This window comes from Sorex fumeus, unplaced genomic scaffold, assembly GCF_029834395.1.
Source record: "Sorex fumeus unplaced genomic scaffold, SorFum_2.1 ptg000126l, whole genome shotgun sequence".
Taxonomy (NCBI): domain Eukaryota; kingdom Metazoa; phylum Chordata; class Mammalia; order Eulipotyphla; family Soricidae; genus Sorex; species Sorex fumeus.
This window is the reverse complement of record NW_026606183.1, coordinates 6,076,204-6,220,382: the sequence shown is the minus strand read 5'-3', so window position 1 is coordinate 6,220,382 and position 144,179 is coordinate 6,076,204. Positions and strand designations below refer to the sequence as shown.

The following is a 144,179-nucleotide window of genomic DNA, read 5'->3' as shown; positions in this document are numbered from 1 at the left end:
ATCCTGTGTGCCACTCCCACAGTGGTGTTCAGGGAACACTGAAGTGCTGGGAGTCAAACCCAGGGTTCCTGCATACAAAGACTGGTGAGGACCCCGCTAAGGTCTGACCCGTGTTACAGATGTGTAGAAGTCAAGTATGTTAATTTGACTAATGTTCTCTTCTCTTTTTTGCTATTCCCACTGGATATTGTGGACACTGATCTAACGTTTGATTTTTGAACATTATTTAACGTCTCCAAGGTAAAATCACTTCAAATTCAAAACCAGTGTTGCAGCCAGTTGCAGCTGTAAGATGCTTCTAACAATTAACTTCTTTTTATTATTATCATTATTATAATCATTATTTTTTTAATTGGAGTAGAGGGAAAGTTGGGTGACATCCAGTGATCTTTCTGTGCCAGGAGTGATTCCTGGGATTTACTGAGCAATTCAGGCATGCAAGGTATAAATACCTTGCCTCTAGTAGCAGTGTTCCCTAAACTTCTGAATGTCAGTTAGAGATGAGTGTCAACTTATTGTATTGAAGTGTGGAAGTGTTTGACTCATACCACTTGAAAAGCTCCTGCTTTTAAATTATTGTTTAATGGAGCTGACTTGTAAAGTTTGTAGCCTTTATTTTATTTTATTTATTTTTTAAGGGATGTTAAACAAGCAGTACAACTTCCTCTTTATTTTTTAAAATTTTATTTATTTATTTATTTTTGCTTTTTGGGTCACACCCGGCAATGCACAGGGGTTACTCCTGGCTCTGTGCTCAGGAATTACCCCTGGCGGTGCTCAGGGGATCATATGGGATGCTGGGAATCGAACCCCGGTTGGCCGCGTGCAAGGCAAACACCCTACCCGCTCTGCTATTGCTCCAGCCCCACCTTTATTTTATTTTATTTTATTTTATTTTTTGCTTTTTGGGTCACACCTGGTGATGCACAGGGATTACTCCTGGCTCTTTAGTCAGGAATTACTCTTGGTGGTGCTCAGGGGACCATATGGGATGCTGGGAATGGAACCCTGGTTGGCCACATGTAAAACAAACGCCCTACCCGCTGTGCTGTTGCTTCAGCCCCAGTTTAAGAGAATATCTATGATAATGTTTGTTTTAATACTCTGCTTGAGAGGAACAATGTCACTGCAGCGTAATTTCAAAAAGGGAACTAACCAATGGATTAATAGACAAAGGAAAATACTTACTCCTGGCCCAATACAGTGAAAAATGGTTAAAGTATTATATAAGGCTTCCAGACTGAAATTTAAAAAATAAAAAATGAGGCTTCCCACAAAGGAAGAGATGCTTTAACAATTTTAGTAAAATTATCTTCCATGGGAAGAGCCGGAACTGAGGAGAGAGAGAGAGAGACAGAGAGAGAGAGAAAGAGAGAAAGAGAGAGAGAGACAGAGACAGAGATAGAGACAGAGACAGAGACAGGCAGAGAGAGACAGAGAGAGACAGGGAGAAAGAGGGGGAGAAGGGAGAAAGAGAGAGAGAGAACTCAGTGCTGTGCTGTTAATGAACCTAATCGATATCCTAGGCATCCTCTCCATTATTAATGAACTTATTCAGAGAAAAATTGGCAGCCTGACTTTAAGAAAATGGCAAAATATTCAGTATTTAAATATTGATGAGACTGGAGATAGAGTATAGATAGGGGTTAAGGCACTTGTCTTGCACAGGGCTGGAGTAGGTATGGTTCCCAAACAAAAATAGTTAAATGTTTATTGTTTTTTTTTTTGTGTGTGTGTGTGGGGGGGGGGGACACACTTGATGCTGCTTTAAGCTTACTCTTGACTCTGGGTTCAAGGATCATTTTCATGCAAGCTTCGGAGGGGGGTCATATGGTGTGCTAGGGATCAAACCTGGGTTGGTCACATGCAGGGCAAGCACCTTTAATTGCTGTACTATCTTTCCGGCCCCTTTTATTGGTTCTTATTAACATATTTAATTTTATTTTTGTTTTGCTTTTTGGGTTACACCTGGCAATGCACAGGGTTACTCCTGGTTCTGCACTAAGGAATTACTCCTGGCGGTGCTCAGGGGACCATATGGGATGCTGGGAATTAAACCCGGGTCGGCTGCGTGCAAGGCAAACGCCCTACCCGCTGTGCTATAACTCCAGCCCCCTTATTGACATATTTAATTGTGGGTAGAAACACTCTCTGTACTATGAAAGCCATATCTCAAGTGTTACTTAAAGAACTAATCACTAGACTTGTCTTATCCAGGTCACTACAGAATGACTTTCATTTCTACAGCCACCCAGGGCTTAGTCCCTACTGTAAAGATTAATTATCAACTTCACACTAGCCTGACACTCCTAATTATCAGGAAAGGTGGAGAAATTAAATTATACCTTAAAAGATTATTAGGAAAATTTTATCAAGAAAACTTTGAGTTATGGTTTTTGCTCTTGTTTATAGCTCTTCTCAGCTACAGAATGCCTCCTAAGGTCAAATTTTATCTTAACACCTTAACGTTAAAAAAATTAAACAGGTGTGATTTACAAAGTTATTGATGGTTGAGTTTTTTTTTCTTTTTGGGTCACACCTGGTGATGCAGATGGGGTTACTCCTGGCTCTGCACTCAGGAATCACCCCTGGTGGTGCTCAGGGGACCATATGGGATACTGGGAATTGAACCTGGGTCGGCCACAAGCAAGGCAAATGCCCTACCCGCTGTGCTATTGCTCCAGCCCCTATTGATGGTTGAGTTTTACATGTAAAATTCTAGCACCATTTCCAGCAGTGTCAAATTCTCTGGACCAGTGCCCCCAATTTCTCTCCATTGTTCCCCTTCTTTCCTACACCCCACCCGCCACCTTTCCAGGCACATTTTAAAGTTTTTAGCGTTGTGGATTCTGTGGTTTGGAATATACAGTTCAGCACCCCATCACATTACTGATATAACTGAGGCACCTGACCGTCACTACCCCATTATTTCCCTTCTGTGTCTTCTTAATTTTTCATTGCAGTCCTTTTGAACTATTGTACAGTAGGTCCTTCTAAAACAAAAATTTCTTTTTTTTTTCTTTTTGGGTCACAACCGGTGATGCACAGGGCTTACTCCTGGCTCATGCACTCAGGAATTACTCCTGGAAGTGCTCGGGAGACCATATGGGATGGAATGGAATGGAACCTGGGTCGGTCATGTGCAAGGCAAACGCCCTACCCACTGTGCTATTACTCCAGCCCCCAAAGATTTTTTTCTTTTTCTTTTCTTTTTGTTTTTTGGGCCACACCAGGCAGGGCTGAGACTTCTTCCAGGCTTTGCTCTCAGGGATCACTCCTGGTGGGACTCTGGAGACAAAATGTAGTGCTGGGGATAGAGCCCGGGTTGGCTGTGTGCAAGACAAATGCCCTACCTACAGTACTGTCACTTTGGCCCCTTTTATTATATATTTTTTTATTTAGTGACTGTGATTTACAAAGTTATTCATAATTGAGTTTCAGGCATACAACGTTTCAACACGGATCTTAATCACTAGTGTCAACTCCCCTCCACTAAATGTCCCCAGTTTCCTTCCCATCCCCCTCCCCCCCCCCCCCCCCCCCCCCCCCCCCGCCCAGCCTGTCTCCTTGACAGGTACATTTTAAAGTGTGGTTGGTGTAATTGGACTCATGCTTTCAGTGTTGTTGATTCTGGGGTCAATAGTTATACCACCCCTCTATATGCCCCTCTCTACACCTTCTCACCATCTCTACGTCCTCTCTACAACCCTCTACACACTCCTCTCTACACCTCTTTATACCCCTCTCTCTACCTCTCTACACCCCTCTATACATCAACATACCCAAGTTTCTCAACACCTATCTCATCTTTTCTTATTTCTCTCCTCAATTTACTTCCTTCCCTGTCCTTCTCCTTCCTGTACTCTGGGATCATGGGTGAGTTTTAATTATTTGAACAATAACAAATTTACCTGTCTACCAATAAGTGAAATCATCCTGTATTTGTCCTCCTTCTGATTTATTTCCCTTAACATGATATCCTCTGGTTCATGGTCATGGCCATGGTCCTCCCGTTGTTCATCGATTTGCTCAAGCGGGCCCAGTAACATATCCATCATGAGACTTGTTACTGTGTTTGGTATATTGAACACGTCACGGGTAGCTTGCCAGGCTCTGCCGTGCGGGCGAGATACTCTCGGTAGCTTGCCGGGCTCTCCGAGAGGGGCGGAGGAATTGAACTCGGGTCTGCCATGTTGGCTGCGTGCAAGGCAAACCCCCTACCGCTGTGCTATCGCTCCAGCCCATCCTCTGGTTACATACATATTTTCATCCTTCTTTATAGTATTCCATTGTGCATATATACTACACCATCATTATATACTCAACTGTTGTTGGACACCTAGTTTGATTCTACATTCTAGCTATTGAACCACAGATTTCTCTTTGAACACAGAAAGTATAAATATGTTTTAATCTAAGGCAGGAGCAGCAGGTAATCCCAGAATATTGAAATGCTATTTTACTTTACTCAAATAGAGAATTAATTCCAGTAAAAGTTCATCCTGCAAGATGGATCTTAATGAAAATCTGGAAATGTGAATTTCCTTTGGATCAAATACTGCCTAAGTTGCAGAAGGTACTTTGCCAAATTATCTTAAGCATTTCCACTGCTATAGGACTTAATAGAATTTCTAGTGGGATAATTCTTGCAGGATAAAGTCAGTTCCATCTGAAGCAGGCAGGTAATTAGGGTTGTCCACTGCAATTAGTTCATGGGACATAATTGTAAGCTTTGCTTGGGATCACCCTGCCTCTTCACCGAAGGAGGACAAGACTGTATTACACCAGGCTGCACCCCATCTGCCCCCTGTGAATAAAGGAATGCCAGACCAACCACACCGTCCTCTATCTTCCTCCTGCCAAAGAGCACCCCTTCCCTTTGTCCCCTTCCTGCCAGAGAAACCATGTTGTCCTTTGTTCCCCTTCACACCAAAGAGACTTTAAAAACCTCGCTGAGTCTCACTTAGGTGCAGCCTTGCCCCAACCTCACCAAAGGTCAGTAGGGTCTGCCTGGGAGCACACCCCAATAGACCTTTCCTGTTTCTTCACTTAAATGGTCTCTGTCCCTCTCTGTCTGAAAATTTTATTGCAAAGTAAAAGAGAAAAGAAACTCCCTGTGTGGGGAGAAACTTAGTATATGGGTTAAATTAAAGGGGGTTGGAGGGAGGTCCTTTATAATGAAAATTGGGCTCTTAATTTCTTGGGACATAATTGTAAGCTTATTGATTGACAAGGACATTACAGAGAACGCAGGATTATACAGAGAGGTCTGGCAGGTTTGAATCTTTTAGGTTATCTTGCCATTTGCCTTAGACATTGCCCATTATCTTAGTCTCCCTGTGAACCTTAGATCTGGGGAAGAATTTTTTTCTTTCTTTCTTTTTGGGTCACACCCGGTGATGTTCAGGGGTTACTCCTGGCTTTGCACTCAGGAATCACTCCTGGTGGTGCTCAGGGGACCATGTGGGATGTTGGGAATTGAACCTGGGTTGGCTGCGTGCATGCAAGGCAAATGCCCTACCCACTGTGCTATCGCTCCAACTCCTCTGGGGAAGAATTTTATGGTTTTGGGAAATTAAAATGTAAGATAGGATCTTGGGGGATTAGGTCAATGGGAACAAATGAAGCTGCTGGCAAGGGGAAACTGAGGCTTTTTTTCACTATTGCTGATGTAAAATGAAAAATCATGTTAATGTAAAGAACAATATTTTCAGTAGCCGACCACACAGTCTGTGGGAGCCACTCTGGAACTTGGAAAATTCAGTTTGAGCTGCTCTGGGCAGAATCTGGGGGACTAAGGGCCAAGCTCGGTTACTCCACTGGAGTTTGAAAAACTCAGTTTGAGTCCCATCTTTTATTTTTATAAAGTTGTTCATGATGATGTATTATATTCAATATTCCAACACCAATCCCACAACCATTATACCATCTACCACCATTATTTCCAATTATCCCAACCACCACCCAAGCCTTACCCAAAAGCAGTCTTAAATAATTTATTTGTATTTATTGTTATGGGTGGGCTGGAGCAATAGCACAACGGTAGGGCGTTTGCCTTGCACACAGCCAACATGGTCGACCCGAGTTCGATTCCTCCGCCCCTCTCGGAGAGCCTGGCAAGCTACCGAGAGTATCTTGTCTGCACGGCAGAGCCTGGCAAGCTACCCGTGACGTATTCGATATGCCAGACACAGTAACAACAATGTCTCCAATGAAGACGTTACTGGGCCCGCTCGAGCAAATCGATGAACAATGGGAGGACAGTGACGGTTATTGTTATGGGTAATTTGCTAAAAATGATCAAAAAATATTTCCTTAGAAGAAAGTATGTGAAGATTGTTGTATCTCACCCCGTAATAATTAAGCCCTGGTATAAGAGATTACTAATACGTTGTTATAGGTTAAGCCTTGTGTGTTAATATTTTCTTAATCAAGATTGGTTGCCTTCTACTTACATCCCATCCAATATGGTGTGCTACTCCTGGTTTATCAATGGTGTAGAGTATGAGATGTTGTGGCCATGAATGTGGCTGTGCACTCCAAGAATTTAAAGATTTTGAATGGGGTGAATTGCTTCTCGGCCTTTTGGCTAAGATCAAGTGTCGAGTGGGGTGATACAGCTGGAGTGAAGTTTTAACTGGATGGTGACTTTGGAAGCGCCATCCTTTTTATCTTCTACACCTGGAGGAAACCACTTTTATTAGCTTATGTTTTTTCTATAACTCTAGGTCAATTACCCATAACACTACTTCCTAATTTTTAGGCATTAACTTTAGTTCTTCTTACTAATAGTTTTTTTTTTAATCCTCTTGGTCCACCATCCTCTCTTCTTTTTATTTGTTCTCCCACTGTAGCACTGTCCTCCCATTGTTCATGGATTTGCTCAAGCGGGCACCAGTAACGTCTCCATTGTGCAAGGCCGTGTGCAAGGCAAACACCCTACCCATATTCTGTTGTGCTTCAGCCCATATTCTCCTAATATAGTTAAATTATTAGTCCATATATAGCCCATTCAGCCCATATTCTCCCAATATAGTTAAACTATTATTTTAAATTAAATTGGTGGTGCCAGAGAGATAGTACTGCTAGGTGCTTGCCTGACACATGGCTGACTCGTGTTCAATTCCTATCACTGTCACTGTCCTTCCATTGTTCATCGATTTGCTTGAGCGGAACCAGTAAGTCTCCATCGTGAGACTATGTTGTTACTGTGTTTGGCATATCGAATATGTCACGGGTAGCTTGCTAGACTTTGCCCTGCGGGCGAGATACTCTCGGTAGCTTGCCGGTTTCCGAGAGGGGCGGAGGAATCGAACTCCGGTTGGCCATGTTGGCTGCGTGCAAGGCAAACGCCCTACCGCTGTGCTATTGCTCCAGCCCCAATTCTTGTCATGCCATATAATTCCTTGAGTGTGCCAGGAATGATCCCTGAGTGTAGAGCCAGGAGTAAGCCCTGAGTACAGCCGACTATGGCCCCCAAACAAACAAAATATAGATGTTATGCCTTTAGTATGAACATAAAAATGCTATTCATGTCTGAGTCATTAATATATACTGAGTTGTTTTGTCTCTTGTATAACTTTGTTTTTTGAGGGGGATCCGGCAGGACCAGGAGCTATTCCTGACTCTGTGCTCAGGAGTGATCCCTGCCAGTGCTTGGGCAACCGATCATGTGAAATGTTGGAGATTTGAATTGGGCTTGGTGGATGCAAGGCAATTGCCATATCTCCTGTGCTGTCTTGGAGCCTTGTAAATGTTTTTTTTTTCTTTTTGGGTCACACCAGGCGATGCTCAGGGGTTACTCCTGGCTCTGCACTTAGGAGTTTTTTCAGGCACCGCCAAGTGCTCAGGGGATGCTGGGAATCAAACCCGGGTCAGCCACATGCAAGGCAAACGCCCTACCTGCCGTGCTATCTTTCCAGCCCCATATTTTGTTTTTTCTGTAATGAATAATTGTCTCTTAGTTATTTTATGATTATCACTCAATCCACAACTTGCTGGAGAGTTGCCTAAATCTTTATTTAACCGCCTAAAGGATTTAGTTGCCTAAATCTTTATTTAACCACCTTGAGTGTTGTTCTAATCTCCTAACCCCTACCCAGTTTTCTTTGGTCACTGCCCTAACCTTCTTCTCCTTCCTGTGTGAGGTTATAAAAAAAAAACAAACAAACACTGTCCTCCCATTGTTCATTGATTTTCTCTCAAGGGGGCCCAGTAACATCTGTATTTTGAGACTTATTGTTACTGTGTTTGGCATATTGAATACGTCAGGTGTTGGTAGCTTGCTGGGCTCTCTCTCCGAGAGGGGCAGAGGAATCGAGCCCGGCTTGGCCCTGCTGGCTGCATGCAAGGCAAACGCCCTACCACTGTGCTATCATACCTAGTTAAAAATGTACAGGAGCCACAGAGGTCCACAGGCTCCAGACCTCTAGAAGAACCTTTTTCAAGTGGTTTGTGTTAGATTTTTTTTTTTGAGGGTGAAGAGGGGCACATACAGCTGTGCTGGGCTCAGGGATTATATGGGGGGCTGGGGATAGAACCCATGTTGGCCGCATGCAACACAAGCCTTGCCAGCTGTACTATCTTTGTTATGTTGCTTATGCTTAAGTTGCTAAATCTTGTGGAAACTTTTCTCCCTCTCAGCAGTATTTCACATGGCTGACATCTGGCTTCCTTGAAGTTCTATCTTTACTCTGGCTTACTAATTCTGTCTTGATTTGGGTTTCACCACATCAGAGTGCCGACCACATGGGATCGCTAAGGGAAGGGAAGATACACTGTTTAATTATGATTATTATATTTTGCCACAAGCTCCCGGGAGAGCACAAGGCAGAGTCTCCTACCCTGTGTCTGACTATCCTCGCCAGGGCCCAACAGCTGAAGACCTGCAGGCCCCAACCAAGGCCTTACTGGGGCCACTCTCCACACACTTGGATAAGCCTCAGACATAACAAAACTGGCAGAGGAACCCAGGTGTGTGGGACCCGGGGCTGAGATCTCCAAGCCTGCACGGTTTGGGACTGGACCTGTCAGTAACTAGACAGTTACACCCTCCAACTGCCGTGTAACCCCAACAAAGGCCAGGATCCAGAGATTATCACAACAAGCTCCCGGGAGAGCACAAGGCAGAGTTGCGCGACTATTCATTTACTTTTCTCTAAATTTTCAGGGTACCTTAAATATCCTTAAATATCCAACCCGCACGGCAGAGCCTGGCAAGCTATCCGTGGTCTATGCCAAATAGACCAAATTGATATGCCAAATCCAGTAATAAATGGATCTCATTTCCCTAACCCTGAATATGCAGAGTCGAGAAGGATATGGAAGGAGAGGCTGATAAAACACCAAGGCAGACATAGGCTACCAAAACGCAGAAAAACAAAAATGATTGTCTGTACTTTTAATGCTCGTACCCTGGCATCTGCTGCATCCATTGAAGACCTTATGGTACAAGCACGAAAGATCAAGTACGACATCATTGGTCTGACCGAAACGAGAAGACATCAATTCCATCATGCTGTTTTCGACACTGGAGAAGAACTGTTCCTTGGAACATGTGATAAAAGAGGCGTCGGTGGTGTCGGTATCCTTGTCAACACAAACTTAGTCATGAGCATTGATTCATTTGAATGCCTAACAACCCGAATAGGACGATTACACTTGAATAAATGTGGCTCACTACTGGCAGTTTCTATCTTTGTTGTCTATGCACCAACATCCAGTTATGGTGAAAGAGAAACTGAGAAATTCTACATGGAGCTAGAGAAGTTCTATAAAGAAGATCACACCTTCTACAAGATCATTGTCGGTGATTTTAATGCCAAGATAGGACCAAGAAGATCAGTCGATGAACTCCACATTGGAACCCATGGCCTGGAATGGAACAAACAGGGTGACAGACTGTCTGAGTTCATCAAGTCAACCAAAACCTTCCATGGTAACTCACAATTCCAAAAGGCTGAATCTAAACGTTGGACATGGGAGTCTCCCAATGGACGGTTCCACAATGAAATAGACCACATCATATTCAATCGGCGGTTTTGCCTAACCGATGTTGCTGTTGTCCCAAAATTCCAAACGGGATCAGACCACCGTCTTCTTCGTGCAAAATTCTACCTCACAGAACGAGGAGAAAAGAATGCAAGGTTTAAGAAGAGGACTCCCAGAACAACCACCAACTGGGAACTCTTTGGCTCTGTTGCGGCAACATGGGACGATGCCGTCATTGACAACATTGATGAGGAATACGATCGAATGATTCAGCACCTCCATGATTGTGCAAGGAATGCCAAGAGAGAGATAACCACAAAAAACCGTCTTTCTTCGAACACTCTTGAACTTATTCGCCAACGTGGCTTGGCACGTGCCTCAGGCAACCACAAGCAAACATCCGAACTGGCAAAACAGTGCAGAGAAGCCATCAAGGATGACCTCAAAAACAGGAGAGCAGCAGTACTGGTAGATGCAGCAGAAGCTGGAAAAAACATTCGTAATGCCCGCCTGTCCTTCACCAACTACAAAACCAAGATGACTGCCCTCCGACATCATGATGGATCTATCACATCTTCCAGAAGGGCAATGGAGAAGATTATTCATGACTTCTACTCAGATCTCTTTAATAGCCACATCCACTTGCCCACATACCACATACCACATGATGGATATGTCGTTCCCAATGTTCTCCCTTCCGAAATCCAACATGCCATCTCGTCTGTAAAGAAACAAAGAGCACCTGGCCCAGACAAGATCAGACCTGAACACCTGAAGAACTTACCATCAGTACTCATCAATACATTGGCTCGACTCTTCAAACGCTACCTGTCTGAATGCAAGGTTCCATCCCAATGGAAAACCAGCAAGACTGTACTACTATACAAGAAAGGAGACATCCACGACATTGGCAACTATCGCCCAATCTGCCTATTGTCTGTCATCTACAAACTATTCACTCGAGTCATCCTGAATAGGATTAGCAGAACACTAGATGAAGGACAACCATGTGAACAAGCTGGATTCCGAAAAGGATTCAGTACCATTGACCATATCCACACAGTAACCAAGCTCATTGAGGTATCTCGGGAGTTCAAGATGCCGCTCTGTCTAACGTTCATTGATTTAAAGAAGGCCTTTGATTCTGTTGAGACGGAAGCGGTCATAGAAGCCCTAGCCAATCAGGGCGTACAAACTCAATACATCAGGATCCTTCGTGAGCTCTATTGCGGATTCACTACCAAGATCTCACCATTCTACAAAGAAGTAATCATCCATATCAAGAGAGGGGTTCGGCAGGGTGATACCATTTCACCAAAACTCTTCAGTGCCACCCTTGAGAACATCATGCGACGGCTGGAATGGGAAAACATGGGAGTGAAGATAGATGGTCGGCAACTACACCACCTCCACTTTGCTGATGACATCGTTCTAATAACACCAAACATCAACCAAGCGGCACAAATGCTGAACGACTTTGACCGTGAATGCGGAAAGGTCGGACTACAGCTGAATCTTGCGAAGACAATGTTTATGAGAAACAGCCTTGTTCCTGATGCTCCATTCGCTCTCAACGGAACCACCATCTCCGAATGCAACAGTTATATATACCTAGGTCGAGAAATCAACATGATGAATGACCTGACACCTGAGTTGCGCAGGAGGAAGAGAGCGGCTTGGAATGCCTTCAAGAGCATTGAAGAAATAACTAAAAGGACAAAGAACCTCCAGCTACGAGCACATCTCTTTGATTCCACTATTCTTCCTGCATTAACATATGCCTCAGAGACCTGGACCCTACGAAAACAGGATGAGAACACTATTTGGGTCTCTCAAAGAGGAATCGAAAGAACTATGCTTGGAATATCACGATTCACTCAAATGAGAGATAGAATCCGGAGTTCTGATCTTCGTCAACGCTCAAGAATCAGGGACGCTGTCTCATTTGCCAAGACATCAAAAATCAGATGGGCTGGACACGTAATGAGGTTTACAGACAACCGCTGGACTAGAGCCATTACTGATTGGATTCCACGAGACATCAAAAGATCACGTGGACGCCCACCTATAAGATGGTCAGACTTCTTCGTCAAGACCCTAAATGATCGGTTTGAGGCTCTACATGTTCCTAAAACGAACAGATACCATTGGGCTACGCTAGCACGCAACCGGGATGAATGGAGACGTTACTGGCACCCGCTCGAATAAATCGATGAATAACGGGGATTAAGTGATTAAGTGAAGTGAAGTGATATTTTGCCACACCCAGGGGTGCGCAGGGCTAATTTCTGGTTTTGTGTTCAGGGATCCCTCCTAGAGACGCTGGGAGGTGGGGTGGTACTGCATATGTGCTACTGGGGGCTGCACCCAGGACCACCTCCAACAGGGCTAGTGCCCTCCCTCTGTACTATCCTTCTTGCCCTATTCTTTTTTTTTTGCTTTTTGAGTCACATCCGGTGTTGCACAGGGGTTACTTCTGGCTCATGCACTCAGGAATTACTCCTGGCGGTGCTGAGAGGATCTGAAATATGGGATGCTGGGAATCGAACCAGGGTCCAGAGTCGGCGGCATATAAGGCAAACACCCTACCCGCTGTGCTATCACTCCAACTCCTTGCCCTATTCTTACGCCTTGTTTCTGTTCTCAGATTTAGTGAGTAGAATTGAGTAACAAATATACAATGCAATGTTTCAATATATGTACAACTGCAAAATTGTCAGTGTTACTACTGTTGCATCATGTTGTAACTGTTAATATATTTTGTTGCCCTTATCAGCAGTTGAAAGTCAGCCCTGGAGCCATTTTAGGTGTTCTGGTTTTGTTCCACCTGCAGAGGCTGGGGTGGGGAGCCAAATGAAAGCCGTTTCCAAAGTCCAGCCATTTCCTCCAGGTATGGGAACGTGTGAGGGGACGGTGGTCGCTGGTGGACCGAACAGGTGTTTCACATTCGAACAGTTCCTGCTGTTTCTGACATACCCAGTAAGGGCATGGTGCCAAATTGAGGCCCTTGGACGTGCCCATGGACAGGTAATGGTGTAGCTGCGCCATTTGGAGCACGGCCTGCCTCGCCACTGGAGATGCTCCTGGCTCTTACTGCACTGCACATGCTCCCGTGGCTTGGGAAATAAACACGCCCGTGGAGAGCTCGCTTCTGCAGCATCACTTGTTACACACAGTGAAGTTTTCTCGCAAACAAACTGATCACCTAAAAATGAAGCTCGTGAATATGCTGTTGTCAGAGGCCGTGGGGACTGGCGCGTCTGTGTGGGGGTCCTATAAGCGCCAGGAACTGACGCTTCCCTCAAGACAGCTGCGGGGCAGCTGGTTCCTACCACCTGTGGAGAAGTCGTGTTTTTTCGTCTTTCTCTTAGGTTTTTTTTTTTTTTTTAAATATTTTAGGGGCTGGAGCAATAGCACAGCAGATAGGGCGTTTGTCTTGCACGCGGCCGACCTGGGTTTGATTTGTCCATCCTTCTCGGAGAGCCGGGCAAGCTACCGAGAGTATCCCGCCTGCACGGCAGAACCTGGCAAGCTCTGTGGAATATTCTGATATGTCAAAAACAGTAACAACAAGTCTCGCAATGGAGACGTTACTGGTGCTGGCTCGAGCAAATTGATGAACAACAGGAGGACAGTGCTACAGTGGACAGTGCAATTATTTTGGACCACGCCCAGGTTAGGCAGATATCTGTAATGATGGATGGTTCTCAGGTTCTTCAGTATTTTCAGATATGAAATCATTTAGTAATAAATATGCTCAGATTTAGAGCTGTTAATAGAAAAGGGACAGCAGAAGAGAAAGAAACTCGGTACCAGGAGAACTTTACCTACACTAAGAGAGAGAACATATTTGTGTAGGTCTTTTAAAGTGGGAAATGGATTTTTGTGGAAAGAGTTGCTTCAAAGTAGGAGTGGATCTCTATTTCTTCCTCACAGCTGACCTGTTTAGTCCCCTCCCCCCCATTTTTGTTGCTAAAATAAGGCTTAACGTCCTATACTCTTAGGCTGGTGAGACTGTCATTCCCCTTAGAAGCCACCATTAAAGGGGCCGGAGTGATGGTAGAGCAGTAGAGCGCTGGTAGCCTTACATGTGAATGGCCGACTGGGGTTCCATCACTGGCACCTTGAGGATGATTCCCAGGATATTCAATAATTTCAAGAATGGAAATCACTTAATCACTTCACTTAACTTCCTGTTAATTGTTGATTTGCTCGAGGTGGCGCCAGTAACGTCTCCATTTGTCCCTGTTGCGTGCTAGTGTAGCCCAATGGCGTCTGTTCACTCTAGGAACATGAAGAGCCTCAAACCGATCGTTCATGATCTTGATGAAGAAGTCTGACCATCTGGTAGGTGGGCGGCCACGCGGTCTTTTGACATCCCATGGAATCCAGTCGGTAACAGCTCTAGTCCAGCGGTCGTCTTTAAATCTCATTATGTGACCAGCCCATCTGATTTTTGACACCTTGGCAAACGAGACAGCGTTCCTGATTCTTGATCGTCGACGTCGACGGATGTCGGAACTCCGGATTCTTTCTCTCATTTCAGTGACACGTGATATTCCAAGCATAGCTCTTTCAATTCTTCTTTGGGAGACCTGAATAGCGTTCTCATCCTGTTTGCGTAGGGCCCAGGTCTCTGAGGCATATGGAAATAATTGAGTAATAAAAATGCTCAGACTCAGTTAGAAAGTAGAAGAGAAAGGAAAAAGAACTCCCCATTCGAGAAGGAACTTAGTATAGGACAAAGTTAATTATAGCTTGTTTTGTGGGGTTTTTATAAGAACACTGCGTCTTTGCTTTACAGAGAAAGCAGGAAGTTAAAAATAAGGATGTGTGTGTGTGTGTGTGTGTATGTGTGTGCGCACACGCGTGCGCATGTCTTTCCCGCTATTTTCTTTTCTTTTTTTTTAAAAAACTTTTTAATTGAATCACTGTGAGATAGACCCTCACAAAGCTGTTCATGATGGATTTCAGTCATACAGTGTCCCAACACCCATCCCTCCACCAGTGTACATTTCCCAGCACCAGTGTCCCCAGGTTCCCTCCCAACACCCCCACCCCCCATTCCCTGACTGCCTCTATGGCAGGAGCTTTTCTTCTCTCTCTCTCTCTGCCACCCCCCCCCAAATTTGGGGGGCATTGTGGTTTGCAATATTGAAACTGAAAGGTTATCAATAATATCCCTTTACCTATTTTTTGACACTCAGTTCTTGTCCAGTGTGATCATTCCCAGCTATTACTGTTATACTGGTCTCTTTTCTAGCTTACCTACCCTCAGCACCGCCCCTCCCCAACCATACACAGACACACAGACACACACACACACACACACACACACACACACACACACACACTTATGGTTAGATCCAGCCATTGATCAGTCCTCCTAACCGGTTTTCCTAGGCCATGGATATTAGTCTTCTAATATATATATATACATATATATATACATCCCAAAAATGAATGCACTCATTATATATTATATATCTGTCCCTCTCATGATACTCTCCATGTCCATCCATTTATAGGCAAATTTCATGACTTAATTTTTCCTGGGCTGGAGCGATAGCACAGCAGGTAGGGCGTTCGCCTTACAAGCGGCCAACATGGCCAACCCGAGTTCGATTCCTCCGCCCCTCTCGGAGAGCCCGGCAAGCTACCGAGAGTATTCGATATGCCAGACACAGTAACAACAAAGTCTCCAATGGAGATGTTACTGGGCCCGCTCGAGCAAATCGAGCAATTTTTCCTAACAGCTGCATAGTATTCCATTGTGTAGATGTGCCATAGTTTCTTTATCCATTCATTTGTTCTTGGGCACTCAGGTTGCTTCTAGATTCTGGTCATGGTGAATAGTGCTGTGCAGGCCTTTTTAAATTAAAATTGGACTCTGAATTTCTTATCCACTGATAAGACAAGTATGGAGTTTAGAAAGTGGACCAGTCAGGGCCATCCCCTCTAGTAGAAGAGTGACCCCTCCCCTTGTTTCCAGGATCCTTTTATACTTAAAAATGACAAAGAGCTTCCCTGACTATCTTGTGTCACTCCCAGGTGACCTTTGGTGGTTATCTCCACTCACTTCATGCAGGGATAATTCTGCTTTTTTTTGGCTGATTCTCCTCCTCCTTTGAATATCCACCTAAGGTCCACCCAGACTAATGCTCAGGCCTTCGGTGGATACCCACACTTCCCGACCAACGGGATGGTCCCTTCTTGGATACAAGCCTTTACCACCACCGGTCTTGACTCCTCCCCCAGACCCCAGCACTGGCTGTCCTCAAGTCCTGCCTGTGTGTCCTTACTTTTTCCTGCTTCCTCTCTCCAGCCCCTCTCTCCTTAAACTCCTTAAGGAGTCTCACTCACTCTCTTTACTGCCACCAGCTCTTCTCCACTGCCTTGGGTTTCCCTTCCTGTCGCCCACATTATCACTCCCCTCATTTCCCTCCCTGCCATACTCACCTTATCACTCCCTCTGCCTCTGATTCTACGGTCCAGACCTGATTCCTCTCCCAGAAAAATGGCCATTTTGCTGATTTAATTCTGTGTCTGGTTTGCAAGAATGTCCCTAAGTCCTGTCTAGAGAGGGGCGAATGCAGCAATTTAATCTATGAGGTTTTTTTTTTTTTTTTCAAAGCCAAGTCTGCCCTCACTGTCAGTGATTCCCAGAGACTGGAAATCATAATTCATTTAAATTCTCTTTCTTTCTTTGTTTTTTTAAAATTTTAATTTAAAAATTTAATTTAATTTTTTGAAAAAGTTGTTCACAATGATTGATTACATTCAACATTCCAACACCAATCCCCACACCTAAACTTTCTTTACTATACCTCTAGCATCAGCCACTAAGGCAGTCTTGCCCCGTGTCTTATAAGAAAACGTTGACTCTCCACCTCAGAACTAGAAAAGCTGAAAATGGTAACATCGCCCCATCTTAGGTCTACAATGACTTGGCCATAATTTAGTTTGCCGGCTTTTGTATCAGAAAAATTGCTTTCTTGACCTGTTTTCATGTGAAACAGGCTGGGAATAGTGTACATTGTGCAGATCTGAGAAATGCAGGACAAAGTCCCAATGGATTAGATGGTGGGGATATTTGCTATGGTTACTATCTTGATAGCACAGTGGGTAGGGCATTTGCCTTGCACGCTGCCGACCTGGGTTCGATTTCTCCATCCTTCTCAGAGAGCCCAGCAAGCTACCAAGAATATCCTGCCTGCATGGCAGAGCCTGGCAAGCTCCCTATGGCATATTAGATATGCCAAAAACAGTAACAAATCTCACAACGGAGACGTTACTGGTGCCCGCTCAAGCAAATTGATGAACAATGGGAGGACAGTGCTACAGTGCTACTATCTCTTCATTTATCAGCTCTACATCCACTTCCTCCCTACTCCCTTGATGGATCTGATAATAGCTGCAATAAATTGATAGATTAGCTGTGGTTATGCGAGTCTATCCATATGTGGTCATCCCCTCTGTTTCATGAGCCTGTATGTCTGTGTGTGGAGATTGTAAAAGTCTCGGTGCTTTGGGACCACACCGGATCACGAGTGACCTGAAAGGCCTCTAAACTCAGTGTTGAGCATGACGAGAAACTGAAATTCTCAGTCAAAAAGGTTAAGTTTACTGATCCTGAAATTCTCTCTCGAACCTGTGTATAGCACTGTAGCACTGTGTGTGTACTGTTTAGAAAGAAGTGGGGGAACAGAACCAAAAGCAGAAGTGAGGTAAGAGTTTTGTGAGACAATGCAGGCCTTAGCTAATATTTTTTTTTCCCTTTGTGGGTCACACCCAGCAATGCTCAGGGGTTACTCCTGGTTCTGCACTCAGGAGTTACTCCTAGTGGTGCTTGGGGGACCATATGGGATCCTGGGAATTGCACCTAGGTTGGCTATGTGCATGGCAAATACTCTACCTGTTGTACTATCGCTCCGGCCTGCCTTAGCTAATTGAAAAATTAGGTTGTTTTACAAATAAGTGAGTTCAGAAGCCATGAAAATTAAAGAAATCTTGTGTTTTTATAAACATTGACAGTTCAAGTGTTTTCTTATGCTGGTATCTAAAAGTTTGGTAATAATCAAGGGCCTTATTCGCTGTCTGAATGCATGTTTGTTTTGTTTCTATGTGGAATTGTTAGACTGACTAGCCTAGATAACTCAGGATTTGAAACAACTGTGGTCAATAATTGCTAAAGCCTTTCCTCTCGATAGGTTGTTGCTACTCAGAAGTCTGGAAAGTTAGGCCTCAGTTCCTAAATGCTTCATCTTAGGTATTTGGGGAAGACACCTGCAGTTTCAGAGATCCAAATCCTCTAGGAATTGCACCAAAGCTTCGTTATCTCACCCTCCCCTCCAGAAGGAATTCAGGAACTTTATTGTTGGTATGCAAAGCCTGGCAAGCTCCCTGTGACGTGACGTATTGGTTATGCCAAACGCAGTAACAACAAGTCTCACAATGGAGACTTTACTGGGCATGCTCGAGCAAATGGATGACCAACAGGAGGACAGTGATAGGGACAGTGACAGTGATGCTAATGATGGGCTGGAGTGATACTACACCGGGTAGGGCATTTGCCTTGCACACGGCGACCTGGGTTCGATTCCTCCGCCCCTCTCGGAGAGCCAACAAGCCCGGCAGGAGAGAATCCTGCCCGCATGGCAAAGCCTGGCAAGCTCCTCGTGATGTATTCTATATGCCAAAGACAGTAACAAGAAGTCTCACAATAGAGACATTACTGGAGTCCACTTGAGCAAATCAATGAACAACGGGAGGACAGTGCTACAGTGCTATGCTAATGATGGCAGACTGAAGAGGAAAAAGGCACCATTTTAAAACTCAGTCACTGCTACAAGGAGCCACTTCAACTTTAATGGTTTTCTGAGAATGGAGAATTATATGGAAAAAGTGGAAAATAACATCAGTTTTTAAAAATAAAAGTTGTTCAAATGATTTATTACATTCAATATTCCAACACCAATCTCACCACAATTACACCTTTTCACCACCATTATTTCCAATTTTTTCAACTACCATCCAAACTTGACCAAATAGCAGGCCCTTAAATAATTTATTTTGTATCGCTTGTTATAAATAGGGCTGGAGCGATAGCACAGTGGTTGGGCATTTGCCTTGCACACAGCCAACCTGGCAGACCCGAGTTTGATTCCTCCACCCCTCTCAGAGAGCCTGGCAAGCTACTGAGTATCTCGCCTGCATGGCAAAGCCTGGCAAGCTCCTCATAATGTATTCGAAATGCCAAACACAGAAACAAGAAGTCTCACAATGGAGACATTACTGGGCCCGCTCGAGCAAATCGATGAACAATGGGAGGACAGTGCTACAGTGCTACAGTGTTATAAATAATTCATTAAAAAGATTTCCTTAGAAGAAAGTATGTGAAGATTGTTTTCTCACTTCCTTGAAGCCTTGTATAAGAGATTACTAACATGTTGTTAAAGGTTGAGACTTGTGTGCTGTTGGGTAACATTGGTTTGTCCTTATTCGTAGGCTGGTCGAGTTACTCCCATCACAGTGCTCCTGAGGCTCACTCAATTTCATCAGACACTCCTAATCCTCTTTATCTTCTTCCCTTTCTGTTATATATTGTTTTTATCTTTCCTTTATGTCCTTTGTCTAGTTTACTTTAGAGCAATGTCCTTTTCGTATAGACATAGGAAGAATGTTGATGCTATACTTTTATAATTTGGGAGTTAATTGACTCCAAATAATATTTACTCCTGGGCATCCGTCATATTTACTTGACTTAAGTCTCAGTTGCCCTTACTTCCTAACACTCCCCCAAAGGAGGGCCCCAGTGAGGGACTTGGATGGACCCAGGGCAAGCTGAAAGCTACCCTGGCATTGAAAACGGACTGACTAAGTGCCATAAAAAGTATAGTAAGTTAAGAGCATGATTGTGGACAAGGTCTGAGGGTTAAAAGTAGGTAAGGAATAATCTTGATAAGCTTTCAGTATCAATATTGCAAAGTACAATGTTAAAAAGGAGAGAGAGAGCGAGAGCAAGAGAGAGAGTGAGAGAGTGAGCGAGAGAGATACAAAAAGACAGACACAGAATAAAATCGCTTGCCAAAGAGGCAGGCAGGGGATGGTGGGTGGGGGTTGATGGGAGGGAACCTGAGGATACTGGTGCTGGGAAATGTACACTGATGGAGGGATGAGTGTTGGAATGATATATGACTGAGATTTAATCATGAATGGCTTTGTAATGCTCTAATAATAATAATAAACATTTAAATATATATATATAGAGAGAGAGATGGAGAGAGAGAGAGAGAGAGAGAGAGAGAGAGAGAGAGAGAGAGAGAGAGCATGGTCATGGAACAAACTGTGATGACCCAAAAAGAAGTAACTAAATAAGAACCCTACTGGGGTTGGGAAAGACTAACCTGGCCTGAGGACTATAGTCTGGGATATATAGTGAGACATCCCCATGAAAAGCCACCCTTTGAGCTTAATATATCTCTTACTGTGTTCACACAAAATAACTAGAAATATTAGTAAGAAGCAAATTTAATATGATTGTTTAAATGGATACCGGCTAACGAAAGGAGAAAGCAAGACACCCTTAGATGGAATCCTGCCCTTGAGTGGATCCCCTAGTAATCTAGAGTACTGAACACTTTAATGAAATTTTGTCCTTGAGTTAGTCTCCTAGAACTTCCTCTGAATGAAAGGCTTTATATCTATTTTTTTTCTTTTTGGGTCACACCTGGCGATGCACAGGGGTTACTCCTGGCTCTGCACTCAGGAATTTCTCCTGGTGGTGCTCAGGGAACCATATGGGATGCTGGGAATCGAACCTGGGTTGGCTGTGTGCAAGGCAAACGCCCTACTCTTTGCAATTTTGCCCCTTCCCTGCCTCAGATTCTTTGCACAGAAAGCCCCAAGTGCTGGCAGTTTGCAAAAAACCCTATAAAACTAATTTTGCAAAAGCAGGCAGCATGCATCCTCATTCTGGGGTCACCTGCACCTCAATGTGGGGTATGTAATATCTTTTACTCTGTGAGCTCCCTCTCCTCAGGAGAAAGCTGTGTTTTCTCTTGAATGAGTCACTCTCTCCCTCCTCCACCACATATGTCCTAAATCAGACTATTTTACTTCCTGATTCATCTCCTGAAATTATATTTTCTGTGATGGAAGATCCCAAGCCTGGGAAACCTGAGGGAGGCCTTTCTTACTTTCTTCCATTGCTGCTGAGGCAGAAGCTGTGGTGGCAGGTCTCTGTGTTCGTTTGCGATTCCCAGGTTCTTCAATATTTTCAAGATGAAGATATTGAATAATAAAGATGTTCAGACTCAGAGCTGGGAAGTAGAAAAGTTTACTGTAAAGTAGAAGAGAAATGAAAAGGAGCTCCCCAAGTGGGAAGGACTAAGTTAACTATTACTTTTTTTTTTTGGCTTTTTGGGTCACACCCAGAGATGCTCAGGGGTTACACCTGGCTCTGCACTCAAGAATTATTTCTGGTGGTGCTCGGGGAACCATTTGATGCTGGGGATCAAACCCGGGTCAGCTGTGTGCAAGGCAAATGCCCTACCAGCTGTGCTATCTCTCCAGCCCCGACTATGACTCTTTTTGTGAGACTTTTTATAGGAAACCGGGTCTTTGTGTGACAGAGAACGCAGGGAATCTACAGGGTGGTTGGACTGGTTTGTCTTTCTAAGTTACCTGCTTTGGGTATTGTCTGTTGTCTTAGTCTTGTGACTCCTTGTTCTGGCACAGAAGAATATGGTCCTGGGGATGTTAGGTATAGGACCTTGGGGATGAGGTGTGGTTGGTCGATAGGGAGAAATGGAACTGCTGGTGAGTGGAAACTGTGGGCTCCCCTCTTGTTGGCAAGGGAAAACTGAGGCTTCCTCTTTCACGTCCTTCCTTCCTTCCTTCCTTCCTTCCTTCCTTCCTTCCTTCCTTTTTTTAATTTATAAGCATTGTTTTTTTTTTTTTTTTGCTTTTTGGGTTACACCCGGCAATGCACAGGGGTTACTCCTGGCTCTGCACTCAGGAGTTACTCCTGGCGGTGCTCAGGGGACCATATGGGATGCTGGGAATCGAACCCGGGTTGGCCGTGTGCAAGGCAAACATCCTACCCGCTGTGCTATCTCTCCAGCCCCAGCATTGATTATTTTTATTTCCTTTCCCATTCACTTTTTTTTTACAGTTTAAGTAGATAGGTCTTTAATATTTTCTGATAAACTTTATTTTTTTTTTTTTTATTTCTTTATTGAATCACCGTGGGAAAGGTTACAAAGCTTTCAGGTTTAGGTCTCAGTCATGCAAATATCAAACACTTTTCCCTTTGCCAAAACTTATTTTTTACCATGAAGAACCCCAATAAAACCCCACCCCCACCCCTCCCAGTCCCTGTGGTGCGGATGAATTCTAGTTAACACTCTATCTGCTTTGATTAGATTCATTGTTTCAATAAAAGATTCACCACTATTATTTAGAGTTTACCCCCCGCCCCCAAATCAGGCATGCTGAAAAAGCATTGTGAAGTGATTTGCTTTCTACAGCTGGGTTCAAGAATTAAATGTTGGTTTTGGATTTCTGCTATTTTACTTATTGAACCTGGAAGTATTTCTACTGAAAGTCAGATAGTTAAGAAATTGGTTTCTGTGCACTGGAGACGTGGCCGTGCTGGAGAGCCGCTAGTGGGGGGCAACTGGTGGCCTTGGTAGGGCGTGAAGGGCGGACCGAAACGCCCCCCTTCCCATGAGGTTTTAGTCGCCCCCACACCCCCGGCTCATACCTGCTGTCCACAAGGCTCCCATGCGGCCGCCATCTTTCTTTCCAGAGAGGAGAAGGCGACTGGGGCAACACCCTTTCCCCTCTGGACAGACCTAATGGCCTGGATTAACGCATAGTCCATTCACTTTTCTGCTCCAAGCTGCCGGGTTCTGCATTAAGTCCTTGTGCTTCTGGGGCCGTGGCCGTGCTGGAGAGCCGCTCGTGGGGGGCAACTGGTGACCTTGGTAGGGCGTGAAGGACGGACCGGAACGCCCCCCTTCCCATGAGGTTTTAGTCGCCCCCACATCCCCGGCTCATACCTGCTGTCCACAAGGCTCCCATGTGGCCGCCATCTTTCTTTCCAGAGGGAGGAGGGCGGAAGGGACCAACACCCTTTCCCCTCTGGGCAGACATGATGGCCTGGATTAACGCATAGTCCTTTCACTTTTCTGCTCCAAGCTGCTGGGTTCTGCATTAAGTCCTTGTGCTTCTGGGGCTGTGGCCGTGCTGGAGAGCCGCTCATAGGGGGGCAACTGGTGACCTTGGTAGGGTGTGAAGGACGGACCGAAACGCCCCCCTTCCCATGAGGTTTTAGTCGCCCCCACACCCCCGGCTCATACCTGCTGTCCACAAGGCTCCCATGCGGCCGCCATCTTTCTTTCCAGAGAGGAGAAGGCGACTGGGGCAACACCCTTTCCCCTCTGGACAGACCTGATGGCCTGGATCAACGCATAGTCCGTTCACTTTTCTGCTCCAAGCTGCCGGGTTCTGCATTAAGTCCTTGTGCTTATGGGGCTGTGGCCATGCTGGAGAGCTGCTCGCGGGGGGCAACTGGTGACCTCAGTAGGACGTGAAGGACGGACCGGAACGTCCCCCTTCCCATGAGGTTTTAGTTGCCCCCACTCCCCCGGCTCATACCTGCTGTCCACAAGGCTCCCATGCAGCCACCATCTTTCTTTCCAGAGAAGAGAGGGCGAATGGGGCAATACCCTTTCCCCTCCGACAGACTTGATGGCCTGGATTAACGCATAGTCCGTTCACTTTTCTGCTCCAAGCTGCCGGGTTCTGCATTAAGTCCTTGTGCTTCTGGGGCCGTGGCCGTGCTGGAGAACCGCTCGCGGGGGGCAACTGGTGACCTCGGTAGGGCGTGAAGGACGGACCGGAACGCCCCCCTTCCCATGAGGTTTTAGTCGCCCCCACACCCCCGGATCATACCTGCTGTCCACAAGGCTCCCATGCGGCTGCCATCCTTCTTTCCAGAGAAGAGAGGGCGAATGGGGCAACCCCCTTTCCCCTCTGGCAGACTTGATGGCCTGGATTAACGCATAGTCCTTTCACTTTTCTGCTCCAAGCTGCTGGGTTCTGCATTAAGTCCTTGTGCTTCTGGGGCTGTGGCCGTGCTGGAGAACCGCTCGTGGGGGGCAACTGGTGACCTTGGTAGGGCGTGAAGGACGGACCGGAACGCCCCCCTTCCCATGAGGTTTTAGTCGCCCCCACTCCCCCGGCTCATGCCTGCTGTCCACAAGGCTCCCATGTGGCCGCCATCTTTCTTTCCAGAGAGGAGAGGGCGAATGGGGCAACACCCTTTCCCCTCTGGACAGTCATGATGGCCTGGATTAACGCATAGCCCATTCACTTTTCTGCTCCAAGCTGCTGGGTTATACATTAAGTCCTTGTGTTTCTGGGGCTGTGGCCGTGCTCCAAACTTAACTATGATTTTCAGAGAGAAACGTTGGGTGGTTTACTTTGTATATATGGATCACTTTGTATGTAGAGAGATGTTGCGCGGCCGCGCAGGCGGCCGCGCGGTTTTGAGGAGAAGTCCTAGTTCCTGCATACTCGAGCTGTGGTTGTAGAGGCTTCTGGTCACCGGGGTTCCATCTGGGGGAGGCGGGATGCGAAACCTACCCCATCTGGGGCTTCCCGATGATCTCGGCTCTTTTTGGAACCTGTTTTTTTTTTTTTCCTTCTGGATCTGTGGGTCCCGCCCTCCATGTTGTCCTTCTCTTTGGCTGAATGCTGTAAATATGGCCTCTGATAAACTTTAGAAAAAGTATAACTTATTATGAATAAAAAGTAACATTTTAGCAAACTGATGCAGAAAAAATGCTGTTAAACACTGATACTGCAGACTAAACAATTATTCATCTCACTTTTAAGCAGTGTGTATTTTTTTTATATCAAGGTTTATTCCTAAATGCCAGAACTTGAAAACAAACAAGTGAATAAACAAGCTGCTGTTTGTGCATTCAATAAAATATTATTCAGCAATAAGAATCAGTAAAACCAACACAAAAATGCACAAATTAACCTTAAATGAGTATTTCAAAAAGAGGAGAAAAATGTCTGGAAAATATATTATGCTGTATGATTCCAACTACAGAACATTCTGGAAAAGGCAAAACTATGGAGACAAGTTTAGTAGTTGCCATAGGTTAGAGCAACAGGGATGAATGTACAGTACACAGGAAGCTTCAAGACAGCTACTCTGGATGACTCTATTGGTGAATACAGGTCACAGAACTTTTGTTCAAACCTATAGAATATACACCACAAAGAGTGAACTCAAATATAAACTCTGGACTTTAGTTAATAATAATTGATCAATACTAGTTCCTGATTTTAACAAATGTACCACACTAATATGAGATGCCAACAATTATTATTTATCTATGATTATTGGTAATATTCAATATATTCAATAAACTGAATATTATGCTTCCTAATCACAGGAGAAATTGTGAACCTTCTCCTCTTTTTTTGTGGGTAGATTGGGGAGCACATTCGGCAGTGCTCAGGAACTGTTCCTGGCTTGGTGCTCAAGGGACCATCTATGATGCCAGGGATTTGAATCAGGGTCACTTGTGACGCAAGTGATGTGGAGCAGCGATGGCGGGTCTTTTCTTTTACTTTTTCTTTTTCTTTCTTTCTTTTTTTTTTTTTTTGCTTTTTGGGTCACACCCAGCAATACTCAGGGGTTACTCCTGGCTTTGCACTCAGGAATTACTCCTGGGGGTGCTAGGGGACCATATGGGATCCTGGGGATCAAAGCTGGGTTGGCCACGTGCAAGGCAAACGCCCTACTCGCTGTGCTATCGCTCCGGCCCTTTGGCGGGTCTGTTTTTGTCTGCGATACCCAGGTTCTTCAATATTTTCAAGAATGAAAATACTGAGTAATAAAGATGCTCAGAGTCAGTGTAGAAAAGTTTATTGGAAAGTAGAAGAATTTCCAAAGTGGAAAGGAACTTGGTGTAGGACTTGGAAAGAGGGTTTTGTGTAGGCCTTTAAAAGGCCTTTTAGATTGCATTCATCTGGGGAACATAAAGTAACAAAATAGGAGACTAACACCCAAGAGTGGCCGAGATTAGTACCAGGAATTTTACTCCATGGCTTGGAGGCCAACCACACATACTAGGGGAAAAGGGAGCTCAGATAGAGAAGGGAGCACCAAATAAAGGTGTTGGGAGTATCCTCCCAGGATGGGAGAAGCATGCGGAAAGTAGACTATAGACTAAACATGATTGCCACTCAGTGCCTCTTTTGCAAACCACAACACCCAAAAGGAGAGAGAGAACAAAAGGGAATGCCCTGCCACAGAGGCAGGGTGGGATAGAGGGGGTGGGGGGGTGGGAGGGATACTGGGATCTGTGGTGGTGGGAAATGGGCACTGGTGGAGGGATGGGTATTTGATCATTGTATAATTGAAACCCAAGCACAAAAATGTGTAAGTCTGCAACTATACCTCATGATGTCTCACTATTAAAATTTTTTTAATAAAAAAAAGAAAAATTGCTCAAAGTTAAAAAAAGTCAACATTAGAATATTAAACTTTTTAACATTAAAAAATGAACTTTTCTAGATAACCTCCCCCCCCCCCCAAAAAAAAATAAAAGGCCTTTTAAAAAGGCTCTCAGAATTTCTGATCAACTGACAAATTTTACAGAGGATGCAAGGAAGTTACAGGTAAAGGGTCTTCTGGTGGTGGACCCTTCTGGATGGAAATCGAGATAGTTACCTTTTTTAAAAAAAAATCACAAAACAAATCACAAATCATCCTGTTATTTGTCGATTGCCTCGAGCAGGCCCCAGTAACGTCTCCTTCATCCTAGCCCTGAGATTATGTTCAAGGCTCTTTAGAATAAGACCCATCATAGTTACTGGTATTTGGCATATTGGGTACGCCACGGGGAGCTTGCCAGACTCTGCCTGGTTTTTATAGTCTCAATTAACAAATATTGCAGAGGATCTAAGACAGTTACAGAGTGGTCTGACTGGTTTGTTTTTCTGACCATCTCCTCAGGCTTTGTGGGCTCCTGGTGAGCCTAAGCTCCAGGGCAGAAATTTAGGGTCCTGGGGAATTTCCGCAATGCTTAAACAGGACAGTTGGGCCTGAAATGTGTGTCAGGTCTGTGGGGGAGAGCCAGAATATCTGTCAAGAACCTGTGGCTTCTTCTCTCACTAGCAAGGGGAAAACGGAGCTTCCACTTTAGGTTGCATGCAACCTAAATGCCTTACCTGTTATCTTTAGCCCCTGACCTTCCGTTCTTGTGAGAGCAACTCCTCCCTGCCCACTGAGGTCACAATTCTCTGAAAAGGCAGGTCCCTCTGGAGATCAAAAGCTGTAGCCTAAGGGCTGTTTTGTGGGTCTGATGTCAGCATGCTAGCAGGTTCAAACACCAAACCCCAGCTCTGCGGCTACCCCAGACACTTCCAGGTTGGAAATGGACCAGGCAGGCAGAAGCCTTCTCCTTCAAGGCTCCTGCTTCCTTCACCTCACCATTCCCCCTGAAATCAGGTGGGCATCCTGGGCAGCTCTGCTTTGCTTTGGAAAAACGGAAATCTATTGTTCTTCCCATTCAAGGTCTTTATTTATTTATGAATTATGTTCGAAGAGAGTTTAACCTTTAGATTTGGGCTGTGTCTATCTTCCAATTCTAACAAAAGACCAGTACACAAGAAGCTGTATAAGCCCAATATTAAAGAGCACCTCCTCCAAAGCTTCACTAGATGCCCGTCATAAGCCAAAGAATAATGCATGAGAGGAAGGTCAAACCCTAGAAAGGCAGAGGGTTGACCACCATTGACCAACCTTATCTAGAATCCTTTCCCACGATAAGAGGGAACAGTGCTAGTGAATTCCAGGGTTTTACCACTAGATAAACAAAACAACATGAAGAGGTAAAGGTAAAGGTAAAGGCCCTCCCGTTGATCGTCGATTTGCTCGAGCGGGCCCAGTAACGTCTCCATTGGAGACTTTTGTTGTTACTGTGTCTGGCATATCGAATACTCTCGATAGCTTGCCGGGCTCTCCGAGAGGGGCGGAGGAATCGAACTCGGGTCGGCCATGTTGGCCGCGTGTAAGGCGAACGCCATCTCCACTACAAGGAGAGGACAAAGAGAAGAGTCCTGAATCCTCTACCGGGATTATCCACAAATATGCTCTCTCCATTAAAGAATTCTGAGACGAAATGCAGAGGATGGTTAAGGAACTACTCGAAGAATCAATGGAGGAGATATCCAGAAAACTAAAGGAAGAAATGAAAGAAACAGTAGAACGGATAGTAGAGAAAATACAGGAAGAAATGATAGCAGAAATAAAAAAGCTACAAAAAGAAGTGTCACAAATAAAGGATTCGGTAGACGAAATTAAAAACTCAGTAGGTGCCCTCAGTAGTAGGATGAATACAGCTGAAGACAGGATCAGTGAGCTTGAAGATGAGCAACAGAAATCATTGTGTTTATAAGTGTTTTCCTTCTTATCTTACAGGACCCCCTTTAATCCTTCTTTTATATTTGGTTTTGAGTCTATGAAGTTGTTGTTTATCTACAAAATGGCGTATAATTTCATCGAGTTTGAGTGAGAGTTTAGCTGGATAAAGTATTCTTGGTGAGGCGTTCATTTCATTGAGTTTTTTCACTATATCCCACCATTGTCTTTGTGCTTGGAGTGTTTCCTCTGATAGGTCTGCTGTAAATCTAAGGGGTGCTCCTTTGTATGTGATTTCCTTATCTGACCTTTCTTCTTGCAGTATTGTGTCTCTATCCACAGCATCCATCATTCTGACTATGATATGCCTTGGAGTGTTTTTATTCGGGTCTCTTTTAGCTGGCACCCTTCTGGCTCCTTGGGTCTGCATGTCTGCATTCTTTAACTCTGGGAACTTTTCAGCAATGATTTCTTTGACTGTGGCTTTTACATTGGGGTTGCTTCCCTGTCCTTCTGGTACTCCGATGATTCTAATGTTGTTCCTCTTGGTGTCATCCCCTAGGTCTCTAATTCTCCTTAGAGCTATTTTGATGTTTTTACCCATTGCTTGTTGTTCATTTTATGTGTCCCCCCCCCACCCCCCCCACCCCCGCTTTTTTTTTTGATTCACCGTGAGATACAATTACAAAGCTTTCATTTTTGAGATTCGGTCATATTATCATCAAACACCCATCCCCCCACCAGTGCACATTTCCACCACCAAAATCCCCAGTATTACCCCACCCCACCCCCATTCCAACACTTCCCCTGTCTGTGTGGCAGACAATTTCTCCCATACTCTCTCTACTTTGGTTACATTTGATATTTCAACACCAATTTCACCACCACTCAAATCCGCTGAAAAGGCAATGCTAGATGATTTGCTTTGTATTGCTTGTTATGGATAGTATATAATGTCCAGGGAATTCTGTGTCGTTCTCTTAAGGGATCTTTAGTTTATAGTCTCTAGGTCTTGGCTGTTGATGAGATTACATGGCACTGGGGGCAGTTTGTGGGTGTGACTGCCACGCTACTGGAAAACTGGGGACCTGGCAGGGAGAAGGCCCAGTCCTGATCCAAGCAGGTTTGGAGATCTCAGTCATGGGTTCCTGCATATCTGGATTTTCCTGCCAGTCCACTCTCTGGTGAGGTTCATCCCATCTTGGGTGAGACTTGTTTGCATGAGAGGAGAGTAGCCTTGGGCATGGCTGTGGTTGGGCTCTGGAGGTTTTCAGCTGCTGGGGTTCTGTTTGGAGTGGGGAGGGAAACTCAACCTGCCCCCTTCCAAGGTGCCCCTTTGAAGACTGCCTGGTGCAAGGTCAGGACATTCTGTGGTGCTCTCTTCTGGGAGCTTTAGTTTATAATCTCTGGGTCTTGGCCATTGATGAGATTACATGGCGCTGGGGGCAGTCTGTGGGTGTGACTGCCAAGCTACTGGAAAACTGGGGACCTGGGGGGAGGAAGCCCAGTCTTGATTCAAGCGAGCCTGGAGCTCTCAGTCATAGATTTCCACCTACCTCTGCACTACAGGCCCTAACTGCATATATATATATATTTTTAATTTAACTTTATTTTATTTTATTTTTGGGTCACACCTGGCAATGCACAGGGGTTACTCCTGGCTCTGCACTCAGGAATTAGTCCTGGCAGTGCTCAGGGGACCATATGGGATGCTGGGAATCGAACCCGGGTCGGCCGTGTGCAAGGCAAATGCCCTACCTGCTGTGTTATCTCTCCAGCCCCCTTAACTGCATATTTTTATCTCTTTCAAGATTTATGGGTCTCTGAAATAAGGCCAATAAATGAGCTTATATAGCTGAGCCGGAGGTGTGACTCCCACATACCTAACTTTTGGCTGTTTAATTTCTTGGTAAACTTGGCCCCAAGTTGTTGGGGTCTGTTCAAAGGCACAGCAGCAATTTTGGGATACCTGGAAGTCTGAAGGCACCATCGATGAGGCTGCTAATGCACTTGCCCCACAGGTACAGGTTTACCTGCTGGTGGCACCACTCCCCTTTCCCACCCTCCCTCTGCCTCCATGGCAGATCTGATTCCCCATAATCTCTCTCTACTTTGGGGCATTATGGTTTGCAATACAGACCCTGAGAGGTTATCATGTTTGGTCCTTTGTCTACTTTCTGCACACATCTCCCATCCCGACTGATTCCTCCAGCCATCAATATAAGTTTTTTAGTATTTTATTATTATTTTAAAACACAACATACTGGGGCTGGAGAGATAGTATAGCAGGACTTGCACGCGGCCTACACAGGTTTGATCCCCAGAATCCCATATGGTCCCCTGAATCCAACCAGGAATGATCTGTGAGTGTAGAGCAAGGAGTAATCCCAGAGCACTGCCAGAATGGGCCCCAAACAAAATTAAATAACAACAAACAAACAACCTCCCCCCCCCACAATATGCTATTAACTTTTTTTAATCTTTCACTTTACTTTATTTATTTATTTATTTTCATTTTTCATTCATTTCATCATCCTGTTATTCGTCGATTGCCTCGAGCAGGCCCCAGTAATGTCTTTTTCATCCTAGCCCTGAGATTATATTCAAGGCTCTTTAGGAGAATGAGACCCATCATTGTTACTGGTATTTGGCACATTTGGTACGCCACGGGGAGTTTGCCAGACTCTGCCCTGTGGGCAGGCTACATTCGGTAGCCTGCAAGTTTGTCCAAAGTAGGAATGAGATAATAAGACGTCATAAAAAGATGTCCTGGTAAGATGTCGGGCGGCCGCGTGGATTTGTCCCTCTGCCAGTACCTTCATGTGTGCGGAGAGTGGTCTCAGCATGGTGGTGGCTAGTCCTGGAGGTCTTCGGCTGCTGGAGCCTTGGTTGGGGTGGGGAGGAAAGCTCAACCCGCTCCCCTCCAAGGGGGCTCCGGCGAGGAACAGCCAGGCGTGGGGGCAGAAGACTACACTGTTCTCGTCCGGGAGCTGGATTTTATAGTCTCTGAGTCTTGGCCGTTGATGGGATTACACGGCGCCAGGGGGCCAGGTGGTGGGTGTGACTCCCACCTACTGGAATTTGGAGGATCTGGGTGGAGGATGCTCGACTCCAATCCGAGTAGGCTAGGAGATCTCGGCCCCGGAATTTATTTATTTATTTTTGCTTTTTGTGTCACACCCAGCAATGCTCAGGGATTACTCCTGGCTCTGCATTCAGGAGTTACTTCCGGCTGGTGCTCAGGGGACCATATGGGATGCTGGGAATTGAACCTGGCTTGACTACATGCAAGGCAAATGCCATAGCCACTTTGCTATCACTCCAGCCCCATGCTATTAACTTTTAATAATTGTCTTATGTTAAAAAAGTTCAGGTTTCAAAATTAGTTTTTTTTATATTTTCTATTTATGGGTAAAAAATAGAACATATATCATTTCTTTCCCTTTATGGCATATAATTTTAATGCTTTGTGTAAAATATACTTTACATATTCTGGGGTTTGGGAGATAGCTCAGTTACATTGCATGCAGAAGATCTGGGTTCAATCCCTGGCACTACTTGGTTCTCTGAGCACTGCAGGAAGTGGTCCATAAAGAAACTATTCTATATCTGAAAGATTTTCTTCCACATTTATCTGGCTGGAGCGATAGCACAGCGGTAGTGCGTTTGCCTTGCACGCAGCCAACATGGCCGACCTGAGTTCGATTCCCCTCTCGGAGAGCCCAGCAAGCTACCGAGAGTATCTCGCCCAAACGGCAGAGCCTGGCAAGCTATCCGTGATGTATTTGGTATGCCAAACACAGTAACAACAACAACAAAAGTCTCCAGTGGAGACGTTACTGGGCCCGCTCGAGCAAATCGATGAACAACGGGAGGACCGTGACAGTGATATCTGTTAATATTACCTTATTTAGATCAATCAATGCCCATTTCTATGAACTAAAGTTTCTTCTCCTTTTCTAGAAAATCTTTTCAAGATTCATCTTTCCCTTCTATGATCCAATTAGACATTGCTAGTTTCTAAATCTGTGACTTACCTCAGAGAACTTCTTGTTATTTATCCCCAAAATAACTTTCATAATTAAAATTCTGGAAATTCACACCCAGTTCATGCTTTTCCTAGCTCTGCATGATGGGCCCCCTTTAAAACTGTGCTTCCTCTTTTGTTCTGTTTATGAGCAGGAAATGTCTAAAAGCTGCTGTTCCTCCTTTCTGAGTACTGTAGGGCACCCCAGCCACCTTCTCTCCCCAATGCCCTCCTTCTGTGACTCAGACATGCATCTTTTGGTTACATTATTGGCACAATCTTTGTTGCAATGGTTATCTTACTTTTCTATCTGTGACTTGTTTGTTCTTGAGAGCAGAAGATTTTGTGGAACTGATGTAGGCGGTGTTAGGACCCACTTAACCCGAGAACTGCCATGACAGGTTCTGAGTGACTTAGCCCTCTTCCAGGAACAAGAAAAGCAGAAAAACCAGATGCTCTTGTCAAAGATTACATCTCCGGAATAAGATTAGGTCTCTGGAATGTAACTGTCAGGGAGATGGGCTGGATGTTGCATGCCAAAACAACAACAACAAAATATGTATACTCTGAAGTTTGTAGAAATCTGCTGAATAATACTAACTAGCCAAAATGAAAGTATAAGAACTTGCTCAACCTAGTACTCAGGGTCCTTATTGAAACCTACTGCACCGGGTGGATACTTGGACCCCAGCTAGATGGAACAATAAACCTCTCTATGTGATTTGCCTTATCAGCTCTGTTCTCTGTCCTTGAGGGATGGTTGACTCTGGACTCTAACAGCAGGTAGACAAGAAAGGACCCCTATGGCAATGGAATTTCTAGGAAGTAATAAAACAAGTAGCCTAATGCTGCAAGAAGCCCACCTTGCACACACATGAACTAAGGCCTAATAAGACTTCATCTGGCTAGGGCCGGAGTGATATTACAGTGGGTAGGGCGTTTGCCTTGCACGTGGCCGGCCCAGGTTCAATCCCTGGCATCTCATATGGTCCCTCAAGCACTGCCAGGAGTAATTCCTGAGTACAGAGCAAGAAGGAACCCATGAGCATTGCCAGTGTGACCAGCCCCCCCCCCCCCCAAAAAAAAAGACTTCACCTGGCACCAACAGATCCAGAGAAGGCTAGACCCCCTCTCTGAGAGACACTCCAGCAGGAACAAAGGTCAGGAAAGAAATTTCAAGGAACACCATCTACCACTCCCAACTCTACCCTACCAATGGACACTTACCTATATGTGGTTGCTAAGGAAAAAGCCTTTACAAGCCACCTTGAACAAATGAAGCTTGCACATAAGCTGCCTGATCCCATTGCTGCTTATATCCATGTGGCCTGCATCTACCCTCTTGAGATGTGTACTGGGGCTCTATCTCCATCTCTGGAGAAGTCTGTGTTCTCTCTTGAGTGAGTTACTCTCTCTCCTTTTTCTTCTTCCTTCCCCTTCCTCAAAAACCTATAAATAAAATCTGTTTCTACTTCACTGCTTGTCCCCTCTTGAAATTCTGTTTTTTGTGAGATAGGTCAAAGACCTTGAAGGCCTGGGTAAGACCTAGAACTGACTTTCCTTTCCTGCAAGAGCAATTCCTCACTCCAGCCTGAGCCCGTGGCTCTCCGAGAAATCGAGGGTGGGTGGGGATTAACTTGTGTGCGGAGAAGACCAAGCGGACATCAAGTGTGGTTTGATAGCCACCTACTGGGGCTGGTGGGGCTCTGGCAAATGCCCTACCCACTGTACTATGGCTCCAGTCCTTCTAAGGAGGTTCTGTGGAAGGGTATAAATTGGTATTAAAGAAAGGCAGGGGTTTTTATTTCTTTTGGGTTATACTCGGCAATGCTCAGGGGTTATTCCTGGCTCTGCACTCAGAAATTACCCCTGGTGGTGCTTTGAGGACCATATGGGATGCTGGGATCAAACCTGGTTAGCTGTGTGCAAGGCAAATACCCTACCTGCTGAACTATAGCTCCGGTCCCCAAAATTAGGACATTAGGATGTCCCACTTACTTACAGGCTGCTTCATCTTCCACACTGGTCTGAACAGTGATCAGTGGATCTCAACTCTTCCTCCTATGGTCTTGAGAAAATAAAACCTATGATTTTTCTGATCTCTTGATGCCATCAACATGGAATAGAAATTGTGAGAACAGCTTGATTGTGCAGAAAAGAGACCTGCCCAAATTTCTGTGTGAACCCAGGACTCAGGATGCTCCAGGGCTCACAATCCACTTCTCTGTTCTTTATGACTCTCTGGGAATGAACTTCATTTCCTTCCTGTTTCTACGACTCCTTCATAACTCAGTTTGTTCCAGGTCTTACCTGAAGATTATAGGAAGAAGGTTCAGGAAGGGGACATGCAAACTTCTCCGTCTACCAGGGATTTCCCAATATCATCTATTTGGTCAGGATGGTCACTCCTTGCTGTAAGACAGCCTTGGAAAGCCTGTAGACAACTTTCCCCACTGTCGATTGGAGAGGAGTACAGAAGATAAGGCAAGTAACCTGCAAAAGTATCTTTCCCAAACAGGCAGGTGGTGGAAAGCACGCCAATCTACCAGAGTAGTTGAGATGAAGTGTATAACATGAGTTCTGACTGTATTGCACTTTACAAATGTTGGCTCAAGAACAGAATGCTTGTGAAGCAATCCATTTGGATAATCACCTGGTAGTAAGTATAGAAACTGCCTGAAGTACACATCTAACTTCTTCATTTATCTTAAAAATCAGCAACAACACAAAAGCAAAACAACAAACCAAACACCCAGAGTGTTAGGGATGCAATGCAGTTATAGATCACAGAGCTTCTATTTCTGACACCCCAACCAAAATGAAAACTACACTAACTTCCTCATCCTCCCTTCCTCAGTCCCTGCTATTTAAAGTAAACAAAGCCCAACAACAATAACAATAGCAACAACCACAAAAACAGAGAAAAGAGGCAAAGTTATGTGTGAAACATTACTCAGTGCATTGTTACTTGAAAGAGCAGAACATTAATTTTTTTTTAAATTTAGGAGCCAAAGTGATAGTACAGGGGGTAGAACATTTGCTTTTTATATCTGTTAAAATGCTAAGTTAGGGAGCTGGCTTGTTGGACTGGAACACATGCTTAACATTGCCTTGATCCCTGTCACCTCATGTGGTCCCCTAAGCATAGTCATGAGTAATCCTTGAATGTAGAATCAGGAGTAAACCTTGAGCATTTCCCAGTATGCTCCCCTCAAAAATAAATAAATAAATAAATAAACAAACCACCTCAACTTTTTAAAAAAATTTTTATTAGTGAAACACCATGAAGTACAGTTGTAGATTTACAAATTTTTGTGCTTGGGTTTCGATTATACAATGATCAAATACCCATCCCTCCACCAGTGCCCATTTTCCACCACCATGGATCCCAGTATCCCTCCCACACCCATCCCCCTCATCCCACCCTGCCTCTGTGGCAGGGCATTCCCTTTTGTTCTCTCTCTCCTTTTGGGTGTTAAACCATCTCAACTTAGTGGAAACAATTAAGTGCGTGCGTGTGTGTGTGTGTGTGTGTGTGTGTGTGTGTGTGTGTGTGTTTTGGGCCATATCTGCTAGTACTCAGGCGCCATACTCAGGGAACCATATGGTATAAGGGATTGAACCAAGATAGGCAGTACACAAGGTAAGCACTTTGACCCCCTACTATCTCTTTAGCCCTTAGTGGAATACTTTTATATCTGTTAAAGTGGTAGGTCTTAAGTTAGGGAGATGACTTTTGAACTGAGCATATGCTTTACATGCTGGAAACCTAGGTTTGATTCTTAGCACCACATGTTCTCTGGAATGCTACAAAGAGTAACTAAACACTGAGCCCCAGTCATGGCTGATTTTGGCCTCTCCTCAAAGTATTCAGAATCCTAAAATGCTTGAGACTCAAATCAGGTCCATGAAAAATGTGACACCAATTATAATACATATTAATTTTCATATTATCATTTGGGTCACAAAAAAGGAATATAGTATACTCTGTATAAAGTAGTCACTGAGGCAAGGGCTCAATTTATTGCAGGCGATACTATAGACATGGGGGAAGAAACTATTTCAGCACATTGCTTTGAAGTAGATGGATAAAGCTGGGCAGATAGCTCAAAGGGTGGGGAAAATTTCTTGTAGATGAAGGCACTGTTTTTGATCATTGATTTTGATGAAGGCAGACATGGTGGTTTTTTTAAGCACCCCTGGATATATCCCAGTGACCCCTGCCTGAACTCTTTGAGGCATGATCCTGGGATCCCTTGATTATGTTTGATGAATTGATGGAAGATGGACGAGTAGCTAGGTGGATGAGTAGGTGAATGGGTAGGTGGATGGTTAGGGTCTGCAACAGAAGTTTCCAAACTTATTTGGCCTATTACCCTCTTCAGAAATAAAATTACTCAGTGTACCCCTGATATATATTCCTTCTTTAAGTTAACAAATAGAAATCATCCCCTATTAAACCTGGGGTTACTATCCCCTTCCTAGATTGCTCTAATTCACCCTGTGGGGGCCAGTATTGTCCATTTTTTGGGAAATAATAGTCTACATGAATGTAGAAAAAGGAGAAAACAGATTAAGACTATAAAAAGTAGAATAAAATTATAAATCCTAAAATTGACGTGAAATATTTATGCTAAAAGTTATATGGCAAAAACCATGACACAGAATTAAACCTATTGCAAATAATATCTGTGCTAGAGTGAGAGCAGAAAAACCCAAATAAGATGAGGTGGCACTGTGTGCTTCTTTTTCTTATTTTCTTTAATATTGTAGCAGTAGTGCTTATATAGCTAATACAGTTGAGGATAAAATACAGTTATGGGACTGGAGCAATAGTACAGCGAGTTGGGTGTTTGCCTTGCATGTGGCCTACCCAGATTGGATCCCTGGCACCCATAAGATCCCATGAGCTGCACCAACAGTGATTCCAGAGCACCACTGGGTGTGCTCCCAAACAGACACATTTTTTAAATTATCAAATTATAAATAATAATCATTTGAATTATTTTTTTAAAAAAATATTTTATTTTTATAAGGTTGTTCACAGTAGTTTATCACAGTCAATATTCTAACACCAATCCCACCACCATTACACCTTACCACCACCATTATTTCGAATTTTTCCAACCATCACCCAAGCCTGCCCCAAAGGCAGATCTTAAATAATTTGTTTTGTATTGCTTCAAACAAACACAATTATGGTGACTTTCTGACCTCTAAGAAACTGAAAAATTGCTAGTTTAGGATTACTGAAATTACTTTCTCCTGTCTTACGGAGCTGAGGAGGGACTGTCCCTTTTGCATCTTGCCCCACCCCGGACCCCCTAAGAGCAGAAGAATTCACATTACAGAGTTTGTGATGCTCTTGTTCTCTTCCTGTTCAACGTCCTTCCCATCCTATTCCAGAAATCACTGGCTTAGTTCTCTGTTTTGCTCAGGTCAGGACCTGAGCTACTTCCGCTTTAAGGCTGAGAAGTCAGAAGTGCTTCAGAGAGAGTGGCAGTACTTGGAGGTTCTTGCCCAGTAATTAACCTTACACAGACAAAGGCTGTGGAACTTTAGCTTATCTGCGTTTTAGCAGAAGGCCTGTGATTTTCTTGGGGCAGAAAGGTTAAGTGGCCCATGACGTGGCATTGTCTTTGAAATAATATGATTTGGAATATTATGGCTTTGGAATAATATGATTTACTAAGATGTTTTATAGTTTTCCAGACCATTTCTAGACCACCTTGTGTGTTTTCTCCCACAGGTCAAAAAAATTTTTTTGGGTGTGTTTTGGGTGGCATACGTGGCGATGCACAGGGATAGTAACTTCAGGGATCACCCCTGATAGTTCTTGGGGGACTCTATGGGATGCCAGGAATTGAACCTGGGTTAGCTGCGTGCAAGGCAAGTACTCTACACACTGTACTACCTCTCTGGCCCTCTAGGTGAATTTTAGAACAGCTTATTAAATTCTGTAATAAAATAAATCAAGTGAGATGATGCTGAATTACTGGCTGGTATCTTTTTTCTTTTTGGCCATACCTCATGGTGCTTAGGAGTTATTTCTGATGCTGTGCTTAGGCATCACTGCTGGCTGTACTCAGGGATCATATGTGATGCTGGGAATCAAGTACCTTACCCACTGTACTCTGGCTCAGAACTCACATTCTTAGCACATGATACCTAGTCACTCTGATTTTTGTGAGTTTTTTTGTTTGTTTGTTTATTTTGGGGGCAAACCTGGTGATGCTCAGGGGCTACTCCTGGCTCTGCACTCAGGAATCACTCCTGGTGGTGCTCAGGGGACCATATGGGATGCCAGGGATTGAATCCTACATATGGGATGTAGGTCTTGCAAGGCATATGCCCTACCCATTATACATACATACATACATGCATACATACATACATACATACATACATATATATATCACTTGATTACTTGATCACTTGATACCCCGTTACTCATCGATTTACTCGAGCGGGTCCCAGTAGTGTCTCCATTCATCCCTGTTGCATGCTAGCGTAGCCCAATGGCATCTGCTCGTTCTAGGAACATACAGAGCCTCAAACCAATCATTCAGGGTCTTGACGAAGAAGTCTGACCATCTTGTAGATGGGCATCCACGCGATCTTTTGACGTCCCGTGGAATCCAGTCAGTAATGGCTCTAGTCCAGTGGTCGTCTCTAAACCTCATTATGTGTCCAGCCCATCTGATTTTTTGATGCCTTGGCAAATGAGACAGCGTCCTTGATTCTTGAGCGTGGATGATTACTTCTTTGTAGAATGGTGAGATCCTGGTAGTGAATCCGTAATAGAGCTCACGGAGGATCCTGATGTATTGAGTTTGTACGCCCTGATTGGCTAGGGCTTCAATGACCGCTTCCGTCTCAACAGAATCAAAGGCCTTCTTTAAATCAATTAACGTTAGACAGAGCGGCATCTTGAACTCCTGAGAAACCTCAATGAGCTTGGTTATCGTTATATATATTATATACATGCTTATATATATTATATATAAACTAATATATATATTTTAATCACACCCTGGCTCTGTGCCTAAAGTATCACTCCTCTTGGTGGTTGGGAGGCTATGTGGTGCTGAAATTTGAACTGGGGTTGGCAACATGCAAGACCAGCACCTTAGTCCCTGTTTTATCTCGCTAATACCAGGAAAACTAACATTTTAAACCTAAAAATATAGATTTTGTATATTTGATGTTTGCTTTTTGTTTAGGTGTTTTATAGTTTTATGTATCTTCTAGGAAGTTACACCCACCAACTGCCCCTGGGAGCCATGTAATCTCATCAACGACCAAGATCCAGAGACTATGTTCCTGGCCGCTCGATCTCTTACTGTCTAGTTCTCGCTCTTGGAGAACCTGGCAGACTACTGAGAGTATCCTGCCCACACAGCAGAGTCTGACAAGCTCCCCAAGGCATATTCGATATGTCAAAACCCAGTAACAATGATGGGTCTTATTCCTCTGACCCTGAAAGAGCCTCCAATGTGGCACTTGCTAAAATCTCAGGGCTAGGACGAATGGAGACGTTACTGGTGCCTGCTTGAGGAAATCGATGAACAATGGGATGACAGTGACAGTGACAGTGATAGCTTTATCGTATTATGAATGATGTTTTCCCTAAATGTTAATATAGAAAATTAATTATTCTGAGTTGAATTAGCAATGCAAAAATTCTAACAATCATCAGTTAATGGTTTCGATTTTTCATACACCCTACAAATGATCACTTGTTTGCCTTTTGACTTTGCTTCAAGTAGAAAATATAGTCAGGATTATGTATTATTGTTGGTCATCATTTTGGCTATTAGGGAGGCAATCAGAGAAATTCTTCCCTTTGACATAGTTTTAGCATTGTACATACAGAATTGGGTTGTGGGTTGTGAGCATCCAGATATACTCAGATTCAAAGAGAAAGTAATTGCATCTGAGGAAATATGTTTTATATTAACTTCAGTGGATAATAGATGCACATTAAAATTTTGACAAATATAGAAAGTTAATAACTTAGAAATAAGTTTCAAAAATATTTAAGATACAGAGCTGGAGAGATAGTGCAGGAGATAATGTGCTTACCTTATACTCTTTTAACCCCAGTTTGAATCCTCAGCACCATTTATGGTGCCCTATGTTATAGCACACTGTTGGACTCTACCTTCAAAATTCAAAACAAACAAAAAATTTTAACTGTATGCATATATATATATAAAGTATTTATTTATACCTAATTGTATTGCATACACAGATACAATTTTTTTAACTAACCGAACATTTGTGTCAACCCTGCATAATTTTCTTTTTTTAATTTAAAAAGTTTTAACTTAGGGACTGGAGCTATAGCACAGCCGGTAGTGCGTTTGCCTTGCACCCGGCTGATCTGGGTTCGATTCTCAGCATCCCACATGGTCACCTGAGCACCACCAGGGGTAATTCCTGAGTGCAGAGCCAGGAGGAACTTCTGTGCATCACCGGGTGTGCCCCAAAAAGCAATAAATAAATAAATAAATAAAAATTAAAAAAAGTTTTAGCTTAAATACCGTACTTTACAAAGTTGTTCATAATATAGCTGTTCAGGGCTTTCAATGTTTCAACAATTATCCCACCAAGAGATAATCCCACCTTTTCTTCACTATTGTCCCAATTTCCCAACCACCCTATAAGCCTGTACCCTTAGCACACAATAAGATAAAGGTAAAGGCCCTCCCGTTGTTCGTCGATTTGCTCGAGCGGGCCCAGTAACGTCTCCATTGGAGACTTTGTTGTTACTGTGTTTGGCATATCGAATACTTCACGGGGAGCTTGCCAGGCTCTGCCGTGCGGGCGAGATACTCTCGGTAGCTTGCCGGGCTCTCCTAGAGGGGCGGAGGAATAGAACTCGGGTCGGCCCTGTTGGCTGTGTGCAAGGCAAACGCCCTACCCGCTGTGCTATAATTTATTTTATATTGCTTGTTAGAACTAAATGACTAATAAAATTATAAAAAATGCTTCAGTAAAAAATATTTGTGAAAATTATTATATTTCACCATGGGGTCATTAGTCCTTGTCTGATGCTTAATTAAGCTGTTTGTTGATAGCTGAGGGTTCTGTGTTACTGTTTATGTTTCTTGAATTTAGTTGGGTTCCATGTTACTTCTCCATCTATTTTGGTATGCTCCTACTGGAATGTCAGTCTGTGGAATTTGGAGCTGTTGCTGGGCTGTGTATGTGACCATGTGGTCCAGAACTTCAAAATCTCTGAAACTGGACCAGGACAGTTTCAGAGTTGACAAAGTTGAAAAAGTGGTGGCTTTGGGAAGTGGGTGTGGTTTCTGGGGCTTCTGGAAATATGGGGTGGGGTGGGGTGGGGGAGGGACATTTGCAGTTGACGTCATTTCCAACATCAGGAGTTCAATTCATGTCTCTGAGTCATATGTTGGTTGTTCTTGCAATATTGTAACCTTTGCATTATCTGTTGTGCTCTGTGACCAGTGTGTTATAACATTATTATTGCTATTCTTTTTTAAAAAATCATTTATTTATTTATTTAAATGGAATCACTATGAGATATAAACACGTGTCCCTTCGCCAGTGTACATTTCCCAGCACCAGTGTCCCCAGGTTCCCTCCACCCTCCCAGCCTTCCTTAGGACAAGCACTTCTCTCTCTCTTTTACACACACACACACACACACACACACACACACACACGCACACACAAACACACACACACACTCACTCTTTTTCTCCTTTTGGCATTATGGTTTGTACTACAGGTACTGAAAAATTATCAAGATTTTTCCTTTACCACTTTTCGCTCTCAGTTCTTGTCCAGAGTGATCATTTCCAAGTGTTCTTGTTGTAGTGGTTTCTTCTCTATTCTAACTGCCCTCCCCAGCCCCCCTCCTCCCCAACTTGTGGCAAGCTTCCAACCACAGACCAGTCCTCTTGACCCTTGTTCCTACTGAACTTGGGTATTAGTCTCAAAATGTGTGTGTGTTTTTTATATTCCACAAATGAGTGCAATCATTCTATATATATATATGTTCCTATCTTTCTGATAGTCTTCATTCAGCATGATACTGTTCATGTCCATCCATTTGTAAGTGAGTTTAATGACTTCATTTTTCCTGATGGCTGCAGAGTATTCCATGGTGTAGATTTACCATAGTTTTGTCATCCAGTTCTCTGTTCTTGGGCCTTAGATTGTTTCCAGATTCTGGCTATTGTGAATTGTGCAGCAATGAACATACAACTATAGATGATGTTTCTGTTGTGTGTTTTTGGGCCCCCAGGGTATATTCCCAGAAGTGGTATTGCTAGGTGATATGAAAGTACAATTTCTAGCTTTTTGAGGAATGTCCATATTGTTTTACAAAAAGGCTGGACCAGTTGGCATTTCCACCAACAATGAATGAGAATCCCTTTTCCCTGCATTTGCAACCAGCACTGGTTGTTTATGTTCTTTTTTTTTTTTCTTTTTGGGTCACACCTGGCGATGCACAGGGATTACTTCTGGCTCTGCACTCAGGAATTACTCCTGGCGGTGTTCAGGGGACCATATGGGATGCTGGGAATCGAACCCAGGTTGGCTGCGTATAAGGCAAATGCCCTACCCGCTGTGCTATTGCTCCAGCCCCATTTATGTTCTTTTTTTTTTACATTTGTCAGTCTCTGTGGTGTGAGATGATATCTCATTGTTGTTTTGATTTGCAGTTCCCTAATGTTAGTAATGTAGAGCATTTTTTTCCCATATAACTTTGGGCCATTTACATGAAAAGGTAAAAGGCTGTTCTTATGTTTGTTTTAATTAAAATTTTTGGCTCATTCAGGACTTTACTCCTGGCTCAGGGATCATTTCTGGAGCTTCTCAAGGAAGCTCTTATGGGGTGCTGGGGAATCAAACCCAGATCAACTACATGTGAAGCAAGTGTCTTACCCACTATACTATTTCTCTGATCACTGCTGGTATTTTTTTTTTTTTTATGGTGCCACAAACTCCGGGAGCTGGTTTTTATAGTCTCTGAAAAACCAGCTCCCGGAAGAGAACAGTGCAGTCTCCTGCCCCTGCGCCTGGCTGTCTTCGCTGGGGCCCCTTGGAGGGGAGCGGGTTGAGCTTTCCTCCCCGCCCCGACCAGGGCTCCGGCAGCCGAAGACCTCCAGGACCAGCCACCACTATGCTGAGACCACTCTCCGCACACCTGAAGGTACCGGCAGAGTAACCAAGGCAAGCGGGTTGGGTGGGGGGGGGCTGAGATCTCCAAGCCTACTCGGATCGGGGCTGAGCATCCTCCACCCAGATCCTCCGAATTCCAGTAGACTGGGGTCACACCCACCAACTGGCCCCCTGGCGCCGTGTAATCCCATCAACGGCCAAGACTCAGAGACTATAAAAACCAGCTCCCGGAACCGCGCGGCTGCGATATCTTATTATGACATCTTATTATCTCATTCCTACTTTAGACAAACTGGCAGGCTGCCGAATGTAACCTGCCCACACGGCAGAGTCTGGCAAACTCCCCGTGGCGTACCCAATATGCCAAATACCAGTAACAATGATGGATCTCATTCTCCTAAAGAGCCTTGAATATAATCTCAGGGCTAGGATGAAAGAGACGTTACTGTGGCCTGCTCAAGGCAATTGACGAATAACAGGATGGTCGTGATTCGTGATTCGCCACAAACTCCACCCGTATTAAGTCTGCAAGCTTAAGTGCAGTGTGTTCTACCACACTGTGTGTGATTCGCCACAGTGTGTTCTACCACACTGTTTGTGATTCGCCATAAACTCCACCCATATTAAGTCTGCAAGCTTAAGTGTGTGTGTTCTACCAAACCGTCTTTGGGTTGTTTTTGTTGTTATTGTTTTTGGAGCGCACCCAATACTTGGTTGACTATATGGTGATGAAGATAGAGAACCTTGGACTCCAGTATGCATTTAACCTGCTGAGCCATGTCCTTGACCTCTGCCAAACTGTCTCTACTCTTGCTTCAAGTGTCCCTATGACCTGAAGGATAGTAATATTGAAATTAGACCAATTAATAACCTTACAGTAGCTTCTAAGTGTTCATATGAAAGGAATTGTGGCACATCTTTTATGTTAAATCTTATTCTTGAAATGATTACTAAAAGGTGCAAGGAAAGCTCGGAGTGATCAAAGCTAAATCTCTCATGTTTAACAGTTAATTAAGTTGTGGATGCAAAAGGAAGACTTGAAAAAATTATTTGTTTTTGTTATCTTTGGCCACACCTGTAAGTTGTTCAAGGCTTGCTCCTGTCTCTGTACTCAAGTACGGTACTGGCTCTGTACTCTTGCTGAGGCTAGGAAGACCAAATGGGGTGCCAGCGATTGAATTTGACCATGTGCAATGCCAACCTATCCGCCAATTCTGCTATGTCACCACTATGGACCAAAGGAAAGTTTTTGAAAGAAATTAAAGGAGCGACTTTAGGAAATACATGAATGATAATAAAGTGAAACAGCCTCATTGGTGATAGGAAGTTTGATTGCTCTGGAGCGATAATTAAACCATGGGTTGGAGAATAACTCAAGAGGCTGGAGTGCATGTTTTGCAGGCAGAAGGCCTGGCTTTGATCCCAAGCATCTCATGGCCCCCTGAGCACCATTGGAAGTGACCCCTGAGTACAGCGTTGTGGGGTCATGATTGAAAGACTGCCAGAGACTAAAAATAAAATTTGGTCTTTATTGACAACAGCTGGCGGGTTGTCCTGCTAGCATGAGCAGCAGCCTCACAGCAGAAACACCAGGCTATTATTAGGAAAAGTCTCATCCTGGTGCCCCAAGCGCTTTTTTTTTTTCCTTTTTGGGTCACACACCCATCAATGCTCAGGGGTTACTTCTGGCTCTGCACTCAGGAATTACTCCTGGCGGTGCTTGGGGGATCATATGGGATGCTGGGAATCGAACCTGGTTCGGCTGCATGCAAGGCAATCTCCCTACCTGCTGTGCTATCACTCCAGTCCTCCCTCCCCTCACCCCCGCCCCAAGTGCTTTCTTAAGCACCTACCAAAAATTTGTTTTGTCCACTGGGTCCACATCCTGACCCAAGATAAGTTCATGCAAGAAGCACAGCAAAGCAAGCATTGTCACAGAAGTGAGAAAAAGCAGTTACAGCAGTAGCACATGAAGCAAACAATCAGTCATCTTTAACTATATCCCTTTAGGACCCTAGCCTGTTGTTCCTGTTTGCAATCCATGACAGGCTTTTGGGCCCTTGTGAGAAGGGCCCAAAAGTGTATTCCATAAAGTGTATTTATGGAATAACACAGTTGAATCAGCAAAAAACAAAACAAAACAAAACAAAACACAAAAAACAAAAAAACCCCAAAAACCAAAACCCAAAAGACCAAAAAACAAACTTCTAAAAAAAACCCTAAACTTGTTCTTCTTGTTCTGCCCTTTCAGTCTCCCCTTCACACAGTCAAAAAAAAAAGTTAAGCCTACCACAATATTTTTTAATCAAGGCTTAGTCCATAGAAAGGTACTGCACTGTAGTACTGCAGTGCTGTCCTCCTGTTGTTCATTGATTTGCTTGAGCGGGCACCAGTAATGTCTCCATTGTGAGACTTGTCCCTGTTTTTGGCATACCAAATACGCCAGGGGGAGCTTGCCAGGTTCTGCCATGCAGGTGGGATACTCTCAGTAGCTTGCCGGGCTCTCCGAGAGGGACGGAAGAATCGAACCAGGGTCGGCCACGTGCAAGGCAAACGCCCTACCTGCTGTGCTATTGCTACACCCCCAGGTACTAACTCTTCAAACTGCAGAAGCCTGAAGTTAGCAGAGGCTGTTTAATGAAGTATGAAGGAAGAAACTATTTCCATAACGTGAAATGTGTAGTAAAGCGAGTACTGATGGGGAAGCAGCAACAGGTTGTCCAGAAGATCCAGTCAATTACTTTGACAAAGTCAGCTGCGCTGAACAGCATTTTGTCAGTGTGAATGGACACATTTTCATGTCTCTGTCATGTCATGTCCATATTGTCAGTATGAATGGACAGAAGAAAATTGTCGCAGGAGGTCATCACTGGGGAGAAGTCAGTGTCCAGTGTCCTGGCTCAAACCCTGGCTTCACAAACGGACTTTAAACCTCTTTCAAACACAATTTCCTGTGTTGACACTCTTGTTCGGGGACAAGGCAGCTGGTTATTTTAAGTTGATGTCAGTGCTCATTCAGCATTTCACGTGAACCCTGAAGAATTACACTAATTTTACTCTGCCTGTGCTGCAGGAATGAAAGTCTGAATGACAGCACACATGTTTGTAACACAGTTCACTGAATGGTTCAAGTTCACCATTAAAATATGAACTGCTTAGATAGAAATACTCCTTTTAAAGCATTGGGGTTCATGACTAAGAGTGAATGGATCAAGTAGTTGTGGTGTATATGAAATATCATGCAGTTCTGTGGAATGTTATGTAGATCTAAGAAAGATCTGGGCTGGAGCGATTGCACAGCGGTAGGGCATTCGCCTTACAAGCGGCCAACATGGCCGACCCGAGTTCGATTCCTCCTCCCCTCTTGGAGAGCCCGGCAAGCTACCGAGAGTATCTCGCCCGCACGGCAGAGCCTGGCAAGCTCCCCGTGACGTATTCCATATGCCAAACACAGTAACAACAAAGTCTCCAATGGAGACGTTACTGGGCTCGCTCGAGTAAATTGACGCTCAACGGGAGGGCCTTTACCTTTTACCTTTACCTTTTAAGAAAGAACAAAAACATGCAATTTTCTGTGACATGGATGGATCTAGGAGATATTGTGCTGAATGAAGTCAGTCAGAAAAAATACATTTGACTGGTTTAGCACCTTCATGATTGCGTGGGGAACACCGAGAGAGAGAAAGCCACAAAAGACGCCTGTCTTCAGAAACTCTTGAGCTTATTTGTCAAAGTGGCTTGGTGCAAGCCTCAGGCAATCACACGCGAATGTCCAAGCTCACAAAGCAGTGCAGAGAAGCGATAAAGGAAGACCTCAAAGAGAGAAGAGCAGCAGTGCTGGCAGATGCGGCAGGAAAAGCATTCGCAACGCCTGTCTGTCCTTAGTCAACTACAAGACCAAGATGACTGCCCTCCGACATCCTGATGGATCTAACACATCTTCCAGAAGGGCAATGAAGAAGATTATCCATGACTTCTACTCGGATCTCTTCGATAGCCACGTCCACATACCAAATTCCGCAGGATGGATATGTCATTCCCAACGTTCTCCCTTCAGAAATCCGACATGCCATTTTGTTGGTAAAGAAGTGAACAGCACCTGGCCCAGACAAGGACAGACCTGAACATCTGAAGAATCTGCCGTCAGTACTCATCAATACACTGGCTCGGCTCTTCACTCGCTACCTGTCTGAATGCAAGGTTCCGTCCCAATGGAAAACCAGCAGGACCGTACTACTGTTCAAGAAGGGAGACATCCATGACATTGGCAACTATCGCCTGATCTGCCTGTTGTCTGTTGTCTATAAGCTGTTCACTCAAATCATCCTGAATAGGATTGGCAGAACACTAGATGAAGGACAGCCATGTGAGCAAGCCGGGTTCCATATCCACAGGGTAACCAAGCTCATTGAGATTTTTCAGGAGTTCAAGATGCCACTTTGTCTAATGTTCATTGATTTAAAGAAGGTCTTTGATTCTGTTGAGACTTAAGCGGTCATCGAAGCCCTAGCCAAACAGGACGTTCAAACTCAATACATCAGGATCCTCCGTGAGCTGTATTACAGATTCACTACAAGGATCTCACCATTCTAACAAGGAAGTGATCATCCATGTCAAGAAAAGGGTTAGGCAGAGTGATACCATTTCATGGAAACTCTTCAGTGCCACCCTCGAGAACGTCATGTGACGACTGGAATGGGAAGGAATGGGAGTGAAGTTAAACAGTTGGCAACTACACCACTTCCCCTTCACTGATGAGATCGTTCTAATAACACCAAACATTAGCCAAGTGGCACAAATGCTGACTGACTTTGACCATGAGTGTGGAAAGGTTGGACTGCAGCTGAATATCACCAAGACAACATTCATGAGAAACGGACTCATTCCTGATGTTCCATTCACTCTCAACGGAACGGACATCTCTGAATTATGTGTTATGTGTACCAAGGTAGAGAACTCAAGATGATGAACGACCTGGCACCTGAGTTGTGTAGGAGGAAGAAAGTGGCTTGGAACAACTTCAAGAGTGTGGAAGAAATAGATAATAGGATGAAGAACCTCCAGCTTTGGGCACATCTCTTTGACTCCACCGTTCTTCCTGCATTAACATACGCCTCAGAGACCTGGGTCCTACAAAAACAGGATGAGAACACTATTTAGGTCTCCCAAAGAGGAAATGAAAGAGCTATGCTTGGAGTATCACCCTTCACTCAAGTAAGAGAAGGAATCTGGAGTCCCAACCTCCATCAACGATCAAGAATCAGGGACGCCGTCTCATTTGCCAAGGCATGGAAAATCAGATGGGCCGGACACATAATTTGATTTGGAGATGACCGCTGGACTAGAGCCATTACCCACTGGATTCCATGGGATGTCAAAAGATCGCATGGCTGCCCACCTATGAGATGGTCAGATTTCTTTATTTTTCCTTCTTCTTCTTATATTTATTTATTGAATCACTGTGGGAAAAGTCACAATGCTTTCAGGTTTAAGTCTCGGTCATACAATGATCAAACCCCTCCCAATGCCTGTGAGGTAGGTGATCTCTACTTAACTCTTCTGAGATGGTCAGACTTCTTTGTCAAGACCCTGAATGATCAGTTTGAGGCTCTTCATGTTCCTGAAGCAAGCAGATGCCATTGGGCTACACTAGCACGTGACAGGGACGAATGGAGACATTATTGGCGCCCACTCGAGCAAATTGATGAGTAACAGGATGTCAAGTGATCAAGTGATCAAGTGATAGCAGCTCAATTTGTACTTGACTGAGAACTCTCCATACTGTTTTCCATAGGGGCTCAACCAGACAACATTCCCACCAGGAGTGGATGAGAAGTGTTCTTTCACCACATCTCTGCCAACACATATTATTCTTAGTACTTTCAATATGGGGTATATGGGCTGGAGTGATAGCACAGTGGGTAGGGCATTTGCCTTGCACGAGGTCAACCCGGGTTTGATTCCTTCATCCCTCTTCTAGAGCCCCGCAAGCTACTGAGAGTATCCCACTCGCATGGCAGAGCCTGGTATGCTCCCCGGGGCATATTCAATATGCCAAAAACAGTAACAACAAGTCTCACCATGGAGATGTTACTGGGGCCTGCTTGAGCAATTTGATGTACAATGGGAGGACAGTGCTATAATGCAGTGCTACTATCTCTCTGATCTGATCCACGAGAGAGATCATTCTGAGTGATCATTCTGTTCCTCTCCCTCTGACTGATTTCATTCAATGTGATACTCTCCAGATCCATTCACATAGCAGCAAATTGCATGACTTCATCTTTTCTTTTAACTGAGTGGTATTTCATTGTGTATATACACCATAGTTTCTTTATCCAGTCATCTGTTCTTGGACGTTTGTTTTTCTTCCAGATTTTGGCTATCGTGAACAGTGCTGCAGTGAACACGGGAGTGCAGATATCCTTCCTGCATTGTGTTTTGGACCCCTGAAGTACATTCCCAGGAGCGGAATTGCTAGGTCATATGGAAAATCAATTCACTAAAAATCTCTTTTTCTGCTTCCTGGCACAGGTGATTATACTTATCTATCTCCTGAGACTGGGAGTGGATATAAGATTTTCTTTTATCAATGAAACATGAGCAAAAGTGGTATGTGTTACTTTCAGGTGGGAGCATTAAAAAAAACTGTGTGTGTTTCTTCATGCTTTCCCCCCCTACCATGGTCATCATGGAGGCACATCCATGTTTATTTGGAACATGGGTGTTGTAAAAGTAAATTGGATTTCTGATAAAAAAAATATGGAAGAGAGTTTCTCAGAACTGTATTGAATTTTTGATGAACAAGAAATAAACCTTTGTTATATTAGATACTGAAATTTTGCTCTTGTTTTTTTCTGAAGCACAATTAGCCTATATCACTAATTCAGAAATCCACAATCTGAATGAAAAAATACATATTGAGTCAGAAATCCATAATTGGAAATTCATGATCTAGATCATTACATTATAAAACTAGGTTATATATGTGGAGACCTTTAATTCTAATTTTTAGGATGATGCTGTTTTATTTATTTTTATTAAAAATTTTAAATTGAATATAGTATTCCATAAAAACTGAGATACACAGTTACAAAGTTGTTCATGATTGTGTTTCAGTCATACAATGTTCTAATACCCATTCCTTCACCAGGGTGTTTCGCTCAACCAATGTCCCTAGTTCCCCCCTTGGCCCCACCCCTCCAGCCTGCTTCTATGGCAGACATTGCATGCAAGGCAAATGCCCTACCGCTGTGCTATCGCTCCAGCCATAAATTTAATAGCCATAAATTTCTCCCTTAGCATAGCTTTTGCTAAGTCACATGTTTTGGTATACTGGATTTCTTTTTTATGTTTGTTTTTTTTATTTGTTTTCTTTTTCTTTTTTTTGTTTTTGTTTTTGGGACACTTGCAATAGCGGCTATTCCTGACTTTGTGCTCAAGAATGATGCCAGTGGTGCTCAGGGAACTGTGTACAGTGCTGGGATCAAACTGGGATTGATCTCCTGCAAGGCAGACACTCTGCTTCTTGCGCTATCTTTTTTCTGTTTTGTTTCATTTTTTTTGTGGGGACTCCCAAGTTTCTAAGTAGTGCTCAGAAGGTCTCGGGGGTTCTCCTGGCCAACCAGGCAGCCAGTTCAGTTCAAGATCCTGGGATACCATACTCTCCATGATCCCTGCATCACCACTGATCCCTGGGCCATGCTGGTTCTGCTGGGGTCCTTCAGGGCTGTACCTGGCGATGCTGAGGGGACCATGTGGTGTGGGGATTGAATCTCTGCACTATTTACTGGACCTGTAGTTTGGTTTTCATTTGTCTCTAAGTATTTACATTCAGAAAACAAGAAAGTCACCTGCTGGTGTTTTGCTCAGAATGTATCTTCGTTGCTTAAGATACATCTTTGTGCTTGAGTTTTCCATAATGACTCTTGCAAACGAGAACAGTTCTGGTTAAAGGATTTAAAGCCAGAGCTATTGGCAGACGGGAAGGACATTTTGCAAAGCATCTTTTTTTCCTTTTTGGGTTACACGTGGCGATGCACAGGGGTTACTCCTGGCTCTTCACCCAGGAATTACTCCTGGCGGTGCTCGGGGGACCACATGGGATGCTGGGAATCGAACCCAGATTGACCGTGTGCAAGGCAAACACCCTACCCACTGTGCTATCGCTCCAGCCCCTTGTGAAGTGTTTTTAAAGCTCCCATACACTTGGTCTATATTAATGTTTAGAACACCTGTTCAGGAGGCAAGCCCTATGTTCATTCTGCTTGCTATTCTCTTTCTTTGTTTTGGCCACACCCAGTGATACCCAGGCATTACTCATGGCTCTGCACACAGGAATTACTATTGGCAGTGCTTGGGGGACCATATGGGTTTCTGGGGATCAAACTAGGGTCAACTGCAAGCAAGGCAAATGCCCTACATGCTATACTATCTCTTGGGCCCCTGTTTTTTTTTTTTTTTTTTACCATTTACACATTTTAACACTGAGCTATCTCTCTGGTCATCTTAATTTTCATAGTGCTTTGACTAAGAAACACTGAGGTGACAAATTACAAGTGGTTTGGGCTAGCAAACTGGAGAGGAAGAGAGAAAAGTCTCTGTGCAGAGCCAGTAGGAAGATCACGCAGGATTGTGTGCTCACTGAAGTCCCGCCTTCTTCCTTTGAGACTTTAGGCAACTTCTGTCTCATAGTTCTCTTTTTCTGTTTTTTTCTACTTTTGGTGACTTTCTTGAAGTGACTGAGTGGTGTGTGCTGTCTCTGGTCCCTGCTTCTTCCAGCGATGACTTGCAGAGTCCTTCTATTAACAGGTATGTCAAGGTCAGGGTGTGGGGGGTTGGTCCTGTGAAGAAAAGGGAAACGTTTGCATGAATGAGTGGAGAGAAAGGAGGTGGACGATTAGGAATTACACTGGGGTGAAATCAAGGAGATTGATAAAGAATGAGAATTCAAGAAGCAGAAAGTAGAGCTAGATTGAATGGGATGACTGGAGAGGCTGGAACTCATAGCTAAATTTAAAGAGAATGTAAGGGGTTTGACTGAGCTTTTCGTTTCACACAGGAGGAAACTGAGGCAAAGAGAAGTAAAATGACATGCCAAGGGCATGCAGTAGTTCATCAGATTTTCTTCTCAGAAGATTTCTCCACAGATTCTACTTACTGCTTCTAGAGTGTTTTTTTTTTTGATTTCTAGCTCTGTTTGCCAAAGACCCAAATGTTAATAACTGATCAAAATGATTTGAGTGGTATTTTTTTTATTCTTGTGTTTTGTGGAAAATAGTAAAATGAGATAACGAAATATTTGGTGGTTTCCCAAGAGGGAAATCATCTGTATCTTTAGGAAGTGGAGCATTGGGTAAATGAATGAGCAGGAACACTGGAGATGAAAGAGGGGAAAGGTGAGGAGGAAGACTCTTCAAGGGGTGGAATGCACCTATTTTAATCATTCTTAGGCCCGGGGTCAGCAAACTATGACCTTCAGGCATAAGGTAAGGATCCCACCATTTGGTTTGTACAAATTTCAAACATGTTGTAGAAGAGCATTTATAAGAAGTTAATGATAGGGAAATACTAACTTTATTTTTGACTTTGCTCACTTTTTATTTTTTATTTAATTTTTTAATTAAATTTTTTAATATACATTTTTATTAGTGAAACACCATGAGGTACAGTTGTAGACTTATAAATTTTTGTGCTTGGGTTTCAGTTATACAATGATCAAACACCCATCCCTCCACCAGTGCCCAGTCTCCACCACCACTGATCCCAGTATCCCTCCCACCCTCCATCCACCCCCATCCCACCCTATCTCTGTGGCAGGGCATTCCCTTTGATAGTGAAATACTAACTTTGAACCTTAATGACGTGAGGTGTTTTTTCATCCCCAAAATTCCATTTGTTTACTAATTCTGATTAGTTAGCTTTTATTATGAAAAGTTTTACTATGGGGTGGAGCAATAGTTCAGTGGGTAGGGTGTTTGCCTTGCACACGACCGACCTGGGTTTGATTCCCAGATTGCCATATGGTACCCTGAGTACTGCAAGGAGTGATTCCTGAGTGCAAAGCCAGGAATAACCCCTGAGCATCACCAGATGTAACCCAAAAAGAAAAAAAAAGATGAGAAATTGTATTCAAGTACAAATAGAGTAAATATGCTTTATTTGTCTCTTGGGCTGCAAAAGCCTAAAATATTTACTATTTTACTCTGTATAGAAAAACTGTGTTCACTCCTAGCCCAGGTTACGGACTGGATCTAGACATTTCCATACCAGACTGAGTCCCAGCACAAAGCAGCTTCCAGCAGGAAGGCGAGCTTTCCCATTCCCCTGCTCTCCTACTGACTCTCTCTCCTTTTTGTTCTCCATCTAGCCTTGGCCTTATGTAATGGGTTCAACCTGGAGACTGAAAATGCAGTGATCTTCCGAGAGAACGCCAAGGGCTTTGGGCAGAGCTTGGTCCAGTTCCAGGGATCCTGGTAAGAGCTGCAAGCGGTGTTTTCCCTCTCACCTGCTCTCCCTCCAACACATATGAGAAGAAAGGCAATTTCCTTGTCTTATTTTTTGAATAAGCAAGAAAGTTACAGGGTTCTCTTAAAATTTTTAAAAAACAAAGTAACATTGGCTTATAAGATATGTCGGGTGGGGGCTGGAGCGATAGCACAGTGGGTAGGGAGTTTGCCTTGCACGCGACCAACCCGGGTTCAATTCCCAGCATCCCAAATGCTCCCCTGAGCACCTCCAGGAGCAATTCCTGAGTGCATGAACCAGGAGTAACCCCTGTGCATCGCTGGGTGTGACCCAAAAAGCAAAAAAAAGTGTTAGGGGGTACAGTTTTACACTTCTTCACCACACTCCCCACTGAACACAGCTCTTCCATCCACCACAGTTCCTTGGGTCATTCCCATCCTTTAAAACCCTTCCCTTCTTTGATAATAAAAACTGCAAGGTTCTCCATTCAAATGATACAAGAGTGTCAGCAAAACTTCTCCTCACTCTTTCCCCCATCTTGAGAGGATTCCTGGTAAACAGTTTTGGTTTTCCAGAGAGATTCTATGTTTAATATTCCTCTATAGTTTCTGGACATCTATGCCACTGTACTTTGTATTGTCAGATCATGACCTGCTGCCCGTTTTGTAATACGTTTCATATGCTTCATAGACACTTCCCCACTGCTCCCAATTAATTCATTGTTCATGGGTGATTGCTTTGGAGCTCTGATGTCTGAATCGAGAGACCGCAGTAGTGACTGCATGGTTTGCAAAGCCACTATTTTTCTTAATAAAAAATAATATTTATGCAATAATGTTACTGTTCCGGAAAAAGTTTGCTTCTTTGCTCTATTCCCTCCACCCCCATTTTTGTCCTTAATAGATTGATTATTTTGCTGGTTAAGTATGTAAAGAATTTACTCACTTTTCTTTATGCTTTGGTCAAATTCCATTGTTAAATCTTTTATTCACAAACATTTAATACATTTTAAACTTTTAGTACTTGAACAACACTGCCACGTTATACATTTGCAAGTAAATGCTTAGAGCTGATGTTGCAGCGGATGTGACTAGCAATAGTTTCTTGTGGACAGTGTAAAGCTAGAGTGTCAACCACTGGGGGTCTTTAATGTTAGAGCTTTATTATTTATTTACTTGTTTTTTGGGCCACACCAGATGATACTCAGGGCTTACTCCTGGTTCTGTGCTCTGGGATCACTTCTCATGGTGCTTGGGGGACCATAGGAGGTGCTGAGTAGGAACCCGGGTGTGTCACTTGCAAGGAAAATGCCTTATGTGTTGTACTATCTCTCTGGCTGTTACAGCTTTACTTCACAGCTAACGTAGGTCTGTCTCTGTGGGTGGGCTCCTGATCTAATCAGCGGCTACAGAAGCAGCAGCAAACTTCATGTCAAGGGCAGCAGCCCCAACCTCAACACATTCTTTCTTCTCTCCCTCTGTACTATACTGTGACCTACCCTGCGGTGTTTCTGCTAGCAAAATTGATATGCCTCACGAACATGAGGGTCTTTTTTCCCTTTTTAGTTTCTGGGCCACATCCAGTGTTGCTCAGGGCTTATTCTTGGCTCTGAGCTCAGGGATCATTCCTGGCCAGTTTGGGTCCTGAGAATCAAATCTGGGACATCCACATGCAAGGCAAGTGCCCTATCCCCTGTATTATCTCTGCAACCCCCCCCCCCAGATGAGGTCATCAGATTGTTAGAGCCAATTGGATTGCATGTGCCTTTAGCAAGTGACGGTTCGTAGGTCTCCTCTGGCTCTTCCCTCCTCATTTCCTTTGTAATACTAGAATTCCTAGATAAAAAATATCACCGTATAGGTAATTTTAATAGATTCTGTAAGATTTAATGAATTAATTTATTTTAAATTTTATTTATGGGGTCACATCCAACTGTACTCGGGGCTTACTCCTGGCTCTGTGCTCAGGGACCTTTTGGGGTGCAAAGGAATTAAACTTATATTGGCAACGTGCAAGACAAGCAAGCACTCTGTTGCTCTGGCCCAAATTCTGTCGTGTGTGTATGTGTGTGTGTGTGTGTGTGTGTGTGTATGTGTGCAGCAAGATAGTTTTTATTGCAACTTATTTAGAAAGATATGAGGGAAGAAAAATAGAGAAGTACATGTTAAAGAGAGAACATAGGCTTCTCCGGAGTGGAAATTGGCAAATTTTCTTCTTCCCTTCATTTTTTGTTGTTGTGATGATGAGGGTCACACACCCATTCCTGGCTGTGAGACTTGACATATATTAATATCATCATGTGATATTTATCTTTATTTTTATTCTATCATATTAATTGATGTACATTTATAGAATTATCTTTGCTTTTTTGGAGTCCACCTTCCTTAGGGATGATGATTGAATCTCTTGTGTTACTACATTCAATTTGCCAAAATATTTTTGAGGATTGTGGCATCTATAATAATCAGAGATATTGCTCTGTAGTTTTCTTTTCTTTTTTTTTGATACTCTCCTTTCGTGATTTGAGAATTATAGTGATATTTGTTACATTGAATGTGTCTGGGGGTGTTCACCCCTATTCTATTTTGGAAGTCTTGCAAAATTCATGTAGTCATCATGTGGTAAAATCATGCAACTTGCTGTTATGTGGATTGAGCTGGAGAGTATCATGCTGAGTGAAGTCAGTCTGAAGGAGAGGGACAGACACAGGATGATCTCGCTCATATGAAGCATGTAAAGAAGCATAGTAGGGAAACAACAAATGCCCAAAGGCCACAGAAAAAAACTGTCTTTAGCAGGAAGCTTCCCATTGTGGGGAGTGGGGGGCTAAGCTGAAGGCAGCAAGGGTACACTGGGACAATGGTGCTGGAAAGCAGATGTTGCTGGCAGATGGGAAGCTGGAACTTTTTTTTTTTTTTTAATTTTTATTAGTGAAAAACCATGAGGTACAGTTGTAGACTTGCAAATTTTTGTGCTTGGGTTTCAATTATACAATGATCAAACACTCATCTCTCCACCAGTGCCCATTTTCCACCACCACGGGTCCCAGTATCCCTCCCACCCCCCATCCCCCCATCCCACCCTGCCTCTGTGGCAGGGCATCCCTTTTGTTCTCTCTCTCTCTTATTGGGTGTTGTGGTTTGCAAAAGAGGCAATGGGTGACAATCATGTTTGGTCTATAGTCTACTTTCAGCATGCTTCTCCCATCTTGGGCGGATCCTCCTAACACCCTTTATTTGGTGCTCCCTTCTCTATCTGGCCGCTGGAATGTTTTAATACATAAAACCTTAACATTAACAGGTTTGTAGACTGTGATACCTAAAAAAAAAGAATACCCCAATCCCCTACCCACCCTCCCCAAACCATCTGTTCCAGGACTCCTGTTCTTAGGGAGGGTTTTGGTTTTTTAGCTGCTCTTTCAATTTCTGTACTTGTTATTATCTGTTCAAGTCATCTCTTTCTTCCTATTTCAGTCATAAATTTCTAAAATTTTTGTCTGCGTCTTTGAGATTGTTCATTTTATTTGCATAAAATGTATATAGCATTCTGAATTATTTATTCAAAATTAGGTTTTTAAAAAATTTGACATTTTAAATTTTTAATTTGCACAGCGGGTAGGGCATTTGCCTTGCACGCAGCTGACCCGGGTTCGATTCCTCCGTCCCTCTTGAAGAGCCTGGCAAGCTACTGAGAGTATCCTGCCCGCACGGCAGAGCCTGGCAAGCTCCCCCTGGCATATTCGATATGCCAAAAACAGTAACAAGTCTCACAATGGCGACGTTACTGGTGCCTGCTTGAGCAAATTGGTGAGCAATGGAAGGACAGTGGTACACTGCTACAGTGCTTTGTTTTTGGATCAAACCTAGGTGTACTCAGGGCTTAATCCTGGATCAGTCTTGGTAGTACTTGGATACCTTATGGGGTGCCAGGGATCGAACACAGGCCAGTCTGGGTCCAGATGTATTATTGCTCCAACTCTGTTTTTCTGTTTTAACTCTGTGGTACTCAGACTACATTGAGCTTGGATTCAGGAGTCACTCCTGCTGGTTCTTAGGGGAACTTGGTAGTTCTGGGGATAAAACTTGAGGCTCAGACAGTCAAAGCCTGAGTTTCTGCCTTCTAAACCATACTTCTTGTCTCAATTCTGCTTTCTCTGAGTATGGGTTTTCTTTTCTTCTTGATGAGTGGCGCGTGGTTAACAATGGTGTTGATTCTTCCAAAGAGTCAGCTCTTTGAAATGTTGGTACCATCCTAGAGCTTCTATTTAATTTAGCTTTGCTTTAATTTTTAAAATTATTTTTCTTCTATTGACTTGTGGCTCTGATGTTCTCCTCTTTTTAAGTTTTATTTATTTGTTCTTCATTCTTTAATTCCTTTAGGAGTCTGTTGTTTATCAGAGACCACAGACGTAACTCAGTGGTAGAATACTTGTCCTGTATTTTTGAGGCCATGGGTTTGGTCCCTGGCACTGAAAAGGGAAAGAAAAAGGAAAAAAAAAAGGATTTTGGGGGAGAATTTTCTTGCTTATTATTGATGTGCATCTGTGCTGCCATGAACTTCTCTCTGTCTGTCTGTCTCTCTTGGTCCTGGGCATCAGACTCAGTCAGAGCCTCACATATGAAAGGTCAGTGCTCACTCATGGAGCTGCATCGCAACCCTAAACTTCCTTTAATACTGCTGCTGCATCTGAGTGCTTATGATTTTTTTTTTGTTTGTGATAGCACAATGGGTAGGGCGTTTGCCTTGCACACAGCTGACCTGACCAACCTGGCTGACCCGAGTTTGATTCCTCCGCCCCTCTCTGAGAGCCCAGCAAGTTACCGAGAGTATCTTGCCCCACATGGCAAAGCCTGGCAAGCTACCGATGACGTATTCAATATACCAAACAAAGTAACAAGTCTCATAATGGAGATGTTATTGGGCCCGCTTGAGCAAATCGATGAGCAATGGGAGGATAGTGCTAGCTAGTGCTAGTTCTACAGTTAGCTAAAAAAAATTTCTTCATTGATTTTTCCATTGACTAAAGAATTATTCAGAAGCATGCTTTTTAGTCTGCAATTGTTTAAAGATTTTTATAGCTTTCTTTTTATTGTGACTTTTTAGTTGCATACCATTGTGATTGAAAAATGCTTTCTATAATTCCAGTTTTCACGTATTTTGAGACTTCTGTATTGTCCAAGCATATGATCTGCCCTTGAGAATGTTCCATGTGCCTTGAGAAGAATGTTTATTCATTTATTTTAGTATGTAAGTTTATAATTCCATTTCATAGTTGCTTCATTTAATGCCATTATTGACTTATTTTTTTGTCTGAATTATCTGTTCATTGCTATAAGTGATGTATTGGGATACTCTACTATTATTGTTGTGAATATATCCTTTAAGATATGTTTTAATAAGGTAACAAAATAGGAGACTAACACCCAAGAATGGCCGAGATTAGTACCAGGACTTTTGCTCCATGGCTTGGAGGCCAGCCACACATGCTAGGTGAAAAGGCAGCTCAGATAGAGAAGGGAGCACCAAATAAAGGATGTTGGGAGGATTCTCCCAGGATGGGAGAAGCATGCTGAAAGTAGACTATAGACCAAACATGATTGCCACTCAATTCCTCTTTTGCAAATCACAACACCCAAAAGGAGAGAGAGAACAGAGGGGAATGCCCTGCCACAGAGGCAGGGTAGGATGGGGAGGGATGGGGGGTGGGAGGGATACTGGGATATGTGGTGGTGGGAAATGGGCACTGGTGGAGGGATGGGCGTTCAATCATTGTATAACTGAAACCCAAGCACAAAAATTTGTAAGTCTACAACTGTACCTCATGGTGTTTCACTAATAAAAATCAAATAAATGAATAAATAAAATTTTTAAAAAAGGTATGTTTTAATCATTTTTTAATTTTTTTTGCTCCTGTGGTGAGAGTCTAGATATCAATGACTGGCAAAGCTTCTTGATGGATCTTGACCCATTAGTCAATATATAATATTCATCTTAGTCTCTTACTATCTCTTTTGGTTGAAAGTCTAATTTATTAGATATGAAAATAGCAATTCTTGTGCTTCCTCTGCATTATTGGTTTGGGTTACCTTGATCCAGCCTTTCACTTTGATTCTATATTTGTCATGTCTGATGAGAGATTCTTGGACTGGAGCGATAGCACAGTGGGTAGGGCGTTTGCCTTGCACGCAGCCAACATGGCCTACCCGAGTTCGATTCCTCTGCCCCTCTCGGAGAGCCCGGCAAGCTACCGAGAGTATCTCGCCTGGCAAGCTACCCGTGATGTATTCGATATGCCAAGCACAGTAACAACAAAAGTCTCCAATGGAGACGTTATTGGGCCCACTCGAGCAAATTGATGAACAACGGGAGGACAGTGACAGTGACAGACAGTGATGTGAGATTCTTAAATGCTATAAAAAGGATCTTGCATTGTTTTGGGGAGCTGAGTCACACCTTGATGGTGTTCAGGGAACCATGGTGCTTGGAACTAACCATCACACATAAGGCAAGTGCCTTACCTCCTGTACTGTTTCTCTGGCTCCTTGAATTTTTTTTTCTTTTTGGTTTGGGGGCCACATCTGGAGATGCTCAGGGGTTACTCCTGGCTGGAGACCACATGGGAGGCTGGAGATCAAACCTGGGTTGGATGCATGCAAGGCAAGCATCTTACCCACTGTACTATCTCTTTAGCTCCTTAAATGATTCATCTTTTTGTTTTATTTTTGTGGTGTCTTGAAGTCAACCCATGGTTTTACACATATAAGGCAAGGGCTCTATTGCTGAGCTACATCCTTGATACCCCTTGCATTTTTAAAATCATTTTTTAAACTGCTCTGTGTCTTGTTGTTGTTTTTGTTTTTGGGTCATTTAAAAAAATTGAATCGGGGCTGGAGTGATAGCACAGTGGACAGGGCATTTGCCTTTCATGCGGCCAACCCGAGTTCGATTCCCAGCATCCCATATGGTCCCCTGAGAACTGCCAGGAGTAATTTCTTAGTGAAGAGCCAGGAGGAGCCCCTGTGCATCGCCAGGTGTAAACCCCCCCCCCCCAAGAAAAAGCCAAAAAAAAAAAAGAATCACTGTGAGATCTATAGTTACAAAATTGTTCATAATTGGGTCATACAATATTCTAATACTCATTCCTCATCAGTTCATATTTCCCAATACCAATGTTCCTAGTTTCCCTCCCACCCCACTCCCACACAAGCCTGCCTCTATAGCAGATGCTTTTCCTCTCTCTTTCTCTCTCTCTCTCTCTCATTTCATTTAGGCACTGTTCCCAGAAGGTTATCATGTATATCATTTTACCTATCAGCACTAAGTTCTTGTCCAGAGTGATCATTCCCAATTATCATTATCATAGTGGTCCCTTCTTTGTTCAAACTGCACCCTGCTCCCCCTGACCCCCCGCCCCAACAACTTGTGGCAAGCTACATACCATGGATGAGTCCTGCTGGCCCTTGTTCCTCCTGTCTTTGGGTATTAGTCTTGTACTATTTTTTAAAAATATTGTTGCTCAAATGAGTGTAATCATTTTTTTTTCTTTTTGGATCACACCCGGCATTGCACAAGGGTTACTCCTGGCTCTGTACTCAGGAATTACTCCTGGCGATGCTCTGGGGATCATATGGAATGTTGGGAATCGAACCTTGGTTGGCAAAGTACAAGGCAAATGCCCTACCCACTGTCCTCTCGCTCCAGCCCCCCCTCCCATATTATTTTTTAAAAAGGCCGGACCAGTTGGCCTTTTCACCAGAAATGAATGAGAGTTCCTTTCTCCCACATCTATGTAGCACTGGTTGCTTTTGTTCTATCTTGTGTATGTCAGTCTCTTTGGTGCAAGATGATATCTCATTATTGTTTTGGTTTGCATCTCCCTGATGATTAATGGGGTAGAACAATTTTTCTTTTTTTATTTTATTTTATTTTTTTTTTTTTTATTTTTTTTTTTTTTTGAAGTAATGTTGATTTATAGGAGCATAAATGTATATATATGTATATATATTTTAGGGATAAGATGTTATCATCTGATACTCATCATAAAAGTGTTAATATGGCTCCACCACAGTTCACTGAGATCTTTCTTGGTTTTAAATTTTTTTTTTTTTTTTTTTTTAATTTTTTATTAGTGAAACAATATGAGGTACAGTTATAGTTTTACAAATTTTGTGCTTGGATCTCGGTCATACCACGATCAAATACCCATCCCTCCACCAGTGCCCATTTTCCACCACCAGGACAATATCCCTCCCCCCCATCCTCCCATCCCCCCATCCCCCCCTGCCACTGTGGCAGGGCATTCCCCCCTGTTCTCTCTCTCCTCCTGGGCGCTGTGATCAGCCAAAGAGGCATTGAGTGGCGAACATGTTCAGTCCAGTCTACTTTCAACCTGCATCTCCCCTCCTGGGAGGATCCTCCAAACACCCTCCACTTGGCGTTCCCCTCTCCATCTGAATTGTCCTTTCCCCTAGAATACCCAGCTGGCCTCTAAGTTATGGAGTAATTCTCCTGGTGTTGTGGGTATTAATCTCATATTTTATTATTTTATATCCCCCAGATGAATGCTATCTTTCTATGTCTATCCCTCTCTTTCTGACTCATTTCGCTTAGCATGATACTTTCCATATTGTACCACTTGTATGTAAAGTTCGTGATTTCATCTCTTTTAAGAGCCACATAGTACTCCATTGTGTAGATGTACCAAAGTTTCTTTAACCAGTCATCTGTTCTTGGGCACTCAGGTCTCTTCCAGTTTCTGGCTACTGTAAAGAGTGCTGCAATGAACAAACAAGTGCAGATGTCCCTTCGGCTACACGTTTTTGCCTCTCTGGGATATATTCCCAGGAGTGGTATCGCTGGGTCAAATGGGAGCTCAATTTCTAATTTTTTGAGGAACGTCCATACTGTTTTCCAGAAGGGCTGAACCAGTGGACATTCCCACCAACAGTGAAGGAGTGTCCCTTTCTCGCCACATCCGCGCCAGCAACGGTTGCTTTTGTTCTTTTGAATGTGGGCCAGTCTCTGAGGTGTGAGATGATATCTCATTGTGGTTTTGATCTGCATCTCCCTGATGATTAATGATGTAGAGCATTTTCTCATGTGCTTTTTTGCCATTCGGATTTCTTCTTTGAGAAAGTTTCTGTTCATTTCATTGCCCCATTTTTTGATGGGGTTGGATGTTTTCTTCTTGTGGAGTTCTACCAGTATTTTGTATATCCTTGATATCAACCCCTTGTCAGATGTGTATTCGGCGAATATTCTTTCCCATTCTGTAGGCTGTCTTTGTATTTTGGTCACTGTTTCTTTGGAGGTACAGAAGCTTCTTAGTTTAAGATAGTCCCATTTATCTATCTCTGTTTTCACTTGCTCAGCCAGTGGCGTGTCATCTTTGAACATACCATTAGCCTCAATGTCATGGAGGGTTTTGCCAACTTTGTCTTCAATGTATCTTATGGTTTCTGGTCTGATATTGAGGTCTTTAATCCATTTTGATCTTACCTTTGTACATGGTGTTAGGCAGAATTCTGAGCCCATTTTTTTGCATGTAGCCGTCCAGTGATGCCAGCACAATTTGTTAAAGAGGCTTTCCTTACTCCACTTCACATTCCTTGCACCTTTATCAAAGATTAGATGATCATATGATTGGGGGGTGATGTCAGTGTATTCAACTCTGTTCCATTGGTGTGCAGTTCTGCCTTTGTTCCAGTACCATGCTGTTTTGATTATTACCGCTTTGTAGTAAAGTTTGAAGTTCGGGAGGTTGATTCCTCCCATTTTCTTTTTCCCAAGAATTGCTTTAGCTATTCGTGGGGGTTTATTATTCCATATAAATTTCAGGAGTGTTTTCTCCATTTCTTTGAAGAATGTCATGGGTATCCTTATAGGGATTGCACTGAATTTGTACAGTGCTTTCGGTAGTATTGCCATTTTGACAATGTTAAGTCTTCCGACCCATGAGCAGGGGATGTCTTTCCATTTCCTCATGTCCTCTTTTATTTCCTGAAGTAGCGTTTTGTAGTTTTCTTTGTACAGGTCCTTTACTTCCTTAGTTAAGCTGATTCCTAGGTACTTGATTTTCTGGGGCACAATTGTGAACGGGATTGTTTTTTTCATGATGCTTTCTTCTCTCTCACTGTTTGCATATAGGAAAGCCATGGACTTTTGTGTATTGATTTTATAACCTGCAACTTTACTATACAAGTCTATTGTTTCTAGGAGTTTTTTGGTGGAGGTTATTGGGTTCTCTAAGTATAGTATCATATCATCTGCGAATAGTGAGAGCTTTATTTCTTCCTTTCCTACCTGAATGCCCTTAATGTCTTTTTCTTGCCTAATTGCTATTGCAAGTACTTCCAGTACTATATTGAACAGCAGTGGAGAGAGTGGGCATCCTTGTCTCGTCCCTGATCTTAGAGGGAAGGCTCTCAGTTTTTCCCCATTGAGGATGATGCTTGCTGTAGGCTTGTGGTAGATGGCTTTAACTATGTTGAGGAAAGTCCCCTCTATGCCCATTTTGGCTAGGGTTTTCATCATAAAGGGGTGCTGGATCTTGTCAAATGCTTTCTCTGCGTCTATTGATATGATCATATGCTTTTTATCTTTTCTTTTGTTGATATGATGGATTATGTTGATTGATTTCCGAATGTTGAACCATCCTTGCATCCCTGGGATGAATCCTACTTGGTCATGGTGTATGATCTTTTTGATGAGTAGTTGGATTCTATTTGCTAGTAGTTTGTTGAGGATCTTTGCATCTGTGTTCATCAGGGATATCGGCCTGTAGTTCTCTTTCTTTGTGTTATCTCTGTCTGCTTTTGGTATCAGTGTGATATTTGCTTCATAGAAACTGTTCGGAAGTGTATTTGATATTTCAATTTCATGGAAAAGCTTAAAGAGGATTGGGAGTAAGTCTTCTTTAAAGATTTGGAAGAATTCACTGGTGAATCCATCCGGGCCAGGGCTTTTGTGCTTGGGGAGACTTTTTATTACCATTTCAATTTCCTTGATGGTGATAGGTCTGTTCAGGTATTCCAGGTCTTCTTGGTTCAGCCTTGGGAGTCTGTAGGAGTCTAGGAATTTATCCATTTCCTCGAGGTTTTGATGTTCTGTGGCATAAAGCTTTTCAAAGTACTCCCTGAGGATCCTTTGAATTTCTGTAGTTTCTGTTGTAATGACCCCCTTTTCATTTCTGATTCGGTTTATTAGGGTTTTCTCTCTCCCTTTCTTTGTGAGTTTTGCTAGGGGCTTATCGATTTTGTTAATTTTCTCAAAGAACCAGCTCTTGGTTTCATTGATCTTTCGGATTGTTTTCTGGGTTTCCATCTCGTTAATCTCTGCTCTGAGTTTTATTATTTCCTTCCTCCTGTTAGGGTTGTGCTCCTTTTGTTGGTCCTTCTCCAAGTTCTTAAGCTGTGAGGTTAGTTTATTTATGTGGGCTCGCTCCTCCTTCCTGAGGAATGCTTGTAGAGCTATACACTTTCCTCTTAAGACTGCTTTTGCTGTGTCCCATAGGTTTTGGTAACTCGTGTCCTTGTTTTCATTCGTTTCTAGGAATCTTTTGATTTCCTCTTTAATTTCCTGTCTAAGCCACTCGTTGTTTAATAGCGCACTGTTTAATTTCCATGTGTTTAATTTAGTTTTCTGTTTTTGTGTGTGATTTACTTCTAATTTCAGCGCATTATGGTCTGAGAAGATTGTTGATACAATCTCTATCTTCTTAATTTTTTGGAGGCATGTTTTGTGGCTCAGCATGTGGTCTATCTTGGAGAATGTTCCATGTACGCTTGAGAAGAATGTGTATTGAGCTTTTTGTGGATGAAGTGTCCTGTATATATCTACTAAGCCCCTTTCTTCCATTGTTTCCCTCAGATGAAGTATGTCCTTGCTAAGCTTGAGTCTGGTTGATCTATCAAGAGGTGACAAAGCGGTGTTGAGGTCTCCCACTAGTATTGTGTTGCTATCGATTTCTTTTTCCAAATCTATGAGTAGTTGTTTTAAGTACTTTGCTGGTCTCTCATTAGGTGCATATACATTTATTATTGTAAGTTCTTCCTGTTGTACAGATCCTTTGGTCAATAGGAAATGACCTTCACTGTCTCTTATGACCTTCTTCACTCTGAAATCGATGTGGTCTGATATTAGGATAGCTACCCCAGCTTTTTTCTGGGAGCTGTTTGCCTGTAGGATTGTTTTCCAGCCTTTGACTCTGAGTCTGTGTTTGCTTTGACTATTGAGATGTGTTTCTTGCAGGCAGCAGAATGTTGGGTTCAATTTTCTAATCCATCCTGCCACTCTATGTCTCTTAATTGGTGCGTTTAGCCCATTGACATTGAGAGAGATTATTGTTATGGGATTTTGTCCCATTGTTCTGTTGAAATTTGGTGTATTTGAGAGGTCTGTCTTGCCTTAAAGTAGCCCATTTAGTTGTACTCGTAACCATGGTTTTGAGTCTATGAAGTTCCTGAGCTGCTGTTTGTCCGTGAAACTGTGTGTTGTTCCTTCTATTATGAATGAGAGTCTCGCTGGGTAAAGTATTTTTGGAGAAGCATTTATTTCATTGAGTTTTTTCACTATGTCCCACCACTGTTTTCGGGCCCTGAGGGTTTCATCAGAAAAATCAGCAGTGAATTTTAAGGATGCTCCTTTGTAAGAGATTTCTTTCTTCGATCTTGCTGCTTTCAGAATTTTGTCTCTGTCTAAAGTTTTCGTCATTTTGATCAGGATGTGTCTTGGGGTATTTTTATTCGGATTTCTTCTAGCCGGTACCCTTCGGGCCTCCTGGATGTGGTCACAAGTTTTCTTCAGCTCTGGAAACGCTGTAGCAATGATTTCTTTGACAGTTTCTTCTTCGTCAAGGTTTTCTTCCCGTCCCTCTGGGACTCCAATAATTCTTATGTTACCCCTCTTGGCTTCATCACGGTCTTCTCTTGCCATCTGTTCTCGAACTGTGAGTCTCTTTTCCATTTTCTGCTCTTTTCTGACAAGACTCTGAACTTGATCTTCGAGCTCACTGATTCTGTTCTCAGCCGCTGTTACTCTGCTGCTGAGGCCTTCCACTGAGGTTTTCAATTCGGCTACCAGGTTTTTCAGGTCCGACATTTCCGATTGCATTTTCCTCATTTCTGCCTTCAAATCCTCTTGTCTTTTATTGGCATTGGTTTCCATTGTTTCTTTTAGTTCCCTAAGCATCCTGAGTAGCTCCATTCTGAATTCCTTGTCAGAGAGGTTGTCTAACGCTATAGTACTGTTGGTGTCGTCTGGGCTAGCCTCGTGAATAAGAAAGTTTGGTGGGCTTTTGCGTTGCTTTACCATTGTGACCAGTGTGGTTTGGTCCTTCACACTCGCTGCTACTGTTCTAGTTGAGTGAGGAGAGGCTGCCAGGAGCCGTTCCGCTTTGTTGCTGGTAGATGCGCCTCTTTTACCTTTCTGAGTCTGACCTTCTTCTCAATCAGGCGTTATTCTTTGTTTTATAACTGACATTGAGTGAAACTTTTGGAGGCGTTACTATTTACTACTGAACTTGTATAGCTATTTTCCAAGTGAACTTTTGTTGGAAATGGAGTAGGCGAGTGGGATTTTGTTGAATTGTAGTAGAAGAGGTGAGGAATTTTGTTTGGTATTAGGTAACAAATTGATGAAAAGGATGAAAGGATGCAGGTCCAAGTTGATTGAAGTGAGTGATATACCTGCGGCCGCGTTAGCGGCCGCCCGCCAGGAAGCAGGCCACGCCCACTTTTAGGCCACGCCCCCTTCTTAGAGGCCACGCCCCTACACAATCCCAGGCCACTCCCTCCCAGGATCCTGGGATCCCCGCTGTCCTCCGGCTGCGCTCGCTGGGCGGCCCGCCGAGCGTCCGGGTTCAGGGGCGGGGCTCCGCTCGGGTCCTCCAACCCACCTGGATGGGAGGGGCCGGTGTGCTGCCGGGCGCGCTGCTCCGGATGGACGCGCGCTGGGCTTGGGGTCGCTGGGGGTCCGCGCTCCTCCCTCCTCCAGCTGCGCTCGCTCGGCGGCCCGCCGAGCGTCCGGGTTCAGGGGCGGGGCTCCGCTCGGGTCCTCCAACCCACCTGGATGGGAGGGGCCGGTGTGCTGCCGGGCGCGCTGCTCCGGATGGACGCGCGCTGGGCTTGGGGTCGCTGGGGGTCCGCGCTCCTCCCTCCTCCGGCTGCGCTCGCTCGGCGGCCCGCCGAGCGTCCGGGTTCAGGGGCGGGGCTCCGCTCGGGTCCTCCAACCCACCTGGATGGGAGGGGCCGGTGTGCTGCCGGGCGCGCTGCTCCGGATGGACGCGCGCTGGGCTTGGGGTCGCTGGGGGTCCGCGCTCCTCCCTCCTCCGGCTGCGCTCGCTCGGCGGCCCGCCGAGCGTCCGGGTTCAGGGGCGGGGCTCCGCTCGGGTCCTCCAACCCACCTGGATGGGAGGGGCCGGTGTGCTGCCGGGCGCGCTGCTCCGGATGGACGCGCGCTGGGCTTCTATTTTATTATTTTTTAATTGAATCATTGTCAGTTACACTTACAAAGCTTTCATGTTTGAGTCTCAATCAAACAATGATCAAACACCCATTCCTCCATCAGTGTACGTTTTTCACCACTAATGTCCCTATTCTACCACCAATGTTTCCCCACCAGTGTACATTTTCCACCATCAATCTCCCTCTCCCTGCCACCCCATCCCCACCCTTCCCCTGCCTCTGTGGCAGACAATTTCCCTCTTACTTTCTGGGGTTGAGCGTTTTTTTGGGGGGTCACACCTGGCAATGCACAGGGGTTACTCCTGGCTCTGCACTCAGGAGTTACTCCTGGCGGTAGCTCAGGGGACCATATGTGATGCTGGGAATTGAACCTGGGTCGGCCGTGTGCAAGGCAAATGCCCTACCCGCTGTGCTATCTCTCCAGCTCCTGAGCATTTTTTTCATGTGACTCTTGGCCATTTGTATTTTTTCTTTGAGGAAGTTTCTGTTCATTTCTTCTCTCCATTTTTTGATGGGTTTGGATTTAATTTTTTTTTTGTAAATTCTACCAGTGCCTTATATATTCTGGATATTAACCCCTTATTAGATAGGTGTTGAGTAAATAATTTTTCCCATTCTATAGTCTTTGTATTCTGTTCATCATTTCCTTTGAGATGCAGAAGCTTCTTAGTTTAATGTGGTCACATTTCTGTATCTTTACTTCTACTTGCTTGGTCATGGTTAGTGGTGTTTCATCCTCAAAGAAACTGTTTTTTTCTTTTTTGGTCACATCCGGTGATGCACAGGGCTTATTCCTGGCTTTGCACACAGGAATTAATCCTAGTGGTGCTCGGGGGACAATATGGGATGCTGAGAATTGAACCCGGGTCAGCTGCGTGCAAGGCAAACACCCTACCTGCTGTCCTATCACTCCAGCCCCTTTAAAGAAACTTTTAACTTCAAGGTCATGAGAGTTTTGCTTTTCATTTTCCTCTATTTACCTTATGGATTCAGGTTTGATATCAATGTCCTTAATCCATCTTGATTTGACTTTTATGCATGGCATTAGGAAGAGGTCTGAGTTTAATTTTTGCACGTAGCTGACCAGTTTTCCCAGTACCAATTGTTGAAGAGGCTTCCTTGTTCTACTTCATATTTTTTCTTCTTTATCGAAGATTAACTGATCATGCATTTGAGGGTCTGTCTCAGGATGTTCAACTCCATTTGGTTGATCTGATGGTCTGTTTTTATTTCAATATCATGCTGTTTTAATTACTGCTTTGTAGTACAGTTCGGGGGAACCTCTCTAGTCCAGATGCTGGGAGGCACCTTGGCCGAGGGGGGCGGGGGGCGGTGTTCGTGGAATTCCCTGGGTCTGTTTTCTAGGGACGTCGCCCCCAGTTAGAAACCTTCAGCTGTCTCTGCTGTTTCCAAGGTTGACTCTAAGCTGACCTCTTGGGTCCCACACAACCTCATTGATAGGATTCTCTGAGGATGAGCACGGGGGCACCGCTGGGTGCCACCATGTTGGCTGTAGTACAGTTCTAAGTTGGGGAAAAGTAATGCCTCCCATTTCCTTTTCCCCAATAGTTTTAGCTATTTGGGGAAATAGAAAGTGCTCCATACCTTTTGATTGAGGAGCTCAGAATTTTCAAAATTAGGTTTACTTATTTTCAGTTCATCTGTTGTTTTCTAGTTGTTATGTAGTCAAATGTCTATCACCTTCCTTCTACCCCCATGGGTTTCTGTATGCCTTTTCATATAGAGATTTTCCCTGGTTATTGACTCCATTTCTTTATTTTTTAAATTAGATGTCTTTGTTTTATATTTTTGTATTATGGTTACTGTGGTATTTTTATAGAAAATTGACATAATCATTTTTTGTGTGTGTTCATATTGACTCATGGTCATTTGACTCTGCCATATATGTTCTCCCTCTTTTATAGTTTGATATTGTCTTGTTGATTTTCTCTGCTATTGTATTGCAATTTATCACCAAGGTTTTTGTTCTTTTGTTTCATAAAGAAGAATTCTTGTACAAGTGTGATGGGGTCAAAGAGATTGTTCAGTTAGCTGAGAATTTTTTTTTTTGCTTTTGGGGTCACACCCAGCGATGCTCAGGGGTTATTCCTGGCTCTGCACTCAGGAATTACTCCTGGAGGTGCTTGGGGGACCATATGGGATGCCGGGGATTGAATCCAGGTCGGCCGCGTGCAAGGCAAACGCCCTACCTGCTATGCTATAAGCTCCGGCCCCTGAGATTCTTTTTTTTTTGGCATGCATCTTTCATCTCTGTAACCACAAGGACCCCAAGCACTGAAGTAAATTTCGAGCACAGAGATGGGAGTAGCTTTGAGCATTGATTGGAGTGGCCTCAAAATAAATTAATAAAAACACCAAACAAAACAGACAATAGGTCTGGTGGTGGTAAATGCTATTAATTTTTTTTCTTTTTGGGTCACACCTGGCAATGCACAAGGGTTACTCCTGACTCTGCACTCAGGAATTACTCCTGGCAGTGCTCAGGGGACCATATTGGATGCTGGGAATAAAACCTGGATCGCTGTGTGCAAGGCAAACTCCCTACCCACTGTGCTATTGCTCCAGCCTCAATGCTATTAGCTTTTGTATGTCTGAAAAAGCCTTTATTTATCCATCATATTTGAATGACAGGTTTTTTGGGGGGAAAGTATGCTAGCAGTTTTTATCATGTAGCAATGTGAATGTGTTATTTCACTCCCTTCTAGCCTATAAGGTTTCTGCTACCAAGTCTGATGAAAGCCTGATAGCGCACTCTCTCTTTCCCTCTCTCCCTCTCTCCTCTCTCTTAAAGTTTGTGGCGTAGGAACACTTATTTATTTATTTTATTTTATTATTATGGTTTTCTTTTGGGGTCACACTGGTGATGGTCAGGGGTTACTCCTGGCTCTACACTCAGGAATTAATCCTGACAGAGCTTGGGGGACCATATGGGATGCTGGGAATTGACCCTTATGCAAGGCAAACACCCTACCCGCTGTACTATCATTCCAACCCTGAGAATGAGATTTCTTTTACATTACTTTTTTTGTTTGCTTTTCTGGCCACACCCAGTGGTATTCAGGACTTACTCCTGGCAATGTGCTCAGAGATCACACCTGGTTATGATCAGGGGACTATATAGTATCAAACCTGGGTTGGCTGTGACCAAGGCAAATACTTACTGGCTTATCTTCTCTCTGACTCCAACATCACTCCTCCCTTTATCAGTAGCCTTCAGTATTTTCACTTCATAATTTAACATTATGTATCTTGTGATAATTTATTTTGGATTTGAAAATTTGACATCAGTGGTTAGTTCTTTCCTTAGGTTTGAGAAGTTTTTGGCCATTACTTACTTGAATATGGTCTCATATTTTCTCTCTTCTCTCTTACCCCATACTTCTAACATTTATTCTTTCAATGAAATCTGATAATGGGGCCACACCCAAGATATATATATATATATATATACATGTGCTCAGGCGCTCTCTGTTTGAAATAACAAACCTAAATATATCCATGTATCTATTTATATGCCAGGGAACCAAAGTTTCCTAGTTTATTCAGTGGAAAAACATTCAAATGGATTTTGTGTTTTCCCCTCTTCCCCCCTTTTATTGTTGTCATTATTGCAGTGTGCAGGGACCATAGTATTGGTTGTGACACTTGCATATTTGGTTGCGGTACTTGTACATTTGTAGTGTGTCAAGGGTTGCACATTTGTATGTAAACCTGGGGCCACAGCTCAGTGATATGGAATGAGAGCTAACTTGTGGCTTTGTACCTGGAAGGCAGGTTCTTTACCAATGAACACCTTTCTGGAATGTGTTCCAGAAAATTAAAAAAAAAATTAAAAATCCAATTTCTGATGAAAGACTCTCTGTGCTTTTATAGTTTTTAATTTTAAAAAAATAGTCATCATGATTGCAATTTTACAAAACTGTCAATAATAGGGTTTCACGAACACAATATTCCAACATCCCACTCTCACCAGTCTGTTAGCCTCTGTTATTCTCTCACGCACACCCCCTGTACCCCCCATCTCAATACCTCCCTACCCAGGCTGTCCATATCTCTCCCATGGTAAGCACAGTTCTACAGATCAGTTCTTAGATTTTGTTGCTTTTGGCCTTTTGTTATTCCCCAACTATGCTTCTTTATACCTCACATATGAGAGCTATTACTCTGCATCTGTTTTTCTTCTTCTAACTGACTTCATTCAGCATGAAATTACATTCACATAGTGGAAAACTGCATGATTTTGTCTTATGGCTGAGTAGTATTCCATTCTATATAACATAGTTTCTTTATCAAGTTATCTGTTCTTGGACACTGCACTGTTTCCAGATTTTAATTTTAGTGAATAGGGGCTGGAGCGATAGTACAAAGGGTAGGGCATTTGCCTTGCATGCAGCCGACCCGGTTTGATTCTCAGCATCCCATATGATCCCCTGAGCACCGCCAGGAGTAATTCATGAGTGCAAAGCCAGGAGTAACCTCTGTGCACTGCCGGGTGTGACTCAAAAAGTTAAAAAAAATTTATTTTAAATTTCTTTTTACAACTAAATGGCTAATGAAATTATATAAAAAATACTTCAGTTAAAGAAAATATGTGAAAATTGTTATATCGCATGATGGAGTCATTAAGTCATTGGCTGATGGTTTACACTTTTTGTCACTAGCTGAGCCTTCTGTGTTAATGTTTTTGTTAATCCAGCTTAGTTGGTGTCTATGCTACTTTCCCATCGGATTTGGTGTGCTCTTACTGGGATGTCAATATTGTGAAATTTGAAGGTGTCATGGGGCTATGTCCATGGTTGTGTGCTCTAAAAACTCCAGGATATATAGACCTGGGACAATGAGTTTACATGGAGGCAGCTGTGGGATGTGAGTGTAGCTTCTGGGATTTCCAGGAGCATGGGGGGTAAGGGGAGGCCCCACTTCATGTTTTCATCCTGGAGTTTTTGTCCGTTTGGCATCTCTGCAGACATTAGTTGTGAAGCAGTGAAGTTGAACCATTGGCATGGTGGCAGCTGTGTGTTGTGGGTGTGGTTGCCAGGGTTTTGGCAGCGTGGGGACTTGGTCTACTCATCTTCCAAGGGTGATCCAGAATTTTAGCTGGAAGACTGGTATACCTGTGAATTTTAGCAGCTTGGCTTGCATCTTCTCCAAGATTAGTCATGGATCTGGGTAGCTGGGCTGATAAATTTACATGGTGGTAGCTATGGGATATGAATGTGATTTCTGGGGCTTCTGGAAGTACGAGGGCAAGAGGTTATTACTTTTATGGAATATTACTTTACTCTGCCCAGAAAGATCAGGCCAGTCACATGTTGAATGCTTTATGTTGTGGTGTGAATATCTTCACTAGTTAGTGCCCTATCCAACTCTCTGCCACAGTCACCTACCCTTAGATGTACAGATATATGTGTCTCTAAGACAAACCTGGTTATCTTAGGCTGATGAAATTTTATCTATGATATGTAGTCGATTTCTGATTATAGATTAGCAGAAAGTTTTGCCCACTAGTGCTCATTCTGCCATTTTAGAAATCTCTTATATCCACATCTTCTTTAATAAGCTATCAAATGAACAGCTTTGGGTTATTTACATAGTGTAACTATTGTAAATAGCAAAGGAAATGATCTGCTGATGAACTATGACTCTGGCCTCAAATTTATACATTTTCAAGTTACCTTTGAGTCTCTTGTCATTCTTACATACTTCTTACTCCAAAACTTAAAAAAAAATCCTCATTTTCTGCATTGTTGAATCTTTTTTTCTTTGAGAATTGGTGAATCTATGTGAACTTTTCCTTTTTTTCCCCCTGGGGTGGGCAAACTTACATGACCTATAGAATGATACATGTCAGAGTTTTCTCATGACTCTGTGATGATCTCTTCTTACCTCTCTCTTCAGGTTGGTGGTGGGAGCCCCCCAAGAGATAACTGCTGCCGACCAAACAGGTCGCCTCTACCAGTGTGACTATAGCACGGGCAAATGTGATCCAATTCTCTTTCAGGGTGAGTAGCTGTCTGAGCCGCCCTCAGCCCCCTAACCTCTCCTATCCCAGACTCAGGACCTATATTTGATCTTCGCTTAGACCTAATTTGCTAGACTTTCCCTTTGTCCTGGAGGTTGGAAGTATGGGGCCAAGGTCAAGCTCTCTGGTTCTCACTGTGTCCAGAGTCTACCCCAGGTGCCCTGAGATACCTTCTTCATGTTCCTTTTCCATGACCTAAGTGTCCTCTTGACTTATTGAACTTTGTCTCTCAAGGTTAGGGGACCTCTTCCTAGCTCTTACATAGCCTCTTTAATCCTTCTGTGCATGGCCTTGTATCTTTCTCTTTAGTGCCCCCAGAGGCTGTGAACATGTCCTTGGGTCTGTCCCTGGCGGCTTCTACCAACCCTTCTCAGCTGCTGGTGAGTTTTCTTTGTACTAGTTTTTCTGGTCTGGGTAGTGGGTACAGATGGTGAAAACAGGCTGAATACCCACCATTTGCATCCTGTCTCTCAGGCCTGTGGCCCCACTGTACACCAAGTTTGCAAGGAGAACACCTATGTGAATGGCTTCTGCTTTCTGTTTGGAGCCACTTTTTCAAAGAATCCTCAGAGATTCCCACAGGTTCTAAGAGGTAGGTTGACTTTTTACTTTTGGTGTTGGGCCATGGTGCTCAGGACTTTACTCCTGCTTCTGTACTCAGGCGTCGCTCCTGGTGGGACTCAGGAGATCATATGGGGGGCTGGAGCGATAGCATAGCAAGTAGGTTATTTGCCTTGCATAAGGTTGACACAGGTTCGATTCCTAGCATGCCATATGGTCCCCCACGCTCTGCCAGGAGTAATTCCTGTGTGCATGTGTAACGCTGAGTGTGACCCAAAAAGAAAAAAAAAAGGAGATCATATGGGGTGCCGGGGATCAAACCCAGGTTGGTCACATGCAGGTGGGTTGTGAGTAGGCAAGCACCTTACCCGCTCTACTATCACTCTAGCCTTGAGGTAGGTTCTCTTCTGTCTTCTCTATGCTTTGACAAAAGAGAAATTGGATGATGGGGTAGGGTATTTCTGGGGACTAAGAATAAAGATGTGATAGGGCACAAGGCAATTCTGAGGGAAGGTTCAAAAACCCAGGGTGAAGAGCTGCAGAGCTGTTCACCCTCAGGTTGAAAAGATGAGGAGAGGGAGAAGTCAAAAGACTCCAGGAGGGAGAGGTGTATGGCACAGACTCCTCAAGAGGAGTTGAGGACTTATTTGGCCTCAAACAACTTCACAGGAGGGAGCTGAAGGGAGGATAACCTAATCTCAGTCTCCTCCCTTCCTCCTCTCTCCCATTGGGCTGCTAATTGGTTGAACAAATTCAACTTGAAGTCAGAGGACAGAGGGAAGACATATACCCGACCTTTATATGTGCTATTATTTTTTTGTTGTGATTTAATCTCCCTTAGTGTTTCTGAAAAATTGTTCTCCTTTCTTCGTGATTAAGCTCTAAACTTTCCTTGACTCACTGGGTAGAATGAACCCCATTTACTCATCCCATATTCTTATTTACCTTGCGATTTTTAATTTATTTACTTATTCAATTTAAATTTAGTCCTGTGAAATTATAAAGTTATTCATGATTGGGTTTCAGGCATAGTGTTTCAACACATATCCCTTTACCTAATCTCATTGCTCAACAGAGAGTTGATATGCAAAAAGTGAATCTGGGGTTTCTAATTTTTTTCTCTTTGCCTAGAGTGCCCTCAACAGGAGAGTGACATAGCCTTCCTGATTGATGGCTCTGGTAGCATCAGAAAAAACGATTTTCAGAAGATGAAGGATTTTGTCTCAACTGTGATGGTTCAACTTAAAAAGTCCAATACCTTGGTGAGGATCAATGGTCAAGACAGGGACATAAGGTTGGCAAATGCATGACAAGCAGGCCACCGCTTTCTCCTCCTACTTCATTTTAAGATATTGCTAAATTGGTTTTCTTTCATAATCCTCTTTCCGGCTCTGTCAGTCTTCTCTAAAGAATAGAGCTCTGACTGATAGATGAACCTACATGCTCTCTCAGTTGAGAGGATAATGAGGGAAGTGGGAGCTGATGGGAGAGCTCTATCCTGGTGAATCAGCAGGACTGGGGGGCAGTGCAGAATATTGAAACTGGAGTATGCTAAGAATCAAGTAGGGCTTATTGAGAAAAAGTTAAGGGGGAGAACAGGTCCCATTCCTAGAGTAATGTTGGTGTCCTATTTCTAGTTCTCTTTGATGCAGTATTCTGACCACTTCCGGACTCATTTCAACTTTGAACGATTCAAGAATTACCCTAATCCCATATCACTGGTGAACCCAATAGAACAACTACAAGGAACGACACACACAGCCACAGGAATCCGCAGAGTGGTGTAAGCTCTTTATTATTATTTTTTTGCTTAGGATGGAAGGTGGAGGTGTTATATTTCCTCTGGATTTTGAATAAGGACAATTGTTAAGATGGGTGGGGCCAAAGATGTTTCCAGGGGAGGGAATAGCTTGAATGAAAGTGTGGAAGAGGAAATATGTGTGTATGTTCTTGAACAGAGAAATCATAGGTAAAGGGGGAAAGGGAGGGAAGGAGGCTGTAGGAAAGAAAGGAATATAAAAACTTAAGATCAGGCCTGTGGTAGCACTGTAGCACTGTTCTCCCATTGTTCATTGATTTGCTCAAGTGGGCACCAGTAACGTCTCCATTTGTGAGACTTGTTGTTACTGTTTTTGGCATATCGAATACATCACGGGTAGCTTTTCAGGCTTTGTCGTGCAGGTGGGATACTCTCGGTAGCTTGCTAGGCTCTCCGAGAGGGATGGAGTAATCAAACCCAAGTCGGCCATATGCAAGGCAAACGCCCTAAGTGCTGTGCTAGCAACGGAAAAGCCACTGGTGATCCACTGAAGATTTTAAGCACTAAGGAGACTTCACTTCTTGTTTTAGGAAATTTCCTCTGATATTTCTCTCTTTTATGGTGAGGACAGCCATTGCATTAAATAGGAGAGATTTGATGAACACTCATTTAAAAATATTTTTTATTTTAAACTTAAAAGCTATAATAATTAGTTGAAAAAAAATCCCAACTTGGACTGGAGCAGTAGCACAGCGGATAGGGTGTTTGCCTTGCACACGGCTGACCAGGGTTTGATTTCCAGCACCCCATGTGGTCCCCTGAGCACCGATAGGAGTAATTCCTGAGTGTAAAGCCAGGAGTAACCTCTGAGCATTGCCAGGTGTGACCCAAAAAGCTAAAAAAAATTCCAACTTGTCATAAGGCAATAAAGTCTTATTTCTCTCCACTGTTCTCCCATCTCCTGCTAACTTTGTAGGTTTTAGGGCAGCTCAGGCTATTTCCAAACAGTAGTATTTGTGTTTGACTGCTGATGTTTCTGCCCTTGTGTCAATTTTTGCTCTCAGTTTACATTTGATTTTGTTCCTCCTTTTCCATGGACAGAAGAGAACTATTTCAAAGCAGCAGTGGAGCCCGGGAGAATGCTCTTAAGATCTTAATTGTCATCACAGATGGAGAAAAATATCAAGATCCCTTGGACTATAAGGATGTCATTCCTGAGGCAGACAGTAGGAAAATCATACGCTATGTCATTGGGGTAGGAAATGTTACTTTTTGGCTTGGTGCTTCTGTGGAGAATTTCTGCTTGCATCCAATATATATTCTATATGCAAATGTTAATATAATCAAGGTGGGGCAAAGGTCACTGGTAGCCCATATGCTGAATTGGTTTCCTATTAACATATACCGTTGAATAACAAACTATCGCAAAATAAATGGTGTAAAAATAAATGAGTCTATAGTTTAGTTGTGCAATATTTTTGCTCCCAGCTGGGCTCAATCCTGCATTTGTAATCAGCTGCTGTTGGGTTGGCCCCTGTGCTGATTCTGGCTGGGTTCACTTTATTTTTAAAGGTTCTCAGTTATGTCTGCCTGCTGGACTGGAATGGCAGGAACAACTGGGATGACTGGACTCTTCTACTCTCTGTGACTCATCCTTGAGTGAGCCAGACTTGTTCTCATAGTTAAGATAGAGGAATAAAAGAAGAAAGAAAAATGTTCCAAGAAATATCCCAACCTTTCTTTATATTACATTTGAAAGCATCATGGACCAAAACAAGACCAATGGCTGAATCCAGTTACTATGAGAGAAAGATTACTCAGAAAGATTAGAAGGTCTCACAAGGGTGTTTTTGTTGTTGTTGTTAAATATTACTTACTTGTTAAATATAACTTACGTGTTAAATATAATTTTATATTTATTTCCTGAAGAATTTTCTCTGATGGATGAGACTGCTATCCATAATTTGGTCTCTCTTCCTTGGCAATAGGTTGGCGATGCTTTCAAAAAAGATAAGCACCGTGAAGAGCTTAATACTATCGCCTCCAAGCCAGCTCGTGACCATGTGTTTCAGGTGAACAACTTTGAGGCTCTGAAGACTATTCAGAACCAGCTTCAGGAAAAAATCTTTGCAATTGAGGGTGAGCTTGGGTCCTGCATTTTGAGAGCATCTTCAGAAGCAGCCACTTGCCTCAAAACATCTATTTTCTCCTAGATACTAGGCTGTCCTGACTTTTACATCCTCAAGCTCCTACTAAGTTATTCCTTTGAAATGGAAGGCTCTAGATTTTTCCCCTCTAGTTTTTTGTGTTTTTGTATGGTTTGAAAATTGGGGAAATGGGAGCTAAATTTCACAGTGCCTCCCCCTCAAACTTGGACGTATTGCTGACATTTTTGTCTGATCCCTGCTGTACCCCTAGTGTTTAGTATAGTGCCTAGTATATAGTTGATGCTTATTTTAATGTTTGCCAAATAAAACAATTTAAAAACAGGGGGAGGCTTTATATACAATCTGTGTTTTTGGCTTCTCTTGAAAAATTGGATGATTATATACTTTAGGATCACATTCCCACTTGGGAAAAAAAAAGATTGTTGAACCATCATCTCTTGAAAAGGGACATGTATGTTTGGGCCTGCAATAAGACTCACTGGTAAAACTCATGCCTTGTATATGTGAAGCTCCAATCACTGGTTCTCAGGTCAAGATAGGAAAGAAAAAAGCAGAAATGTGTGGGATGTGGGACCTCAAATGATTTAGTGACAAAGTTGCCTGTCTTGTGACCCCAAAGGCCAGTAAAGTCACAAATTCAATGCCTGGCACTGCCTCACATGCCCAAGTGTCATCCAGTGGTTTTGTTGGTTGGGAATCCCTCACGCCATATTTCTGGTGCACCACGACCAAGCTCAAGTGAACATTGGAACAAAGTGTGTGACCCTGAAGATCACTGCTACCAAAATTATGTGAGCACCACAATTAACAGGTGTGACTTCTGCCATGTGTGCAAACATGGCAACCAAGTGTGTCTGACCTTTGGTTATTGCAACAACAGCAAAGATAAAGGAAGGGAAATTGGTAAAGAGAAATAGTCTGGACGTGGCTCTGTGATGGAGCTCTTATCTTGGATGCACTGTCCTAGGTTTGATCCCCACAATGCTAATTAATAAATAAAAGGGATATGTGATTTCTAGTCTCTAGTTCAACATAGTTTCTCTCTGAACCTGTTTTAGTCTGGCCTTTGAGTCCCAGTTCCCAGTCTCTTTCTTCTGCTTCCTTTAATGTAAAATATTTCTCACTCCACAGGCACTCAGACAGGAACGACCAGCTCCTTTGAGTTTGAGATGTCCCAGGAAGGCTTCAGTGCTGCCATCACCTCTGTAAGTGGGCCTTCATTAAAATCGGGAGGGAGGAGAAGAAAGAAGGGGACCAAGAGTTTGGGAGCTTTTCTCTGCAATGATTGGGGTGAAGGGAACTTCTTAAGGGGTATCCATGGTTCTTTCTTTCTTGTCAATCCTGGTATTAAAAAAAATAGAGACATAACGAACACATCATATGAGCTTCAGGTATGCAGCATAATATTTGATATATGCATATATTGTTAATTGTCACTACAGTAAGTCTAGCTTACATCCATCACAAAAGGGTTTTTTTCAAATCTGTGATGAGAACTTTAAAATTTTTTAAAATTTATTTTTATAATTTATTATACTTTAGCAGTAGGGCGTTTGCCTTGCACGCAGCCAACATGGCCGACCCGAGTTCGATTCCTCCGCCCCTCTCTGAGAGCTACCGAGAGTATCTTGCCCGCACGGCAGAGGCTGGCAAGCTACCCGTGATGTATTCGATATGCCAAAAACAGTAAAAACAAAGTCTCCAATGGAGATGTTACTGGGCCCGCTCGAGAAAATCGATGAACAATAGGAGGACAGTGATTAATTAAATAGTGATTAATACTTTAGGAAGTTACAATAGTGTTAAAGTTTATGAGTTAGATATAGAAACTCACTACTCTCCACCACCACCAAAGTGCCCCTGACCCTCCAACACTGTCCCCCTGCCTCTTCTAGTTTGATCTCTTCCCCCTCCTCTCCCTTTCTGCAATATTTGATAAGTGGTTCTGTATTCCAGTGCGGGGGGTTGTCATTGTTCAGTACTGTGTTCTCTTATTTTAACTCTATTCCACAGAGGAATGAGGGTACCTGATATTTGCCTTTCTCCCCCCTGGCTTCTTTTTATCTAACTTGATATCCTTTAATTCCATTTACATTGCAGAAAACTGCATGATTTTAAATTTTCTTATACCTACACAGTATTCTATTCACGATCACAATCACGATCATCCTGTTGTTCGTCGATTGCCTCAAGCAGGCCCCAGTAACGTCTCCTTCATCCTAGCCCTGAGATTTTTTAAAAAGTGCCATATTCAAGGCTCTTTCAGGGTGAGGAGAATGAGACCCATCATTGTTACTGGTATTTGGTATATTGGGTATGCCATGGGGAGTTTGCCAGATTCTGCCGTGTGGGCAGGTTACATTCAGTAGCCTGCCAGTTTGTCCATAGTATTACATTATGTATATATATTATCTATCTATCTATCTATCTATCTATCTATCTATCTATCTAATCTACCTCACAATTTATTTTTTTTTAATTTTATTGAGCCTGGAGTCCAAGGTCACAGAGTTCCGCTTACCTGGTTCTGTGGGGCTTCACTTGTGCGTGAGTCTTGGCCCAAGTGTCCGGAAAGTGTCCTGGAGCATGGTGGTGGCTGGATAGTGGAGGTAGTGAAGGTCGTGGAGGTCTGCCATGAGGTATTTATCTGGTACTGGTAGGGTGTATCTTCTGTGTGTAATCCCTGGGTTGCCGGAGATTGGTGGAGGCAACCACCAGGGCAGGGTGGAGAGGGGTTCTGGTTTTAATTCCTTGATCTCCGGAGATTGGTGGGAGCAGGCAGAGGATCTCTGTTCCCAGGTCCCGTTGAGCCTGGAGTCCAAGGTCACAGAGTTCCGCTTACCTGGTTCTGTGGGGCTCCATTCGTGCGTGAATCTCAGCCCGTGCGTCCGGAAAGTGTCCTGGAGCTTGGCGGCGGCTGGGTAGTGGAGGTGGTGGAGGTAAGTGGAACCAGGTAAGTGAAACTCTGTGACCTTGGACTCCATGCTCAGTGGGACACAGGAACAGAGATTCTCTGCTGCTCCCACTAATCTCCAGAGACCAAGGAAATAAAACCAGAAGCCCCACCCTACCCTGCCCTGTCTGCTTCCACCAACAACCAGTGACCCATGGATTACACACCGAAGACCCACCCTACTGGGACCAGATAAATACCTCATCAGCAGACCTCCACTACCTGCACTACCTCCACTACCCAGCTGCGGTACTGCTCCAGGACACTTTCCGGACCATGCAGCCGCAAAGCAGCCGTGCAACAAATCATAAGACACTTAATACCCATCTTCTAAGATTACTGCACCATATTGGATAGGGTTCAAATATGATTTGAACCATGGGAACACCTACAAGGGCAATTAGAGGCCGCCCTAAAAGCCTCTATCCCTTTCGGAGAGCCTGACAAGCTACCAAGAATATCCTGCCGCACAGCAGAGCCTGGAAAACCATCCATGGTGTATTCTAAATGCCAAAACCAGTAAATACAATGGGTCTCATTCTCCTGACCCTGAAAGAGCCACCAATACAGCAGTGTTAAGAAGGATGAGGAAGGAGAGGCTGATAAAATCTCAAGGCTGAACTAGGCTGCCAAAACGGACAAAAATGACTGTCTGTACTTTCAATGAACGTACGCTGGCATTGGATGCATCCATCGAGGACCTGATGGTACAAGCACGAAAGATCAAGTATGACATCATTGGTCTGACCGAGACGAGAAGGCATCAATCACATCATGCTGTTTTCGACACTGGAGAACAACTGTTCCTTGGAACATGTGACAAAAGAGGAATCAGTGGTGTTGGTGTCCTTGTCAACACGAATTTGGCCATGAGCATTGATTCATTCGAATGCCTAACACCCGAATTGGATGATTACACTTGAATAGATGTGGCTTAATGCCAGTAGTTTCCAACTTCGTTGTCTACACACAACATCCAATTACGATGAAGGAGAAATTGAGAAGTTCTACATGGAGCTGGAGAAGTTCTATAAAGAAGACCACACCTTCTACAAGATCACTGTCGGTGATTTTAATGCCAAGATAGGACCGAGAAGATCAGCCAAAGAACTGCACATTGAACACATGGTCTAGAATGGAATAAACAGGGTGAGAGACTATCTGAGTTCATCATGTCGACCAACCATGGTAACTCACAGTTCCAGAAGGCCGAATTTAAACGTTGGACATGGGAGTCTCCCGGTGGATGGTTTCACAACAAAATTGACCACATCATATTATAATCGACGGTCTTGCCTGACCATTGTCGCTGTTGTCCCAAAATTCCAAATGAGATCAGACCGCCGTCTCCTTTATGCAAAATTCTACTTCATGGAGTGGGGAGAAAGGGCTGCAAAGTTTAATAAGAGAACTCCCATAATGACCACCAACTGGGACCTCTTTGGCACTATTGTGGCAACATGGGAAGATGCTGTCCTTGACAACATTGATGAAGAATATGATGGACTGGTTCAGCACTTCCATGATTGTGTGAGGAACACCGAGAGAGAGAGATAGCCACAAAAAAAGCCTGTCTTCAAAAACTCTTGAGCTCATTCATCAACGTGGCTTGGCGCAAGCCTCAGGCAACTGCAAGCGAACGTCAGAGCTCCCAAAGCAGTGTAGAGAAGTGATCAAGGAAGACCTCAAAGAGAGAAGAGCAGCAGTGCTGGCAGATGCAGCAGAAGCCGGGAGAAGCATTCACAATGCCCGCCTGTCCTTCGCCAACTACAAGATCAAGATGACTGCCCTTTTATACCACAAAAAGAAAGAATACACATTCTTCTCCAGCACGCATGGAACATTTTCCAAAATAGACCATGTGCTAGGACACAAAACATACCTCAACAGAATCAGGAAGATAGAAATAGTATCAGCCATCTTTTCAGACCATGATGCACTGAGGATAGAAGTGAATCACACAAAGACACGGAGAACCAAATCAAACACCTGGAAATTAAACAACTCGATGCTGAACAACGAGTGGGTCAGGAACGAAGTCAAGGATGAAATCAAAAGATACCTGGAAACAAATGAGAATGAAGACACAAACTACCAGAACTTATGGGATGCAGCGAAAGCTGTATTAAAGGGAAAATATATAGCTCTGCAAGCATATCTTAAGTCGATAGAAACGATGCACATAAACAATTTGACCTCACAGCTCAAGACCTTAGAAAAGGATCAACAGAAAGAGCCTAAATCGGGCAGAAGGAAAGAGATCATAAAACTTAGAGCAGAAATCAACGACATGGAAAACAAAGAAACAATCCGAAAGATCAATGAAACCAAGAGCTGGTTCTTCAAGAAAATAAATAAGATAGATAAACCACTAGCAACACTCACAAAGAAACAGAGAGAGAGAACCCTAATAAATCGAATCAGAAATAAGAATGGGGATATCACAACAGAAACTAAAGAAATTCAAGAGATCATCAGAGACTACTTTGAAAGTCTGTATACCACGAAACACGAGAACCTTGAAGAAATGGATAAATTCCTGGATTCCTACCATCTCCCAAAGCTGAATCAAGAAGATATAGAGTACCTGAATAGACCTATTCACATCAAGGAATTTGAAACTGTAACCAAAGGTCTTCCCAAAAACAAAAGCCCAGGCCCAGACGGATTTACTAGCGAATTTTTCCAAACATTTAAAGAGGACCTATTGCCAGTTCTTCTCAAGCTTTTCCAGGAAATTGAAAAAAACAGGAACTCTCCCAAACAGCTTCTATGAAGCCCATATCTCTCTAATACCAAAAGGAAACAAAGACACCGCAAGAAAAGAAAACTACAGACCAATATCCCTGATGAACACGGATGCGAAGATTCTCAACAAAATACTAGCCAATAGAATACAATAACTCATCAAAAAGATCATACATCATGACCAAGTGGGATTCATCCCAGGGATGCAAGGATGGTTCAACATTCGGAAATCAATCAACATAATCCATCATATCAACAAAAGAAAAGATAAAAATCATATGATCATATCAATAGATGCAGAGAAAGCATTTGACAAGATCCAGCACCCATTCATGATGAAAACCCTTGCCAAAATGGGAATAGAGGGGACTTTCCTCAATATTGTTAAAGCCATCTACCACAAACCTACAGCAAACATCATCCTCAATGGGGAAAAACTGAGAGCCTTCCCCCTAAGGTCAGGGATTAGACAAGGATGCCCACTCTCTCCACTACTGTTCAATATAGTACTGGAAGTACTTGCAATAGCGATTAGGCAAGAAAAAGATATTAAGGGCATCCAGATAGGGAAAGAAGAAATTAAGCTCTCACTATTCGCAGATGACGTGATACTATACTTAGAGAACCCTAAAACCTCTACCAAGAAACTCCTAGAAACAATAGGCTTATATAGTAAAGTGGCAGGCTATAAAATCAATACCCAAAAGTCCATGGCATTCCTATATGCAAATAGTGAAAGAGAAGAAAGTGACATCAAGAAAACAATCCCATTCACAATTGTGCCCCAGAAAATCAAGTATCTAGGAATCAGCTTAACTAAGGAAGTAAAGGACCTGTACAAAGAAAACTACAAAACGCTACTTCAGGAAATAAAAGAGGACACGAGGAAATGGAAAAATATCCCCTGTTCATGGATGGGGAGAATCAACATCATCAAAATGGCAATACTTCCCAAAGCACTGTACAAATTCAATACAATCCCTATAAGGATACCCATGACATTCTTCAAAGAAATGGAGCAAACACTCCTGAAATTTATATGGAACAATAAGCCCCCACGAATAGCTAAAGCAATTCTTGGGAAAAAGAAAATGGGAGGAATCAACCTCCCTAACTTCAAACTCTATTACAAGGCAGTAATAATTAAAACAGCATGGTACTGGAACAAAAGCAGAGCTGCAGACCAATGGAACAGAGTTGAATATACTAACATTTCCTCCCAAACATATAATCATCTAATCTTTGATAAGGGGGCAAGAAAAGTGAAATGGAGCAGGGAAAGCCTCTTTAATAAACTGTGCTGGCAAAATTGGATGGCTACATGCAAAAAAGTGGGCTCAGATCTCTGCCTAACACCATGCACAAAAGTAAGATAAAAATGGATTTATGACCTCAACATCAGATCAGAATCCATAATGTTTATTGAAGACAAAGTCGGCAAAGCTCTCCATGATATTGAAGCTAATGGTGTCACGCCACTGGCCGAGCAAGTGAAAATAGAGATAGACAAATGGGACTATCTTAAACTAAGAAGCTTCTGCACCTCAAAAGAAACAGTGACCAAAATACAAAGACAGCCTACAGAATGGGAAAGGATATTCACCAAATACACATCCGACAAGGGGTTGATATCAAGGATATACAAGGTACTGGTTAAACTCCACAAGAAGAAATCACCCAACCCCATCAAAAAAATGGGGTGAGGAAATGAACAGAAACTTTCTCAAAGAAGAAATTCGACTGGCAAAAAGGCACATGAGAAAATGCTCTACATCACTAATCATCAGAGAGATGCAGATCAAAACCACAATGAGATATCATTTCACACCACAGAGACTGGCCCACATCCACAAGAACAAAAGCAACCAATGCTGGCGCGGATGTGGCGAGAAAGGGACCCTCCTTCACTGCTGGTGGGAATGCCGGCTGGTCCAACCCTTTTGGAAAACAGTATGGATGACTCTCAAAAAATTAGAATTTGATCTGCCATTTGACCCAGCTATAACACTCCTGGGAATATATCCCAGAGAGGCAAAAAGGTATAGTCGAAGTGACATCTGCAATTGTTTGTTCATTGCAGTACTCTTTACAATAGCCAGAATCTGGAAAAAACCTGAGTGCCCAAGAGCAGATGACTGGTTAAAGAAACTTTGGTACATTTACACAATGGAGTACTATGTAGCTGTTAGAAAAGATGAAGTTATGAAATTTACATACAAGTGGTATTACATGGAAAGTATCATGTTAAGCGAAATGAGTCAGAAAGAGCGGGATAGACACAGAAAGATTGCATTCATCTGGGGAACATAAAGCAACAAAAAGGGACACTAACACCCAGGAATGGCTGAGATTAGTACCAGGAATTTTGCTCCATGAATGGAAGGCCAGCCACACGTTCTAGGTGAAAAGGAAGCTCAGATAGAGAAGAGAGCACCAAATGAAGGGTGTTGTGAGGACCCTCCCAGGGTGGAAGAAGCATGCTAAAAGTAGTCTATAGACCAAACATGATTGCCACTCAATGCCTCTCTTGCAAAACACAGTACCCAAAAGAAGAGAGAGAGAACAAGGGGGAATACCCTGCCACAGAGGCAGGATGGGACGGGGGGGATGGGGGAGTGGGGGGGATGATGGGACCCGTGGTGATGGATGATGGGCACTGGTGGAGGGATGGGCACTTGATCATTGTATAACTGAAACCCAAGCACAAAATTTGTAAGCCTATAACTGTATCTCATGGTGTTTCACTAATAAAAAAAGAAAAAAAAAGATGACTGCCCTCCGGCGTCCTGATGGATCTATCACATCTTCCAGAAAGGCAATGGAGAAGATTATCCATGACTTCAACTCGGATCTCTTCGATAGCCACGTCTACCTGCCCACATAGGATGGATATGTCGTTCCCAACTTTCTCCCTTCCGAAATCTGAAATGCCATTTAGTCGGTAAAGAAGTGAAAAGCACCTGGCTCAGACAAGGTCAGACCCGAACACCTGAAGAACCTGCCGCCAGTTCTCATCAATACACTGGCTCAGATCTTCACACGCTACCTGTCTGAACGCAAGGTTCCATCCCAATGGAAAACGAGCAGGATTGTACTACTGTACAAGAAGGGAGACATCCACGACATTGGCAACTATCGCCTGATCTGCCTGTTGTCTGTTGTCTACAAGCTGTTCACTCAAGTCATCCTAAATAGGATTGGCAGAACACTAGATGAAGGACAACCATGCGAGCAAGCTGGGTTCTGAAAAAGATTCAGCACGATCGACCATATCCATACGAAAATCAAGCTCATTGAGGTTTCTTGGGAGTTCAAGATGCTGTTGTGTCTAACTTTCATTGATTTAAAGAAGGTCTTTGATTCTGTTGAGACTTAAGTGGTCATCAAAGCCCTAGCCAAACAGGGCATTCAAACTCAATACATCAGGATCCTCCGTGAGCTGTATTATGGATTCACTACCAGGATCTCACCATTCTACAAGGAAGTGATCATCCATGTCAAGAGAGGGGTTCGGCAGGGTGATACCATTTCACAGAAACTCTTCAGAGCCACCCTTGAGAACATCATGCGACAACTGGAATGGGAAGGAATGGGAGTGAAGACAGATGGTCAATAACTACACCACCTCCGCTTTGCTGATGACATCGTTCTAATAACACCAAACATTTAGCCAAGCAGCACAAACGCTGGCTGACTTCAACAGTGAGTGTGGAAAGGTCAGACTACAGCTGAATCTCACGAAGGCAATGTTCATGAGAAAAGGTCTCATTCCTGACATTCCATTCACTCTCAACAGAATGAACATCTCCGAATGCAACAGTTAGGTGGACTTAGGTTGAGAAGTCAACATGACGAATAACCTGGCACCTGAGTTTCGCAGGAGGAAGAGAGTGGCTTGAAACACCTTCAAGAGCATTGAAAAAAATAGCTAAGAGGATTAAGAACCTCCAGCTCCAGGCACATCTCTTGGACTCCACTGTTATTCCTGCATTAACATGTGCCTCAGAGACCTGGGCCCTTTGAAAACAGGATGAGAACTCTATTCAGGTCTCCCAAAGAGGAACTGAAAGAGCTATACTTGGAGTATCATACTTCACTCTAATGAGAGAAAGAATCCGGAGTTCCAACCTCCATCAACAATCAAGAATCAGGGACGCTGTCTCGTTTGCCAAGGTGTCGAAAATCAGATGGGCTGAACACATAATGAGATTTAGAGACGACCACTGGACTAGAGCCATTACTGACTGGATTCCACGGGACATCAAAAGATCACGTGGCCACCCACCCTCGAGATAGTCATACTTCTTCGACAAGACCCTGAACGATTGGTTTGAGGCCCTTCGTGTTCCAAAAACAAGCAGACACCATTGGAATACACTAGCATGCGACAGGGACAAATGGAGATGTTACTGGTGCCCACTCGAGCAAATCGATGAGTAACAGGATGTCAAGTGATCAAGTGATCAAGTGAAATTTTACTGAATCACTGTGAGATAGTTATAAGTTTTCATATTTGGGTTCCAATCACACAATGACCAAACCCCCATCCCTCCACCAGTGCACATTTCTACATGATGCAGTGGGTGCGTGTATATCCTTCTGAATTATTGTTTGAATGTTTTGTGGATTGGTGCAGAGAAGTAGAATTTATGGTTCATGTGGGAGTTGTACTTTTACATTTTTGAGAAATCTCCATACTGCTTTCCATAAAAGTTGAATCAATGAGGGTCCTTTCTTACCACATACCTGCCAGCACTGATTATTTCCAATCTTGAAAGTAGATAGGAAAGAAAAATAAACTCTCCAGCAAGGAGAACCTCAGTATAGGACTAAGTTCCAGTCTTTCTGATACATGACATTCTGATGAGAACTTTTCAAGATTAGTCCCTTAGCAACTTTTTGTTGTTTGCTGTTTTCACATTGTGACTCTGATTCGCATTTCAGATTAGTGATACTGTGTGCCTTTTCATACATGTTTTGACCATCTGTACATCTACTTTGGAAAAATTCCTGTTTCAATCTTACCCATGTTCAATTCAATACATTTTTTGGGTCACTTTTCTTCTTTTTTTTCTTTTTGGGTCATACCTGGCGATGCACAGGGGTTACTCCTGGCTCTGCACTCAGGAATTACTCCTGGCAGTGCTTGGGGACCATATGGGATGCTGGGAATCGAACCCAGGTCAGCGGCATGCAAGGCAAACATTCTACCGCTGTGCTATCACTCCAGCCCTCTCACTTTTCTTTTTTGTTGATTTTGTTGTCAAGTTAAAAAAAAATCGCCAAGAGTGATGGCAAGGTATTTACTGACTCTTTATATATTTTTGAGTTTTAGCTCTTATATATTTATATATTTAAGGTTTTAGCTCTTATCCATTTTGAATTTGTGATAATAAACATTTTTATTTAAAAAAATAAAAAGAATATTTTCAGGGATCGGAGTGGTAGTACAGCAGGGAAGGTGCTTGCCTTGCTTGTAACTCATCTGGCTTCGATCTCTGGCATGTCCTATAGCCCCCGAGCACTGCCAGGAGTGATTCCTGAGTGTAGATCCAGGAGTAAGCCCTGAGCACCACCTAGTATAGCCCAACCTCTCCCCCCCTTACTCCCCAATTTATTTTTATTCATTTTGGTAGAAGGTAGTGTGGTCCTATTTCATTCTACTGCTTTTGGTTGTTCAACATGCACTGTCCTGTAGCACTGTCCTACCGTTGTTCATTGATTTGCTCGAGTGGGCACCAATAATGTCTCCATTGTGAGACTTGTTGTTACTGTTTTTGACATATCAAATATGCCATGGGGAGCTTGCCAAGTTCTCCGAGAGGGAGAGAGGAATTGAACCCAGGTCGACCTCGAGCAAGGCAAACACCCTACCCGCTGTGCTATTGCTCCAGCCCCTGTTGATTGAAAAACACTGTCATTGTTCTTGACTTCTTTGTTGTAAATTGTTCGACTAAACATGCTTGTCTTTATTTTTATTTATTTATTTTTGCCATACGCAGAGGTGCTCAGGGCTTACTCTTGGCTCTGTGCTCAGGGCTTACTCCAGTTGGGACTTGGGGACTGGGGGACATTATGGGGTTCTGAAAACTGAACTTGGGTTGGCTGCTCTATTATACGCCCTACCTGCTGTATTATTGTTCTCGCCTCAACAAGTGTGGCTTTATTTATGACTTTTCTGTTCTGTTGATCTATATGTCTGCCTTTATGACATATAGATATGTCATATATTTAGACAATGCCATATATTTTTTTATTGCTATAGCTTCGTAATATAGCTTGAGGTCAGAAAATGTGATACCTCTAACTTTGTTCTTCTCTCTCCAGATTGTTTTGGCTATTCAAAAAAATTTGTGTGTGGTTCTATACAGATTTTAGGATTACTTGCTCTCTTTCTGAGAAAAATACCATTTTTGTTAGAATTTTGTTAGAGATGTCACTGAAGCTCAGATTGCTAAATTATAATTTGCCTTATTTCCTAGACTGGTCCCTTGCTAGGTACTGTGGGGAGCTTTGACTGGGCTGGTGGAGCCCTTCTGTACACGTCAAAAGATTCAGCCAACTTCATCAACACAACCAGGATAGACTCAGACATGAATGATGCTTACTTAGGTAAGTGGAGAGGGCTGGGTTATTCTAAGAATGGGACAGGTTATATCATTTTAACTAGAATGTATGGCAGACATCAATTGAATATTTCATAGGTAGGTGCTTTGGATAGCTTTTCTTTTTTGGGTTCTAGGGATTGAGCTAAGGGATTTATACATGTATGGCAGATGTCTGCCTCTGAGCCACACCCTGACCCATGTTCTTGCAATAGCTTTAAAAGAAGAAATTTCAAAATTTTATTTTAACTATGTTAAGAAAGTGTGCAGTTGCTTCACACTCCCAAGCCTGGGCTGCCCTGCCCTTATCGGTTTGCTAGAGGAGGCAGGGGATGTGAGGGAAGGAACTTCTTTTTGACTGTCATTTTCAGGTTACGCTGCTGAAGTCATCGTGCGGAACCGGGTGCAAAGTCTGATTCTGGGGGCACCCAGATATCAGCACATTGGCCTGGTGGTGATGTTCAGGAAGGATGCTGGTTTCTGGAATGCCAACTCTTTAATCAAAGGCAACCAGGTGAGTGAAGAACGTGTGGAACATGAATGTACAAGCAGGAATCCTGGAAACAGATTCCAAGATGTTCACTGCTAGTTGCCACAACTGAGTTTTGTAAAGTCACAGTTTTGCATTTGAGTATGTTGTATTCTCGCTTACCCTACAATAATGAATAACAACCAGGTATTCTAGAGCCTGCCAGTATTCAAAGACAAGAATTGACCAGAACCTAACAATCAGATTTAAGTATTAAAATGTTTAAGTATTAAAATGGTTCCACATTTCTTGGTAAATATCTGCTTCCCTGGGTTGCCCTCTATCCATATCCCCTTCCTCTCTATATGCTTTGATCCTTTCCATAAGACCTTGAACTTCACCATGATTCAGCAGTTTATGAAGTCAGAGAAGCCACTTCAGAAGACCTCTAGTACCTGCTCCAGCTAAGCTTCTGGTTGCTCCCTGAGCAGTTCCAGCAGTTCAATATTTTGAATCACTACTGCAAGAGCATTTGTGTGTGTGTGTGTGTGTGTGTGTGTGTGTGTGTGTTTGGGGTCATACCCCATGGTTCTCAGGGCTTTCCCAGTGGATCTACACACAGAGATCACTTCTTGCAGGGCTGGGGAGAACATAGGTGGTGCCAGTGCAATAGGGTACAGCAGGCAAGTACCCTACCTGCTGTATTAATTCCTGTCCTGCAAAAGCATTTTAAGTAGTGCATTCAAGTAGTATGTGAGACAAAAATCTCTAGGTAAAATCATCCTTGCAATTTGTGTCCATTTCTTTAATTTTCATCCGCAGTTCTCTTTGACCAATAATTGGTACGTTGTATATGGATGAAACTAGTTTTCTCTGATACTTGAGTAGCTTATAATAATTCTTTACCAATAGCTAAGTTTGATAAATTTGTGCCATTTTCACGAACTGTGATGATACCACATTGTTGTTCTGATTTGCATTTCCCTAATTATGAGTGATGATGGGCACTTTTTCACATGCCTATTGTTGGCCATTGTATGTTTTATTTGAGGAAGTGTCTGTTCATCTTCTTCTTCCATTTATGGGTGGGATCATTGGATTTTTTGTTGTTCTTAAGTGTTTTGAATGCATAATAGATCTTGCATAGTAAACCTTTATCTGATGTATTATGTACAAGTATTTTTTTTCTCACTTAGTAGAGTGTTTTTTTATTAGACCTTCACTGTGCAGAAGATTTTAATTTTATTTAGATTAATTAAATTTTGTTTATTTTGAGGCCACATATGGTGGTCAGGATTTAGTCCTATCTCAACTCTCTGGGATCATTCCTGGCAGTGATTGGAGGACCATATAGGGTTCTGGGACTATATATGGTACTGGGAATTGAAACTCGGTCAATTTCATGCAAAGCAAGTGCTTTATCCACTTACTATCATTCTGGGTCCTGTGCAGAAGATACTTCTTTTAGTGTAATTTTTTTAAATATAGGAGTACTGCTATTTATTCAGTCATTGATTAAGCTGATTGAATTGGGCATGAACTCTACATTACTCTTTTAAAAATTGTTTTAATTGGATATATGTGAGATAGATCATTACAAAGCTGTCTCTAACTGGGTTTCAATCATACAATGATCCAGCACCCATACTTCCACCAGTGTACATTTCCCACCACCATCCCCTAGCCCCCCGCCCCCTACCCCTAACATCCCTCTGTGGGAGGCAGTTTCCTTCTTGCGCTCTCTCTCCTTTTTCTTTTATGCATTATGATTTGCAATACAGGTGCTAAGAGGCCATGGTATATGTTCAGGAAATTCAGTATTTTTATTGGGACGGTAAGGCTGGAGTCATTTTTCAATTAGGTGGAAGCTTTGGGGTGTGGATGTGACTGTTGAGGCTTCTGGAAGTACGGGGAGGTGGGGGAAGGTAGCCCATCCCGAACCCAAGAAAGCCTGGAGATGTCAGTCACAAAACCCACATACCAAAAATTTCAGTAGATTATATCTTGGTGAGATCTGTTCTCAGATGGAGTCAGTCTAGGGATATGGCAGCGATTTTGGATTGTGGAAACAAGTGACTACTGGGGGCTCTGTTTGGGTGGGCACAGGCCAACCTGTCCCCCTCCGATTTACCCCAGTCTGTTCAGCCATCCGTGTGTCAGAGATTAACTACTGGTTTTGATCTCTTTTGAGATTTATTTATGTGTCTCTGAAGCAAGGCTGGTAGTAGACCTTGCAGGGTGGTGCTGGAGTTGGTTCGTGGGGGTGGACTGCCAGTGCTTCCATGAGTACTGAGAAGTTGAGGGGGAAGGAAGCCCATTACAACCCTTAGAAAGTCTGGAGATTTCAGTCACAAAATCCACATACCAGAATTTTCAGCAGGTTATATCTTGGTGAGATCTTTCCTGAGACAGTGGAGTCAGGCCAGGGATATGGCAATGATTTTGAATTGTGGAAGCAAGCAGCTCCCTGGGGGCTCTGCTTGGGCAGGTCAATAGGCCAACAGCACCCCCCCCCCAATTTATCCCAGTCTGTTCAGCCATGTGTGTGTCTGAGATTAACTGTGACTTTTGATCTCCTTCGAGATTTATCTGTGGGTCTCTAAAATAAGGCCAACAAATAAGCTTGTATAGCTGAGCTGGAGCTGGTTTGTGGATATGGCTCCCACATACTTAACTTTTGGCCATTTAATTTCTTGGTAAACTTGGTCCAAGTTGTTGGAATCTAGCTAAAGACACAGAGGCAATTTGGGGGTATCAGGAAGTCTGAAGGCACCATCAGGCTGCTGATGCACTCACCTGCAGGTACAGGTTGACCTGTTGACAGCACCATACCCTAGTGTAAATTTTTTTAACATGAAAATTGTTATATCTGATCACAGGGTTAAGTTCTTGTCTAAGAATTTATTAAGTTGTTTGTTGCTAGTTGAACATTTTGATTATTGTTCTTACTTGTTGAGTTTGGTTGGCTTCTATGTTACTTTCCCATCTAATTTGATGTGTTCCTACTGAAATTTCACTATTGAGAAATTAGGAGGTGTCACGTGGTCCAGAAACTTGAGGATCTATGGCCTGAGTCAATGAGTTGACTTGGCAGGACTGTGTGGGAAAGTGGCATGATACCACCCTCTGGAAGTATAGGGGGCATTGCTGGGAGGTTACCCACCCTGACCTCAAGAAGACACCAGAGATCTCAACCTGGGTGGCTGAGTACCTGAAATTATTCGCAGTTTGGCATATCTGTAGAGAATATTTGTGAAGTGGTGGAGTTGAGCTCTTGACATGATTGCAGCAGTGGGTGTGGGTGTGGCTGCCAGGGCTTCAGCAGGACGGGTTCTTGGACCACCTTTCTTGGTAGGGCGTCAGGGAGTTTTTAGACACAGGTGATGGTGTTTCAATGAATATTAGCTGTATCACTGTATCCTTGTCATCCCGTTGTTCATTGATTTACTCGAGTGGGCACCAGTAACACCTCTATTTGTCTCGGCCCTGAGATTTTAGCAGCCTCTCCTTACTCATCTTTCTCAATGATTGGAAGGCTCTTTCAGGGTCAGGGGAATGAGACCTGTTATAGTTATTGTTTTTGGCATATCGAATATGCCACAGGGAGCTTGCCAGGCTCTGCCTGTGTGGGCGGGATACTCTCAGTAGCTTGCTGGGCTCTCCAAGAGGCATAGATAGATAGATAGATAGATAGATAGATAGATAGATAGATAGATAGATAGATAGATCTATGATTTGTTGCCTACTATCTGAACCCCATCAAACATGGTGTGATAATTATGGAAAATGGATAGGAAGTGTCTTATGATGTGTCGTGAGGCGGCTTTGTGTCTATGCAGTCTGTAAAGCAGCCTGGAGCCTGGCAGCAGTTGGGTAGTGGAGGTCATCAGCTGGGGTTGGGTCCCTTGGGGCAGGGAGGGCTCTCACCCGCCCCCCTCAGGGGTGCTCCGAGTGAAAACAGTCTGGCACGGAGTCCAGAGGCATTCCAGGAGAAACAGTCATGAGTTCTGGAGGGTAGCTGATAAGGAGATTGGGAGTGGCTTACAGGTGTGACCCCTGGGGGAAGCAGGCAGAGGATCTCTGTTCCCGGGTCCCACTGGGCACAGAGTCCAAGGTCACAAAGTTCCACATTACCTGGGTTCTATGGGATTTCACTCATGTGTGAGGCTCGGCTGAGCATCTGGAAAGAGGAATATTAGCTACTTGACATCTATCTCCTCTAAGATTTAGTTGGGAATTGGTAGAGTAGGGACAGTAGGTGAGGCAACATGGCAGTGGCTGGAGGAGGTGGGTGTGGCTCACAAGATTTTTAATTTGATGCAGTTTTACTTGTTTTGTTTTTGTTTTTGTTTTGTCACTGTGGTCACTTTGCTTTTGAAGATTCTATTGCCTTCAATTTCCTGGAGAGTGGTTTCCTCTTTCAAGAACCAACTCCTGGTTTCATTGACCCTTTTCATTGTTTTCTTATTTTCTCTAGATCATTGATTTCTATTCTAATTTTTTAAATTATCTCCTGCCTTCCATTTGCCTTAGAATTTATTTTTTAAAATAAAACACTTAATTATTGGTCTTTGAGGAGGGGGGAATTTGATGCATCACCAGTGTTGTTTTACAACTGAACCATTAACTTTATAGTTTGATTAACATTAACTGTACCAACTGCATCAACATTAACAGTATCATTTTCATGATACTGCTGAGGAATCAGCTGTTTCTGCAGAGGTTCAAGTTAAAGGCCTTTTGAGAAATGTGGAAGTTCCTTTTGTTTGTCTACATAAACTTTATTCTCTCTGTTTACTTTTTCATCATTCACAATATTTATTTCTTAGGATTAGTGGTAACTGGTTTTGTTTTGTTTTTAGCATTAACGGTTTTTTTTTGTTTGTTTGTTTGTTTTTGGTCGCTATGCGAAATTCATTCCTGATCTCCTGTCCTCTTTGTTTTTGGCCATTGTCAGATCTCCGGTACGCTAGTGTAGCAGCTCAAGCTCTAGTGATGCCGTAAGTGTGTACGTCATTTGTGGTTCTTTTCCTAATTTTCCCAGTATGTCTTCTATGAGTAAGTTTCTGTTCCTCTCCTCTCTATTTTTTGATGGGGTTGACTTTTTTGCCTTTTTTTTTTTTTTTTTTACTTCGGACATGTCAGAGCTTACTCTGATTCTGCACTTGTGACTCATTCTTTGACGATGCCTACAGGACCATATTTGATGCCAGTGAGCCAACCTGGGTCAGTTGCATGCAAAGCAAGAATCTTACTATCTCTCTGGCCCACTTCTTGTTAAATTTTACAAGTGTGTTATATATTTTGGATATTAACTCTTTGTTGATGAGAAGTGGGCAGATATTTCCTCCCAGGCTGTGGGGTGTCTTTTCATTCTGGTCATCATTTCTTCTTTTGTAGTGCAGCAGCTTCTTAATTTCATGGAATTATGTTTATTTATGTTTGCTATAACTTTCTTGGTCAATGACATTGAATTGTTGGAGATGCCTCTAGATTCAATGTCATGTATGCTTTCCTGAATATTTTTTATAGATTTGCCTAGGCTTTCCTCAATATATTTTATGGATTCAGGTATGATATCAAGGTCTTTAATTCATTTTAATTGACTTTCGTATGTGGTGTGAGAAAAGGATGTGAATTAATTTTTTATATGTAACTGACAAATTTTTCCAACATCATTCATTGCTCTACTTCACACTCCTAGTTCCTTTGTTAACGATTAACTGTTCTATTCCATTCACCTAAGAGTCTGTCTTTATTCTGGTACCACGCTATACCTTCATTATAAAATTTTAAAATTTTCTCTTGAATCACCCTGAGATGCACAGTTACAAAGTTGTTCATAATTTGGTTTCAGTAATACAATGTTCCAACACCTGTTCTTTCACCAGCGTACATTTCCCAGCACCAGTGTCCCCAGTTTCCCTGCTAGCAGACACTTTTCTTTTCTCTCTCTTTCTCTCTCTTGCTCTCTCTTTCTCTCTCTTTTTATGCAGCATGGTTTGCAATACAGGTACTGCAAGGGTATCATATATACTCCTTTAGCTCCTTTCAGCACTCAATTCTTTTCCAGAGTGATCATTTCCAACTGTCATTGTCTTAGTGGTCCCTTATCTATCCTAACTGCCCTCTCTGCCTTCCCTCAACTTGTATAAGCAAGTATACAAGAATAACCATTGTAAACCATTTATAAGAAATTTCATGACTTCATTTTTCCTGGTGGCTGCATAGTATTCTATTGTGTAGTTGTACCATAATTGCTTTGTCTAGTCATCGGTTTCTTGTTTTTAGGTTCTGGCTATTGTGAATAGTGCTGTAATGGACATAGAATACAATATAGATGTGTTTTCTGTATTGTATTTTTGGGGCCCCGGGGTATATTCCCAGGCACACTATATAAACCTATGTTATAGTCAACATGTAGAGCTGGAGCGATAGCACAGCGGGTAGGGCGATTGCCTGGCACGCAGCCGACCCAGGTTGGACTCCTCTGTCCCTCTTGGAGAGACTGGCAAGCTACCGAGAGTATCCCACCTGCATGGCAGAGCCTGGCAAGCTCCCCGTGGCATATTCGATATGCCAAAAACCGTAACAAGTCTCACGATGGAGACGTTACTAGTACCCGCTGGAGCAAATCAATGAACAACGGTAGGACAGTGCAGAGCTATAGTCAATTTATAGTTGAGGAAAGTGAAGTCCCTCACCGTCTTTTACCATAGGAGTTTTGGGGAAGGAGTTTACCTCCTATATAAATTTCAACAGCATCTTATCTATATCTTTAAACATGCCATGGGTATATTATACACATTGAATCTGTTTATTTTGGGTAGGATTGAAATTTTCACAATATTAATTATTCTAATCCATTAATAGAGATGTATTTACATTTCCCTGTGTCTTTTGGTAGTTATTTATAGTTCTTTTTGTATAAATCTTTTACTTTTTTTTTATAATGTAAGAGTACTGCTATTTAATCAGCCATTGATTAAGCTGATTGAATTGGGCATGAACTTCACATTACTTTTTTAAATTCTGAATGTTAATTTTATTTTATTGTTTTATTATTATTTCCCTCCTCCCCCCCATTTTTTTTATTCACTGTGAGATACAGTTACAAAGCTTTCATGTTTGAGCTTCGGTCAGATAATCATCAAATACCCATCCCTTCATCAGTGCACATTTTCCACCACCAAAATCTCCCCTCATCCCACCCCCATTCCAACCCTTCCCCTACCTGTGTGGCAGACAATTTCCCCCATATTCTCTCTCTACTTTGGTTACATTTGATATTTCGTCACCAGTCTCACCGCCACTCAAACCTGCCGAAAAGGCAATGCTAGACAATTTGTTTTGTATTGCTTGTTATGGATAGAATATAATGTCCAGGAAATTCTGTGTTGTTCTCTTCTGGGAGTTTTAGTTTATAGTCCTTGGATCTTGACCATTGATGAGATTACATGGTGCCGGGGGCAGTTTGTGGGTGTGACTGCCCAGCTTCTGGAAAACTGGGGACCGGTGGGGGAGGAGGCCCAGTTCTGATCCGAGAGGGCTTGGAGATCTCAGTCACGGGTTACCACCTACCTCTGCACAACAGGCCCTAACTGCGTCTTTTGATCTCTTTCAAGATTTATGGGTCTCTGAAATAAGGCCAATAAACGATCTTATACAGTTGAACTGAAGGTGGTTTGTGGGTATGTCTCCCACATACCTAATTTTTGGCCATTTAATTTCTTGGTAAACTTGGCCCTAAGTTGTTGGGGTCTGGCCAAAGGCACAGCAGCAATTTTGGGGTATCTGGAAGTCTGAAGACATCATCAGGCTGCTAATGCACTCGCCCTACAGGTACAGGTTGACCTGCTGGCAACACCATACTCCCTTACTTCTTTTGTTAAGTGGATATCTACATACTTGATTTTTTGAGGTATACTTGTGAATAGAATTTTTTTTCTCTTATTTTCATTTGCATAGAAATACTATGGATTTCTGCATATTGATTCTGTAGGCTGCTGTGGTGATTTATGTCTTGCTTTTGGTATCAGGGTAAACGTTTGTCTCAAATAAACCGAGAGAATTCTTTTTATTTAACTTTCTGGAAGATTCTGAAAAGAATTGGAAATAGATCTTCTTTAAAGGTTTTGGAAAACTGGCTAGTAAACAGAGGCAGGCACTAGGGAGGGCAGGTGCTGGAGGGAAACTGGGGACGTTGGCGGTGAGAAACATGCACTGGTGAAGGGGTGAATGTTGGAACTTTGTTTAACTGAAACCGAGTTATGAACAACGTTGTAACTGTGTATCTCACTGTGATCAATTTAAAAAATTTAATGAAAACTACAATTCAGAAAAAAAAAGAAAAATAACAAGAAAAAAACAAAGAACTTTCTAGTAAAAATCTCTGGGTCTGGGATTCTTTCGGGTATGGGTGAGGTGGCTGGAGCGATAGCACAGCGGTAGGGCGTTTGCCTTACAAGTGGACAACATGGCTGACCCGAGTTCGATTCCTCTGCTCCTCATGGAGAGCCTGGCAAGCTGCCGAGAGTATCTCGCCCGCACGGCAGAGCCTGGCAAGCCACCCATGACATACTCGATATGCCAAACACAGTAACAAGTCTCATGATGGAGATGTTACTGGGCCCGCTCGAGCAAATCGATGAACATCGGGAGGACCGTGACCGGACCATGACCGTGATGGGTGAGGTGACTTTTGATTACCATTTTAATTTCCTTGATTATAATTGGTCTTTTCTGGTGCTCAGTTTCCTCTTGATTCAGTTTGGAAGATCCCAACAGTCCAAAGATTTGTGCATTTCTTCTAGGTTCTTCAATTTCATGGCATAATGTTTTTCAAAGTAATTCCTGATGATTCTTTGAATTCCTGTTGTGATATCTCTCCTTTCATTTCTGATTTTGTTCATTAGGATTTTCTCTCCTTCTTTGTGAGTCTAGAGAATGATTTGTCAATCTACTTTTAAAAAAACAGTTCTTGGTTTCATTAATCTTTTTTTTCGATGTAGAAGTACTGCTATTTATTCAGCCATTGATTAAGCTGATTGAATTGGGCATAAGCTCCACATTACTTTTTTTTAATTATTGAATCACCATAAGATTACAGTTACAAACCCTTCATGTTTGAGATTCAGCCATACAATGATCAAATACCCATCCTTCCACCAGTGCACACTTTCCACCACCAGTGTCCCCCAATGTTACCCCCCTCCCCCCGCCGCTCTGCCTCCATGGCAGGCAATTTCCCCAATACTCTCTCTCTCTACTTTTGGGCATTATGTTTTTCTCCAATTTTCCCACCACCATTCAAGCCTGCCTGCCAGGGGCGGATGCTAGACCATTTATTGTCCATTGCTAATTGTGAATATCTTGGGCGGTGTGCTTCTGGAATCCTAGATTGTAAATGGTTGGGTTCCAGAGAGAGTTCCGTAGGGCACTAATTCATTTTGGGATTCAATTTGGCATCTCTAGATCAGGGATGTTGATGTGCTAAGAAGACATCCAGAGGCACATTGTGGGTGTGACAACCAGGCTGACAAGTGGGTGGGGACCCAGGGAGGAACAGCCCGGCGTCTCTGCCACCATGCGGCTTGGAGAGTCAGTCCTGAAACCCGCATACCTGGGCCTTGTTTGTGGAAGCTCTTGGTCTCTGGAATTCCATCTGGAGTAGGCAGGGAGATTGCACATGCTCCAACTGGGGTGCCCCAGTGAAATTGGCTCGGTATGGGGCCTGGAGAGTTCTCAGCCCTGTGGTGTTTTCCAGGACTCGCTGCTGTGTCTCTGGCTTTTGACCTCTTTTGAGATTTATTTATGAGTCTCTGAAGCAAGGCCAGTAACAGAGTTTACAGGGTGGTGCTGGAGTTGGTTCGTGGGGGTGACTGCCAGTGCTTCCATGTGTACTGGGAAGTGGGAGGAGGTAGCTAGCCCACCTCAACTCTGCGAAAAGTCTGGAGATTTCAGTCACAAAACCTGCATACCTGAATTTTCAGCAGATTATATCTTGGTGAGGTCTGTCCTGAGACGGTGGAGTCATACCCAGCAGTGCTCAGGGATTATCATGGTTCTACACTGAGGAATTACTCCTAGTGGGCTTGGGGGACCATGTGGGATGTTGAGGATTGAACTGGGATTGGCTGTGTGCAAGGCAAATACTTGACCCTGTACCATGGCTCCAGCCCCCGCCCCCCCCGCCCCTAAATAAAATCTTTTGTTGCTATTGGGCCACAGCCAGGGTGCTAAGTGGTTACTCCTGGCTCTGTGCTCAGGGATCACTCCTAGTCATATTTGGGGAACCATTTTCCAAAGCCCCTGCACTATCTCTCTGACCCACAATAGTCATTTTTAATTGTATTTATTAATTTTTGATATATATGCTTCTCGGAGAGCCCGGCAAGTTACTGAGAGTATCCCGCCCACATGAGCAGAGCCTGGCAAGCTCCCTGTGGAGTATTCAATATGCCAAAACCAGTAACAATCACTTGATCACTTGACTTCCCGTTAATCGTCGATTTGTTCGAGCAGGCACCACTAACGTCTCCATTTGTCCCTGTCGCGTGCTAGTGTAGCCCAATGGCATCTGTTCGTTCTAGGAACACAAAGAGCCTCAAACCGATCGTTCATGATCTTGATGAAGAAGTCGGACCATCTGGTAGGTGGGCAGCCACACGGTCTTTTGACATCCTGTGGAATCCAATAGGTAACAGCTCTAGTCCAGCGGTCGTCTCTAAATTTCATTACGTGACCAGCCCATCTGATTTTTGATGCCTTGACAAACGAGACAGCATCCCTAATTCTTGATCGTCGACAGAGGTCGGAACTCCGGATTCTTTCCCTCATTTGAGTGAAACGTAATATTCCAAGCATAGCTCTTTCAATTTCTCTTTGGGAGACCCGAATAGCATTCTCATCCTGTTTGCGTAGAGCCCAGGTCTCTGAGGTGTATGTTAATGCAGGAAGAACAGTGGAATCAAAGAGATGTGCCCGGAGCCGGAGGTTCTTCGTCCTCTTGAAGGGGTTTCTTCGACACTCTTGAAGGCGTTCCAAGCCACTCTCTTCCTGCGCAGCTCAGGCACTCCTGTTGATCATCGATTTGCTCGAGCGGGCCCAGTAACGTCTCCATTGGAGACTTTGTTGTTACTGTGTCTGGCATATCAAATACGTCACGGGGAGCTTGGCAGACTCTGCCGTGCGGGCGAGATACTCTCGGTAGCTTGTCGGACTCTCCGAGAGGGGCAGAGGAATCGAACTCGGGTTGGCCATGTTGGCTGCGTGCAAGGCAAACGCCCTACCGCTGTGCTATCGCTCTGGTTATTTGTCATGTTGACTTCTCGACCTAGGTACACATAACTATTGCATTCAGAGATGGTAGTTCCGTTGAGAGCGAATGGAGCATCAGGAACAAGGCTGTTTCTCATAAACGTTGTCTTCGTAAGATTCAGCTGTAGTCTGACTTTTCCACACTCACGGTCGAAGTTGGCCAGCATTTGTGCCGCTTGGCTAATGTTTGGTGTTATTGAAACAATGTCATCAGCAAAGCAGAGGTGGTGTAGTTGCCGACCATCTATCTTCACTCCCATTCCTTCCCATTCCAGTTGTCGCATGATGTTCTTGAGGGTGGCACTGAAGAGTGCCAAAACCAGTAACAATAACAGGTCTTATTCCCCTGACTCTTCATCGGGAAAGACAAGTAAGGAGAGGTTGCTAAAATCTCAGGGCTGGGATGAATAGAGACGTTACTGGCGCCCACTCGAGTAAATCGATGAACATTGGGATGGCAGTGATACAGTGATTAATTTTTGATGTGCCAGGGATTGAACTCAGGTTTTGTGCATACAAGGTCTGCACTTGATCATTGGGTCACATTGTCAGTTATTTTACTGTTTCTTTACTTCAGTTTTGGGGCCTCACCTGACTGTGTTCAGTGTTTACTCCTGGTTTTGTGCTTAGGAATCATTCCTGGTGGTGCTTGAGAGATCATATCTGATATTGAGGATTGAACCCAGATCAACCATGTACCCAGATCAATCAAGCACCTTACCTGCTGTACTGTCTGACCCAAGCGAGTTAGTTATTAAGTTTTGTTTTTTGGGTCACACACAGAAGTGCTCAGGGCTTACTCCTCGCTCTGCTCTCAGGAATCACTACAGGCAGTAATGATTGGGGCGGGGGAGGGGGGGCGGCAGGGGGAGGGTGTGTCACAAACTACTGCTACTGGGATCGAACCTGGGTTTTCATTGTACTATCTTTTCAGCACAAACCAACTTTTTTTTTTTTTTTTTTTAATTTATTTATTGAATCACTGTGGGAAAGGTTACAAAGCTTTCAGGTTTATGTCTCAGTCATGCAAATATCAAACACATTTCCCTTTACCAATACTTATTTTTTACCATGAAGAACCCCAATAAAACCCCACCCCCCACCCCTCCCCGTCCCTGTGAAGCAGATGAATTCTAGTTAACACTCTATCTGCTTTGATTAGATTCATTGTTTCAATAAAAGATTCACCACTATTATTTAGAGTTTACCCCCCCCCCCCAAATCAGACATGCTGAAAAAGCATTGTGAAGTGATTTGCTTTCTACGGCTGGGTTCAAGAATTAAATGTTGGTTTTGGATTTCTGCTCTTTTACCTATTGACCCTGGAAGTATTTCTACTGAAAGTCAGATAGTTAAGAAATTGGTTTCTGTGTTCTGGAGTCCTGGCCGTGCTGGAGAGCCGCTCGCGGGGGGCAACTGGTGGCCTCGGTAGGGCGTGAAGGGCGGACCGAAACGCCCCCCTTCCCATGAGGTTTTAGTCGCCCCCACACTCCCAGCTCATACCTGCTGTCCACAAGGCTCCCATGTGGCCGCCATCTTTCTTTCCAGAGAGGAGAGGGCGAATGGGGCAACACCCTTTCCCCTCCGGCAGACTTGATGGCCTGGATCAATGCATAGTCCGTTCACTTTTCTGCTCCAAGCTGCTGGGTTCTGCATTAAGTCCTTGTGCTTCTGGGGCCGTGGCCGTGCTGGAGAGCCGCTCGTGGGGGGCAACTGGTGACCTCGGTAGGGCGTGAAGGACGGACCAGAACGCCCCCCCTTCCCATGAGGTTTTAGTCGCCCCCACACCCCCGGCTCATACCTGCTGTCCACAAGGCTCCCATGTGGCCGCCATCTTTCTTTCCAGAGGGAGGAGGGCGGAAGGGAGCAACACCCTTTCCCCTCTGGGCAGAAATGATTGCCTGGATTAACGCATAGTCCTTTCACTTTTCTGCTCCAAGCTGCTGGGTTCTGCATTAAGCCCTTGTGCTTCTGGGGCTGTGGCCGTGCTGGAGAGCCGCTCGTGGGGGCAACTGGTGTCCTCGGTAGGGCGTGAAGGGCGGACCGAAACGCCCCCCTTCCCATGAGGTTTTAGTCGCCCCCACACTCCCGGCTCATACCTGCTGTCCACAAGGCTCCCATGTGGCCGCCATCTTTCTTTCCAGAGAGGAGAGGGCGAATGGGGCAACACCCTTTCCCCTCCGGCAGACTTGATGGCCTGGATCAATGCATAGTCCGTTCACTTTTCTGCTCCAAGCTGCTGGGTTCTGCATTAAGCCCTTGTGCTTCTGGGGCTGTCAAACCAACTTTTTAATCCAAGTTAGTTGTTATCTTATTAGTCAGATAGCCAGCTTTAAAAAAAAAAAACACCGTGAAAGATTTCCAGTGTACTGAAAAGATGTCCTCTCTGCACTTTCATGCTTTTTGGTCTGCATCTTCCAATTAAATTTCTTTGTTGCCTTAAAAAAAATCACCAGCATTTCTAAGACCAGATCTAGGTAGGTGAAAAACTAGGTCTGGGGACACATGCATGATATTATTATTATATAAAAGTTTAGCCTGTCCTGATTATCACAAAATCAGAACAGTGAGAATACTCAGATGCAGCCTTAATCATATCTCTGGAATGCCATTTGGGTTAGACCCTTATCCACTTCCCATCAACTCTATTATATGCCCTTCCAGAAGCACAATCAAATAAGACTTTATCATAAAATTATTATATCTGTTGGGACTGGAGCAATAGTACAGTAGGTAGGGCATTTGCCTTGCACACAGTCAACCGGGATGCGTTTCCCAGCATCCCATATGGTCCCCCAGTACCGCCAGGAGTAATTCCTGAGTGCATGAGCCAGGAGTAACCCCTGTGCATTGCCGGGTGTGACCCAAAAAAGCAAAATAAGAAAAAGAAAAAGAAAAAATTATTATATTTGTCCTAAAGTCCCCCTCCCAGGCTTGCTTTTATTTCACAGGGAGAGGACGCCCCACATTCTGTATTAGGTGGACAGAAGTATGTAAATCCACCCTTTCCTTTTTCTCTTTCAGGTCGGCTCCTACTTTGGGGCCTCCCTCTGCTCTGTGGATGTGAACAGAGATGGCAGCTCTGACCTGGTCCTCGTTGGGGCCCCCCACTACTATGAACAGACCCGAGGGGGGCAGGTGTCTGTGTGCCCCTTGCCACGGGGGGTGAGTGACTGCAGGACTAGGGGTGGATGGGGTCTGGGCATGAAGGGACAGTGTTGCCTGGGTGGAGGCTGACACTTCTTGTTTATCAGAGGGCTAGGTGGCAGTGTGAGGAAATTCTCCAAGGGATGCAGGGCCACCTTTGGGGCCGTTTTGGTGCAGCCCTGACAGTGCTGGGGGACGTGAATGGGGACAAGTTGATGGATGTGGCCATTGGGGCCCCAGGAGAAGAGGAGAACCAGGGTGCTGTCTACGTGTTTCACGGAACCTCGAACCTAAACATGAACCCCTCCTACAGTCAGGTAAGATTCCCCCATCACCAATCTGCTATAACAACACCCCCTTCTAAAAACATATCCCACAGTGGCCTGATGAATTCTACTGACACTTTTTTACAGAATTTTATTTATTTTTACTTATTTATTTATTTATTTATTTATTTTTGCTTTTTGGGTCACATCCAGAGATGCACAAGGGTTACTCCTGGATCTGCACTTAGGAATTATTTCTGGTGGTGCTCGGGGGACCATATGGGATGCTGGGAATCGAATCCGGGTCGGCCGCATGCAAGGCAAACACCCTACCTGCTGTGCTATCACTCCAGCCCCTCTAGGGATACTCTTCTACGGAACTTTACGGCTGGGAGATTGCTCCAAAAGTTGGAGCATAGCTTTGTGATTAGATCCCTAACACCACAGGGTTCCCTGAGCACCCCTGAGTGACCTCCAAACAAAACATATCCAAATTACACCAACAAATAAAAATGGACTTTTTCAACAACTCACCACACCACAAATTCTTCAGACTCCTCAATTATAGATGGATTCTCTAAAGGGCTCAGGGGCATTATTATCTGTATTTTCACGGAGGAGATGAAAGTTCAGACGTAGTCCGTCCTGGAAGTGCTGGAATGTAGTCATTTCTTTATTTTGAATGTCAGTCTTTGTAGGGTGACCAATGGTCTTGATTTTCCTTTTGTAAAAAATTTGCCATACCAGAGATGATCTGGGGTTATTCCTGAGTCTACACTCAGGACACACTCCTGGCAGTGCTCAGGATGCTGGGGGTCAAACACAGGTAGGCCACATGCAGGGAGGCACCTTACTTGCAGAACTATTGCTTCATCTCCTTGATTTTCCTTTTAGCATGAAAGTCTCACATGGCAGGAAACTCATAGGTACACCCTGCCAGGATGTATGCTTCATGAGCTTGAGACAAGCACTCACACCAGGCTCACTTTCTCTTGCCATCTTAATAATTTTTGAATTAATGAAGTTCTACTTCTTTGCACTGAATCCTGTAAGTTCTGTAACTGAGGCTGAAAGGTTGGTCACTTAATATTCTGGTCACCACAACAGGTTTCCTCTCTTGTTTCCTGGAGGATGGAGTCCACCGTTGGTTCTCTCTTCTAGATGCTGGACTCCAGCATTTTTCTTTTTCTCTCTTTTGAAATAGAAAAAAATAGAAAGGTTTATTGGAAAGTAGAAGGGAAAGGAAGGAAAATTCTCAACTGGGGAGAAACTAAGTTTGGACTCCAGTGTTTTTCCAGTATCACATTTTTCCTATGTCCATCAGACTCCTACCAATTCCTCATCTTATAAGTCCAAACCATTGAACAATTTAAAATCAACAGTTTTGTAAAAACAAAACAAAACAAAACACTGAAGGTTGGGATCTAATCAGTTTGGTTTGATCTACTCAGGCATTAGTAGAGTTATCTTAATATTTTATTTTGAAAAACTTCAAATTTACATCACAGTAAATGAACTCTACAGTGCACATTACATATTTACAATCTAGATTCTACAGTTAACTCTTTTGGAGGGGTGTTTTGGGGTTATGCCTGGAAGTTCTCAGGTGCTACTCGTAGCTCTGTGCTTAGATATCACTCCTGGTGGTGCTTTGGATTATCTGTAGAGTTGAGAATCAAGCTAGGATTGGCTGTATGCAAGGCAAGCACCTTAACCCTGTGCTACCTCTTTGGTCCCTACACTGTACATTTTATTAGATTCATTTCAACATTTTTTTTTTGCATTTTGCTTTTGGGTCACACCTGGAAGTGCTTAAGAACTATTTCTGGGTCTGTGGTTAGGGTTTGTTCCTGGCAACCATGTGGTGCCATGGACCAAACTCAGTTGGGACAACCTTTCCTTGGGTTATCCTAGGTGATGGTGTTCCAAAGGTTCCCATTCTTTCCCACTCCCTTCTCCTTCCCCTCTTTTGCCCTCAGCGAATCACAGGCTCCGACTTCTCTCCAAAACTCCAGTATTTTGGGCAATCACTGAGTGGGGGCCAGGACCTCACAATGGATGGACTGATGGATCTGGCTGTTGGGGCTCAGGGATATGCACTAGTGCTCAGGTGAGAACCTCTTTCAGAGCACAGTAGGTATTTTCCCTTTAAGGAGCAACTTCACTGAAGACTGTGGAATCTTGACAACTCTTTGGTGTTCCTTCAGGTCCCAGCCAGTTGTGAGAGTCCAGGTAACCATGGAGTTCACACCCAGGGAAGTGGCAAGAAAAGTATTTGAGTGTCGCGAACAAGAAGTGAGAGACCAGATTGCTGGGGAGGCCAGAGTCTGCCTCGAAGTCCGCAGGAAAACACAGGACCGCCTGGGAGGTGAGGTTGGGTTAAGAAACTTAAACTGCATGAATGGGGACTCAGAGTTGTCATCCCAGTTCTCAAAGCCAGCTTCTTTCTTTCTTTCTTTCTTTCTTTCTTTCTTTCTTTCTTTCTTTCTTTCTTTCTTTCTTGTTCTCCTTCTTCTTTTTCTCCTCCTCCTCCTCCTCCTCCTTCTCCTTCTCCTCCCTCTTCCTCCTCCCTCTGCTTCTCCTCCTCCTCCCACCCCTCCTCCTCCTCCACTTCCTCCTCTCCCTCCTCCTTCCTCATCTTCTTCCTCTTCTTTCTCTTCCTTTATCTCTTCCTCCTTTTATTTTTTTTTAAGTTTAACTCTTTTTTTTCCACACCCAGCTGTGTTTAGGGCTTACTCCTGGCTCTGTGCTCAGAGATCACTCCCGGCAGTGCTTGGGGCACCATATGTCGTGCTGGGTATTGAACCCAGATGGGCCATGTGCAAGGCAAGCTCCTTACCTGCTGTACTATCTTTTTGGTCCTTCTTTTCTTCTTTTTAATTAAACATCAGATGACTGATTGCAAGGGGACGTTGAGCTGATGAAGGTGCATACAAATTCACAAAGCATTCAGACATTATTACAACTGATTTTCTCCTTTATCTCTATTCTCAAACTGTAGCATTTTGTTTGGAGTTGGAGAATACGAGGAGCTGCATTAGAGAGATAAGATGCCCCCAAACTTACTCAGATATTCCTCTCAAGTTATTGGCTGACTTCTGAGCAATGTATGTTCAGATCATTACTTTAAGAAACTCAGTAGAAAGCAATGCCTAGTGTGCTAAAGAGTTGACATTTAGGATATTTTCAATGCTGGTTTGAGAAAGGCCTGATTTAAACAACATCACTCTAAATCAGGACCTGTAGCCAAGTAGACAAAATAAATAGACTTATAAGTGATTCAGAAATTAGAATTGTCAGAAGTTTTCTAAATATTCATAGTTAATGGCTTAAAATAAGAAGACAGACAGGAGCAAAAAAGGAATTCATAAAATAGTCAAGAAGAAATTGTACCATTTAAAATCTACCCTCACTGAAATAAAAAATTCAACAAACAAACTTAGTTGCAAAGTAGAAACAGGCCAGAGACTTAGTGACTTAGCTACTAAAGCTATTTAAAATACCCAGATTAACATACACAATAGACAGGATGAAATATACAGGGAAAAATCATGAGATTTTTTTTCTGACAGATACCAAAGACAAAAGAATTGAAAACAGAGAGAAAAATACTTTATTTTCTAACAGAATATAATTTATAGAGCAATTGAGATGGGCAGACAGCATGCAAAATGCCTTATAGATATAATTTCATTTCATTTTTACCATTGGCTGGGCTGGAGCGATAGCACAGCGGTAGGGCGTTTGCCTTGCATGCAACCAACATGGCCGACCCGAGTTCGATTCCTCCGCCCCTCTCGGAGAGCCCGGCAAGCTACTGAGAGTATTCGATATGCCAGACACAGTAACAACAAAGTCTCCAATGGAGACGTTACTGGGCCCGCTCGAGCAAATCGACGATCAACGGGAGGACCTTTACCTTTACCTTTACAGCTGGAGCGATAGCACAGTGGTAGGGCGTTTGTCTTGCACGCAGCCAACATGGCCAACCCGAGTTCGATTCCTCCGCCCCTCTCAGAGAGCCGGGCAAACTACCGAGAGTATCTCGCCCACACAGCAGAGCCTGGCAAGCTCCCCGTGACGTATTCGATATGCCAAACACAGTGACAACAAAGTCTCCAATGGAGACGTTACTGGGCCCGTCCTTGCAAATCGACGATCAACGGGAGGGCCTTTACTTTACTTTACTTTTACCATTGGCAAAGTACAATCAATATTTTCAATTAGGAAGTAAGGAATTGGTACTCGAAGAGGTAAGATGACAACATGCCCGATGTTATACAGCTGGGTAGCAGAGGTTCTGGGTCTCAGTTTCCTACCTGTCTAATTACAAAGTGGGCCACCTCCTCCTCTTGCTGCTCTCCCCCTCCAGGAGACATTCAGAGCATCCTCATCTATGACTTGGCTCTGGATCCAAGTCGCCCATTTCCTAGGGCTGTCTTTGAGAAGACTAAGAACAACACTTACAGACAGACAGAGACCTTGGGGCTGAATCAGAAATGTGAAGTGCTGAAGCTACAGTTACCGGTGAGCAGAAGCTGACCATGCCTCTGGCATTGCCAAGCATGTTGGGGGCTGGCGGGGAGGGAGGGCATGGAAAACTGAGGAGGGTTGACCACCAAACTCTTATTCTCTCTCAGAACTGTGTAGAAGACTCAGTGACCCCTATTGCCCTGCGCCTCAACTTTTCTCTAATGGGGAAGCCCCTGTCCTCCTTCGGGAACATCCGGCCAGTGCTGGCTATGGATGCTCAGAGATTCTTCATAGCCTTGGTGAGTCCCAGAATTAGGTCCTGCAGGGACGTGGAAAGGACCTGAAGCCAAGATTATTGAAGTTCATTTTATTTCTTTTCACATAAATTTTATTTCAATATTTTGTTTCACTTAAACTTGATTCATTGTTTCTTTTGATTTTTGTCCTCTATTCTCTTAGTTCCCCTTTGAGAAGAATTGTGGCAATGACAACATCTGCCAGGATGACCTCAGTATCACCTTCAGTTTCAGGAAGTGAGTTTCTCTTCCTCATACCTACCCCACTAACCTGGCGCTCTATTGCTCCCAGGCCAGGATTGGACACTCTCAAAGTGTCCACACCTCCTACACCCCACCCCCCCGCGAGTGCTTTTCAAGGGAGGCCTGTAATATCTCATCCCTTGTCCTTCACACAGCCTGAATGCTCTGGTAGTAGGTGGTTCCCGGGCCCTCAATGTGACGGTGACCGTGAGGAACGATGGTGAAGATTCCTACAGGACTCAGGTCACCTTCTTCTACCCACCCGGATTGTCCTATCGGATGGTGTCAGGAGCCCAGGTAGCCACAGCTGCCATCTGGTAGTGTTTCCCCTACTCCATGGCTGGCAGTTCATGTGACCTCCCTTGCCTTCTAGAATCCACGCTCACAGCGATCCTGGCGCCTGACCTGTGAGTCTGGTGTCTCCCCTGAGGAGTCTGAGGCCTTGAGAAGCAGCAGCTGCATCATCAACAACCCCATCTTCCCAGGCAACTCAGAGGTCGGAACCGTTAACTCCTCTTTTTCTCCTTTGGCATCTGACTTCTTTTTGAAAAGAAGAGTCTCCTTTCTTTGCAAAAATAACTTTATTGAGATATTATTATACAGCAGATGCTTCAGAATTTAAAGTACGCTCACAGAGTTTTACTTTCATTACCATGCTCATTTAGAGTATTTTATTACTCCAAGAAAATACCCCTCTTCCCTTAGTCATAATCTTTAAGCTTTCCCTGCTCCTAACCCGTAGAAGCCATTAAGCCATTTTCTCACTGAATCTGCTTATTCTGGACATTTCATGTAAATAGAGACATGTATGTGATTCTATGATACTGGACTCTCTCACTTAGCATGATATTTTCAAGGCCATCTATGTTACAGCTATGCTAGTGTTTTATTTCTTTTTCACTGCTAAATAATTGTGCTGTAAATATGCACCAAATATATATGTATATATATTAAAGAACTGTGATTTACAAAGTTATTAATAGTTGAGTTTTAGGCATATAATATTTCAATACCATTCCCACCACAGTGTCAACTTCCCTCCACTAGTTTTCTCATCTTCCCTCCTCACCCTTAGCCTTGCCCCATCCCTGCCTGTCAACTTGACAGGTACATTACAAAGTTTCAGTGGTTGCAGCTCAGATCTCATGTTTTCAGTGTTGTTGAGTTTGTGTTTCGGATATATGGCTATGCCACTCTCCTATATCACCAGTATAACTGAAGCCTGGATGCCAGCTCACTGAGTACTTCTGATCTCTTCTTTCCTCCTTGATTTCTTTCCTTCTCTGTCTTCCTCCTCTCTAAACACTGGGATCAAGGATGACCTGGGCAGGATATATTTCCGTATTTTAATGATCTGTTCTGCAGTTGATGGACATTTGGGCTGTTTCTTTCTTTCTTTCTTTTTTCTCTTTTTGGGTCACACCCGACAATGCTCAGGGGTTACTTCTGGCTCATGCACTCAGGAATTACTCCTAGAGGTGTTCGGGGGATGATATGGGATGTTGGGAATCGAACCTGAGTCAGCCGGGTGCAAGGCAAATGCCCTACCCACTGTGCTATTGCTCCAGCCCCTGGGCTGTTTCTTTTCTCACACTCTTGTCACCTGTCTGTTCACTTTTCAACTCCAGGTCACCTTTAACATTACATTTGATGTGGACTCTGATGCTTCCCTCGGAAAGAGACTTCTTCTTAAGGCCAACGTGACCAGGTGAACTGTGTCTGACTCCCCCACCCCACCCGCAGGCATTCTCCCCTTTGAGGCCCTAAAAACTCCGGTCCAGGGTGGACCTTAGCTGTCATTCCTCTGTTTCTATCATCAGCACATTCATTTATTCATTCATTCATTCACCATATTTTATGAGACAGATATGGACCGCTGTGACTACAGACCACAGGAAGTTATAACTTCATGCAAAGAAAGACAGGAAACCTGATGATTACAGTACAGTGTGAAATAAGCTATAGTCAGTGTTCCTCTGAGCATCCTATTCAGAAAAGTTCCTGAAGAAAAATATTTAGTCCAGGATTTAGTCAAGCAAAGGCATGGAAAAAGAGTGGGTATGAAGACAGAAAGGAAGAAGTGTATACCTAGCAAAGCCTGGAGATTGGGATAAATTTAAGAGTGGCCTGTGAAAAGTGTTGGGGAATTGGTTAGCTATAGGCCATGTTATGAGATGACTGCTGAGTACCACTAGGACATTAGCAACTTAACTTGAGAGAGACACGGTCATGTTTTCCTACTGGAACAATCACTTCAGGAGAGTTGGGAAGAAGAAGAGTGGGTCAGGTTGAAATTTGGAAACCAGTGAGAAGAAGGCCCAGGTGAGTTGGATGAGCCTGGGTTCTGCAGACAGAAGGGAGAGAGCAGTGTATAAGGAACAGAGGTACTGAACTTGGTGACTGGTTGGAAGTGAGGGAGGCAGAGAAGGAGAAGGAAAGCCTGAGTCTTAATTCTTAAGATCTGACAAGAACCTTCTGTTTCCCTTCAGTGAAAACAACATGCCCGGGACCAACAAAACGGAATTCCAGTTGGCACTGCCTGTGAAATATGCAGTCTACATGGTGGTCACCAGGTGGGACTTCTGGGCTTCCACCCAGTCCTCCTCCCTCAGTTTGACATGGTTTGTTGAGCTCTTGTGTCGGTGAATCTGTACGTGTATGCTTGAATCCTCGTGTGTACCATGTTCCTGTATGTGGTTTGACATGTGTGGTACAAATTGGCGCACACTGTGAGTCTGACACAAATCAGCCCTGCACCCTGCTCTGCTCCTCCTTCTCGGACTTCCCAAGAACCTCTTCCGGGACGCCACTGATGCCCTGTCACCTCTTGCCTCTTTTTCCTCTTCTCAGCCATGAAGCCTCCACTAAATATTTCAACTTTACCACTTCAGAGAAAACAAGCAAGTTCATAAAGCATCAGTACCAGGTGGGGAGATAAAAGGAGGCTTGAGAGGGAGAAGAATGTGATGGGAATCCGGTGATGAGCATGGGAAACATCCATCCAGGGCCTCCCGGGTGCCCTACTCCATTAGTGCTCACACTGGCCAGATTCACTTACAGACACACGTGTAATTGCACACAACTTCCTTGTTCTTCATAATGACTCTATGATGAAGGTACTACCAGGGTTCAGAGTAGCTAACAAGATGTGTCATGGTCTCATGGGAAGAAGAGCCACTTCTGAGACCAGCCTGCCTGAAGCACCAAGAGGTGATTGCGTGGGTAGGGGTCCTTACGCAGGAGGGCAATAATAATAATAATTATTATTATTATTATTTTGCTTTTTGGGTCATACCTGGAGAGCCTGGCAAGCTACCGAGAGTATCTCACCCACACGGCAAAGCCTGGCAAGCTCCCCATGAAGTATTCAATATGCCCAACACAGTAACAATTGTCACAATAGAGACGTTACTGGGCCCGCTCGAGCAAATCGATGAACAATGGGAGGGCAGTGGCAGGGACAGTGACCCGGCAATGCACAGGGCTTACTCTTGGCTCATGCATTCAGGAATTATTTTTTTTTTCTGGCAGTGCTTGGGGGGACCATATGGCATGCTGGGAATCGAACCCGTATCAGCCACGTGCAAGGCAAACGCCCTAACTACTGTGCTATCACTCCGGTCCCACGACCTCATTCTTATGGCTAGTGGGGGTCTAGTTAGACCCTGACGGTCTTCCCTCCTACCTCTCACGTTGCAGTTCAACAATCTGGGCCATCGGAGCCTCCCTGTCAGTGTTATCTTCTGGGTCCCTGTTCAGCTGGACCAGGCAACAGTGTGGAAAAACCTCCAAGTTACCTTCTCCCCGGTAAGACCTGTAGGTCTGAGGAAGGGACCCAGCTCTTCCCTCCACAGTCTGTTTTTTCTCAACAAAGCCCTGTCTTTCTCCATTGTTGGATTTTTGAGGCATCTCTGATGCGCTGCTGGGCCTTTCCAGGCCGTCTGACTGCCCACAGGCTTCTCGGTCCTCACTGTGTCTCTTTCCTCAGGACATCAACAGGAAGTGCTACACTAAGCAGAATGCCCCACCTCACTCTGGCTTTCTGGCAGAGCTTAAAAGGACCCCAGTGCTGGTGAGACAATCCTGATGCCCAACCACAGGGCCAAAGGCAGGGCTGGCTCAGTGCCCTTCATGCTACCCGGTGCTGCCTGAGCCACTGAGTCTTGGGCTGCTTGTGCCCCCAACTCTCTCCCCCTCCCCTCTTCCCCAGAACTGCTCCATTGCTGTCTGCCACAGAATCCAGTGTGACATTCAGTCCTTTGGTGTCCAGGAAGAATTCACCGTCACTCTCAATGGCAGCCTCTCGTTTGATTGGTATATCAAGGTAATGCCCCTGTGTTCTGGGAGCGCACAGGATGGAGGGGAGGGAGCGCTTCAGGATGGAGGCCCAGTTCCATGCTCTTTCTTCTGCAGACTTCTCACGACTACCTTCAGCTTGTGAGCACGGCGGAGATTTCCTTTGATGAATCCTCTTTTGCCCTGCAGCCAGGACAGGAAGCATTTGCGAAGACCCAGGTAGGTAACTGACTGGACACAGAGTTTGTTAGTATTGGAAGGAAAAGGAGGAGGTTGGGCACGTGCAGATGTGAGGGTTTATGGTGAGGACTGGAGGAGGGGGTCATGGGGAGGAAATAGGCATGAGTTATGAGTGCAGGGAGTGTACGAGGTCCACCTGAAATGCTGGAATGCCCCCCCCCCCCGCCCGGCCCAATTCTGAGTCTGTGTTCCCTGATGCATTACCTCTCTCTCTTCTACCCCAGATACAGACCAAAGTGGAGCCGTATGAAGTGCATGACCCTGTCCCACTTATTGTGGGCAGCTCAGTGGGGGGCCTGGTGCTCCTGGCCCTCATCACTGCTGGACTGTACAAGGTAGTTCTTGTAGCCCTCCCTGTGTGCTCCCCACTATCTTCTGCACTTCCCGCTCGGCAGGTCCCTCATTGGTTAAATTCCAGCAGTGCTGCAGGATCTTGGGAAAGAGCCTCTTTAGGCTTGAACTTCTTTCTTTCTTTCTCTCTTTCTCTCTTTCTTTCTTTCTTTCTTTCTTTCTTTCTTTCTTTCTTTCTTTCACTTTTTTTTTACTCCTGGCTCTGCACTCAGGAATTACTCCCGGTGGTGCTCAGGGGATCATATGGGATGCTAGGAATTGAACCTGGGTCGGCCACGTGCAAGGCAAACCCCTTACTCGCTTGCTATCACTCCAGCCCCCATGCCTGATTTTTTTCAGTTGTAAGTGGAATTGCTCACACCCATTTTATGAAGGCAACTGAATGAATTTTTGGAAGCACTGACAAGTTACTACTTATTCCTTCCTTCCCTTTCCTCTCCTCTCCTGTCCTTCCCCCTCCCCTTCCCCCCCCCCCCACACACACCTCCCCTTTCCTGCCTGTTCGTTTTCTTTGCTGGTTTCAATATTGATGCCATCTCCCTCCCCGCTCCACTCCCCCATGTCTTTTTTACTTTCACATTATTCTTTGCATCTCTTGATTCACTGTTCCCCATTCCTGGTCTCATGACTCTTTGCCTGCCCCCGGCTTTGGTGGCCCTTATTCCTCCCTCTCTGCCCCCACAGCTTGGCTTCTTCAAGAGACAGTACAAGGACATGATGAATGAAGCTGGTTCCGAAGCTGCCCCGCCTCAGGGCAGCGAACCGGATTTTAGTTAGAAGCTTGCAGGACTGCAAGCGCTGAATGGACATTGTACATTAGAAGACCGAGGAGGAGGCGTTTCACTCAGAAAAGACCTGCAAGACCTGCTTGGGACTTCATTCATCGGGGTGTGTGTGTGTGTGTGTGTGTGTGTGTGTGTGTGTGTGTGTGTGTGTGTGTTATCTCTGGCACAGCGACAAGTGCCTGCACCAAACGTCTTAGGCAGAGGGGACTTACTGGCACTTCCTTGAGTCTGGGCAAAGGCGCCTTTTCTGCAGCTCTTGTCAGAAGCTGTCCTAGGAAGTGTAACAACTCCTCTTCCTGATGAAGAAAGTGAGAGCTCCCTCTGTGGGCAAGTGGGTAGAGCTGCAAGGGTCTCTGTGGCTGAAAGAGCCTGTGTGGAGTAGAAGCTAGAACCAGGAGCCGGGCAGCTGATGACACCCTGACCAGACCATTCCGCGCTACAGCATTCATTTTTTTTTTAAATAGAAAGATAGGTTCATAATATCGCTTCTATCACTTGTCATCCCGTTGCTCATCGATTTTCTCTAGCGGGCTCCAGTAACATCTCCATTCATCCCTGTCGCCTGCTAGTGTAGCCCAATGGCGTCTGCTCGCTCCATGAACATGAAGAGCATCAAACCGCTCATAGTATAAAGATAAAAGATGTGTATGGGTTTGGCGAACCCTCCCATGGCTCTTTGGATCCTTCTCAAAGGGCAGTCAGGCAAGGCTGTGTGTCTTTGGAGTCTCCTTCACAGTCTAGGCCTATGCAAGCACACACACACACACACACACACACACACACACCTGATCATCCGAATGGTAATATTCACTATTTATGCTGTTACACCTCTTTTTTTTTCTCATCAAGTGCAGAAATTGCCTCACATGAACACATTAGTACTTTTTATTTCTTAATACTGCTTCATAATGTTGTGTCTCATTTTACTATACTCCTTACAACTTTTGGCTATTAAAATGGCAAATTAAATTAAATATATATTTTTCTGTTGTAAAAGATCATTGTCATTGTCACTGTCCTCCCGTTGTTCATCAATTTGCTCGAGCGCGCCCAGTAACGTCTCCATTGTGACAATTGCTACTGTGTTTGGCAAATCGAATATGTCACGGGGAGCTTGCCAGCCGTGCGAGATACTCTCGGTAGCTTGCCGGGCTCTCCGAGAGCGGTGGAGGGATCGAACTCGGGTCGTGCAGGATATAACCTTAGGAGTCTGTGTGAAATAAGTTTATTGGAGATCAGTCCCAGCACCTAGTCACGTGGCTTTCCATTTAGGCGCTCTGAGTTTGATCCCTGTCACTGTACGGTCCCTCTAAACACTACAGGAGTAAACTCTGATCTGGGATTAGCCTCCAGCCCATCAGTGTGCCCCTCCCACTTCAAAAGAACATCGGTAATAACATAAAACTAGTAAGAGAAGAGCAGCCTCAGGAAGTTCAAGTAGGGGAGGGATGGAATCTGCAAAAAGGAAGAGAAAGTGTGGGAGGGTGCAGAGCCACCACTGTGTGCCTCCAGAGAACAGTCCATTGAGAATTCCGGGGGACAGAAGCCCACCTCAGTGTGTGCAGTGGAGGAGATGAGCAGCTTGGGTATGTGTCCATCGCTTCCATAGACCGCTGCCAGAGACATGCTCTTACTGGAGAGGAGGACATTCACTTTGCGGCACTTGTGTTTGCCTTGCGTGTGGACAGAATGGGATCTCCTGGCTAGAGAAGGGACCTGCTAGCAGGAAGTTTGACTGGTGAGTTCAGCCCCTGACAAGGTCCCAGTGACCCAGGAAGGGCCATGCTAACACTTGTTCCTGGGACTTGTACAGGTAAGCTTGAGAGCTGTGTCCAGTGGGCATTCCTAGGAGAGGGAGAGTTGTCTCTGGTAGGCATTCTCCCAAGGAAATAAAAGACTCACAGTGTCCTTCTGGAGACTTCTGCCATCTATTATTCCCTGCCCGCACACCCCTCCTAATTCTTGCTGGATGATCATTACTGCCTAGTTAATAGTATTTCACTTATAAGAAAGTGAGACTAAAAATGATCAAACCAGTTATCAAGGTTGTTCAGGGATGAAGGGAATGGAGATGGGATTCATAACCCACCAGGTCAGACTCTTACACTATCCTGATGGCCTCATAGAAGTGGCCGTACAGCAGGCAGGAGAAGGGTATGGGGAGAGGGTGACTGTTATGCTGTTGTTATACTAGGTGAACTATTGACATTTCTGAGATGTTTGTTAACAAAGTGACCACTGTCACTGTCACTGTCCTCCTGTTGTTCATCGGTTTGCTCGAGCGGGCCCAGTAACGTCTCCATTGTGACACTTGTTACTGTGTTTGGCATATCAAATACGCCACGGGTAGCTTGCCAGGCTTTGCCATGCGGGTGAGATACTCTTGGTAGCTTGCCAGGCTCTCTGAGAGGGGCAGAGGAATCAAATCTGGGTTGGCCAGGTCAGCCGCGTGCAAGGCAAACGCCCTACCCGCTGTGCTATTGCTCCAACCCAATAAAATGACCATTTGGGGGAATTCATTGCAACAAAGAAACCATGTTTGGTTGGATGTCTGTTCCAGATATGATAAGAATGGAGGAGCTAGGTGGAGGAAGAGTTCTAAGAGTTAGTAGTGAGCGCATGCTTCGTATGTGTGAGGCCCAATTTGATCACCAACACTACATGGTCCCTTACTTACTGTTGGGAGTGAGATTGGACAAAACTTTCAGGCATCTGTCTGTCGCTCAAGAAATGGAAAGCGGGGGTGGGGTGGGGAGGAGGGAGGGTCCAGCAATGGAAGGGACAGAATATTTCTAGCAGATGTAGTACAGGTAAGTCTAGAAGTGCAATAGGAATCTGGCATTAGTGTTTGTAAGCCACAGTGAGGCATTTATATTAAAAAAAAGTGCAATGATAATGAGGTAACAACTCATGTCTCTGGGGTGCCACAACTCAGCACCTATAGATGATCCTCTCACATAATTTCCTCTCCTGACATTAAAATTCACCGAAAATGTCCTTTTCCTTCCTTAAGTTGAAAGAGAGAAGAAGACCTCAATATCTCCACTAGTCCTTAAATAACCCAGGGGAAACTGCCAGTAGTTGGATTCTCCTGACCTTGGCTGGGCACTTAAGGTCCCATGGGCTTCAAGATTACATTGGTGTCTTTAGGCTTGGAGTTTGTGCTGAATTCAGCCTGATGGGATTGTTTTGATAGGTTACAAAGTAAATCATTTCTAGTGACAAATGACCTTACTGTGACCATAAAGTTACTGATAAACAGGACAATAAATCTCTAGTTAAAAGCAACTGAATCCAGTCAAGTCTGCCCATGTTTTACTTTGCGAAGTCCTTGCTTCAGAATAAGGCATACTCCTTCAATATCCTTCCTCCCTTTCTTAATTAATAAAAGTGGTCTTATCAGGATCACCATGGCCTAGAATTATCATTGTGAACCCCAATGAACTGTGTCTCGTTGCCTCTCTTTTGCACATGATATCCTGCACCTCCTATTTCACTGCCCACTTGATTTTATTTATTTATTTTACTTTTTACAATCAAATATTTTGATATAACTCTCTTGATTTTAATGTCACTGAAGGAATGTTGTCTGAGTTCTGAAATCTGGCCCTGAAGTATTGCAGTTTCTGTGTTTGTCTACCACAGAACTTTGAGGTCTCTTACCAGCAGCCATCTAGCACACTGGAAAAGGACCAGTCCCAGTAGGAAACATTTGAGCTCCCTGAGCTCTAGCCAATAATATTTCAACCCACTATATATATATTTTTTTTTTTTCTTTTTGGGTAACACCTGTGTGATGCACTGGGTTACTCCTGGCTCATACACTCAGGAATTACTCCTGGCAGTGCTTGGGGGACCATATGGGATGCTGGGAATCGAACCCGGGTCAACTGCGTGCAAGGCAAATGCCCTACCCGCTGTGCTATTGCTCCAGCTTCAACCCACTGTATTTTGTAGTAGTTATGCTTCAGTGGATAACAAATCTAGTCACCCAGGTAAAGAGTAGATTTTCCAATCTCCTTTGCTGCCAGTATTGGCCATGTAACAGGCTCTGACCAATGGGATGTAAGAAGAATGTATGAACAACTTCTTTGAGAGATGGCATGGCCTGCCTTTCTCCTTACCTCTCTTTGCTACTCTCTTTACTCTGGAGAAGCCTGTGTTCTCCTTTGAGTGCGTAGCTTCTTCCTCTCCCTTTGTTTCCCAAACAAACTTAAATCTCTTCACTATACCTCTCATTTCTAGAAGTCTCTTCTGTGAGGGTAGGTGATGGACCTGAGCAGAGGTCAGCACTAGTTTTTCCTTAATTTTTTTTTGACTGGGGCAGAGGTTAGGACTAACTTTTCCTTTCTACAAAGAACAAGTCTTGGCTCCAGATTGAGTTCTACAGTTCCCCAGGGATTTGGGTAGGAGGGGTTCATCTCTGCACTATGAAAGTAAAGTGGAACTTAGGCACAGTGTGACAAGAGCCTAGTGGAGCTGGTGGGATGCAAGGATCTGTCCATGTTGTGCAAGTGCTCCAGGAAGACTTTATTTGTGCTGACTCTCTTGGGCACTACTCTGGGTGACTGAGGTGGAAGAAGACAAAGTCGGTTGAACATTTTCTTGAGGCTCTTACCTCTATTCTTCCCACTTCACCAAAGTCATCTGCAACATTGGTATTCTGAGCCTTGATCGAGCAGCTGCCCCTGTGTTGTAACAAGTACCACTGGCACTGGCACTGTACTGTCCTCTCGTTGTTCATCAATTTGCTCGAGCGGGCCCAGTAACATCTCCATTGTGACAATTGTTACTGTGTTTGGCATATCAAATACACCACGGGGAACTTGCCAGGCTTTGCTGTGCGGGCGAGATACTCTCGGTAGCTTGCCGGGCTCTCCGAGAGGGGCGGAGGAATAGAACTTGGGTTGACCATGTTGGCCTCTTGCAAGGAAAATGCCCTACCCGCTGTGCTATCGCTCCAGCCCACAAATACCACAATCTTCCTAAACGTTTTGTTTTTCTACTGGGCCTTAGAAACTGTATTGTGGTAAAGCCTGAAGGCTCTTGATGCAATCTTACCCAACTCCAGAACTTTATTCTCATGCTTAAGAAATCTCACAAGGGGCTAAGAGCGAGAGCACAGCAGATAGGGTGTTTACCTTGCATGCGGCTGACCGGGGTTCAATTCCCAGCATCCCATATGGTCCCCTGAGCACTGCCAGGATTCCTGAGTGCAGAGCCAGGAGTATAACCCCTGTACATCACCGGGTGTGACCCCGAAAGAAAAAAAAATTCACAATATCCCTTGTGTCTGAAGGGAGGAGCTACAAGTGTTTCCTTATAGTTAGGCTTCAGCTGTGTGGTCTCCATCTGTAGGATCTTTTTTATGTGCCCACTTGGATTTCTCTACAAGGAATATTATGGCCAGGAGGCCCTTATTTTATCCCTGCTGGTGGCAGAATTATCTGATAGAAAAATAAACTGAGCTGTTTCTCCTGTAGATCCATGAGGCAGAGGAATATATTACAAATACATCTTTTTATCTATCCTGAGAGTTTACCCAGAGATATGCCTTGATGTGTGAATATTTCCCTCCCCCAGAAAAGCTCATAGGCATTACTAATTTATTTAAAATCCTTAGCTCTTAATCAGGTGAATTATAGCTAAAATAATTTTATAAGAGATTTTTAGCTGCCAATCTTTGGACTAAATTAGCCCCCAGGTTTTCTTTTGAAATGCAGGTAATATATTTCAAAGAAACATTTAAAAAAAATAAGGAATATTGGGAACGATTAATAGCCACAGAACAAATCAGTAAGTTCAAAGATGGGTTTGGATTTTTTTTTTGTAAAGTTCTACCAGTGCCTTATGTATCTTTGATATTAGCCCCTTATCAGATGGATATTGGGTAAACCACTTTTGTGGGCTGTCTTTGTATCTCGGTCACTATTTCTTTTGTGGTACAGAAGCTTCTTAGTTTAATGTAGTCCCACTTGTTTATCTTTGCTTCCACTTGCTTGGTCAGTGGTGTTTCATTTTAGAAAATACCTTTAGCTTCAATGTCATGGAGGGTTCTGTCCACATTTTCCTCCATGTAACTTATGGATTCAGGTCTTATATGGAGGTCTTTAACCCATTTTTTTCATTTTTTATAATTTTACTTATTGAATCACCGTGAGAGCAGTTATAAAGCTTTCGGGTCCAAGTCTCGGTCATACAATGAAACACCCGTACCTTCAACAGTGCCCATTCTCCACCACCAAAAACCTCAGTATACCCCTATCCCAAACCCTCCCCCTGCCTGTGGGGCAGTTGATTTCCACATTACTCTCTACTTTGATTACATTCAATATTTTGACACCAGACCCACCAATATTATTTGGGATTTTACCCCAACGCTCAGATCTGCTGAAAAGACAAAACTAGACAATTTGTTTTCTATTGCTGGTTATGAATAACATATGTTGTCGCGTGGCTGCAGTAGTGGCCATGCGATTTTGGAATTTCGAAGTTTAAACAATTAAATCTGAAGGGATTTCTGCCAAAACCTGCTGGGTTCCGAGATGTTCCTGGGTCTCTGGGATCATGGCCATTAAGCAGCTTGATTAGGAGCCAGACAGGCCGTTCATGGGCGGCAACTCAGGGTCTCGTTGGGACGGGGAGGAAATGGCTGGCTCCACCCCCATCTTGTGAGTCCCCGCGTGTCTTATCACTGCGGGCCCAAACCTGATTGTCCAGTGGCCTCTGGAGGATGGCGGCCACTGAGCCGCTAGAGGGAGCAGGCAGAGGGACAACACCCTTTCCCCTGGGGGCGGCCTGGCGACAGTAACCTATTGCAGGGTCTGGATGCATTTCTGCCAAAAGCCACTGGATTCCAAGATTTGTTTCTGAGTCCCTGGAATCATGGTCATTAAGCAGTTTGATCAGGAGCCAGAGAGGCCATTCATGGGTGGTGACTCAGGGTCTCTTTGGGGTGGGGAAGAAAGGGCCGGCTCCACCCCCATCCAGTGAGGCCCCGTGTGTCTCTTCACTGCCGGCCCAAACCTCACTGTCCAATGGCCTCTGGAGGATGACGGCCACCGAGCTGCCAGGGGGAACAGGCCAAGGCATGAAACCTGTTCCCACCTGGGGTGGCCTGACACTGGTAACCTACTGCAGGGACTGGACACATTTCTGCCAAAAGCTGTTGGGTTTCAAGATTTGTTTCTGAGTCCCTGGGATCATGGCCATTAAGCAGTTCGATCAGGAACCAGAGAGGCCATGCCTCTAATTATATAGCTGAGTCAGAGGTGGTTTGTGGGTGTGTCTCCCACATACCTAACTTTTGGCCATTTACTTTCTTGGTAAACTTGGCCCCAAGTTTTTGGGGTCTGGCCAAAGGCACAACAGCAATTTTGGGGTATCTGGAAGTCTGAAGTCACCACCAGGCTGCTGATGCACTCGCCTCATAGGTACAGATTTACCTGCTGGCGGCACCATGCCCCCCTTTAATCCATTTTGATCTGATTTTTGTGCCTGGCATTAGAAAAAAGTATGGGTTCTTTTCTTTTTTTTTTTGCTTGTAGCTGTCCACTTTTCTCAGCACCACTTGTTGAAGAGGTTTTTCTTGCTCCATTTCATATTTCCTGCTTCTTAACCAAAGATTAGGGGATCATATATTTGAGAATTGGTATCAGGAAATTCAGTTCTGTTCTATTGATCTGCGAGTCTGTCTTTATTCCAATACTATGCTTTGTAGTACAGTTTGAAACTGGTGAAGGTGATGGGGAGAAGAAATGAATAGAAATGTCCTCAAAGAAGAAATACAAATGGCCAAAAGACACATGATAAAGATGCTCTACATCACTAATAATCAGGGAGATGTAAGCACAAACAACAATGAGATATCATCTCACACCACAGAGACTGGCACACATCCAAAAGAACAAGAGCAACCAGTGCTGGTGTGGATGTGGGGAGAAAGGAGCTCTCCTTCATTGTTGGTGGGAATGCCGACTAGTCTACCCTTTTTTTTGTAAAACAATGTGGGCATTCCTCAAAAAGCTAGAAATTGAGCTTCCAAATGACCCAGCAATACCACATCTGGCAATATATTCTGGAGGCCCAAAAAACACAACAACAGAAACACCATCTTTACTTCTATGTTCATTGTAGCATTATTCACAATAGCCAGAATCTGGAAACAACCAGACTGCCAAGAGCAAATGACTGGTTAAAGAAACCATGGTACATCTACAGAGTGGAATACTCTGTAGCCATTAGGAAAAATAATGTCATAAAATTTGCTTATACATGGATGGACATGGAGAGTACCAGGCTGAGTGAAATGAGTCAAAAGAGAGACAGAGAGAATAATTACACTCATTTATAGGATATGAAAAAAAAATATATTATGAAACTAATATCCAAAGACATAAACAAGGGCCAGGAGGACTGGTCCATAGTTGGAAGCTTGCCAAAAGTGTGTGTGTGGGGGGGGGAGGGTATATGAGGGCAGTTACAATAGAGAAGTGACCACTATGGTAATGGTAGTTGGAAATAATCACTCTGGACAACATTGAGAGAAATTATTATTATGGAGTTTTGTGCCATCTCTTTGCAGGAGTTTGGCATGTTTGTGGAGCTTAAAGTAGCCTGGTTAGTTCTTTTGTTACGATGGTTTTGAGTCGAAGCTGTTTCTGAGCTATTATTTATCTGTGAAGTTGTCTATCGTTCCTTCAGATCTGATTGAGAGTCTGGCTGGATAAAGTATTCTTGATGAGGTGGTTCATTTCATTGAATTTTTTCACTATATCCCACCACTGTCTGGGGCCTGGAGGGTTTACTCTGATAAGTGAGCTATAATTCTTAAGGAATCTCCTTTGTCTACAGTTTCTTTCTTTGATCTTTCTGCTTTCAGTATTTTATCTTTATCTATCATTTTTGTTTCTCTGATTAAGATGTGTCTGGGAGTATTTTTATTTGGATTTCTTTTAGCTGGTAAACTTTGGGCATCCTGGATCTGGGTGCATAGCAATATTTAGCTCTGGACCATCTCAGCCACTCTTACTTTTTCATCATGGTTGTTTTATTGCCCCCTGAGATCTGTATGATTTTTATGTTGTACCTCTTAAATTCATCCCCAAATTCTCTTGTCATCTGTTGGTTTACTTTGAGGCGTTTTTCCATCTTTTGCTCTTTTCTGCAACTCATCTTGGAGATCACTGATTCTGTCCTCAGCTGCTGTTGCTCTGCTGCTGAGCCTTCCTGTGAGTTTCTCATTTCACCTATCAAGTTTTTTCAGATCATAATATATAACGATCAGTTATCATTTCTGTCTGTAGTTTCCTCACTTCTGCTAATGTTTGGTTGATAGTGTGTTCCATTGTTTCTTTGAGTTCCTTACACGTCCTCTACAATTCCTCTCTAAGTTCCTCACCAGGGAGGTTATTTAGCTTGTTATTATTGGTTGAGTCTTTCCAGGCTAGCATCTTCACTCACCCTAGGATTGGTGGGATTCTGCATTGCTTTCCCATTGTGATGTTGTTGGAGTTATATCTTGTGAGTTTTTGTGTGGTTAGGTGCCTACAGTAAGTATGTTTGTGGTGAGTTACGAAAGGTGAAGACATGTGCAGCTGCAGAGAGAAGTGGAAGAGCTGTGCTCTTTGCTGGCGGGGTGCAATCTTGACCTGGGGGCAAAATGCTGTTCTTGAGCACAAAGCAGGGCCCTGATCCAACACCAGTGAAAAGCCTCCATTTTCTGGGACTGGGACTGGGCAGAGCTGAGCCGGGATGGCTCGCAGCCTTTCCTTCCTTATCCACTTGGCAGGCAGGGTGCAATCCTGACTGGGAGTCAAAATGGCCACTCCCAAGTACCTAGTCTATGAGTTTAGATTATAGTTTTTCATAGCATCTTTCACACTTTCTTTCTTGGAGGTCTTATTTATCATTATCCTCAAATTGTTAAAGTCATGTCACAGCTGCCTTGAAGTTTTCAATTGAGAGTTATAGAGCTGGTGGGTAGTGGGGGATTCTTCTGGACAACTGTCTTCACCCATAAAGATTTTGTGGGTTCCTTCACTTTTTCACTGGGCAGTGAGGGAGAGGGGTGAGGGTCTAGTTTTGCGCAGAATTGGGTAAGCAATCTGTGATTAATGTTGACCAATTCCACTTAGTCACTTTGGTGATGATTGTGTTGCCTCTGACCCCTGCTGAGAGAGACTTCATGGTAAAAATCAGCACCAGATCCTGAGCTCAGAGTACCTCACCTTCACCCTGTTGCTTCAGTCCTTGAGTTTGTGAGGCTGGCACACCAGTACTAACCTTCTTTCCCCCTCAGAATTTACTCATTCTGGAGCTAGCAGATATCTGCCCTGAGATGGGGTTCCGCAGACTGGGTGCCGCATTTGTCTTTGTCTGGTACCTCCTGTGGCCACTTTCCTCCTCCCTCAGCCTGGAGAGCAGAATATTTCTTCCCTGCTTATTCTGGTCTGGTATCCTGCTGGACCTGGCAGGGTCACAACTCAGGCCTCGTGTGGGTGAATGTATAGTGTTAGGGTCCGAGATTGATAATCTCCCCTCTCCAAAGCACACAAAGAGTCCAGCCAGTAATGCAAAACACACGCGGAGTTTATTCAATCCAGCTAGCTGGGGTCAAGCTCTTAGGCACGCAGGCCAAAGCAAGACCCTGAGCAAGGGATATGCTTCAGTTTTTATAGTCAGGGTGTGCGTCATAGCCCTTGCTTGCAATTTCAAAGGGAAATATAAGTAAAAACACAAGTTTCAACCTAGTTTCAAACAGCACAATGAGCCATTACAAACAGGTCGTCTTATCCTGATAATTTCCAGGCCATTCTGGCGGCGGAAAGAAGCAGAATTCTAAGAACCAAGGCCGAGTTATGGAGTTATGGAGCAGGGGCTATAAAAATGGAGTCCGTTATGGAGTCTGTCTTCTCCCGCTCTGTATCCAACAATAGCTTGCAGGTTTTTTTTTTTTCTTTTTTCTTTTTGAGTCACACCCAGCCATGCACAGGGGTTACTCCTGGCTCACACACTCAGGAATTACTCCTGGTGGTGCTCGGGGGACCATATGGGATGCTGGGAATCGAACCCGGGTTGGCCGCATGCAAGGCAAACACCCTACCTGTTATGCTATTGCTCCAGCCCCCAGCTTGCAGGTTTGGCTACAATCACTGCTTCAATCTTCTTTAGCCCTCCCTCAATCCTGTTGCTGACCATTTGTGCTGTTTTACTATGTAACTGATTTTACATCAGAGATATTTTTAAAATTTTTATTTTATTTTTATCAAGCTGTTCACAACAATTGATTACATTCAATATTCCAAGACCAATCCCACCACCACTACACCTTCCCACCACCATATTTCCAATTATTCCATCCCAATCTCCAAAAACCTGCCCCCAAAGCAGAACATAATAATTTACTTTGTATTGCCTGTTATGAATAATCTGCTTAAGATGATCCAAACAAGTCTCCTTCGAGAAATCAGAGATATTTTCTAGTTACTACCTTACATTTCCTCTGTGAGACCACTTTCAGTCTCCTTTGTCACTTCTGTTTTGTTGTTATTTATTTATTTATTGAATTTTTTAAACTGGTGTGATTCACAAGAAACCCTTTTCTACCAACTTGGCTCTGTTTTCCTTAAAAAAAACTATCTTACTTCATCATTTATCTTTTCCTGAACTTATTTTTCTTTAAAAAAATACAGCCAACCTATAAAAAGAAAATCGGACTTCCTTTATTAGGGAATTTGTCTGAAGTCATCCAACCCTTGACCTAACTTCTTGCTTAAATTATCTTATGACAGGATATTCTCATGTTAAACCAAGAACTAATAACTACTAACCACATCTGGCTGGAAAGTACCCAACAGGGGCTCAGAGAAGGAGGCAACACTCCATAATAGGTACTCATGAGTCTTCCAGAAATTATGTCTGAACCCACCCTGACAAGAGAGACGAAAGAGCCACCTAGACCAGATCAAATATGAGCACAATCAAGTTGACTGGACCTGTGATAACCCATAAAGCCAATACTCCTTGGGGGGGGGGGGAGAGAGAGAGAGAGAGAGAGAGAGAGAGAGAGAGTAAAACGGAATGTGCCTGCCACAGAAGCAGGGGTCAGGTGGGATGGCAGGAGGGATGCTGGGAACATTGGTGGTGGAGAATGGGCACTGGTGGAGGGATGGGTACTCAACCATTGTATGACTGAAACATAATCATGAAAGTGTGTAAGTCTGTAATCCTATCTCACGGTGTTTCATTTAAAAATTAAAAAATTAAAAATAAATTAAAAAATTTTAAAAAACACCAAAAATATTTCCGATAAATTGTGAAATTAAATAATTGACAGCTAAAAAAAAACCCTTTAGGTTTTGACCGATGTGTATGTGTGTGTGTATGTGTTTGTGTGTGTGTGTGTGTGAAAGAGAGAGAGAGAGAGAGAGAGAGAGAGAGAGAGAGAGAGAAAGTGTAAAAGTGTCACTGAGTCAGGCTGTGGAGATGAGGGGGCAAGGCAGGATGGAAAGAAACTGGGGACATGTGAGAAATATGCACTGGTGAAGGAATGGGTGTTGGAACATTTTATGGCTGAAACTTAATCAAGAACAACTTTGTAATTGTATATCTCACAGGGATTCAGTAAAAAAACAAAAGACTTCAACTGAAAAAACTAAAGTTCATACTTATCAAATTTAAGATACTTAACCAACAAGCATCCTTTTAACAGTAAAAGTGAGGTACTTAGCAATGACCCAACCGCAGCCTAAAAATGACCCAAGCAAGACAGATAAGTATCTATTTGATCCCCTCTCTCCTCTCACATCTCTGCCTTCGCTGCTGCTGAACCCTTTGCCCTCAGCTCACTTCCTGTTTTCCTTCCTTCACCCCTGTTTCAGTTTGAGTGTTACTTCCTCCAGATTTTTCTGAGAAAAGCTCAGCTCTCAGCTCTCATTGGTTGCCAAAGTAAACAGTGTTTCTTCCCTTGGAGACTTAGATTTCTGCTGGGTAGGATGCCCTAGATACTATCTGCAACAAGGAACCAGCAATTGTTGAATACATATGTTAAGTAAGTGAATGAATAAATGAATACACTTGTGCTTCTCAATTTACTCTGCTACCAAACTTAAGTTATGGTGCTTTCTGCTCAAAGGCTAATTACTCAGGAGACAAGGGTTGATGGAAAAAGAAGAATATTATTCAGGTGTTAGTGATCTGAGAATCTGGTGAATTTCTTGTCCTCAAAAACAATTTTAGGGGCTGGAGCAATAGTACAGTGGGTAGGACGCGTGCCTTGTATGTGATTCATCTGGGTTTGATTCCCAGCATCCAGACGGTTCCTCGAGCCAAGCCAGGAGTGGTCCCTGAGTGCAGATTTGGGAGTAAGCCCTGAGTACTGCTGGGTGTGGTCTCAAAACAAAACAAAACAAAACAAAACAAAATCGATCTTATTCTAAGGGGAGAGAGAGAGAGAGAGAGAGAGAGAGAGAGAGAGAGAGAGAGAGAGAGAGAGAGAGAGAGAGAGAGAGAGAGAACAGAAGGTCGGGCACTGCCTTCCAAGTGGCTGACCCAGACTCAGTCTCCGGCATGCTATGTGGTCCCTAGAGTACCAGCAGGGGTGATCCCTGACCAAAGAGCCAGAAGCTACACTGGGTTTGGTCCCAAAACAAACAAAAGAAAATCAGTCTTATTCTCAAGTTTGGGTTAGACATTTATATCAAGAGCTAGCTGGGAAAGTAAGTTAGAAGAAATTTATAGTCATGGACAAAGCAGAAAGCAGTCCTGTCTAAGGCACTTTGGGCTGGCACTAGTGGTTAATAAATCCTGGGGTTGATGGTGTGTTCCTTATAAAAATTTGAGATAATGTGGTTAAACAGCGCCCATGTCTAGGGTCTTCATGATAACCTACATAAGTCTTTCCAGAGGGCCTGGTGTTTGTTCTTTCTCCCTCTGGCCACAACTGTATCTGATTTAATATTAAACATACAATGAACGAGAACATTTCTTAGGATTTACAGAAGAGCAAAAGCCAACAGAGAATGAGAGATTACCAAAAGTGCCTATATGAGGAAGAAGATAGTCTTTAATGCCTCTCACCAACATGTCTTTGTGCCCTCTGCCAAATAGAGCTCCAAAAACATCTGTTTCTTCAGGTCTATAGTATCTCATTTTCTAAATCCTAATAATCTAAATACAGAGACAATAGTGCAGAAACAAATCTCTGACCTACAACCAGGATAACTATCCCAGGAAACTAACCATTATAGTAACCTCTTCAGGAAGTTGATAAACTGGAATTGGAGGGAGTCAGAATTCTATGTCAAGAAGCTTGTGAATAAGACTATAACAACGCTCTGTGTCTAGGACTTGATTAATAATCGACAGCTTTCCTAAACTTTGTTCTAAATTCCATGACAGGACAAACTGGGAACCCAGTATTGCTCCTCACCAATCACAGGATGAATCTCTCTCTCTCTCTCTTTTTTTCTTCTTTTCATACCCAGCATTGCACAGGGGTTATTCCTGACTCATGAACTCAGGAATTACTGCTGGCGGTGCTCGGGGAACCATATGGGATGCTGGGAATTGAACCCGGGTCGGCTGGGTGCAAGGCAAATGCTCTACCCGCTGTGCTATTGCTCCAGCCCCAGCATGAACTTCTTTTATCAAATGGTTTGCAGCTTCCCCAGATCAGCAGCTTCCAGTCAGGACCATCTGAAACTTTTCCTCTTTTCTACTATTACCTCTTCCTGGTTTTGAGTCTCTGTCACAATATAAGTGATAGTGATAACTTTCTTGTTAGCTTTGAATGGATAGTCTTTGTGTATTCTTATTTTGGGAAGAGGAGGTGTCTACATGAATCTCCACAATTCTTAGGTCTAGCTACTCTGAAATAAATAAATAAATAAATAAATAAATAAATGTAGATCCCGGTAGGTCTTTTTTTTCTTTTTTCTTTTTTTTGGGTCATACTTGGCAACACACAGGGATTACCTCCTGGCTTTGTAGTCAGGAATTATGACTGGTGGCACTCAGGGGACCATATGGGATACTGGGAATCGAACCCAGGTTGGCAACGTGCAAGGCAAACGCCCTACCCGCTGTGCAATTGCTCCAGCCCCAGAACCCAGTAGGTCTACCTCCATATCTCAGACCCTTTGCATGATGAATGTTAGCTGAGTGTTACTCTCCCACTAACATTTCTGAAGTCTTTTGGGAACCAGAAGTAGATTTTCCTCCCCTTTCATCTGGATCCAGAAGCTCTCTGCCAACTGTCGCCATCTCAGCCAGTCCCCATCCACATCTCCGCGACCAGCAGTGTTACTCATCACACTTCACCCTTTTCATACTTATGCTTCCTGCCACAGGGTGAAGACAAGTACAGGAAAAGAAACGAGCAACCCTCTGCCTAAACATTCAGAGACTCCCAGTAGGACTAACTATAAATTAACCCTCAGCATAGCAGGAGCACAGAAAACACAATGGGGAAGATGGTAGAAGCCTACCAAGCTCATTGTACTACTACCCATTGTACTATCTCTCTGGCCCAAAGAATAATAATTTTTTTTTCATTTTTAGTGCCACACCTGGCAGTGATGGATACAACCTTTTAGATGCCCAGCAGCAGGCTAAAGAATAGCAAGTTTCAGCAAGGGGCACAGATAAGAGGGCTCAGGATTCCAACCACAGCCTGGATCAAGTACAGAGCAGGACAGGGTTAGGACAATATGAACTGGAAGCAAGTAGACAGAAATAATTACATGAAAGGAATTATAACATGCAAGGTCTCTAATTGTAATGCATTTTTGTGGTCCTTTTCTGGTTTAAAGGTCTCCTCATACCGTTAACATAGAATTGGAATGGGGAAGAGTGATTAGAGTAACCTAGTTAATTTATTTGACCCTTTTAAAATCTTGCCCACTAAAGAGATAGCCAGTTAACTAAACAACAGAAATGACTGGGGATGGGAAATCATAATACAAGGGGAACTCTGTCCAGGCAACTTCCTTTTTGTCACCTCATCTGAACCCAAGCTGCTCTCAGGACAGCAGAAGTTCTCACCTACGTGCATATGGCTTTCTCAGGGGAACCAAAAAAAGGGTGGGGGACAAGAAGTCTCTTGGCTCTTTTCGTTTCTTCTTTTTAGGCTTTTGGATCATACCCAGAAGTACTTGAACTTATTCCTGGCTCTCTGCTCATGCTTCACTTCTGGAGAGGCTCGGGAAACCATATGTGGTGCTGGGGATTATATGTAGTTTTGCTACATTAAAGGCAAGTGGGGGGCTGGAGCGATAGTACAGAGGGTAGGCCATTTGCCTTGCATGCAGCCAACCCTTGTTCAATTCCCAGCATCCCACATGGTCTCCCGAGCACCTCCAGGAGTAATTCCTGAATGCTCAAGAGTAACCCCTGAGCATTGCCGGGTGTGACCCAAAAAATGCAAAAAACTGAAAATTATTATTTTTTTTAGTTTTAGTTCCACACCTGACAGTGTTGGCTACAACTCATTAGAGGCTCAGCAACAGACTAAAGAATAGCAAGTTTCATCAAGGGGTACAGATTACAGCGTTCCAGGGTTCCAACCACAGCCTGGATCAAGTACAGAGCAGGACAGAGTTCCGACAATATGAACTGGAAGCAAGTAGACAGCAATGAACAGGACGGGGAATTTATACTTTGGGATGATAACACCAGGCATGGGCAAAGAAAGATCTGGACATTGAGGAAAGACCTAGAACCATTTACTTATATTGTAAAATAAATTATGCCTTCATGAGGCTATGGAGTCTTGAATGCAAATTTTTCATCTAATACTCAAGGATCCATAAACTCAGAAAAAAGTCTTTTCCCAGTGTCAATATCAGTTCAGTATAATTTAATTTTTCTTCTATTTTTTGTTTGTTTTTGTTTTGGGGCCACACGAACTGTTCTCAGGGCTCGGAGCTCAGGGATTACTCCTGGCAGGGCTTGGGTGACTGTGTGTGGTGTTGAGGCCAGCAAGGTAAGTGTCTTCGCAAGAGTCCCATCTCTCTGGCCCATCTCTTAGCTTCTTTCATTTCTCCCCTTCGCCCCTTCTTCTGAAAGTCTCCTTCAATATGTTGGCAGCCCCCAATCTCTGGCCTCAGACTATGCTTCTAGGAGAGTGACAGCCATTCCAAAGTACTCTCTGGACATTCAGGTCATTTTGTTTTCTTTTTAGACACACCCAGAAGTGCTCAGGGTTTACTCCAGGGATTGAACCAGGGTTAGCCACGTTCAAGGCAAGTACCCTAACTACAGCACTATCTCTCCAGCCCCCTCTTTTCCTTATAACCTTTGTAACAATCTTTAAAAACCCTGGGATTTCTTTCCTTAATCTGACCACCATGCTGGCACTGTGCTGGTAGATGCTCAATGGACCAATGACATGACATAAACCAATGACATGACACTTGCTTTACAGTAGCAACAAGGAAACTAACTCTCTCTTATTTTATTTTATTTTACTTTCTAGAAAACAAGAATAAGAATGTTCTCTCAAAGAAGAGAAGCGCCTGCCATACAGGCAGGCAGGAGGTAGAGGATGGGGGGTTATGGGAGGGAACTGGGGGCCACTGGTGCTAGGAAATGTACACTGGTGGAGGGATGGGTGTTGGAACACTGTATGACTGAAATCCAATCATGAACAACTTTTTAAGGATCTATCTCACAATGATTCAATAAAAAAGCTAAAAAAAAAAGAACCTTCTCTCAATGAACTTTTATCAAGAGACTCACTTTTTGGGGCCAGAGCCATAGTACAGCAGGTAGGGTGCTTTCCTTACCTTGCATGCAGCCAATCTGGATTCATACCCCAGAACATGTGGTTTCCTGAGTTCCACCAGGAGTGATCCTTGCATGCAGAGCCAGGAGTAAGCCCTGAGCACCACTGGGTGTGGTGCACAAATAAATAGACAAACAAAACACCAAAAAGAAGGAAACACAGAAAGAGACAGACAGACAGATACAGACACAGACACAGGACAGACACAGACAGACAGACAGACAGACAGAGACAGATAGACACACACAGAGAGAAGGAGAGAAAAAGAGGGAGGAGAAATAGTCACCCTTTATTCCTCACTCAGAAAACTGATAAATCATGAACAGTCATTGATCACTTGATCACTTGATCCCCCATTATTCATCAATTTACATGAGCGGGTGCCAGTAACGTCTCCATTCATCCCTGTTGCATGCTAGAGTAGCCCAATGGCATCTGTTCATTCTAGGAACATGCAGAGCCTCAAACCGATCATTCAGGGTCTTGATGAAGAAGTCTGACCATCTTGTAGGTGGGTGTCCACGCGATCTTTTGACATCCCGTGGAATCCAATCAGTAATGGCTCTAGTCCAGCGGTTGTCTGTAAACCTCGTTACGTGTCCAGCCCATCTGATTTTTGATGCCTTGGCAAATGAGACAGCATCCCTGATTCTTGAGCATTGACGGAGATCAGAACTCCAGATTCTATCTCTCATTTGAGTAAATCGTGATATTCCAAGCATAGCTCTTTCGATTCCTCTTTGAGAGACCCGAATAGCGTTCTCATCCTGTTTGCGTAGGGCCCAGGTCTCTGAGGCATATGTCAATGCAGGAAGAACAGTGGAATCGAAGAGATGTGCTCGTAGCTGGAGGTTCTTTGTCCTCTTAGTTATTTCTTCAACGCTCTTGAAGGCATTCCAAGCTGCTCTCTTTCTCCTGTGCAACTCAGGTGCCAGATCATTCATCATGTTAGTTTCTCGACCTAGGTATATATAACTGTTGCATTCGGAGATGTTGGTTCCATTGAGAGTGAATAGAGTGTCAGGAACGAGGCTGTTTCTCATAAACATTGTCTTCGTAAAATTCAGCTGTAGTCCGACCTTTCCACACTCACGGTCGAAGTCGGTCAGCATTTGTGCTGCTTGGCTGATGTTTGGTGTTATTAGAACGATGTCATCAGCAAAGCGGAGGTGGTGTAGTTGCCGAGCATCTATCTTCACTCCCATTCTTTCCCATTCCAGTCGTCGCATGATGTTCTTGAGGGTGGCACTGAAGAGTTTTGGTGAAATGGTATCACCCTGCTGAACCCTTCTCTTGACATGGATGATTACTTCTTTGTAGAATGGTGAGATCCTGGTAGTGAATCCGTAATAGAGCTCACGAAGGATCCTGATGTGTTGAGTTTGTATGCCCTGATTGGCTAGGGCTTCTATGACTGCTTCCGTCTCAACAGAATCAAAGGCCTTCTTTAAATCAATGAACGTTAGACAGAGCAGCTTCCTGAGAAACCTCAATGAGCTTAGTAATCATGTGGATATGGTCGATGGTACTAAATCCTTTTCGGAATCCGGCTTGTTCACATGGTTGTCCTTCATCTAGTGTTCTGCTAATCCTATTCAGGATGACTCGAGTGAACAGTTTGTAGATGACAGACAATAGGCAGATTGGGCGATAGTTGCCAATGTCATGGATGTCTCCCTTCTTGTATAGTAGTACAGTCCTGCTGATTTTCCATTGGGATGGAACCTTGCATTCAGACAGGTAGCGTGTGAAGAGCTGAGCCGGTATTTATGAGTACTGATGGTAAGTTCTTCAGGTGTTCAGGTCTGATCTTGTCTGGGCCAGGTGCTCTTTGTTTCTTTACCGACGAGATGGCATGTTGGATTTCGGAAGGGAGAACATTGGGAACGACATATCCATCATGTGGAATGTGGTATGTGGGCAAGTGGACGTGGCTATTAAAGAGATCTGAGTAGAAGTCATAAATAATCTTCTCCATTGCCCTTCTGGAAGATGTGATAGATCCATCAGGATGTTGGAAGGCAGTCATCTTGGTCTTGTAATTGGTGAAGGACAGGTGGGCATTATGAATGCTTTTCCAGGCTTCTGCCGCATCTACCAGCACCACTGCTCTCCTGTCTTTGAGGTCATCCTTGATGGCTTCTCTGCATTGTTTTGCCAGCTCGGACGTTCGCTTGCAGTTGCCTGTGGCATGTACCAAGTCACGTTGGCGAATAAGTTCAAGAGTGTTCGAAGAAAGGCGGTTTTTTGTGGTTATCTCTCTCTTGGCATTCCTCGCACAATCATGGAGGTGCTGAATCATTCGATCGTATTCCTCATCAATGTTGTCAATGACGGCATTTTCCCATGTTGCTGCAACAGAGCCAAAGAGCTCCCAGTTGGTGGTCGTTCTGGGAGTTCTCTTCTTAAACTTTGCATTCTTTTCTCCTCATTCTGTGAGGTAGAATTTTGCATGAAGGAGACGGTGGTCTGATCCCATTTGGAATTTTGGGACAATAGCAACATCAGTTAGGCAAAACCGCTGATTGAATATGATGTGGTCTATTTCATTGTGGAACCATCCACCGGGAGACTCCCATGTTCAATGTTTAGATTCGGCCTTTTGGAACTGTGAGTTCCCATGGAAGGTCTTGGTTGACATGATGAACTCAGACAGTCTGTCACCCTGTTCGTTCCATTCTAGGCCATGGGTCCCAATGCGGAGTTCATCAGCTGATCTTCTTGGTCCTATCTTGGCATTAAAATCACCGACAATGATCTTGTAGAAGGTGTGATCTTCTTTATAGAACTTCTCCGGCTCCATGTAGAACTTCTCAATTTCTCTTTCACCATAATTGGATGTTGGTGCATAGACAACAAAAATAGAAACTGCTGGCAGTGAGCCACATCTATTCAAGTGTAATCGTCCGATTCGGGTTGTTAGGCATTCAAATGAATCAATGCTCATAGCTAAGTTTGTGTTGACAAGGATACCAACACCACCAATGCCTCTTTTGTCACATGTTCCAAGGAACAGTTCTTCTCCAGTGTCGAAAACGGCGTGATGTGATTGATGTCTTCTCGTTTCGGTCAGACCAATGATGTTGTACTTGATCTTTCACGCTTGTACTATCAGATCCTCGATGGATGCATCAGATGCCAGCATACATGCATTAAAAATACAGACAATCATTTTTGTCTTCCTTCGTTGTGGCAGCCTAGTTCGGCCTTGAGATTTTATCAGCCTCTCCTTCCACATCCTTCTCGACTCTGCTGTATTGGGGGTCAGGGGAATGAGATCCTTTTTTTTTTTTTACTGGATTTGGCATATCAAATAGACCACGGATAGCTTGCCAGGCTCTGCCTTGTGGGTGGGATATTTAAGGTACCCTGAAAAATTAAATGAATGTAAATAAAAAGTCGTGTGGCCGCGAATGTGGCCATGTGCTCCCAGGAGCTTGGTGTGATAAGCTTTGGATCTTGGCTGTTGTTGGGGTTACACGGCAGTTGGTGGGTGTAACTGTCTAGCTACTGGCAGGTCCAGTCCCAAACCATGCAGGCTTGGAGATCTCAGCCCCGGGTCCCACACACCTGGGTTCCTCTGCCAGTTCTTTTATGTGTGAGGGTCATCCAAGTGTGTGGAGAGTGGTCCCAGCATGACCTTGGCTGGGGCCCGGAGGTCTTTAGCTGTTGGGCCCTGGTGAGGACAGTCAGGCACAGGGTAGGAGACTCTGCCTTGTTCTCTCCCGGGAGCTTGGTGTGATAATCTCTGGATCCTAATCCTAATCTGGAACAGTCATTAGGGAGTCTGATATAAGTAGACTCCCCTCCTTTCAACTACAACCACTGCAGGGACAATAGCAGAGCAGTGAATACTGTTTCCTTGGTACATAACTTAGCTCTGTCTGATGCTAATAGAGATTGGCACTACTGTATCTCGTATAACCACTGTATCTATATGAAGAAAACTTTTCCCACGTGAGGAGTAACAGTTACCCAGTTACCATTCCTTAATTTGGTTTATGCACTGAGTCTTGGCTGGGTGCTATGTGTTGGCATTGTGCTGAGTGCCAGGAGTACAGGACTTAGAAGCACATCGTTCCTATACTGAAAAAGCTCACAGTCCCTACACCAATCCCATTGAGGTATTCCATTTATTATTATATTATATATTTAATATATTTTATATTATTTTATTTTTATTATTTTTCTGGGTAAAGGCCCTCCCGTTGATCGTCGATTTGCTCGAGCGGGCCCAGTAACGTCTCCATTGGAGACTTTGTTGTTACTGTGTCTGGCATATCGAATACGTCACGGGGAGCTTGCCAGGCTCTGCCGTGCGGGCGAGATACTCTCGGTAGCTTGCCGGGCTCTCCGAGAGGGGCGGAGGAATCGAACTCGGGTCGGCCATGTTGGCCGCGTGTAAGGCGAACGCCCTACCGCTGTGCTAGCGGGTAGGGCGTTCGCCTTACAAGCGGCCAACATGGCCGACCCGAGTTCGATTCCTCCGCCCCTCTCGGAGAGCCTGGCAAGCTACCGAGAGTATTCGATATGCCAGACACAGTAACAACAAAGTCTCCAATGGAGACGTTACTGGGCCCGCTCGAGCAAATCGACGATCAACGGGAGGGCCTTTACTTTTACTTACTTATTTTTCTGGGCTGGAGCAATAGCACAGCGGGTAGGGCATTTGCCTTGCACGTGGCCGACCTGGGTTAGATTCTTCTGCCCCTCTTGGAGAGCCCGGCAAGCTACCTAGACTATCCTGCCCATACGACAGAGCTTCGCAAGCTCTTTTGGCATATTCGATATGCCAAAAACAGCAACAATTTTCACAATGGGGACAATACTGATGCCCGCTTGAGCAAATTGATGAACAATGGGAGAACAGTGCTACAGTGCTATTATTCTTTAAGCATCTCCTTCTGAAATTCACCACAGCAGAGCTAATCACTTCCTCTCTCAGGTGACAGGTTTCTACTGTCAGGAAAAGCTTATGATTTAAAATATAGAGGCCAGAGTGATAGGGCATTTGCCTTGCATGCAGCTGACTCAGGTTCAATCCCCGGCAACCCATATGGTCCCCTGTGCACCACCACGAGTGATTCCTCAGTGCAGGGCCAGAAGTAACCGCTGAGCATAGCCAGGTTTGATCCAAAAAGCTCCCCCCCCAAAAAAAAAATATTGTTGAGTTAATATTAGAGAATTTTGGAGAGATGGTTCAGTGGGAAGACACCTATTTGACATGGGGCTGACTCACATTCAATCCCCAAGATTTCGTATCCTTCTCCAAGCCCACCAGGACTGGCCCCTGAGCACAGAGCCAGGAGCAATCCCTGAGCACAGCCAGGGGTGATTCAAAATAAAATAATAAGAGATTCAAAACAAAATAAAAACAAGCTAGTGAACAAATAACATTGACTGTAATCTTTTTGAGACTTGCCTCTTTTCTGTGTTTGTCTTATTGCCTAGAAACAACCCTATCATTAACAATGCTTTTAAATAATGATGCCTTTTACAAAAAAGGACTGGTGTTGTTTAAAAATAAGTGAGGTGTTGGGTTGAGTTGTTGGGGTTGTGGAGATAACTCAAAGAGTCTGAGAACATGCCTTGCAGATGGGAGTGGGTTAGCCCAGGGTCCACCCAAAGACAGCCTCCACACTCCATGCTTGCACTGCTCCTGGCCAGATGCCACTGCTCAGGATGAACCTCATCCAAAAATTTAATCTGCTGAAAAACCCAGGGATGTGGGTTTTGTGACTGAAATCTCCAGGCTTTCACCGAGTCAGGATGGGCTACCTTCCACTTTCCCTCCCCCCCTCGCCCCCTGCTGCCATCTCCTAGTACTTCTGGAATCCCCAGCAGTCACACAGACCCCCCCAAAGCCCCCATCCAGTTAAATATATATTATCCGTTAAAATTCTGGACTTTCCAGAGCATGATTACAGATGCTACAAACTCTACAACACTGATAAACTAGTAGTAGCACACCAGATTGGATGGGATGTAACGTAGATGTGTACCAAACTTGATTAACAAAATATAAACGCAGAAGGCTTAACCCGTAACAACATCTTAGTAATCTCTTATACAAGGATTTAATGGCTTCAAGGTGAGACACAACAATATACACTAACTTTCTTCTAAAGAAACATTTTTTGATCATTCTCTTTGCAAATTTTTGATAACAAGCAATGCTAAATAAATTATTAAGGGTCTGCTATGGAGGCGGGCTTAAGAGGTAGTTGGGAAAATTGGAGACGATGGTGGAGGGAAGGTATAATGGTGGTGGGATTGGTGCTGGAATATTGAATACCTATAACAAATCATCATAAACAACTTTGTAAATCACAGTTTTTATTTACAGTGTAAAGGGAAAATTGAAAAACAAATTATTAAAAAAATAGAGAGCATGCCTTGCATTTGCAAGGTCCCAAGTTTCATCTTTGTCTGCAGTGCATCCGTGAACAGTACTGGGTATGGACTGGGCATCTAACTCTCAGGTCTGTACACCTGAGCTAACTGTCACCAGAAATTGTCTGCATACCCTCTTACCATTTCATGAGCTGGTCCTACTAAAATGTGAGGTGTCATTTCTCTGCTTAGAATTTACCTTGACTAAGTCTGAAGTATCCTTGAGGTATGTTGGTTAGATTAAGAGAAAAAGAAAGCTGAGAGTCTCATTCATTCAGTACTCTTTTGTTTTGTTTGGGGAGGGGTCACTCCCATTGATGTTTAGGGGAGTGATACTCCTGGCTCTGTGCTTGGGGGTTGTTCTTGATCATACTCAGAGGCTCGAACCTGGCCCCTTCTGCATACAAAGCATGATGCAGCTCATTGAGTGCTCTCTCTGGCTTTCCAGTATTCTTACCTCACTCACCAACAGTGTAACCCTAGTCTGAAGAAAGGGAAAAGAAGGTCAGGATTTAAAGTGGCACTTCTCCTGTTTCTTCAGACAAATCAGCTGTGAATCTTAAGGATGCTCCTTTATAGGAAATTTCTTTCTTTGATCTTGCTACTTTCAGAATTTTGTCTCTATCTAAGGTTTTGGTCATTTTGATCAGGATGTGTCTTGGAGTATTTTTATTCAGATTTTTTAATAGCTGGTACCCTTTTCGGTACCCTGAATGTGGTCACAAGTTTTCAGCCCTGGAAACGTTGTAGCAATGATGTCTTTGACAGTTTCTTCTTCATCAGGTTTTCTTCCTGTCCCTCTGGGACTCCAATAATTCTTATCTTACCCCTCTTGGCTTCATTATGATCTTCTCTTGCCATATGTTCCCAAATTGTGAGTCTCTTTTCCATTTTCTCCTCTTTTCTAGAGAGTCTCTGGACTTCATCTTTGAGCTCACTGATTCTGTCCTCAGCAGCTGTTACTCTGCTGCTGAGGCCTTCCACTGAGTTTTTCAATTCAACTACCAGGTTTTTCAGGTCTGACATTTCCATTTGAATTTTCCTCATTTCTACCTTCAAATCCTCTTGTTTTTTATTGGCATTGCTTTCCATTGTTTCTTTTAGCTCCCTAAGCATCCTCAGTAGCTCCCTTCTAAATTCCTTGTCAGAGAGGTGGTCTAGCACTTCATTACTGTTGATGTCTTCTGGGCTTGCCTCTTCAATAAGAAAGGTTGGTGGGCTTTTGGTTGCTTTACCATTGTGACCAGTGTGGTTTAGACCTTCATGCTCACTGTTACTATTCTGGGTGAATGAGGAGAGAGTGCCTGGAGTGGTTCAGCTTTGTTTTTGCACGGTGTGCCTCAATTCCCGTCCCCCCGGCAGACCAAGGGTGAAAACCTGCGGTTCTCAGGAGATCTACTTAGTCGCGCAGGCCAGGAAAGAGGCCCAGTGGCCGGACATACCTGGGTGAATGAACCTTCCCCTGTTTCTAAGACCAGCTCATTTGAGCCTCCCATATTCTTCTGGCTTAAGTAAACTTCAATTCATCTATTCTTTTCCCCCAGAATCTGGCCCATTCCTCCTTCCTCTTTGTTATTTCCTCTTTTATTAACTAGGGGCCATCTCCATCAGGAGGCATGACAACTAGTGCTCAACCTAACCCCATAGTGTTGTGCTTGGGGGCCCCCAGGGCCATCAGGGCTACACCATGCAGTAGGGCCATGCAGGGCTGGGGATTGAGCTCAGGGGCTCATGGGCTACTCAAGTGCTCTACGTCACTGACGTCTCCTCACAATCCACCCCAGGTCCAGTTGTTCCTGGGCAGCATAGTTACATTGGGAGCCCCACAAATGCAAGTACCTTCATCCCACCCCCCTCTGTCAACTTGACAGGCACGTTACAAAGTTTCAATGGTTGCAGCTTAGATCTGGTGTTTTCAGTTTTGTTGAGTCTGTTGTTTGGATATATGTATTAGCCCCATTTTGAAGATGTGGAAACTGAGAATGATTGAGAGTGCAAGTTGTTAAACAGAACATTGGCGTTACTCAGTACTATAGCTGGCCTATCCCATCCCCTTTCCCTTCACCCATTATTCTCTAGCTCAAGGGCCATCACCTGCCCTCTCCTGATGAAAGTCAGCTTCACAGCCATTAACTTATCCCAGCATCCATCTTCTATATCTTGAATTATCTGCCAGCTAGCAACCAAAGTAACTACTTCCCTCTTTGTAGCTTTCTAGAGTGTACATTTAAAGACTGTAGCGTTTCCAGTTCTCTGTAGTGCTCTCCCCCACCCTCAGAATAGAATCAGTGTGACTGGAGGCGGTTTCTGGGTCCTGACACTCATTTCCCCTTCTTTTCCTCCCACACAGCACACAGCACTCTTACCACCTTTTACGCCTTGCCACTTCCCTATTCTCTGGTTCTTATCGCATTTCACCACAAACTCTCCTGTGTTATGCCTCTTCTACGTTTGGTTTCCCTTTCTGAAACACACCCCCATAGAGTCAGTAGTTCTTAAAACTCAGCTCAAGTGTCCCAGAATCCTTATCTTCACAGACTGAATAAGCTACTCTAGTTCCTGGACATGTCCTTGCACAGCAAACTCTCAATGTTTGTGCACTTGCTTTCTTCAGTAAACCCCAGACTGGACCGTGAGGTCTCAGTTATCACCCTTTGCTCACAGAGAATGTACATCAGGAGCCTCAAATTAGGCTTATTCAGACAATAATAAATTTATTATT

At 43.8% G+C, this 144,179-nt stretch overlaps 1 protein-coding gene and 1 non-coding gene across 2 annotated transcripts; one reads left to right on the top strand and one right to left on the bottom strand.

Annotated features, from left to right (window-relative positions):
* The first annotated feature begins 50,118 nt into the window (after positions 1–50,118).
* LOC130045011 (integrin alpha-M-like) lies at positions 50,119–118,253 on the top strand. Its single transcript, XM_056137716.1, has 31 exons — positions 50,119–50,162; positions 52,367–52,439; positions 53,998–54,103; positions 74,477–74,580; positions 74,910–74,980; positions 75,075–75,192; positions 76,293–76,423; positions 76,799–76,944; positions 78,022–78,175; positions 78,909–79,059; positions 80,220–80,293; positions 91,272–91,401; positions 91,766–91,908; positions 106,207–106,347; positions 106,437–106,646; positions 108,575–108,705; positions 108,803–108,963; positions 110,968–111,122; positions 111,236–111,367; positions 111,528–111,601; positions 111,763–111,904; positions 111,981–112,103; positions 113,236–113,315; positions 114,097–114,180; positions 114,458–114,533; positions 115,307–115,414; positions 115,596–115,679; positions 115,818–115,931; positions 116,021–116,122; positions 116,368–116,478; positions 117,179–118,253. Exons 2-31 carry the CDS (start codon positions 52,412–52,414, stop codon positions 117,269–117,271), a joined length of 3,477 nt encoding a protein of 1,158 aa, XP_055993691.1. The 5' UTR covers positions 50,119–50,162; positions 52,367–52,411; the 3' UTR covers positions 117,272–118,253.
* LOC130045035 (small nucleolar RNA SNORA72) lies at positions 105,627–105,764 on the bottom strand. Its single transcript, XR_008795513.1, has one exon. It is a non-coding gene; the product is annotated as a small nucleolar RNA SNORA72 (small nucleolar RNA).
* Positions 118,254–144,179: the final 25,926 nt, after the last annotated feature.

What these genes read in the sequence shown, in the direction of transcription:
- LOC130045011 (XM_056137716.1), top strand. Translation starts at nt 52,412, where the DNA reads ATGACTTGCAGAGTCCTTCTATTAACAG. An exon ending in AAAAATCTTTGCAATTGAGG is followed by an intron (nt 79,060 to 80,219) that starts GTGAGCTTGGGT and finishes CTCACTCCACAG; the next exon opens with GCACTCAGACAGGAACGACC. An exon ending in AGAGATTCTTCATAGCCTTG is followed by an intron (nt 111,368 to 111,527) that starts GTGAGTCCCAGA and finishes CTATTCTCTTAG; the next exon opens with TTCCCCTTTGAGAAGAATTG.